Raw genomic sequence first — 144,179 nt, 5'->3', positions numbered from 1 at the left:
CAAAAAGTGTCCAAGTAGTCGGACAAGGAGGTCGGACTGGTAAGAACTAGGAAGTGTTTTCCATCTCCCCATTTAAACTTCTTGGAAACAGAAAGCAACAAGGCACCTCTTCTTCTCAGAAAATCTCTTTTCAGGTGGAACAAAATCTCACAGCCCTTTCCTGGAGGACTGTCCCCTTGCATTTGCCAGCTCTGGCCTTCTGCTTGTGCTAAGTCACAAGCTGAAGTCTGTGATTGCATAAAACTTACTTTAAGATGCACTAATACTTGCTTTGCATAACAGGCAGGGACCAGCAACCTTGGTTTGTGCTAGCTACAAGCACTGCGGAAGGACAAAATGAAAGTAAACTTACCTCTAACCCCTGTAGGCCTTTACATCACACATAAAGTCTTCCCTCCACCTATGAGCACGAAAAGCACATCTGCAAGGAGGGAGCAGGGAATGAAGTTGGCTTTGTGATTTCTTTGAGCTCCAAGACTTGCCCTCAAAGGGCAATGGCCACAGAGTGACCTTCTGTGAAAACAGCCTGTGTTCTTATAATCCAGTACATTGCAAATAATCATTATGAACGAAACAAACTTCAGACTCGCTGCATTGCTTTTACTTCCACTTTTCTCTTCTTAGTCACCTGACAGCTTAGGTTTATACAACTGCACCAGTATTGACTGGCGGGAGAATTTCTTTACGAATCAGGAAGGCCAAAAAGGAAAAGAGGAAAAAGTCTGTTTTACACGTCCCATTGTTGTTTGCTTGCTTTGCTATTTGAGCTCCAAAGTTCTTTCATCAAATAGCGGGCTGCAGATCTGTGTTTTCTGAGGATGAAGTGCACATAGGCACAGACACACACACAAAAAGTTTCACTCCACTGCACTTGTCAACTGCAGCAGGCTCTTTTGTTATGCATTTTTTGAAGAAAGCTGGGGACTATGTTCCTCCAACCCACACAGTAGTAAACACAGCAGTGTAGCTGAGATACAGAGATTCCGAATAAGGGTGACTCACAACCTTTTTGTGAATATATCACAATAGAAAGCTACATTAAAAAAAAAGAGAGAGAGAGAGAGAGATTACAAAGCCAAATGAAGCGTTAAGACTTTTTTTGAAAACAAATCCTAGTTTGCCTTCACATTGGGAATAAGGACACACATTCTAATTCCAGGATCAAATAAAGGTCTTTTCCCCATGGGACCCCAGTCTCATTCAGTACCTAAAATGGACAGCACTCGTGGAGCACTCAGCAGGAGTGCACATGTATGTAACATCTGTTCATGTATGTATGCATATGAATGTCTTCCTTCAAAGTCCTACCACCAAAGGCTCTCACCTTACCTGCTCTCTGAAAGCCAATGTTTGCTGCTTCATAACTGCATGGGAAGTTTTCAAGGAGAAACTTGACTTGCTGCAGGAAAATGGCATTTATGATTCACAGCAGTGGCAACATTACTTCAGCCTGGGGACAGGGGAGGGAGGGTGGAGAGGCCATTTCCTCAGATGAGATATTAAAAAGCAAGATCATTTGGCCATTTGTGGTAATGCCAGTTTGCTAAGGACTTCACGCAGTCAGGGCCTGAGGGTCGGCGTTCCTCTGACCAGCTCTCAGCCTAGCTGGTTATATTGTTCCCTGCCTGTAGCTGCAACTGGAGCAAGTTTTTCTCTTCATTTTTTATCCTCAGATGCTGACTTTTCAATCTTACCACGTGTAGGCAACAGATGCTTCACTTCAGGGGGGAAGAATATGCTTGGCCGGGTAGAGAGGGCAGCCGGGGGAAAAGCAGCAGCTCCTTTCCAACCAGAGCTCGATGGGAGCGTTTGGGACAGGCTGGAGCCACAGGTAGCCACCTTATTGGAAAGCCCGGAGAGACCCACGTGGCACAGCTGAATCCAGGTGCAACACACAAGTGAATGGCACTGGGCTGCAGTACAGACTCTCAGCACAGTAGTAATTTCAAGACGTTCCCAGGAGCCAGGGCTGCATGCACATGCCTCACTGGAAGTAGTCACATACTGCAGCGCTCTCCCAGCACATCCCAATATACCCTGAGTATCCTGTGACGTGGCTGCACAATTGCTTTGGTTGTCCTTTATAGATCAAGATAGAGCCCCCTTTCTCTGCCTCTTTCTTCTGTTTATTTACATCAAACTTCATAAACCATCTTTTGGTAATTCATTCCCATCGAAATCAAAGGATTTAAGTCTCTCTTCTGCCTTCACCTCCTCATCTGTAACCCTGTAGTGGCACTGTGGTAATGAATGCATTAGAGACTGGGAGATGTTCACACACTATCAGGATGCAGAAGGCTGTCCCAGGGTTATTTTGGCAAGTTGGAAAAGAAATGAAGCCTGAAGAAAGAAAATGTGGGACACTATTTGCCCATCTTTGATATTCCACTTCCATCATCATCTCAGATAAGTAACTGATTAAAAATTAATACCCCAGCTCTGAGGTACAAGTATTATTTCCTAATAAGTTTCTCACCAGCCACTACAAGGCAGTAAATCTGACATGACACATTCATAAAAGGAAAAATATTAAACTTCACTCTTTTGTAATGTCTGTTCAAAATTCACCCTAAAGCTTGCAGAAATTTCCAGGTGTAGGGAACCTTGTCCTTCCTTTTTAAGCAATATAAAGAGCACTGCTGAACAGCAGTTTAATTAATATTCAGCCTGATGAAGCATTTGCAGTGTTTCGCAACACCCCCACTATTACAGACAGGTCTTTCCACTATGGTGCTTAAACCTGTTCATCTCATCACCATCTACCTATTTGCTATTACCTTTGTGTTAAGCCCTGGCACAGGTAGGAGGCTAAATCTGAACTGGAGAAAGGTCCCATGCCTTTGGCTACAAGTTGGCCCCCAAATCAACCACTCTCCTTTAAAATTTTCTTGCTCAGAACATTCATAAACCATAGTACAAAATTTCATCCCTGCTATTTCTCCTCCCTAAGATCTCACCCTTTCCACAGCAAAATGATGCCTGGAGCTGATACATTCCTGCCCTGAAAGCCTGGTGTAAGTAGCTAAGCAGAGGACTTTTCTCCTACTAATCCTGCACCTCTCCAAATCTAGCCTCCACAGTGCTTAGAGTTACTTACGTGCTGCAGACTGAGTGTCTCAGTCTTCAGCATCTTCAGGCCATTTGCTAAATACGAGCAGACTCTGTCCAAAGTAAGGCATTTCTATCCAGAGAGGGGTTTTAACAATCGAAGAAGAAAACAGCAGCAGCCAAAAGAAAAATATATTAACATGTCTGTTGTGAGCAGAAAAGTCTAATAATAACCAATAAAGTCCCTCTACTCCTCATCCTAAAAAATCTCTGCTTTTAGGATTAACTCATGGCTAGTCAGCCTTCTCGCCTTCATCTGTTTAAAGTTTAACATAAAATATTAAAGAAGAAAACAATGCCCTTGGCTCTTTTTCAGGAAATGTTACAAAGTAAAGTGTGTCATAATCTGCCTCTTTATCCTTTCTCCAAGGGAATCTTTCCTTTCCTTCCTTCATAAAACTTCCTGGTATAGTGGTACTGTTGAAGGTCTCCATTGGAGTGTTTCTATCATTTGCTTCCCTGTCATTCTTTTTTTGCTATGGCCATTTTGCTCTGAGATTCAGTCCCAGCACTCCCAGCAACCAACAAATAACTGTGCAGTACTTTGTTTTTTAAGTGGGCACACTGTGTGCAATGTCTTTCTGAAAAGGAGTCCTGCAGTTCTTCATTCAGCTCCAACTTCCAGACAGTAATACAGGAGGGGAGAAGCCACAATATGGGCATCTGGGGAGAGATCAGACTCTGCACACGCACACGGTGGACTTTTACACCCGATAACAGCGTGGGCTCATCCTGACTTCGCTGGCCTCTGCCTGCATCTGACAGCCCCAGAAGAAAAAGGTTTCCGTTTTACACTGGAAGGTGGCAAAGCTAAAATCAAAGACATTCAAGGGTATAGCAAGCATCTCAAGCGACAGCCTGTCTGCGGCAGAGCAGCATGTGGAGCCCAGACCCCCTGTCTCTTAGCCCTCTGCCTAAACCACAGGGCTATTAAGCTAATAGGCATTAGTGTATGATTTTTCCCACAGGAGCATTTATTTCCTTGTGTGGTTAACAGCTCTGTCTTGTATTTCTTGCTGCCATTGCTGTGTTGGCATTCTGCAAACCTCTTTATTTGCTGTTCTTTGCCCTTCCCTCTTGGGTTTCTGTCTTCCCTGGGACTGAGGCGTATTTCATTTTGCCTGCTGTAGTAATGATGTTTGCCATGAGAGAAAGAGTTTGATCTGGGAAAAGGAGGGGAGGATTTAGAAGGAGAAAAGCAGAAAAAGAAACATGAAGGAAAAGCAACGCAGGCAGATAGAAAAGATTGAAACTGTTGATTTGAAATCTGATGCTTTGGAGACATTCTTGGCCGTGCCAAATAAACAGGAGCCTTCGCACCTCCTTTCTCTCGGCAGCAGAAACAGCACAGCAGTGGAGACTCGTGCTGCAGAAAGTCGGTGGAATCCCTCATCCTCCAAAAAAGCAAGTGCTTTCTCTGCTCCAAGGAATAAAACACCCTGCCTGGATTTTGCAAGGTTTGCAAATCCCAGAAAACTGCATTTGGCTCCATTTTACACATTGTTACTTTTCCTTATTCCTTACGCTTTGCCCTTTTTCTTTTCAATCCAAAGAGTCTCTAAAGCATTGGCAAAATAACCCTGTTGGCTTATGGCTGGGAAAGGGAGCACAGGAATAGAAAGTGAATGCCCTTTCACTGATGGAGCCATTTCCCCTTTGGCAACATTCAGTTTGACTCCACATAGTAGCAGGGTTGTAGAAAACAGATTTGGAAAAGAGTGCAAATGGTCACCCGCCACCACAATCAGCTCTACCTAAAGCACTGCTGACACTGTGCTTTATAAGCATGATAATTAATCCCCCTTATGGCTCAGGGATATTACCCTGCTGTACAAACAGAAGATCCAAAGCACAGCAAGGAGAAAGGAGCTGGCAAGGGAAGCCTCTGGATGGGCCAGGAACAGAAGTCAGCATACAAAAGCCAACTGTCTTGGGCTTTGCCAAAGCTCAGGGGAAGCCCTGATTCGACCAAGAACAAATGGAGATGCTTTTCTTCCCAAATCAACATAGCTTCAAGGATATTTCAGGCCTTAAATCTGTCACTATTCCAGGATAGACTATCTACAATTCTACTTGTAGGGCTGGAATTACCCTGAGTGACATATTACAGAGAGGAAACACACAGCTTTATATACATACTTGCTTATACGCCACGTTACACAACATATAAGGGTCACATTCCTACCAGGACTCCTGAAATTCCCCACTGTAACACCAACAGCTCTGTTTCAGCCACTGTGTATGGGTGTGTGTTTTCATAGATAGATACACAGATATATTTCTATATCTATTTACACGTCTTGACGGCTGCCTTATTTCCGTCTGGGAGTCCCTGGACAAACATACGTGCTTGTAAGCACACAGGCCACAGGTTCCACATAAACTGCACACAGCATCCACACAACGGATCTGCTGCTCAGGGAAACAGTAACTATACAGCATAGGTAGCTTAGGCCAGACTATAAGAAGAAACATGGGAAATCCTTAAGATCAATGTGGACAATGTTTTGGAGTGGTTAAAGAGGACATGCCTAGAAAAAAACATGAGGCGTCATTGCCTTAATCTCTATTTATACAGATGTATCTAATTAGGTGGGTAGATTAGATTATGTAGAAAAATAGATTTCATAGATTACAAATTACACAGGAAAATAAATGAAACGTAGGCAGATTTTGCTTCTGTGTATCAGTTGCTTGAAGCTTCTCAGATGTGTGAAGCACTGGCAGTCATCTCCAGGAGACGGGTCAGTGCCAAGAACACAAGTGAAACAGCAATCAGTGCACCACAGGACTGTGTCCGTATCAAACAAATGTGCCACCGCCATCTCCCAGCCACAGCAAAGGTCCACTGACAGTCTTGATGGGGAGACAAATTGCTGTCATTCTCAAGCTATAGTTTCCTTTGGATTGTGCAGTGCTAACAGTTAATGGCCTTTTAGATTTTAGCCTTTTAGACTGCTCCTTTCCAATGTTTCCTACAACAGCTGCACGTTTTTACTATCAGTTGTAGCAGAAACTGTGTTTGACACATGTAGCCACACCAAATGCAGAAAATGGAAACAACCATCTCTTCCTACAGGGCAGTGATTTAATACTGCCAGATGTGAGCCCGAACACAGCCTTGCTGTAAAACCAATTGAATTCCAACACAGTTTGTCTGCAAAGAGGTGTAACCAAACAGGAACTCTTTCAGCACACCCTTAATTAAGCCCAGCATGGCAAGGCACTGCTTTCTGCAGTTTTAGCCTGTGTCTTTTTCATGTGAAACCCCTGATGCTCCCTGTGGGGATACAACTCCCTGCGCATCAGCAAGAAAAAGAAATCGACCCAGGGAATGGTTCAAACCACATAGCAGCACTGCCACCCTGAGCTCTTCTGCAGAGTAGCAAGGCAGAGCTGCCATGCTGAGAGCAAGAGATTTAGCAGCATAAGGCAACAGGATCTTTGGTGTTTCCTGGTTTAGGCAGCAGCTCCATAGCAATGAAGAAAGCTCTCAAAGTTCTCCTGGCTTCAGGAAGACACTTTTGTCCCTGAATCACATTTGGGATTACACCAGAGAAGCCACAGATGGTGGGTGACCCCAGGAACGATACTCCATTCACCATGAGCTTACAGCAGTGTGAATGTATTCGCTACTCCCAGGCCAGCCACTCATAATTTGCAGACTCACAGAGCGCTGCATCTGCAGATTGGCTTGTTTTGGAGGCCTGACCGGGGAGCACATCCCTCTGCATATATCCCATCATTCAAAGTCATCCTAGCCCCACACATTCAGCCCTCACAGGGGTGATCTTCTGCCCTCTGAGAGTACATGCATATGACTGGTGAGCCATGCACAGGGACTTACTTGAGATTTGGGCTGAATATTCTCAGTCTGGGTCTTACATCAGGTGGTTGAACTGGAATGTAATCTGGACTATTAAAAGTCACCTTTCTCCAATGATATCCACAGGGCTAGAGAGGAACAGGGCTAAAATTGGCTTAGAAAACAGGACAGACCTGGCAAGCCTAATTCCCACTTTAAGTCATGTGTCCAACAAGGTAGCATGACTGCTTTTCTGCTCTATGTGAATGCATGTACTTGTTGGGGGTGGGGTACAAACATGGGAAACTCCAATCCTCCTTTAGGCTCATGGGCCAGCTCAAGCTGCTTCTGTCGAGGCATGGTGAAATTTAGCTAACACACCTACTCCAGCCCACCTTTCTAGCTCTATCCGTATCTGAGCTAACAGACTCAATTTCCTCTACAGCCAATGGAGACAACTTCATCTGGCCTATGTCCGGCATCTACCGCCAGATAAAATGTATTAAAACCAGTAAGTGCCTTTTGTCCCCCTCCTGAGCCCTGAACTGCTAGCTTAGCTGTAGACATCTTCTACTGTAAGTATTTATGGTGGCTTAGATGTATCCCAGTCCTAAAGTCCAGGTAATACATCAACTGGACATCGCACCAATATCTGCACTGTCTAGATAAAAACCTGGCAGGTGGCAGCTCTAACACCAATCTGTCAATCCAGATTCCCTGGTTGTTCTGCATAGGCAGAAGGTGAAGAAGAATTGGAAAATTGACTAACTTAATTTGAAATTTGCCTTAACTCTAGCTGTGATGAAGGAAACCTGCCCCATTGGCAGAGGGAATGTTGCTGTCTCACGGTTGAATGAGGTATGGACAGGCAATCCGTCTACTCAAACAATATTCATGCTTACTTCTATGTGGTAGCCCCTAGAAACCAATCACCATCAGGAGCCAATTTTAGAAGTTTTTATGGAGGCAGTGGTAGATCTGGACTCTGGACTCTGCTAGGAAGAGGTTCTCATCCACAACAAGACAGCAGCAGAAAAAAAGAGTCATTTTTCAAGGGCAGTGGATGGATTCATTCTCCAGCCATCTTCACAAATGTAGTCCTTCAGTCAGTGGCCATTCAGTCAGGAGAAGCACCAGTTTTGCAGACTTCCCAGTAGTTCTTTAAACACAAAATGGCTGCGCACATGGATCAGCTGCATCCTGTGTCTGCTGCCCAGCAGTGACCATAGATTTAGTCTTGCCCTGATATTTGAAGCTGTCATGCAGCGATGGACACAACACTGTGAGGTGATCTGATGTGGTATTTGCTATGGCTGAACTTCCCAACCTTCCTCAAGGAATGAAAATCTGTGCTTTCAAAACAGACGCGATGTGAAATGTTGAAGGGAAAGAATCTTTGCTTGATATCGTGATATAAATGTCCTCTGGATTTTTAACCACAAGCTGCAGTTCTGTCTCAGCCTTGACTATAAGACCCCTTCTCCCTCCCTGCAACATGCTGCTCCCTTTCCTCCAGGGCCACCCTTCAGGCATCCTTCCCTGCTCACAGCTTCCTCCTGCAACCTCCACATGCCTGGCAGACCCTGACATGGAGAGGGGTTTCCATACCACACTACTCCCGAGGCAGCTGGCCACCTCCCCAGGTCCATTTTGCATGCTGACCCACATGGGCTGACCTTTCTTTGGAAAGAAGAAATATGCCCTTGCGCAAGCGTGTCAGTAACACATACAGGTTCCCCCAAAGGTGGTCCAGGGAGCCACCAAGAATATCTTGTCTGCAAAGCCCATGAAGTGTTCAGCACACTGGCTCTTTAACATTGGGCTGAGTTCAAGAGCAAAAAGAATCGTGCTCCTTGTAATTCATGGGTCATTGCCATAAATCTGTCCCTTTATAAGCACCTGGCTTGATCCTATTTCTTTTGCTATCTTTTACAGTGTGGGTATAACCAATTCTGTGGCTTTCACTCACCACGGGATGTTGCAAATGGACTATTTTGGACCTGCAGCCTGGGCACTTTTACACCACTGAAATTTGTTTTGTCACAGAATCCATTACAGGGAAATGGTGCTGTGCAACAAAGCAACTCTTTCATACCCCTGTAAAATCATATAAATCTACTAGTCTAACAGCCAGGAGGGATTGCAAACAGGCTAAGGGAATTCTGTGGGAAGCCAAGGCTATTAAGTGCTACTGACGGGACTTTAAAATACAGGCCACTGCTGGTTCTTTTAAACTCTGTGCTAATGACTGTAACACGCTCTCTCCCCAGCTCCTCGTCTCCCTCCTTTTCATTGGAGAGGGTAGCCTCATCTTCTTTTTTTTTGGCTGAAAAGCCAGCGCAGCAGTCATTATCCTCTGCCTTTTTCCATTTGATGGCTGGACCACACACCTGGGCCTGACCCAGCCTCAGATAGCACAGCTTTTATCCTCTGAGGAACAGGCAATACAACTTGCTTCCACATACTAAGTAAAGCAGAAAAGAAGTTGTTACAAAACTGGCAGCTCCATGGCTTTAGCCTAATTACAGAGCCTGTTTCCCCAGCTGAGATAAGACCCATTAGCTTTCCTCCATCCCATCACACTGACCAATGTCACCTGCAGGCCAATTTCAAGCCCCAGTAGGAGGCTGAATGTGGGGAGCATGCCCCACATTTTTTCCCCAAACCCAAAGCTGGGCTGAGACACATTGAAGAGATGAGAGCTGCACAGGACATCTGTGCTGAAGGATAGCAACCATGACATGGCAGCAGCAGAAGGACCATAGCAAAAGCCCTGTATGCAATAGTGGTAAGTCCTATGTGATCTGTAAAGGAACTGCTTGTAAGCAAGGGCTTACCTTTGTCCAAGCCCAGCTCCAAAACCAGCTGCATCCCAGGTTGTACCAAGTAGCGAGCAAGATCTGAATGTTGTAAGAAAGCATCAAGTTTGACAGCACCCAAAGAGGAGGATGCCCTTGGTTCTGTGTGTCTGACAGCTGAAGATGGCCTGCTGTCCTATCCTTCCTGGTATCTGAAGGTGTAAAGTCTTATAATGCTGCCTCTCGTATTGGTGAAAGACACTTTATCCCTTCTGGAATGACACTTATAAGAGAGATATGTTTTTTTCCAGCCTGTCCTGAGAGGAAGACGAACCAGTAGGAGATATACATCAGCCTAGCATGATACTGAGCCTTCTGTGACAGATTTCCTGCTGTGACAATGTGGACAGCATCACTTAAGGAGATGAGAAGGAGCCCAGCTAATCTCACAGGAAGCCCCTGGTTACCACCCAATGCCAGCCAGCAAGGAGAAAATAACCGTGACCCCAGCCTGCGACAGGCACTCATGGCAGAAGGGTGCCAGAACAGATAACATTCCCATCCACTTTGATGCAGACCTGTGCACGTAAGAAATGCCACAAGTGATGACTTCCCATAAGGGTCCATTATGCAGGTACGAGGCCTTGGAGGACAAGTTTTGCATGTACAAAATGCCTCCAAAGAATACTGCCTGCCCATTCAAGCTAAGCCCAGGCATGGGGCTGGGCTTCTCCCTGCAGACTAGGGGAGCAGGAGGAATATAAAATCTTCTGCACGTAGAAAACCATGTTTTATCCAAATATCTGAAGAGGAGCAATGTGTTAGTAGCTCTTGATGGAAATTGCACATAGTGGCAATCAAAACCTATTTAGGGATTAAATAGGACTTGGGGTAAGAGACCTCTAAACCAGCTGTAACTTTTACTTTCTCAAGGGCCTGGGCTTTCATGACCTCCTGAGATCCCACAGTAAGTCTGGGTGAGGGTAAAGACTGAAGTCAGCTCTCCTGAAGCCCCATCTAGCTGAACTGTCTCCTGATCCAGTCCTTCCTCATAGATGATCTCTAAGATTTCAAAGGCCTCTGATCCAAATCATTTTTCAATAGCAGCAGACCCATCAGATTGTAGATTTATTGTGTTTGCTGTACCTTGGCATCAGGAATTTTTGTAGTTGCCAGCTCTCCGTGATACAAGGCGAATTACCAACATCTTGCAAACAGGAGTTCCAAAAGCATCAAGGCAGCTCAGGCACCAAAACACCCATTGACTGCAGTAAGCATTAGATGCTGTCAATCCCCCCAGGCACTTATCTGAATCTTCCAGCACCTAAACACCTTTGAAAATCCAGCCCAAACATTACGCTGTAGCCTCCCACAAGGATGTCTGAATCGTTTCTTAATCGGCACAAAAACCTAGCAGCCTCTGTGCAATTATCCAGCTGACAGCTGCTTCCTAAATAGCAGTACTAACATTTGTATGAATAAGTATCAAAGTGGGACAGCTTTTGTACATCAGCACAGGAATATTTGGCCAGAAGACAACTAAGCAACCTATCAAAGCTGATGCATGTAACAACACAGGTAGCAAAAGATGGTTTCCAGGTATGACACAGCATATCTGTTCACCCTTTTTTTCATTCCTCCCCCTCCCCTCCCCCTCCAAACAACTGATTAGAGCTTATCTTACACCTGAAGGCTGGCAAAGCAGAAGCACTCTAGAATTGTCATTGCTATGAAACACAGCATGGCCCCAAGCAGCAGTGTCACATTGCAAAGGCTTCCCCTGGCTGGCTGTCCTGCAGACCAGGGTAGCATCTAGGGCTGGTGAAAAGCTGGTGTCTTTGCTACTACCCCTGTGCCAATGTAATCGTTCACCTTTAGCCACAGAGAGAGTAATTCTGTCTTGTTCAGCTCAAGATCTTTTTGTTGAGCAAGTGTGATGGTGGGCAGCAGCTCTAGCCATAAAACAACGCCTCAGCTTTAAAAACTAGGCTAAGTCCACATCCTTCCTCTAAGGCCACAGGCTAGCAAGGCTCCTCTGGCTTGTTTAAATGTCTATGTCCCTGGTCATAGGGACCAAGACATCAAAGTTGCTTAGATATAAAATTAACAGTTCTATGCACAGGACTAGGAAAGACACAGGCAGGAATAACTTTAGTGTCAGATGTGCATGGTGTATTGAAAACACACACGTGCAGGATGCGTTTCAATTGCTACAGCCTCCATAGAGAATGATGCTGCTATGACAGCTGATATCTTAGAGGACTATGTCCTCCTCAAGCTATAATCAATCTCTTTACTGACAGTGTCATTTATACATGCATTAGTAGATGGGGTAAGGGGAAGAATTATTCCTCTCTTCTTGTTCAAGTGCTTTGATGGAGCCTAAATTAGACCTCGCAGGAGCTGAAGAGTGCCAAAACAGTAGAAAGTTCAAGCAGGAAAGAGAAAAGGCATTACAGATTTAACCAACTGTAAACCTCCCAAAGCTTAGAATTAAAAGCTTTTAAAAAGCCTTAGCTAGACACATTGAGTCATCAAAATTTAAAGGCAGAATTATTTCAAAGGAGATGTTAACCAGACCTTTAACTCAATAATGGAGGAAGAAGTGGGGCAGAAGATTAAAAAAAAATAAATAAATCCCTTGGAAGCTACTGATAGACTTGGGCTGGTTGAGTTATTGATAACAGCACTTCTGAGTCAATGTAAATCCTGCACTTAATCTGCAGTGTGGATTACTAGGAAAATGTGCAACTGGAAATTGCGTGGGACATTTTTCCCAAAACCTTGAATGAGCTGGGTCACTCACACAGACTGTCCCCTTCTGAGCAGCTTGTATCTCTAGGGTTTGCAGCCACAGTGCCAGAGGCTGTGGTCCTGCAAGGTCTGTCAAGGCTTGGATATGCATTTGGGTGGGAAAGGATATTACGCACTTTCCTGAGACTGTATGTGCTCTGTTAAAGGTTTATGAGGAGCTGAGTGAATGAAGTTTCACCAGTCCTCTATGGATGAAGGCTGAGACATCTACAAAAAGTAACTAGTAAAACCAAGCATATTGCTAGCAGGCTGCAGTTTGACCTGCAGGGCTCTATCCTGGCACTGGAACATCTCGAGGGTCCCATAAATTGAAGCTAGAAAAGATTAAAAGCCACTGAGCAACCCCATAAAGGAGGGAGCTGGCTGCCAAGGATCTCTCCTTGTAGGAGGCAGGTCCCAATGATCTAGCCTCCTTCCACTCCAGTCACTGTCTGCCTACCCACATTCCTTCTCCACTTCTGGGAAAATGCAGTTTTCCACAATTTTTCTGTGTTTCCCACATTAAATTGCTTTGCAGCATTGCACAACAGCTGGTGTGCCCCATCTCAGAGGGGGTAAGAGCAATGCATGATATGGGGCCCTGATTCCCAAACGGTGATGGCCTACCTAGGGATGGTGCCTTGGCAGGGGTGTGCACAGAAGCCACGGGAGCATCTCCAGCTACATTTTGATAGGTGAGATTGTCACATCTGCAAAGGCCTGTTAATTAAGATGAACATATGTTTTCTTCCCACCAAACATCCCTTTCTTTCTTCTCCAACATCTCTTACACAGTTCTTTCAACACTTGCCTACTCAGTCCCTGTGTGTCTTGTTAGTGTTTGTCTGTAAATTCACCCTTGGTTCTAGCCCTATCTTTCATAAAAAAATGGGCTTTTTTCAGAGGAAAAGCATGTCTCTGACCAAACCCCTGCTAACCAGAAGTTTCCATGTTCCCACTATGTATCTGCAGATCAGGATAACGGAGTGTTAAAAATAATACACTATCTTTTTGTGTTTGGCTCTTAACAAGAAAATCATGTTCAAATTACTCCAGCATTTAAAACCACAAACAGGCTTAACCCAAAACCAGCTAGAATCAAATTAATCTTATTTGATTTGGATCTCTTCTTTAATCCAGGGACGAAAGGCAGCAGTGAACATTCAAGGATGAGGAGGCCTAACTGGGATTCATGCTTCCTATGCTGTATCCATCACTGGATCCAAGATGCCAGGGATCAACAGGACTGGTGCTAGTTGTGACTCCGAATGTTGGCTTTCATCAGTTTTTCACTGCCCTTTCATCTATTTAGCCTAGTAAATATAGCCTAGTAAATATAAAGACTATTGTCTTGGAGGCCTGGGTACATCCTGCTTGAGATTCAAGCCCCAATTTTAACACCTGGAAATTTTCTGTAGGAAACTTAATCTTTGTCTTTCAGGCATCCTGACTGATATTAAAGAATTCTGCGTTTGGTTCTTTTTTTCCTGGCTATTTTAATATGACCACATCTAATTGAGCAGACAATTGCACTTTCTCTCCCCTTTGGTTTCTTAACTCTCACTAAGTCCTACTGGATTCCCTCCTGCTGATGGAAGTAAAAATAGTGTAAGCCTGGGGCCCTTCTCCTAGGGAGTGCTTCATTTATAAGCCAAGCAAAGCTGGTCAGCACTTCTCCAGCTGGGTAACCTTATGTCAAAAAATGTTGATTTAACAGAATCATAAAGTTCTGTGGAACTTCACTAACTTCACTCAGAATTTTTATAGTAAAAATGTTATGGCTAGTTTTGGAGGTTTTGCCAATACACAGTTTTTACTTGCACAATAACATCATGTAGTTAATTTCAGAAAACAGGTGTTTATAATAAAATGGAAATGTTGAAACAGGAAAATAAAGAAAACAGGAGTTTGGCAGAATGATATTCTGAATCAGTTCATTGAAACTGAACTTTGATTTTTTCGTCCCAATTTGCTTTTAAGCCAAATTTGGAAGTCTCAAACTAGCCCACAAGTAGAAAATGGAGCTTTTCTGTCAGCTCCAGTCCACATTCATCCCTGCATCTGCTTCTTCATTCAGAAGGCATTTTTGGTCAGAACAATAATGGCAGTGGAAGACCCCCCATTTCAGCTTTTGTCCAGACTTGCAGCCTTAACAGATAATTCCTATGAATTGAGAAAGGTGCAGTTATTGCAAAGGGACTTGGAAAACACACACAAAGTTCTGAGTCTGCTCCTACGGCTTCTTCATGTAGCTCAGACTCTTTCACTTGCAGCTGACCCTCCTTGCAGATCCTACAAAATGCCCATGTAAAATAACACTTACAAAGATCTTGAGCATCAACATGAATCACGATCAAGTGATCAGACCATTTTTGTAATTGTATGTGTTGGGAGGAATCCAACAGCTCAGTCTAGTTGCAGGCGAAGAAGACCTTCCCAGCTGTCCCACATGCACATTGGGAAGCTATTTGTTTATACATTATTATTATTTATGATAAATGAAGTGTGTTGTAAACCCAAGGCTGGAAGAGGCTGTGCAGATGGAATAAGATGCTCCTCAGATGGCTGCTCTAGGGAGAATGAAATGTTTTCACAGAGCTAATTGCCTCATAAATTGGTTTTATTCTCCTGGCTGAGGCTAATGTCTTCTTTTAAAGTTAATAAAAAGAACTCAATTTCCTGATTGTTCTGGACTCTGTACTAGCTAAAAGAGCTGCTCAGGGTCTCTGAAGGGGCCCACACAATCCCTCAAAGCCATTGCAGCTTGGATGCTAAGTGGTGACAACCAAGGTGTTCCCTGCCTGCTATTTAATCTGCTTACCAAGGATGCTATTGTGTTGGGTATCTTAGGTATCCCCAGTAAATGTTTGAGGAGAAGAGAGAAAAATTGGCAGCCTCCCACAGCAAACTCCATGGTTTGGGGTTTAAGAGAACAGGGCATTTATGCCAAAAGAGTGCACTATTTGCAGGCTTGATCCAAGCTTCAGTGTCACAGCAGCACTCAAAACACGGGCTAACCTCATTCAGTTTTGTATATAGCATCATGGACATTAAGAGCCAAAGAATCTTTCGCATGGTCTCTTCTGTACCCATCCATTTCACAGGTCAGCCTCATCAGCTAACTAGCCAACAACCTAAGTTAAAAGTATGTCCATCAGAAGATCTAAGCCTGGGCAAATCTACAAACTTTTGTCAAATTGAGCCTGCAGAGTTGCACACAAAACCCAGCTAGCAGGCTGGTGTTACAATCTTCCCAGTTAGCTCAAGGTCTCAGCCATAGCTAGAGGCCAGAAGCAAGCAAAAGATCACCTGCATCCACTCTTTCGCCATGGTTAGGTAAGAAACAACCAGCTGTTCCCAGCTTCTTGTCCATATCCCAAGATCCAGAGCGAAGAGTGAGCCCCTCACAACCCAAACTCCTTGCCTTTCTAGCCAGGAGGAAGATAAACACCTTATGTCAGATGTACCTGAATGAAATTCCTGGAGAGATGAGATGATCTGTATTTAAAAATCTGTGTACCTCCTTTTGACTTATTTTGAGTATTTCTTCTTTTTTGGCAAATAAACTTTTCTTCTTGAGGGAAAAAAAAAATGGCACAGTGTTGCCCTAAGTGATAACGTGAGCCTGTTCAGGGTGGGGTCTTCTTCCAAGGCAATGTTGGGTCAATTACCTGTGTTGTCTTGGCTTTCTCTCTTGCTTTGGATACAAAGATTTCATCCAAATGCCAACATGAATAGTAGGAAATGGCAAGAAGCAGGTTCAACTAGTTCAGTGTCAGGACAGGAAAGCTCTCAGTGGGCATTTGTGAGATTCCCAGCACTGCTAACTCTAGGTGTCTCTCCCAGGGATCCCATGCAGAGGCATGTGCATGACACCAGGTTTGCTGGTGACATTTGCTGGTGACCCCAGCATGTCCCTGGGGTCAGAAGGGCTTTGGGGGCAAGGGTTAGAACAGCAATCCCAACTCCCCTTGACAATAATCATGGTCCCACTGCCCTGTGGAGACCCCACAGCAACCCAGCCCCCTCCCTCATTGCACATAACAGCTGATTTGGACAACTGAGATCAGGGCAGTGCTGGATCCAGATTTAATGTGCACTCAAATTAGATTTTTACTTTTCTTGGGACATGAGGATATGTTGCTAAATAAGAATATATATGTATGCATATGCACGTATATATATACACACACACAGACGGAGACACACACGTTATTTATATATATGGGCTGTCCCAAGTGCTCTGGGCCCCACCGTGGCCTCGCACTGCTGGAGCTGTGGTTAGATGCTCTACACAGCCACATCAGTGTCATTACACCAGCTGTAGCCATCACATGTAGAGGAGCCCTTTGATAATCTGAAATAATCAGGAGGGTGTCAAAGCTACAGATTCTTACCCAGACACAGATTTCTCCGGAGTTAAACAATGACTCAGGGGAGGAAATCTTAGCAGATGTCCAAGACAATTGCTTGGAGCTTGAGCCCCTCAGCCCTCCTGTGTATAGAAACAGTCAAGTCCTCTCCTAGTGCTGAATACGGGGAATTCTGCTCTGATGCGGAGATTAATTAAATAGGAATATGAAGTAAAAAAGAAAGGCTAATTAGATAGAAATGCAGAGTTATAGGATATGAATGCTGGTTATCCTAATAATAGACAGTAATGCTGTTATAGGGAGTTAAATTGTTTGTTTAATGGATGGAATGATCTATAGTATATAATATATAAAGTACTTAATGGTAAACATTTAATTAGCAACTTTAGTTGCATTCTTCTTCCCTGTGTGGAGGAAAGTGTTTCATAAAAGAGTCACTAGATGGGAGTAATTTACACCCTTGCAAAGAAACAGTGTCTGTATCATACGTGAAAGAGCAAGTGTTGGGTCTCGCCTGAACGCAGCAGGAAGACAGCTACTCGTTGCAGAGGGGCAAACCAATCTCCAGTGTGGGTTATGGGGAAAAGTTGTCAGGGGCTGAAGGCATACCTGGAGAATGTGATTCTTCATGTGATCAGCAAGAGCTAAGCCACTGCCTGGCCCCTAAAACACCCTGGCTGCTCCCCTCACAGACACTGTACTTGGGCTTTCCTCAGATTTCTCAAGAGGAGCCTGAAATCTTGCAGTTCATATGATGGGAATTATATGTCCATGAAGAAAAAGATCTCTTTCTTCTAGCATTTGTTTGGTGCTCTGCTATACCTGTTCTCCCAAGAAGAGATGTTAGTTGGTGAGATTTATGTAAGGTGTTCATCAAACATTTGGGATGTTTTGCACTGAGGTAAGGCACTCGCAGCTTTCAGGAGAGCCTCCATGAGGCTGGATTGATGCATACCTAACCACATCATTGCCCTCAACAGCAAGTACAATGTCTTCTGCAAAATCAATAGTCAGGTCTTTCCTAACAGCCTCCAATAAAAACGTACAGTGGTAATCCTGGATATGAGAGGGCAGGTCACTCCAGGAAGCCTGCAGGTAAACAGATCTCAGAGGCGCACACAGCGCTGGTTGAAGACAGCAGGAACAAAGTCTCAGGCACAGGGATTTCTGAACATTGTGTAGTTACCACACATATGCAGGCTCCATCGTAATAGCTGGCATCGTGGCAGTCACAGAAGGTGCCCTAAAGGGGAACACGATTTGCCAGCACAGGACACAGGATCAAAGCCTTCTGAGGCCAACAGGGTTGCACTGTTCCTTTTACTGGAGCAGAAGTAGCACTGCTCATGTCACAGTCATTTCACACCTTGGACTGTGTCATGCTGATCAAAGGACATGAGTGGGGGCAGTTTAATTTTAATACCTTGCATTCCTGCTGGAGCTCTTCTCCTGTCTTACTGCAAAGCAGCTGGGACCAAGGCGATAACCTGCACTTGGTCCCATCAATGCCAAATGGCCTGAACAGGCCAAGGATAAAAACGGCAACAGCCAAATTCTGCTGGCAGGACATAGGCAAGAAATGACTTCCCTTCTGATCCGAGCAGCTCTGCGAGACAGCCCAGATCCCCTGCCTGGCAGGGTCACCTGTAGAGCGGATTGATTTATCCTGCTTAGATTTCAAAAACTAGCTTCACTTGAATGTCCTTGTTAATGCACGGCTCTGCCACTCCCATGTGCCTGATGTAGCCGGCACCTGAATTTCTGTAAATTAATTCATGAGAAAGTGCCCAGGCAAGCAGAGTACATACGAATAAGTTGCTCAATCTCAGTAACAGGCTGTGTTTCCAAATGCAGGCAGACATGGGATAAAGCCACTTCCAGGAAAAGAAAACCGCAGAGAGCCAAAGACAGTTAGGTCCGATAGCTAGTAAGCCCCCTTACAGATCTAGCCCCTTGGCATCTGAGAAAAATCTCACCAAGTACCTATCATCAGCGTATCAAAATATCTTGCAAATTCTGTCCGCTGCTTCTGGCGGACAGCTGTGCCTTGCACACAGCTCGTTGCCTCCCAACCCAGTGATAAGTGATGCCTACTCCATTACTTGCACTGCCAGGCCAAGGAGAGCAGGCTGGCCATTAACTGCCAGTGATGAGCTAATTAATCATGGGCACTTGCTGAATTCCTGCTCCTGCACCATTATTAATGGCTCTGTGGATTGGGCCGTGCAGCAGGAGGGAGGCAGCGGCTGCCCCACCTGTGGAAGCAGCAGTGCTGCTCTGCAAAAGGTGCCTGCGTCACCCAGGCAGAAAAGAGGTAACAGGAGAGGAGAAACAGCATTACTCCCGCAACAAGGGCCTCCCTAGAGAGTCCAGCACCTCACTGCCTGGATCCCAGTGGCTTTTGGTGCTGAGCTGCATGGCCTTGTCTGCACTGGGGTGGCCTAGGCATGGGCAAAGGCACTGGAGGGAAACTCCAAGTCAAAGAGCAGATATTAGGGATCTGGCTGTAGTGCCTAAATCCTGCTTCAGATGACCAAGTCTTTTCCGGTGCCTATGTGACCCCATCCCCAAGGACTAGCACAGCCTCATCTCACAGTGGGGTGACAAGGCTAAAGGCACCCATTACCTGCCTGCAAGTCTGCGCTCATCCAGAAACACATGACCAGACAGGGAAAGCAAGGTAATACAGTCCCCTCCATCCTGAGCAAAACCCTAGCTTGGCGCATATCTCCGACGCATTCAACCAGCCTGGGCCAGGATTTGTTGCTTATTAACAAGACAGTTAAGGGACAGCTCTCTCCCAGCTCCGGCAGGCCATGTATTTATCACTCCGGTTGACCTTGCCTCCACTATTTCACTCCTGAGGAGATGCTATTAAAATTCCAGCAGGGTGAAATCGCATCTGCAGCTTTGCATGTGTACCGCTGGGTCACTAACCCCCAGGCTTCAAAACTCAAGAGGCAGCAGCCAAAACAAACAAACAAATTTTAACAAAAATAAGTTAGCCATTTTAGATCTTAGATTCTTTTTCTGTTTCAACTTTTAGGGTTGATATTGCAGACCACTGCAACCATTTGGGCAACAACCCCTTTAAAACCTCAAATTCCATTCAGAAGTTTAGATTCTCATTGTACCAGTGGTATCAAACTTGAAGCGTAACATTTTGACTGCATCCTGTGGTATATTCTCTCTCCAGAGCTGGGTAGATTGTCCGGGTAAATTAACATCCCATGAAAAGGGGAAAGTCCCCTTTTGAAGGCCACTACTTTGGGCCCTGACAAATAGAGCTAGGCACACTGTAGGAGACTCAGCGTCTCCCACCAGGCATTCTATCTCTGTATGCATCTCTTACACACACACACACACACACACACACACACACACACACACACCCCCAATAACTGCACGAGGCAGCAAAAATTGCCCTGGCTGCTTTGATATTAAAGCGCAGCCTCCAGGTGCTTCTGTAACTCAGCAGGGACCTTTGCAGGGGGCTGATTTCCTCACTTCAGATAAATCCTCCAAGCACTCACAGGCAGTAATGCTGGGCCCAGAAAAACAGCGCCGAGGCTCGTATTTGCATGCTGCTGCATGCGCCCGCTAGGCCCCCAGCTGTGGTGGCATGGCCAGCCCATGGGCTATGCCTGCCTAGGACACTGCACCCCCCAACATCCAAGTTTTCCCTGGGCAGCTGGGCTTCCGGAGCCCAGGGATGCCAGATCAGTTGCTGGGTACAACAAGTTTGGAAGAGCACCGTGGCAGGATGAGACGCAATCATTTCAGCCATGCCAATGCACAGATATTTGCCCACTTGTGCTCAGGCACAGGTTATTCTGAGGTGGTCCCTGGTGCACAGGCACTGGCCATGACCAAGCAACTAGCAATGCCAGTCCACGTGGGCATTTAATGTTCTAGGCGTACAACACCATGGCCTCAGCCTTGCCAGCCTCCAGGCACCACGGCCTAGCCCTGTGCCTCCTCCATCTGTAGAGGCTTCCTTCTCCAGTGTGTTCCCAGGGTGAGGCCCAGCTCTCCCATCAGCGTGATCAGAGCTCCTCAAAGCTGGCCCTGGGGGCCTGCGAGCCTGTTCCTGCTCCAAGCATGCGCTGTCAGGCCTCACCTTGCCACAGCCTGCACATTGCCAGCGAGCTCAAGCGCCACTCATTTGGAGTGAGCAGGCATCACTGGGAATGAATTATACAGCTGAGCAGAGGTGGCTGACAACGAATTATGTGCAGTGCTCCCCCTCAGCCACCTTCTCCCCGCCCCTGTTTTCTTTACATTTGTGGGTGATGGGAGCAAATCCTTATGAGGTAGGGCAAACTCAAGGCATGTGCAGAGCCCTCCTGCCCCAGGGTTTCTCTCCTGCCCTACAAGCTAAGCTCCCAGCCCCTGCAGAGCAGGCCTGGCTCAGCCTGGTATGAGCCATTAGGCCAAGATAAGGCAGAGCCCAAGTCACCAACTGCAGCAATTGTTTTGGGGCACAGCCTGACTCTTCCACTCCAACCGCTGCAGGATTTGATTCAGGTCCATCCAAGTGCCACAGAGGTGAAAGGCTAAAAGGCACTAAATCCTCCACACCGTCTGGAAATGAAGGAACCATGCAAACATGGTCTGGCCAGCTCCCCGCTCCGGCACTGAGGCTTGCACACACGCATGTTAAAGCAGAGTCTGGCAGTCCATTCATCAAAGTGCTAATTGGCACTGATTTGCATCAGATCATATTCCAACCTTTGGCTGGCATTTTCTATTTACACATTGTGTCCTGCATGCTCCTGCACGAGCGTGTTTGGAATCAGGCTTCTGAGGGAATGCCCCAAGGATGGTCTGCCATGAATTGTGAATCCCTCTAATCCCTTCCATCTCAGGATCCTGAACACTCTGGTTGAAGGGCAGAAACACCCTTTCTACAAGTGAAGAAACTGCCTCATTAAAAGGCAGACCCCAAAGCCAACCCAGAAACTAGAGCCATCACCTACAAAGACAGCATGGCAGCAAAACCTGGAGCTTTCCACCTAAGACTTCCAGGCAAGAGCTCACTTCAGTATGGCAAGGCAGAAGGGAGCTAGGAGATGTCCTGGCAGATGGGGTAAGGCAACCAATTTGGTTGCATACTCCCATCTACAAACTTACCTTAAATAATGAAAATCACATCACCCTAGGGTCAGTAGCTATTAAAAGCAAAGGTCTCAATTCCATCAATACATTGCACTCATTTGTTGCCAGGTCCTTACAACAGGCAGGCCCAGAGATAGCTGTAAAAAAAAAGTTTATTTTGCCATTGTACTCATTAAGGGAAAGACCAAGAGATCCAGCATTGCCCTTTCCATCCCATCTGTTGTATTAACCCCCAGCTTTAATGGCACCTGGACAAACCAAGCCTCTCTACTCAACTCTTTGAGGAGAGAGAAGTCCTGAATTGTTTCAGCTTCCTAAAATAAAGGAAGGAAAGGCGGGGGAAAAAAAGGGAGGGAGAGAGAAAGAGAAAAACTGACACAGGACTTAGGATGACACAAATTATATTTCTGAACATTGCCAAGAAACAAAATGGGACAAATCCATCTAGTACTTGTCACTGGAACTGGGCGTCACAGCTCTGAATACAGTGGGAATTGTTCAGCTTTGTTTAAACAAAACAAAAATTAAAATATTTAAAAAACACCCAAAAAGCAAACATTTCTCAGGTCATTGTCATTAAACTCAGAGACTGAACTAACAGAAGGAAAAGAGATTGCCAATACATTGCCAAAATCATCTCGATTTGATTCAGTTAAAGAGAAGCAATAAGCCCAGGACTGCATCTGGCAAGTTTCACGTAGTGACCGTCCACGTGCAATGCAAACTAGGGAACAAGGTTAGCAGAATACACTGTAAAAACAGGTGAAGGAATTATAGCCATAAAATGCATCAAAATATAAGCTCATACAGACCAGTATTAACAGATGTAGTTTCTCCATTTAGTTTCATAAATAAAGTTTCTGAAATGACCTTTGAATAAGGAGAAAACCTCCAATTTTCAGCCTCCATGTGCCAACCCCTGTGCCAGCTACAGACCCCAACCTTCACAAGGGCTGATGGGCACAATCCACCCCTGGGCACCATGGGAGGACACCCCTCCTTGGCAGGAGTTTGCTGCTCAGAAATGCCTAAACCAAACGATGCAAGCAGTGAGGTGTCTTTGCACCAGCCCCAGGTGTGAACGCACTGAGGTATCTGCGTGGCAAGAAACAGCCTCCCTTTGGCAGCCCAAAGAGGGGAAGCTTTTGCTTATTTTCCTGACATCAGCATTATCAAGCTGCAATGCACATTATTCAGTGTTCAACACAGGTTTGTGCATCTTCTAGTTTCACATTTTAGGCTGGTGGGAAGTGCGCTATGTCACCATCATCCTCAGAGAGCATGGAGCAGCTGGGAAGCAGGAGGAGCTGGAGAGCAGGGCCAGATTCAGAAAGACATGGAGGCTACTGAAGTCAAGAGGACTTTAGGCACCCTAATATCTATAGGGATTTTGCTCTCATCTATTTTATGGCATCAGATTTAGGGCATCCTCTGCCAACTGCACCTCAAGGTCAGACTCTGAGTGGGGTCAACAGCCACATAAAGGGAGTAGAAGATGCTCCTGTGAGCTTAACTAGAAGATCTTAGCTCCCCTCAGCTCAGGCTAGAGAACATGGGGCAAGAGATATAGGAGCCTGCTCCTGCATCCCCAAAGCAGGCCACAAATGCCACAGGAGCCAAAAAGTGGAGCAACAAAGGAAGTTAAGGGAATGCAGCACTGGGCCCACTACTGACCCAGACCATCCAGGGAATGGATGAAAATTTAAGTGCTACACTGAAACACAATCTCTAGCCCCTTGTGGGCGCAAGGCCTCAGTGTCATACTGTTCTTTCTTGCCTCAACTAAGCAATATTGTATTTACTTCCCTGCACAGACAGGGCTTAAGGGACGTAACAGCCTGACCATTCGCGCTTCTACACTAGCAGGGATCCTCCCAGCTTTGGAGCTTTTGACTCAGCTCAGTTTCTACCCTATGATCTAGAAGCCTTGAAGCAACTTCCCATCTTTTATCCACTCCCATTTTCCAATGTCTGGTCACTTCTGAAGATGGGTCATTTGTAGCACACAAAAGGAGTGACCTTCCTTTTGCGTGCTACAAGAGCAGGTAAAATTCTTCCAGATTCAACAAAAGTAGTGATAAAGGAGGGGCCAATGCTTGTTATGGCCAGCAGGCACCATTCAAGAAAGTACATGTGCAAAAGCCTCACTGACTTATACGGCACTTAGAGCACCTGCTTCTTTATATTGTACAACTGCAGTTAAAATGACAGGAACCAAAGTGATGCTGAAGACCTGCCCTTGCTCTGAGGACAGCTGTGGACACACACACTGGATCCAGTCCTCACCACACTGTACAGGATAGTGCAGAATGGCCCAACGATCTGCTCAGAGGAGATCAGGGAAGCTGCACTCTGACAGGAGAGGGCGGTGACAAACTAGGTCCTAGAGAAAGGGCACTGTGATAGAAGTACACAGGCCCTGCCTCTGGGGGATGGTTAGCTTTTCCTAGAAAGGGCTGAGATGCCTCTGCTTCCTCTAGCATCAGAGGACATTCATCATTTGGGGGAATGGACTGCACAGTGCCCAAAACATCCATGATAGAGGCCAAGAGCACTCAATCCCTCTGGCACAGAGCAGGAAAGATGCTCTGCACAGAACAGGGATGCCTACATTACTGGCCATGTACATCTTGATCGCTCATATTTTATTGTCAGTCCTAAATAAAGAGGTTCCGGATCTCCCTTGAACCAAGAGATGGGGCGATCAAGGTATCATCCTAAAATGAAAAAAGTAATTTACCATCCTTCCATCCTCCCACAGCATCTACTTAAACTTGGGCCTTTCCCTTCAAGAGGCTGCTGCGAAGCTAAACAAAGCAGATACCCCGATTTTGGGTGAAGTACGGAGCCCTTACAACCTGCTCCAGGTCATAAAAGAGAGACCCCCCCCCCCCGACTTGGGGGTCTTTGCCTTGGCTACACTCTTTAGGGAGAAGGATAGGAAAGGGTACTGCATTTGTGAACTGGAAAACTGGAGCCAGTGGCTTCAAGGAGCTAGTCCAACTTTGCGAGCTGTTTGCCACAGTCTGAACACCTGCAATGAAGCGTGCACAATCCTTTTTGCTACATGACCTTCACAGCCAAGAGCAAAGGTCGTAAAAGCAGATGGTTGAGGAATGCCCGTACAAAGCAACACAGAGCAGGCAGGAGTCCCACCTGGAACAATGCCCTCATCTTTAAGCTGGGACCTCTTCCCCTAATTCTATGTAATAAAGATGTATTACTGACATTGTTAAGATAGAGAGAAAAAGGGAGAAAGAACAACGCCTTATTTCCTTCTTATCAATAGGGCAAATGATAATTCCCACTGAACAACAGGATTAGGCTCAAACTGGAGAATTGTCATAAATTCATGGTCATAAATCTATGACCAAACTGAGACTGATAGAGCAAGAATGTCTTTCTAAGCCAGGCTACAAAACCAGTCAAGGGCAAGGGCTGACAAATGCTTTTACGGTTCACCCAGTAAAACAATCAAACAGGAGATTATTAGATGGACAAATGCCAGCTTTGCTGGGCCAGATACCCTGCAATCCTTGAGATGTGCAGTGTAACACTCAGTGGAGCACAACTGGGCAACAGGCTTCTTTGGGTTCTCTTAAATATAAAATGTATTCACCAAAAAATGCAGTTTTGGGTTAACTGAAACTATCTGTCACATTAAAGAAGAAAAAAAAAAAAAAAGGCAAAACCACTATTAAAATTAAAACATTTTCTTTCAGCATTTTCAAAACAAAAGGTTTCACATTTTTGCTTCAAAACAACTTTTTATAGCCCAAGTATTCTTAAAGTCATAATGTTTTTAAAAAAGTGAAAAAGCAACTGTAAAAATGAAATGTTTCATTTTTGATTGAACCTATTTTTTTATGTTTTGATTTTTCCCTTTTTCATTTCCCCTAAAAAAAATGAGAAAAAAATTGTTTCGGGTCACCCTTACAATTTCAGGTCACCCTTACAACTTTTTTTCCTCCAGATTTTTCAGTTTAGCCCGCAAACTGAAAAAACACTGTGGGCACAGCCTACTTGAAAGTTTACTGTCCCTCTGTCTATATGAATCAATCCTAAGCCAAAGTAAATGGGAAGTTTGTTTCACCAGGTAATATCAACCAGAGTCAAGATATTTAGCTGATGTAAAAATACTGAAAATCAGAGGAGTTGTGCCTGTTTACAACGGGCTGACCATGGCCCAGGAGACGACAGATCTCCTGGCTCCAAATAAACATCATCACCTACAAGTTTCCAGCTGAGCCATCTTACTCTCATATAAGGCAATTTATAAACTCTGAGGCCAGTCCTGCACTTTCAGAATCTGAGATACACTTGCAACCACTTATTTGCAAGCAATGCGAGATCTAGGTAACCCATCCTACCTGCTCCAAGCAAGCGTTTTTGTGGGATGGGCATGAGCAAATGAGGAGAGGTGCAATATCCCTCACACTAGTAATATTTGAGCATCATTCATGTGACCTGAAAACAACATCCCTTTTGTGCAGAATGTTACCACACCTGCAGGGACAATACAGTACTGGATAGCTGTTTTGCAAGCTCAATAAAATGAAAAGGCCTTATAAGGATTTCTTTTGGGATAGTCATCTGGTTCAAACACAGCAGAAGACAACAACAACAACAGCAAAAAACCCACAATAAATTAGAAATCAGCACAGCTTTCTAAATGCTCTAGAACAATTACTTGCAAGACAAAAATCACAGCTCTGGTACTTAGAATCTTGTCTTTTTTTAAAAAAACAATAATCCACAGATTTTGCATAAAAATAAACATTTTAAGCTGAGAGCATTATGTTAATTAGATCAACCCGCTTTTTAATATATATATATTTCTATGTATATTTAAATGTATATTTTTTCTAAGATTATTCTTTAAAGGAGTAATGGGGGTCACAAATGCATAAAAATAGATATTTTGGAAAGAAAGAGCAATAATAAAGACAACCTTGTCAAAAAAAAAAAAAATTAAACAAGGCAGTATTTGAAAGCAATGGCTCACCATACTATAAACTTTGGAGTCCAGTCCTTCTGTATTGTGAGCAATTACTCCTAAATACTATCTGGCTTTGTAACAGTGGTGTAAACTATAAATTCCTGCAAGTCTATTTAAAAAAATAAGGGGGGTGGGTGGAATTTGGGCATACTGGACAGATTTTGATACCTGTTATATTGCTGTAAATACCTACTACAGATCATTTCCCAAGTTGAAAGCAAGAGGAACTCCAGCAATCCTTGCATTTACAAGAATATAGCTTTGGATCAAAATCTGACACTTCCCTTTGAACGAAAATTAAAAAAAAAAAGTCTACTATTGCCCTACAATGTTTTTTTTTCTGTTGTCCTACAAGTAATGAAAACAGATCAGAAAAGGTGGGATTTTCAGTAGTGTGTGTCAGCATTCTCTGCATCTTTGACAAAAGCCAGCTCCTAACAGTTAGGAAGAGTATTTCATAGAGTGATCCTGTCCCTCTGCAGCAGGAGGTAACCTCATTGTTAAAAATCCCTTCAAGGCAAAAAGATCATTGGGATAAAAAAGCCATAAAAAATGATAATAGCCTGACCTGCTTGCCAGCTGCATCAGTATTCAAGTAAAGTTTAAAGTACCTTTGTGGGACGTCAGAGTCTTGGAGGGTCAGAACCAGCTTATTTTAACAAGTGTAATATGCACTTTGAAATATCTGCTTGTTTAAACTAAAAAAAACCAAAACTCAAAAACAAACAGGAGCAAAGGAAAGGTCTAGGAAAATTCTCAGCATCAGTATTAGACTGTGGAGTGTCTTCCTGACTTTGATATTCTTGCCTTCCACTTCTAATGCATTAAAAAATACCATGAAGTCATGCAGTCATTTCAAATGAGTATTTTAAGAGTCCAGTTTTCTTGGAGGTTAACTTGATCACCAGCACAACACTGGAGAAATCTCATCTAATGATAACTTCACTTAAAGAATTCTTCAAAGGAAAATAAGAAATACAATTGCACAAATAACAATTCCAATTAAAAACACAGAAAGCAGATTGTTTTTTCTCAGTGTTTTTTCTAACACAGCCTTTTGGAAAAAAAAATTTCTTCCATTATCTCTTTCCTTAAAAGCACACTGTCTAACAGCCAGATTTGATCGCTATCCTCCGTCTACATGAATCTAAGCTTTTCTGAATCTGTTTATAGGGTTTGGGGGCAGGGGATTCCCTCTCCTAAATTTCAGAACCATCTGAAGCTTCAGCATCTACTTGTTTTGTCTTGTTTCTCCTCTTCAATTTGTCAGTTCCTCTTAGCATTTCACAGGCCAACACTAGTTTGAAATTTTCAGTTTCTGCATTTGGAAAAACTCTGGACTTAGCATAGCTTCAGGTATTTCATCTCCTCCATGCCCTTCCCACATAGCTTCTTTTATCTTTAAATGTATAAAATCACAGTTTGTGTAACATTGTTTTAAAGAAAGAAAATAAAACACACACACACGCACCCACACACACATACATTGTATTGGTGAACACTATACACTAAATATTTCTTTTCAACAGCATAACAGATATTTTGGCCTACTGTAAATTGAACACATGGGGAAGGCTGAATTTTTATGGTTGCCATGCAAGCCACCTTCAAGACAAAACAGATGAACCCACCCAAGAGCAAATAGAGCTTCTACTTTCAAGTCATTAGACAAATATTGCCTTTCCAGGGATCAGACTGACTTCTCACCAATTTAGGCAATGCAGTATTTACAGAACCACACTGAGTTGCTTCTGTATCAGTCCTCTGAATTCAAATGCTGTTAAATCAAAGGTGGAAGAGGGTATTTGACTTGCCTTATTCTTATTATTAATATGTATATATTTTAATAACGCTTTGAATTTCAATTTACTTCTAAAACCTTGCCCTTTGAGAAGAACACACCCTTTGACACTTTTTTAGGCTTCTGTTCCTTTAAAATTCTCTTCTTTTCATTTTGCTGTTCTTTTTCAAACATCTACCATAAAACTTGCTCTTTTCCAGCAGAAAACGCGGCTGGTGGGCTCAGGCTTTCACTGCACCCGCTCTGTGAAATTCTCTGGGAAAACCCCTCGGCATTGGTCAAGTTCCTTATGCTGGATCCAGTCAGACTCCTTCACGCCCATCAGCCATCCTTCATCCTGGGAAGAGAAGAAAGAGATCAGATACTGAGGGACAGATGAGAGCAGGGATTTTTCTTAGGGAGTGCAGGCCAAGGAGATGTCAAGGCATATCAAAGCCATGCTTATAGTTGGCTTGGAGATGATCCAGGAAGGATGGGGTGGGGGAGCCTCTAGAGATTTCATTTCACTTTTAAACAGGGAGAAGGCCAAATCCCATAGGAGTCAGTACTGAAACTTCTATCTGATGCAGAGTGTCTGGAGACAGTAAAATATTGCAAATAATTAGCAAGACACATGTCATAATTTATACCCGCTGAAGCAGGAGAAATTCTGCTAAAGAAAGTCCCTGGAGCTATGGCATGGGAATCGCCTACCCTACCTATCACTAACTAAACTGTGAGAGTCTAACATTCTCCATAGTCAGAAAACAGATGGGCAACTCCACAGTGCAATTCATCCCTTTCATCTTGGGCATGGTTCTTTGAAATGGGTGAATCATTTCCTGGAAGTGCTCATTCCCTGCTCCAGTCAGGGCATCTGGATGACTAGATTTTAGACAGCTGAAAGAGGCAAAATGAGTCTTGCTTGCAATGCTAAAAACCTGTCTATGAGAAAGGTTGGGCTCCTCAGCTCCCCAATCTCCCCAAAACCCTGTACGCTGTTTGGCTTGACGCAGGATGTAGTAGGCAAACTACAGTCTGCCGGTCTGTGTTACGCACAATGTCAGACTCAAGGTCTCTCACAAGGTCCTCCCTAGCCACCAAACCTATGGATCTATAAATCACAATGAATTTTCACTGAGGCGAACAGAGTCCTGCCTGGTAGAACCTGCCTCAGAGGAGAGTCAGACTTCCCACCCTCTCCCTATTCTCTGCAGTTTGTTCAGCACTGGCATTTCTGCTCCATCTGAAGCACATGAGGGACAAAAGATACTCAAGGTGGGAAGGCTGCACTGTTTCTAGCTCAGGTGTGCATCTTCTCTATTCTCTGTGTACCTTGGAGCTGCCACCAAGGAAGCATCCCATTAGCATGCAAAAGTGCCCACTCATGTGAGTCATTTGCAGTGGGGCAACCTATGGGTTAACATTGCAGCACAAGGTACCTTGCAACACAGAGCTACATGGAGGATCACTGCCTCCAAACATTGCAGCTTGCTCTGCATCCACCCCTCTGGGCAAAGCATGCATTAGGCTCATTTAGAGATATGTCATCACATTCAGCTACATAACTTGCCAGGACAGAAATGCTCAGACAACCAGATGCTCTAAGCTGTGGGAAATGGGACATGCATGTGTGCAATTCACACAATTGCTCTGACACTTCTCCTTTCCTGGAGCTGGCAGGAGTTATCTGTGAATTTACCCAAGGCCAAGAAATGCCTCACTTCAAACATGTTCTTGAAAAACATGCCTGCAGAGCATTCGGAGCAATGCAGCCCTCGTTAGGGGATAATCCATGAGGCATGTATGGCTTCTCATTGCCATTTTACAGCTTCTGTCCTCTTGTCCTGTTTTCTGCGCATTTGATGGGGCAGCAGCTCAGATCAGCCACTGCAGTCTGAGTTCCCTGCTCATGCAGGCAGTGCTGGGTGCCTGCAGGCTGAGTTAGCCCTTGCTGCTGCCTGAGATTTGAGCATTCAGGGGACATCATGGGAATGGTGTGAAACGGGAGCCCATCTGCAGCAGACAACTGCAGGGGCTGTGGTAGGACTGACACACCATCAATCAGGAAGACAAACAACTGGGTGGAGGACATGGGGCCCAAGTGTCTGAAAGGGAGCTTCCAGCTCACAGCACAGCAAGTGCAGGAGATCATCTATCTACATGTAGAATCTGTGCGATAGAGCATGCATCCCTCCTGCAACATCCAGCTACAAAGGTCCTCCTCAGCTCTAGGAATTAGAGACCAGGACCCAGATTCACCCTTGCCAATCTTGAACGGCCTCACTTGAAGCATCAAGTTAGAAGCATTGCTGCCCTCAACTCCTCCCAACAAGAGAGATGAATCTAGGCCTCGCTGATGCACCCACAAACCGGCACCTAAGCTGCAAGACGGAGACATGGTCACAGTCTATTACCCTAAGCTTCCTCCACTCACGTGCACAGTTCATGCACCTGTTAACAGCCAACATTTTCCGGCTGAATATGGTCAGGGTTAGGGAAATGAGCTGGAGCACAGGATACACTGTAGGAGGGTTAGAGGGCTTCTGTACAGCTACAGCATCGTGTTAGCAACACTCAGAGCTCACCCTCTGCAGCTTGGAGAGTCTCGAGTTCATGGCTGTTGCACCCACATCCAGCTAGAGTGCAAACATAGGGCATTGAAAAAATTCTGCTCAATAAATGCTATCTCCTACCACTGGAACTAGGGGAGCTCCCACTCATTTCCCATCCAGGAAGATTTCTGTGAAGGAAGCGCTCACAAATTCTTGGCCAGGGCAGTCCCACTCAGTGAAGAGTCCTGCATCTAGAAGGAATCACTGCTTCTACCCCATACAACCCTTCCCCCTAGAACATCTAGCTCCATGGGAGTAGTCAGCACATTACAGCTCCCATTTCACAAGCAGCAGCAACATAATTCACAAAGTCAACAGTTAAGCCACAAAGAAGATCCACATCTTCTGTGGTCAGTGAACTACATCACCTTCCCTTTACCCCTTTCAGAAACCAGATCTCGTCTGGGCTCAGCCAAGCCCACAGATCTAGTGTCTTCTGAATCAATTTGGAGAATTTCTTTCCTTTTCCAAACAAAAGCCTGGGGACTTGAGCCTGAATTTTTACAAAACTACCACCTCCCTCAGCTAAAACAATGAAATTGCTGCAGCATCTATCAGCTGGAAGCCCTCAAACACAGCAAGTAGGGAGGATTTACTCAAGGCTTTTACAAAGAGCTCAGATTAAAGAAAATCATTGCCAGATAAATTCAGGTTAGAGCTGGAAAGGGAGATGGTTCTTTGGAGCTGAGCATCCTCCTCCAGCCTTTGGTTCTGCTGCCATCTCCTGGCCCAACACTCTCTTTTGGAAATAGACACTGCTACACCAAGTGTAAGACAACGCCCACGGCAAGCTGCTTTCTTAGAGCTCCAGCATTTCTCAAAGGGGGAGAAAACATCACATCAAAGGGGGGTCACTCCTACCAATGCCACAGTCCACACTGCAGTGGTCACAGAGGATGTTCATCAAGTTTAGGAGTGCCAAGGAGGCTGAGTAGGGACTCTGCTGGGCTCCCTGATCAGTGAAACCATTAACTTGGCTCAAATGCCGTGATAAGGACAGGAAGCCCTGGCTAATTCAATGCTTACACAAGATAATGTCTCCATTTTCCAGTCACAAGCAGAGTGCTCCGTTGTTGCAGGAAGCCAACCCCAAGCTCAAGGACAACCCGCCTCTCCAGCCAGCTCCCAGCCACAAACTGATGGCTCTGCACCCAGCCAGCAGACTGTTAGTGGAGGAAGAAGCAGCTCTGGAAATCCCCCTCCCCCAGCTCACCTCGGCCCAGGTGTCTCCCACTCACCTGGTCCTCCGGGTTCTCAAATGGAATCACAAGCACAACATCCCCAGCCTTCAGCTGCAGCTCATCACTGTCGGTGGCTGTGTAATCATGCATGGCCTGGACCTAGGAGAAAAGGAGAGGAGCGCTCCAGTAAGGCCAGCCCTCTCCCCCCCAGGTCTATAATGTGCAACACAGCTCTGCACTTACTTGATTCACAGGATAATTCAGGTTGGAAGGCACCTTGGAGGTCCTCTGATCCAACCTGCTGCTCAAGGCAGGGCAAGCTTAGATCACAAATGCCATTTTAGAGGGGAATAATCACTTCCCTCGAATTAATGGCTACACGCTTGTTAATACAGCCCAGTATGCAGTTAGCCTTTGCCACAAGGGCATCCTGGTGACTCTCTCATTCAACTTCTTATCTACCCTCCAAGGTCCTTCCTCCGATGGGTTGAGTTCCCATGCTATGGGCCTAAAACCTCATGGGGTGGAAAGCCTGTATTTACCCAAAAGCTGCCCTGTATTGTTTTTGCAGCTGGACTGCAAGAGTATTAGGGATTATAGCCTCCCAGCCCAGTCACAGCAAGCAGGGAGAGGAAACATTAAGTAAGAGTATCAGTTTGGAAAGGACTGTTCTCTGCAGTCTTGTTTCAAAGGTCTCACATCAAAGGAATCTCCTGGGGGAAGATTCCTCAAGTGATCATATCCTGCCATGTTTTCTTTTTGGTATTCAGCCTAATTTGTATCAACATCTATGTTACAGCTTTTCTACTTCAAACCACAGCTCTCCACTTTAAGATCTACAGTCTATAATGCTGCCTGTAACCAAACTGAGTGTGCTCAGCCTCCTATTGTTCCCCATAGTTTTGCCCACTCTTTTACTTTTGGTAGCATCTCCCTGAAAAAGCGATGCGTGGACATAACTGAAACAGAATAAAAGCATTCCTACAGCAGTTTAAACAAACTGAAAATAAGACTGTCATCTCCCATTTCCAGGACACAATGACTCTTTATTGTCTTGCTGTCATATTTCATAACTCATGTTAAATTTGTGGCTTACCCTCACTCAGAATCACTTCTTCCTCCACATCTTCAAAACAAGTTGCAAGTGGTCTACTGCATATTCAGAATCACCACCACGCTTCCCTGTTTAATCTTATATTTTTCCCTTTTCATCCTGACTTTCTAATCCCCCCCAACATGAAATCCTGTCCTTACTGGTGTTTCCAGCTACTCATGTATTCCTGCTGGCAAAGTTTCATTTGCTACTTGCGTCAAAGAGCTTAACCTTTCCAGTTCGAAGCCCAACTTCCCATCTACCACCCAGAGTCTGTGACTGATACCACCACTCTGGAGATCAGAAATAGCTGCAGAAGAGAGGAAGGGCTGTGTTTTACATCACAGCTAGACATTTATATTACGATGCTTTTACACTGTCCTTTGAAACATCCGGAACTGAATAAAGCTAGGGGCATGTTGCTGAGGATGGTACACCTCTCCTTCAACTTCCTTTCGCCCCTTCAATGTGGCCCCCATGACTGTGCTGAGCAAAAACGGTTAATTCGTTACAGGGAAGGATCACTGGCCCCACCAGCACACACTCACCTTGAAAAGAAACCCTGGGGGCATGTCAGCTCTTTCAGAGGAAGCACCTCCTTCCACGGTGCCATTGACAGTAGCAGGGAAAGTTTCCACAACAACAGCAGGCAGAGAGCTCTGGTATTGGGCAGCAGCCAGGGAAGGAAAAAAGCATAGCTGAGAAAGGAAACTCCAAAATGGCAGCTCCTACTCCCACCCTGAAGGATCCACACTAAAGACTATTCTGGACCCCAAGCTCATTAAAGGTGTCAGTGGGTTTTCCCAGCACACTAGTCAGTGACAAAACACCCCAAATGACAGCAGAGGTGGCAGTGAGAAAAGGCTAGATTGGTGACTGGTGTCTTTCTTTGCTTTAGGCTGCAGTAGAGCAGAGAAGATTTTAAGGGTTTTCCTGGGACCATACTGCCCAGCATTTCCCATTCACAGCTGTCACCACGCAGTTCTCATAGGGCTTCTGTAGAACAGACAAGTCACCTGTGACAGCCTGGAGAAACCAAGCAGCAACAAGATGGAACTTATTCCAGCCCTTCTAAAAGGGTGGCAGTTTTCTCTCAAAAAAAGAGAAGAAACCTGGAGATTCAGAGGGTGCCAGCAGAGCCCAGAGGACAGGGTAGATAAAGTAAACGGCAGGCAAAGAGGAACCCAGCAGACAGCATAAGCCTAACACAGCACCTATGGGCTGGCTTTGGGATATGGGTGAAGGGACAGTTTCTTTATTAGATCTTCCTGCAGAGCTTCTCCCTAAGCATCAAACAGATCCTGGCTTCAACGTGCACAATAAAACACAAGGGCCGAGTCCGGCCTCTGAATAAAAGGACTGAAACTGCTGCAGTGGCAAGGATGTGTTTTTCCAAGAACTCGCACGTCTCTCTTTCCAGCCCAGTCTCCCACATGTCTGATGTACCACAAAGGGATGTGACAGAGAGAAGGAACCGCACTCCTTCATGGTGCCTTACTGAGGCAGATCCTGAATCAGCTTCAGTTTTAGATGCTTCGGCTCCAGCTGCTGCTTCTGATCCAGCTGCTTCGGCACCTGCATGAGCTGCTTCTGCAGGCTGCAATACAAAAGCCAACCAGGTAGAGTTATACTCATTACAGCTGTGTGTGCAGAAACTGCAGCTTATTCTGCCCAACAGTTGTATGCTGTTGACTGCTGCCATCTGCTGACAAATAGGCGAGGAACTTCAGGTTCTTTCTAGGCCCCCTCCACCCTGTTTCCCTGTAACCTAGTGAAACAGTAAAGCCTGCATTCCCTCACTCCAGCCACACAGCAGACAATACTCCAGAGAAAAATCACTGCTACCTCGAAAATTATGCATGACTCTTTCTTTGTAGAAACTAACTTACAGGCCTACTTTATAGATGCACAGTATCTATTACCACATCTAGATTTCCCACTTATAAAATATGTGAATACACAAGCCTACTTACATGCCAAGGAACAAATGTCTATAATAGGCTAGTTTCAAGGATCAGTAATCAAGGAATATTTAAGCCTTTGCATAATTTTGGAAACAGAAGAGCCTAGTAATAACATGTCCAGGTATGGAACATTCTCTGGACCCAGTGTCCTCATGACCTCATCACTGAATCAGACTAAATTGAAAAGTATGTTAATTTTCCCCCAACTTGATTTGGGATGGGCCCACACAGTCATGAATTTGGATTTTGCTCTTAATATTCTGTTCAAAAGAATTTGCTAGGAATATTCTGCACAGTGTGCACACACACACATGCATTTGTGTAGGTGAGGAGATTCTGACATGCAAAAGCTACCATGACCATGGAGAAATATTCAGTATCACCTAAAAAGCACTGCCTGGCAGAAGTTGTTCTAGGAACCCTGAGGATTATGGTTTCTATATACAACAAAGGACAAACCAGATAAACACCTATGATATACTTCTGGCTGTTCAAGCTTTTATTCTCTCTCAACTGAGGTTGTGTTAACTCTGTTCCAACACAAAATTAAACAGGTTCACTTGCCCCTCCCTTAGCCTCCCAGAAGACACTAACTAAACCTATTCAAGATGTTGCATTCAACTGGACTCAGCTGAGGAGCAGTAAGTTCTCAAATGGTGATAAACCAACTCATGTTGAATCATATGATGGAATCACCTCCCACCACATCTCCACTTCTACACTATTTCTAGACACTTTCTCTTCGGTGAATAGCTGAAATAAGGATCCTATCAGCTGTCCCCTACAACAGTAAGGAAGGCAGTCGCTTAGTAAGAGATGATTCAATAGGCATAGCTAACAGTTTTAATCTCTTCAGTTTCTTTAATCTCTTCCCATCTACTAACAGAAATTGCAGATGCAGGAACTTAGTTATATCTGGTAGCACTAATGCTGCTGATTGGCCTCTTCGGAGATTCACCAGGCAGCATCTGGGAAGACTCCCAACAAGAACCTCGGGGGTCTGGTTCACAGAATCACAGAATGGTTGAGGTTGGAAGGGACCTCTGGAGATCATCTAGTCAACCTCCCTGCTCAAGCAGTGTCACCTAGAACACGTTGCCCAGGACCCTATCCAGACAGCTTCTGAATATCTCCAAGGATGGAGACTCCATCACCTCTCTTGGCAACCTGTCCCAGTACTCTGTCACCCTCACAGTTAAAAAGTTTTTCCTTGCGTTCAGACAGAACTTCTTGTGTTTCAGTTTGTGCTTATTGCCTCTTGTCCTATCACTGGAATACCACTGAAAAGTCCAACCCAATCCTCTTTACACCCTCTTTTCAGATATTTTAATGCATTGTTAAGATTCCCCCCTCAGTCTTCTTTTCTCCAGGCTTAACAGTCTCTCAGTCTTTCTTCATACGAGAGATGCTCTAGCCCCTTAATCATCTTAGTAGTCCTTTGCTGGACTCGCTCCAGTAGCTTCATCTCTCTCTTGTACTGGGAACCATCTTCTAATTTGTGACCTGAGTGTCTTCATGGCCAGTCCATAGCCATTTGTTCTCTACACTGTATAGTGTGTGAGCTTCTTTGTAGAATCTAGTCAGAGATCTACTTTATACCTGCAAAATATCTGCTGCTATATCCAGATTTCCCATTTTTAATACACGTGAATACACAAGTCTTGGCATGCCTACCCACCTTATACATTTGGTGCACACACATGCCCCTGAATACAGACATGTTCAAAATAAGGCACTGTCCAAATTTCTTAATAACGTAATTTCCACAGTCCCAATCCTATGAAGCACTTTCGCCCAGGTTCAACTGACCAGTGAAACCCTTGCCTTCCACCAATTTTACTATAAACCTAGATGCTTTTTTGAACCTGAGTTCTGCAGGTGCTCCTGCCCAGCCCCATGGGGTGACTGGAGCCCAGGCACACAGTCTCTGGACTGATCCCAAACCTCTCCCCCAGCCACTTACCCTCGCTCCCATGAGAACACTCTCTGGCAAGATGACACATGGATTGACCATGTTGCAAATCAGATTCTGCATTAGCATTTCCTTCCTTCACAACTTCTTTCTTTCCATCTTACTTCTTTCAACATGTCTGGGTTGACCCCAAGCCAAGATATGAGTTTGCACCTGTGCTTGAGCAGACTCAAAGCACCAGTCAGGCCAGCAAACTTCAACACAACATTAATCGTGAGCCTGGCCAGAGGAGGCCCAGCACTGTGTAAGGCAACAACCATGGTATCCCATAAATCAATACCCATCTGGCTGCTAGCAACATATTGGCACAATGTTCTAAGTAGGTTTCTAATAACAGCAGCAATAAGCAAGAAATAAATACCTTGGTTTAACAAAAACCCTTTATTTAACCTTCAGTTGACCCAGTGGTGCCATTTAACACGGTTTTTCTCTCTTCTCACCTCCTTCCTCATGTCTCCCCATCACCATGTCCACAGGCCTATACTGCTGGGGGATATTATAAATAGTAGAGCTGTGGCTGCCCATCCTGCAGATGATATCCATGGAAGCCTTAGTAGTGGTAACATAAATGCATGCACGTGAAATGCTACAAAGGCTTCTCCTGTTTAATTAGATTCACTCCCAGGTTGCTTTGTATTTAGATTCAGTGAGACTGGAATTGGGAGAGGTGCCAGCCCAAGTCTATCTGGCCCAGCATGGTTTTTTATTTGGACGAGTGAAAAGAAGCTCATGTTGAGCTACAGATTTTTAAAGGCAGCTAATTTGCAAAAACAGTATTTAATAACCAGAGGAATGGAATCCAAATTAATTTGCTGGATTTCAATAAAGGCATTTTCATGTCAACTACTTATTATTCTATTTTAGGTACCTGCGGGCATCTCAAGGCCTATACAAGCATTTATAGTCATGAGGAGATAATAGAGGGAGAACTGCTCACTGCTGTTCCTAGCTTTGAAAGCTTTATTTACTCCAAGAGCATCATCATACACACCAGATGCAAGTTTACTAGTCTGCAGAACTAAGTAAGTTCTCCTGCATCCAAGATTCTATGCAGTTGGTTAACCTCATGGCACATGGGACTACGTAACCACGCAACACTTCTGCTCTTATCAACGGCTAGAGCAAACACTTCAGAGAGCTTTTCTGGAGAGCAAGAGAAGGATTCCCCAGGCATTGGGAGCTCTGTTTTTCAAACAATATATGGTATCGTCAAGATGAAAATTGGCATAGTGAGGGCATCTTGTCTAGTAGCTCTCCTCTGTTGATAAAATTGTCCTTTGGGTCAAATCAGTTTCCTGCATGAGAGGAAGGGTAAAAATGGCTCAAAATATCTTTTACTCCCTAGATTGTAGATTAAGCATAGCTCAGTCAGATCCAAGGATCTGTTTCCCACCATTCGGTTTCCAATGACATAATTCCAAAACTCTAGAATCTGCAAAACTGTTCAGAAAACTTCATGGATATAGGGTCTCATCCAAGATCTGCCACATAACCAAGGCTTCGAGCTCTCTAGGACAAGTGACTGTCAGGTATCTAAATCCTGTTAACACCTAGAGGAGTTAGGGGTCTCTGAATACATCTGCTAGGTGTACTTATATTTACCCATGCATACCACCTAGGACCATCACACCCAAACCTCCACTTGAGGTTCCCTGGTGGTTTCATGCATACAACTCATCATCAGAAACTCCTGCTCAGAGTCTAGCCAGAAACACCAATGCTCTTAGGTATTTCAAGCTTCCTTGCTTCCAATATTAAGCAGGAAAGCAAAGGTAGCAATTAATAAAAAATATCTGGTTTTATTTAATGACTAAAACTCCCTCTGCTTCCCACAAATGACAGACAGAAGGCAGCAGGTTTGTGTAGATCCTTATTTTGTTCAAACAGCTTCTCTCCATTCACATTCTGTCTAATAGCCAGAACTGAGTTGGACTATTTGATTTTCTCCTAATCTTTACTTGCCTTTGAGGAGAGAAAGAGATAAGCTGTCATTTTGTGATCCTTAAGGACACATTGGTGCTTCCTCCTGCCACCACAGGGATACTTAGAGCTAGTAAAGACAGCAAGACCAGAGCTTGCTTTCTAGCTTGTGATTTGAGTGCTCAACTAATGCAGGAGAAACCTTCTAAAGGTCCATAATATCCAACGCTTCTCAGGGGCCCAACTCTGTTGCACTGCCCTGCTAGCAGGTTATAGCCATACCTCAGCCCTGCCCATCCACTTGTAAGGCATGAGATATTTCTTGCGAAAACAGACTTTTTCCTTTCTTTTTAAGACAGACTGACAGTAGACATAAATGGAAATGACAGACGTTAAACACTGATGACTGATAAAATGCACATGAGAAACATCTTTCTCAGCAACCCCCAGGCCCATGTGAAGGAGCACTGGCCACAGTGAGTCTTTGGGCCAGACTCTCAGCAAGGGTAAAGTTGTGGCCTGCCTAGTATTGACTCTAGGTGATGATCTGGTCCTTGAGAATGAAAACATTGGTGGGGATTCAATTCCCCAGCACAAGCCAAGGTCATGTGCTTACATCTACACCATGGGATACAGGCAGCACAAAATCAGGCTGGAGATCCAGACCAAGCACTTTCTGTCCAGGCTGCTGGCTGCTTGTCCAGATGGGCTCAAAGTAGCTGTGCTTGAAATATCTCCCAATGGGGTAGTCTGCAGCACTGTAAGACCCTACCAGGCCTGATCCATTTAGAGCATGTAAATGAGTGTCTGGCTTGGGCGCACACACATGCAGAGCATGTGCAGGCTCGCTCTTCTCAGCAAGCTCCAAAGCTGGGGTTGAGGCAGATGCCAGGTAAGTCTTGGGCCTGCACTTAGCTTACAATGGAGACACAGGCTGAGCTATTTCACTCAGCCTTTCTGGCAATGATGATCAATAAGCAGCAAGCACTGCAGATAACCCCAGATGTGTATGTGCAATGGTACGGGCAGTAAGGACCAGAGGCAGATGAATATAAGGGCAGTTGACAGGTATATGCATTACATGCAATCGAGGCCAACAGGATGTACAGCGTTTACGAGCCAGTGGGGTAGGGGCAAAAGAACACGATGCCACAGTGGGATTAGGTTTGAGGAGAAGCTCACAGCATCATGCCAAGGGAAAGACAAGCAAGCCAGTAGGGAAAGGCAATGCGGTTATTTGTTGGTGGAGGGAGAGTGCCAGACCTGACTTGCAAACAAGTCAGTCCTGGGGCTTTATGGAAGATGCAAAAGTGGGTTCAGCAGCACATGGAGCAATTCTGGGTTGGGTTGCAGAGAGGAAGAGCAGAGAGGGAAAGGAAAACAGATGATGCACACAGAGATGGTGCTGGCACATTCACAGTATATGGTGAGAGAAGAAAGCCATATGAAGTTCTTACCTCCCATAAATCCCAAGGTAAAGACTAAGCATGTCAAAGAGCAACAAAAATAAAAACATATTTATACGTGATTATTTCAGTGAGTACAAACGTTATACATGCTGATCAGACTGAGGCAGATGTACACATTCAACAGCACTTACTTCTGTAGTATTTTTTAATTTTTTTTAGTACTTGAATTTATACACCCCTTCCCATGGCACAGTCAAATTTAAGCACCCAGGCATTTGAGTAAGGATAACTCCTACCTCTGATATGGAAGGGAAACAGCCAGGCCACATTCAGTTATCAGTGGTAGACCACACAGACAGAAAAAAAAAAATCACAAGTTTGTGGTCTATCAAGGTTAAATATGCTCCTATGCCTTCATAGCCCACAGATTTGGCATGATTTCAGAACAAGACTTCCACTTGTAACTTTGGCTCAGTAGTGAGATGTCTTAACCTCTCTGCTATAGTGCTCCATACAAAGCAAATTTGACTCCTTTGAAAACTGTGTGGTTTGTGATAGGTGTGTAGCTGTGCTTGTTATTAGAAAGCATTGATTTCACACTCTTTTTAGTGATTTCTTAACTTAATAGTGAATACATTAGTACCAAAAATCAGCTACTGCTGAGCAGTTTTGAAAACCCCACTCAATGTAATATTTGTTGCTTGCTGGAAGGGTAACAAATTGTTTCATTTTAAGGAAAATTTATACTCATCCAATAGCAATATACCCATTATCCAAGTTATAACTGGTGATTCAGATGAAAGAAGATCCCAGTACAGAAAAAAAACCAAAAACATCTTCTGGCATGTAGCTCATTCTATCATGCAAACAGACAAAAAGTGCCAATCTGCTCATTTAAAGTTCCAAAAAGCAGTACTTTGGCAAATTGATTTGTATTGACCTGTACTGAGAACTAGCATCTTGAAAATATAGTACTTCTATTTAGAATAATCGCACACCTAATAGACAGCTTTCTACTGCTACAAAATTCTGTCTACTACTGAAGTCTGCAGGCCTACTTGACATTATGATACTGAAGAAATACTGTTAATACCCCAATTATGTTTATTACAAATTATTATTACAAATATATGGCAACCACAGGTTCAAATTAGCAAAAAATACTCCTTTCTTTGAGTATGAAATGGAAAGTCTGGGTGAATAACAATAGCCAAATTCAGGATGCATTTCAAAGCCTCCATCCATTTAGACAGGAAAATGAAGCAGAGTCTTTGTAGGTCCATCTGCCTCTGATAGTGGGCAAGACTAGGCACAGGCTGGATGTGATACTGAACCATGCAGCAACATGCTCAGGGAAGAAGCCACTTCTTAACTACAAACTGAGGCTATGCTATACCCAGAAAAAGAAGGGCTTCATATCACTTGAATATCTCTCTACAGATTTATCCAACTTAAGTAACTGCAGATTATCCAAGACTTCGTTTCTTAAAAATCCCTTTGAGAGTAATTTGTGGCAGGAGCATGGAGCAGAGGCTGAATCCCCATCCACAGAGGAAGGGTTTAAATCCATATAGCATACAGAGGATGCTAATCTAGGGATGGACATACATTAAAAGTTAAATTATCAATCGACAGACTATCAGTTGAAAGCACAAGCATCCTACACATACCCACTGCTAGGCTGTGACCTGGCTTATAGTCAATTGATCCTCATTGGACTTACACATCCAGCAGAGATGGCCAAAAGGTGCCAATCTGCAGAGCACAGGCCTGGGCATCCAGCCCAGTCACCCAGAAGCTCAGGTCCACATTAACACTCACATGGGTGCAGGTCCTGCCACACTTGGCAACAAGTCAGTTATGAAGTGAGAAGGAACAGTGATATGAACCAACCTGGGAGGTGGACGTGGGGGTCTTCCCCACAGTGGCATCTGGTTTAATGGGATCAAAATCCAGATCCAACAGGCTGGCTCCCTCCTGGATGGGCCCAGGGGCATCAAACTTGGCAGCAGTGAGGAAGAAAAGCAGTACGAGCATTAGACACACACACACACACACACACGCAGGAGAGAGAGGGTATGTGACATCCAGAAGCTAAGGCTGCGAGCGCAGAAGACATGGTGAGAACGCAAAAACCTGATGTGACTCCTGACTGTTTAGTACCTGTAGTCACAGGCAGTACAGAATGGGAACCACTGCAAATCAAACTTGTCTCTTCCTCGGGACTCAACCCTTGTTCAATTTCTCACCTGCCCAAATGAGCTCACACAGTGTAAGCACCTGACCTGCTATGGTCAAAAGAATCACTGCCACTGCCAGATCAGAAAGGTCTCTCTTCTATTTACAGCTATGCTCCATAGCTCATGCAGCTACTTAAGTGTTTATGGCTCAGGACGGACTCCCCCAGTCACTTACTGAAGAACCACCACCCACACCACTTATCTCAGGAACACAGATCCAGGCAAAAAAACATTCAGGTTTCTGGAATAAAGTCTGAGGGACCTCAGAGATAACCCCCAAAGCTCCTACCTCCCTCTAACACCCAGAGACACAGAATATGACAACTCACTGCTACTCTAGCTAAGGAATTCAAATCACTCCCCAATTCAAAAATGCTTTTTCCAAAGCTTTTCCATTTCAGGACATTCAAGAATCACTCACACACTAGTCTAACACAGCATAAATTTGAGAGGCTTTGCTACTCTCTTCAAAGTCAGCAGAATAAGTTCCTTTGAATAACACACTAGACAGACACTGATGGCACATTTGCTAACTACCATTAATAGAACAGTCACAACAAGTGAGTGAATCATCAGTATTCAAAACTGAACTATCATTTCTCATTTTTAGATTTAACCTAATCACTGTGAGACATTCCTTTCTACTTAGCTTCAGAGGAAGTTGTTCAGTCCAAAAGCAGATTTGCCCCCTTTCCACTAACCTTCCAAGCTTGCTGGCCCTACTGCTTCAACCATCTTTCCAACAACACACCAAGTTTGTCGGGTCGTTTCCTGCAGTTATTTCACAGTCTCACCATGGAAAAATTCCTGGAAGGTACCAAGAGATTCAATTTAAGAGAAAGTCTTCTGCATACAACCCACACCGCTATCATCTTCACTTCCTCTAACTTCCTCTTATCCTGATCTCTTGATAGATTTTCCTTCCCTTATGAATATCTTCTGCTCTTTTTGATATCCACAGGCACGAAGACAAGGAACCAAGCTCTTCCATCTCAGAATAATAAACACTGACCAGTAATCTAAAACCCACTGGTATTCCAGTACACTCCTCCATCCAGGCCTCCAGAGAGGTTCAATCCCAATCCTTACCTTTCTTGGTGGTAGGACACCAAAGCTTCTAGTCATGGAAGACTCTTACCTGCCATTTAAGACTTATATGCAAGGGCTAGCACCCCTTACTTTTACCCAGCTCTCCCACAAGACAGCTCATTGGAGCAAAGACATCTGACAGGAACGGCCCTGACCAATGCACTGAATGCTAATGGCTGTTGGGTGCTCCAGTGAAGGTTGTTTTGGCAAGCGTGGTTCTCCCTCAGAAATCTCATCTGTTTGAATGTCATAGCAGATCCCATTCGGGGTCATGGCACTGATCAGATGCAGAAGAGGACATCTGGCTAAGGGCAGGCAGTCACATGGAAACACATGATACAAACCATGGGGCAGACAGAGCTATCCATTATGATACAGGAGAAAGAAGTATAGGAGAGAACGGTAGAGTTGCTCCACTGCCTGTGGTTTTCCCCTCTTCCAACACTGCTGTCAAATTATCTGTCTGCTCTGCCAGCTTTGTTTATTGCCATGCAAACTTTGACACAGATTTCCTTCCCTCCCTACTCTGTCTCTGCTCCTCGGCAGCTGGGTGGAAGGTGGCAAACCAGAGGCAATGGAACAGCATGACACATGGAAAAGTTCTGGAATGAATCACAGATGAGCATTGCTAGAGGCATTACTTGTGCTTTAAGCATTTCAGAAATATATATATATATATGTATGTATGTATGTATTAAAAAAATAAAAAAGATGCAGGTATCTCATGATGCAGCCAGAAAACTGGTCAGGCTCCTATATATATAAGGACTGTCATTCTCATGGATCCAACACAGAATTCCCCACCTGGATACCCTCTCCTACAGTGATATAAATCAAAAGGAAAGAGAAGAGGAAAACCTATTACCTGAAATTGTTATTCCATTTTCAGGGCTTCAAAATGTGCCACATCACTGGAAAGAAACATTCTGATGGGAACTGTTGGTTGACGAAGAGCAACAGACTGAGATGTCAGGAGTCCTGAATTTACAACAGGTGCAGCCCTGCCTACCTAAACTGGGGCCACTTATTCTCTGCAAAGGGAAATTCATGCAATTCCTGTTGGCCTTTCCTGCACAGGTTTGGGCTTTATAAGTTGCCACAAAGCTCATGTATAAATGCATTGAGAGTGCAGAGCTGCCTTCTCCTGAAACTGGGAGAGATGCCATATCAGCATTTGTGGATGTACAAAAGCAGAAAACATATCCTTCATCCGCACCCAGGATCAGAAAGGCTGGAGATAAGGGATACAAGGGGAGCCATAAACTTTGTACTCTTTAAACCTGCTTGCTGAACAAATGCAGTGATAATTTGGTGGCTTCTTCACCAGTTGCATTCCTCCTGTTTCTTCTACACATGAAAGCTCTCAAGGGGCAGCATACTGGTTAAAGCTGCTTTCTAGCCACCCTCCCCTCTAAGATGACTTCCTATCCCTCTGTCATCTGATGTCCAATATTGACCTTCCCTTCCCTTCCCCCTTTGCCTGACCAGGTTTCATGGCATGACACCTCCAAAGACAAGAAAGGTCAAAGGAAGAAGTTCAGAGGCAGACAAATATAAGGCAGGGCATAGCAGCTAACCTGCGAGGGGGTTGTCACACTTATCTCGGGGACAAAATTGTCATCAAACAGACTGATGATGTTCTCCTGCTTGATCTCCTTGGAGGGGGTGACTTTTGGAGGCGGAGGCACCGGAGGCCCTTTCCTCAGCTGCATGCAAGTGAGCACACGGCCACAGCACAGATGGTGACACCCAAAAAAACCAAAGACAGGAACCAGGTTAGCCACCAAAACTGAAGGTGGGGGAAATCACAAACACAGACATAGAGAAGGGTCCACTCAACTCCATCTGGAGAAAGGAGGGAAGGTGAAGGTCAGAACAAAACAAAACAAAAACAACCACACGCCTCCAGAGAAGGTTTGGCATCATTAGTTACACTTCAGCTGTGGGCCAGTCTCTCTCTGCAGAGGAGAAGCGTAACAAAATTAATATGCATTGACAGGACATGCATACATAATTAGAGCATGTGCAACCTTCCAAAGAAACACTGGGAAGGGAGCACATCAGTTACTGGGAATGCAATTCAATAGACCAGACCAGCACTGCCTTCCTTTGCCATACTTACCAGATCCAAGGGAATGAGAGACAAGACTTAATTTGTCCTATTATGGATAGATGCCCATGTGGCCAGATTCTGATCTGCCCAGCACTGGTTGTCAGGTATCAATGTACTGTAAGAAAGGTCAGAAGGAGCTCCTAATGGAGCTTTATCCCATCTTAGTTTTGGGTAAGAACAATCCAAACTCCTGAGAAGCCATGGCTGCTGTGGGCCCAACTCTGCTCTCAGTTTCACCAACAAGGGACAGCACTGACACTAATGAAGTCACAAGTGTTTCCCAAATGGAGAGCCCAGAGAAGGAATAGCAAAGTCTGACCCTATGACTCTAATCCATCCTAATACCTCCTATAACGCTGAAAGGACTCAGCCTGACAGTGTGTTCACCCACCGTGGGAAGCTGTGGTAGATCCCCCCTGAAGGTCAGGCCAACCCATCCACACCCTCTTCACACTTTGCTATGTGCAAGGCTCATCACTCATTTCTAGATCAAACCAACCTTCAAGAAGCTGCTACTGTGTTGGAACAAACAGCCATACAAGTTCCAGCACCATAGCAGCACTCAGGAATGATAAAGCTTGCAGCCTGCAATGTTTTTTACAATTACTTGATCTTCTCATTGTACCTGGGATCCCAAATCAGAAAGACATAGTGACCTGACAATGGACACCCAGTACATCAGCATCAGGCCGAATTCCAACACAGCAGTCCCCAACTCCTAGTCCTGTGTTTACATTCCTCCAGCATGTAACTGACCTCCACAAGGCATTTATTTTAGATTGCTACAAATATACCCAGTTTTCTCATGTGTTAACCTCCTTCAGAGAGTGCCAATGGGATTGAAAACACACATTTTCTACTGAATAACTGGCTAGGGGAAATAATGACAGCAGTGTTTTCACTTCCAGCTTTTTACTGTTTCCAGGAAGTAGTGTGTCCATATTCCCTAAGAACAATCCCTTCCCAAAATATCCCCTGCCTGTCAGTTGCAGGAGGGACCAGAAATTTCAAGGAAAAGCTGTTCTCAGAACAGTGCCACCATCTGCAGAAAAGGGAAGCTCCAATTACAAACTCTAAGCCAAAAAGATTCTGATTCTTCCGCTATTTACTTCACTAAAATACTCAGTCCTCTGTGCTCTCATATGCACTAGTGTCTTGGAGGCCACCACTTCCATAGTGTCCAGCACATTTCCAACAGCAGTCTAATACCACCTCTCAAAGATAACAGGACTGCATATTGGCCATTAAGTTACATCCAGAAACAGACTAAGCATCAAGAACAACTTTGTTGCCTAGAATAAAATGAATCCCCTAAATTCTTTCTGCTGTTCTTGGACCCCACAGAGCTTTATCAGTCTAAACTCAACACAGTTAAATTGATTTCAGAAGTGTCATCACAGTGTTTCAGTGGTGTAATTGAGAGCAAAAGTCTGACCTTTGAAATTTCATAGACCCAGGAAGTCCTGTACCATCATCAGATTACTCAGTGCAAAGAGCTGCTAGCAGTTGCTTCTTCCAAAAGACAGAAATAAGCTGTTTTCGAGAATTAAAGGACAGCAGGAGTGTAAGAGATACAGTTGGCACAGGGAACAGTTAAAAATCTAGTTAACACTTATTTGGTCTCTCTTGTTTTGCTGCCTTTCTCTCCACAGCCTCTGCTTAGTGTTTGCATTGGTATATGAGACAGAAAGGAAATAGCCAGAGAACTGCACTTGCTCTTTGGTTTTTGCTCCATCCTCACCACCCTAGAACAAGTCACTTACAGTTCAAAAGTAATGCTATCCATTAAGCTTTCCGTCTTCAAGTTGAGCACTGTTGACAGAGTAGACCCTTGGGCTTTCCAGCTGGCTGGCAAGCTGACACGCACTGAGTTTCAAGTCTTGGTCCATATAGGCTCCAGGCTTAGCTTTGAGTATAAAACCCCTTTCTTACCAACCCTCCCTCTGGAGCCAGCTTCATCTCTCAGCACCTAGTGAGATATGGAGTGGATCTCTTGTTCTTCACTGTAGCAAGGCCTAGGAAAGTTAATTAATATAGATAGGGAAAGAGCTGCCAGACGGTGGCAGCATAAGCTACAAATACCATTTAAATCTTGCCTTTGGCCCATCTAATGTTACAGATAGGGCTTTGAGTATTCTGCTTGCTTAACAAGGGGGTGCCTCCAGCCTCCATTCCTGTGGCCAGCAAGTCAGTAAGCAAGCACTTGCAGCCTGGCAAAAAACAAGGCTAATGTGTGCTATTTAAAGGAAAGAGAAGAAGCCAAACTCAGCAAGACAAGTCCACAGACAGGGTGAGTGAAGTCTTCAGTGAAAGGTTCAATAAATCCGTACAACTTCTTGCTCCAAATTTCTATCAAGATGTGGAGATGTCTGAAAAAACAGGAAGGCAGTCCCGGGAAGATATGAGTGTGCATACTATCCTCTCCCATACCCTATTCCAAAGGTCCTAGCCAGAGCTATGGGGAAGCTACTCCACACCGTGCAATGCTGAGCAGTGCAGAGACCCTAGAAAAGTCCTGGAAAGACACTGCCAGGCATCCACACATCTCACAAGGCTGTGAAAGACATTTTTGCCAATGTACAAGCATCCTTTTTTTTCCCCCCAGATCCTGGTAAAAATCAAAAATACAGCTGAGAGAAAATATCATGAGAGACTACCCAGAAAAAGGAAAGTGCCTACACCACAGGCCTGGATTTGGAATCACACTGCTATCTGCGACAACAAGAAGGAAGTTCTGGGTTGCATCCATGACTTTTTGGGAGTGCTAGGCCTTTTCTTACCAGTTTGGCCAGAACCCCTCACAGCTTTAATTCTTCCTGGAGACTCCTTCCTGGCGTCCCACTTACTGAAATGCAAGGATTGGCACCAGACATGAATTTGGCCTAGTTACTATTGTGCCCCTGCTTGTGTTTTCCCCTACTTGGGGAAATAGGGGAATGGGAAAAGGAAGCAAAAGTTTTATTTTCCTTAAATCCCAAAGTAAAACATGTAATGTGATGTGCTGAGTAGCAACAGCTACATTTTCTATATTAAACATGCCACTGGGTGTCTCCAGTGTAAGAAAAGGATTAACAAAGGTCACATAGAAGGTATGAGAACCCAGTAACGGACAATCTGCTTCCAGGTATTCACTTGATTTCTTCATAGCATAAGAACTGAATGACTTTATCTTTTACATGATATTTTATCTTGGGATTAAAGTATGATACTATATAAAACACAGTTGTTCTCCTTATCCATATCAATATTAAACTTTTTTTTTCATACCCTCCTGAATCAGGGAAGTTTTCAGGAAGAACCTGGACCACTGAATTACACAAGTTAATTCGAATGTAAAGAACAAATTTCCTAGCCTAGTATAACTTCATCCTCCCTAACTCCTCCTAGCCATCCTACTAGACGGCAAAATATATTATTACTGGGTCTCCCATGTCATATTCCAACCCCTACAGAGGAATTCAGAGACAGCTTAGTTCTTTCCTATATGATATAGAGAAGACCTAGGAGCAACTTGTATTCTCAGAAACATCATGCTTGCCCCCACTGATGGGGAACAACTGTCATCTCATATTCTCTGTGCTCAGTAGCAAGAGACGTCAAAACAAGCAAGGGATGGAGGTCTTTGACTCATGGAGCCTGTGCCATCAGTGGTCAAACTGCAGAGGTGTGGTCAATGTCAAGGGGACACTACCTGAGATGGTGACTTTGGGATGCTTGCCCCAGGTGCTTCCAAAGAGGACGGCTCCAGCTCATGGTTGACAGTCTTGGTCTCAGGGCTGGTGATGGGGGATCCATCTGGCGGAGGTGAGGGGCTTTTATTTGCTTTCCCTGGGGTGCTATCACTGAAGGGAAGAGAGAGAAAAAAAGTTTGAGACAGGCCTCAACTGAGGAGTTGTGCTAACCAGCACAGATCAGTAGCCTCTGTTATCTCTTTGCTTCACTGCCCAGATGCGTGATCAAGAAAACTGACGCCTCTATAAGCTTCTGAGAAGCGTCTTTGCTGAGTCACTTGCAGCCCAACACCCTGCAGCAGGATTACTGCGCAGCAGGCTAAGCCACTAAATTCCAACTGCATGGATACACCTTGCCTCAGATACAGAAAATAACCCAGGCCATCCTTAATTCTGGTAGATCCTAACTTAAGTGCCTGATGTTACATGATGGACTTTTAATACTGGGAAAGCAGAGGGGGAAAGGAATTTTGCACAGCTCATTTATTTTTAAAAAATGTACAGCCAAAGATGTCTTCGTGAGGTGCTGCACTGCCACCCACATGGGTTGTGATCAATAGATAAACCATGCAGAGCTAACACATTAATAGTAGAACATCATATTCCTCTAGACAGTAGAAACTAAAAGAGAGTTCTCTAGTATGGAAAAGCTCCTCAGCCTGTTTTTCCCAGTGATGAACCCCTTCTGCTCCTGCCTTCCCAATTGGTCATTCTCCCAGGACTGTTTCTGACACATAGTCAGAAGGTTTTTTCAGGGAATTAAGATGTAAGGAGCACGTGCCAATGGCATTTGTTGGTTCATAACTTGGCCAGATTTGGACAGATTTTTCACAGGAACGGCAAGAGGCATACGCCTTGCCGTAAGGGCATGCTCCAGCCAAATGTCGAGCCTGTTTCAAAGTACAGCAACATTAGAGATTTAATAAAAAGCTGGTTACCAGAGAATTTCAAAAGGGATAAAAGTAAAGCCATTTTCTGGCCTTATTCTCAGGAATAGCTGATTCATTTTGGGTGAAATTCAGCTCCCCAAAAAGCAACTAATGAACTTATCTCAAGTCATGCAGTGCACAGACACTGGCAGGGGATACTTTAGCACAAGTGGTTACAGTTTGGCAAAACTATACACAGCTGAAAATGGAATATTACAGAATATTGCAAAAGGACTGGGCAACCTCAACTACCGGGAGTGATGTTTGCCTCCACTCATAAAGATGAAGCTGCAGCTCTTGCAAGGTTAAAGGCCTTGGGATCAGGCTGAAAGAAACAGAACCTTTCTACAACTTGAGACAATAAATCCTGGCATGGAGCCAGACTGGAGCACTGTAGACCTGACTGTGAGGAGACACCACAAAGATTACCTCTTCACCGTGTCCCAAGAGAGCTCAGAGCTCCCAAGATGTACATCCATTCACACTAGGATGCCTGAAGTCTGGCAGTCATTGGCTAACATGCATGAAGGCCTCATTCCTAAACACTCATGAGTAGGGGGCAGCAAGAGGAGAAAGGGACAGCAAGAAAATTCAACAAACCTCCCCTTCCAAGCAAGCGTCTTCCCCTGCTTGGCACTGCAGTCTTCAAGCTTCCCTGTGCCCTCTTCATTCACTTCTTCCTTACCCATTTCCCCCCCATATACACACACCACACACATTCCCCCACAAAGCACTTGCTCTCATGTCCACATGCAGGTCAGATGTTCCTGATGATGCTGATGCCAGCAGCACACCAACACGATGCAGCAAACCCAAAGACATTCTATGCCAGCAGCTCTCATCCAGGGGACATACGGGCTGAGGAGAGAAGGGGCAATGAAGGGGGAAAAGGGAAGAGGAGTGACGAACTTGAATGCCAACCCCCATAGCTCTTCAGTGTGACTGGATATGCCTGCGGTGTCCTTCCTCACAGATCCCAGAAATCACTTCAACACGATGGGTTGTGTGAAGGGTACTGGGACAATGCCAGGGTTGTGCTACAGATTAAAAGAAGTAATGGTCAGAGGGTGAAGGTAGGGAAATCCTGCTCTAAATGAGAGTCACCATGAAACAGCAGGCTCCATACAACTCATTTGCAGCACACAAGCCCAGAAATGATTTCAGGAGAAGCATGTCTTGCTACCATTCCCACGGCAACATCATTATAGCATTGTCTGAGGCTGAAGCAATGAACTTGCCGAGCCCAGGCTCATAGAAGACGCAGGTCTGAATCCCACTGCACCACCTTTTGGATTCTCAGAGTGAGACCCACAACAGCACCCTGCCCTGATAAGGGTTGCTGCAAAAGGATCCAAAGGATGGAGATGGATCATCTGGGACTGCCTATGACAGAAAAACAATCAGGGCAGGGAGATGCCTCAAGGTAGGAGGTAAGTGCATGTGCAAGGATTCAAATGTGGGAAAAGCCAATGCATTAACCTAGGAAAAACCCAGGATGGGATGAGGAAGATTTTCATCAAGCTAACTATTTTGTTTGGACAGATGGGAAAAAAATGTCCCTTGGTGCTGGAACCAGGAAAAAAAAAATACATATCACTCTCCCTAGAATAGAAAGCACTTTGGGGGAGATGGGGAACACAGTGACCTACAGCTGGCTTGCCAGGACTTCTCAAATGCTCAAACAACACTGGGAGGATTAGCTATCAACTGGTCAGGCTGGCCAAACAACACAAAGGTAGACTTCTCCACCTACCATTTCTTCAGGTGAGGGAGGAGTTCACACTCATTTCCATAAAAACAGCTTTTAGGTGACTGTTATTTCTGGTGCTTGGCAGTGACGTTACTTGGAGGTATAACGGTGAAAGGCTCCCACATGAGAGGCAGCCCAGTTTCTTTCACTCATCCTACAAGGGCTGAGAGGGCCCCACGCTAAAGCCCTCATTAAGTCACTGCTATTTACAGCTTGTTTGATGTGTTGGCTGATCCCCCTAGGAAAATGCCAGTGCTAATTTTGACTGAGCCTTTTGCAGCCCCCCGAGTGGCACCTTCATTCCTGCACTTGCTGCTTTGCACACACTTAGCTAGTCAGACCAGCACCAACTGAGCCTGTCACTAGGATCCTGTGGGCTTCACAGTTCCCAGGGGAACACACACTGCCCCACGCAGTGCAAAACTCTGTCTCCAAACTGATTACCTCCTCCGGGACACACAGGGAAAGCAGGAATGTGGGACTGTCCCCTCACAGACTGAACACGAGTAAAAGGAAAGCCAAAACAAGATGACTGCTCTATTTTTTCCCTTCCCATGACTGACTGGCAAGCATTGCCAAATCCAGGAATATCAGGCAGGGAAGGGAGAGAGGTGTCACCTTTCATCTACAAATCAAGAGCTAGGAATAGAGTCTAATGCAGTTAGTTACTACAGTTGAAGGAAAAGCCAAAATCCCACAGTCTCTTTTAGTGTTGAGTTTCCAGACCCCTCCTTGGCCTGCTTCATCTGTTCTGGAAGATCAGACTAACATCTGCAGAAGGGGTTCCCCTGTGCTTGTAACAATCCTGCTTTAGAGGATGGAACCTACTTTCCAACATGGTAAAAACAGACTAGTCACCTCCTGCCAAGTTAAAAAGGAGAAGGGGGGGAGGGCGGAGGGAAAGGTTGGCATCTCAGCTAGAGGCTCAGACAGGACCTTTTAGCCAGAAGTAATTTATTTTTTAGCACCAAAGTGGACTGAGCACTGAATAATTATAAATAAATAAATAAAATAGCACCTACACATCCAGATGTACAGTGGCACAAACATACATTCATGCTGCAGATCAAACAGTGACCAAGACCCAGAGCACCTTCCTTCCCTGTGCCAGGAGCTGCACATTTCCCTGTCACCCTAGCAGCTGCTCTGCCAGCAGGGATCCCAGCACAGCCCAGGTCAGATATCTTTACTCCTGGGCCAGTCAGACTTTCTCTGGGCAAAGCGAGAGCAAGTTGTGGTTAGAGCTTATCCAGATGGGATTTACTAGCTCTCCCTCTGCTGTAGCCTCTGCCTGGGCTAGCAACAATGACTGGAAATGCTGCACCTCCGTGCCTGGTCTCATCTGACCAAATTGAGAGACAGACATCCAGAGAGGTATTTGTGTGAACAGTCATTTTCCTATAGTAGAAGACTTCAGAGTGTTAACAACACATGACATTCATTCACTGCTTTCTATTTTAGGATATAATCAAGTTTTGCCTACCAGCTTCCCTGTAAAATTATCATTCTCTTCCATCCAATCCCCCATTTTACAAAGGATGCACAGTAGAGACAAAAAGAAGGGTTGTGTGACTTGCACCAGTGAATGGGAAGCTGGGACAAGAAAGCAAGGATTCCAGTTCACCAGCGCTTGTTTTCATCACTAGGCAGGACATCACCTTGAGAATTATAATGATTTTTTTCTTCCTGTGAGGACCTCATGGAAGGAATATCAACACCAAGATGAAGGAAACCAAGAAACAGGGGAAGCTGCTATACAATTATGCAGCAATTCCCACTTTGCTCCAGAGCATGTACTTGTCAGAGTCCTTGGCCTTGACTATTGTAACTCTAGGCATTGGAGCTATCCAGTAAATCAATGCCATCACTGTCTTGAAAGGCAAGATGCTGATACTTCACTTTACACAAGACAAAAGGTTTTCCCTTTCCTTTGGCTCTACATAATTTTTAAATGGATGGAGGAAGACTGTGGGGATCCCCAAGAATGGAGCAAGTAAGGAGCAAAGCTGCAAGTGTCTTTCTCCCAGCTCATAATCCCCCCAGCACAACAGGCAGCTAGGACAGGACCTTTTCAGTAAGAAAGGCCTGCCCACTGGTCCTCGCTGGCCAGGCAGGGAATGAGAACAGAGCATTTCAGACTGTTCAGACAAACGGGCAGACCCCACTAGGTAAAATAAGATCTTGTTAATACCAAAGCTGCCCCCAATCCCCATGGAAAAAACACTACCACACTTTTAGTCACACAGAAACAGCTGAACAGACACAATGTCCGTGCTTTCAGACTGCCTTCTTGGATAGGAAAGGGAGCAAGGATTTGAACCAGGCACACAAGCAGTTAATGGGATTATCCAGATACAGAGAGATCTCAGCAGGACCCAACAGGCCATGAACACATTGTATCATGCAACAGACCCCTCTCCCATCACAGAGTTAACACGTGCCAGGCTGTTAGAATCCAGCAACAGCCCCTCCAGTTTTAGAAACTAAATCAAACACATATCGAAATGCTGCTCTTCGTACCGGTACCTGCTCATCTTTTTCCTCAGCCTGGCGAACAGTTTAGTTTTCTTTCTGTTGAAGATGGCACGCAAATCATTTCCGTTACAGGATGGCACAGTCAAACCAGGGAGGAAAAGTTAAGCTTCCAAGCACCCATTCACTTGGTGCCACAAAACTCCCTGTTATTGAGATGACAAGCTCTCCTCTCTCACATACATGTGTGCACACGTGCACGCACACACACACACAAACACACATTTCCTTGTGGTTTGTAGACACTTTTGTCCTGGTTTGGAGAGGGTGGGAAAAAGTTCTTTGTGCCTGTCAAAGATTTGCATATATATGAGCAAATTAAAGAGCTTTCCCTGCTCTTTGGAACATGGGGCCAGGATGCATATGGACAAACAGCAAAAGGTAGCTGTGTAGACCATCAGGGAACTGTAAATGTCCTTTTTCACAGATAATCAGTTCCCCACTCTCCCCTGTATATAACTAGTATATAGGGAACAAGCCCCCTTCATTTATGCTCTCTGTGTACACAGTCCTAAACATGGAACCAAACCAAGAGTTTTTCTAGTATGTCTTTCCAATTTTGTCTGATCATATTATAATGTTACAGATCTCCTAGGTCTTCCAGACATCTGACAGCCCTGAATGTTCAAAGACTTTCAAAAACATATCTCAGATACATGTCTGAGGTCCCTAGAAACACAGCAGCTAGTTTGTGCTACTGTACTATGTAGCCAGGCTGATTTCGTCAGCCACAGTAAGGTTTCTGTAGTAAGGATGCTGTGGTCATGTAAAAGGATAAATGCCTCTCTTCTCACACTTCCTAATTCATTTCCTGTTATTGTATCCATCCCCAAACCCCTTCCCAGTAGAGAAGAGTTAGGGAAGCATCTGCTCTTAATGCATGCCACAATGGGCCATCAGAACAGTAATGGGTATTTCCTCCTGCATGGTGCTGCTCCAGCCCTACAAACAGCCTTAAAACATCACCACAATGGGGGGCCAGATGTGGTGGATGACAGAAGTGCCTCACTACATTTCCTGGTCTGCCTAAAACATCTACTGTCCTAGCAAATGTTTGATACATACTCCTAAAACCCTCTGCTCCACTGTGCTCAGGGGAACAGAGCTGCTTTAGGGCGAGTCTGACATCTCAGCTGAGGCCTGAGCAGGGGACGAAGTGATGAAGCAGCAGCAGCTGAATTGCTACTTGCCCAGGCTCCTCTCTGTGTGCTCATTTTTGTTTTTATGGCCATGTGGCCTCCCAGGCAGCCAAAGAGAGCAGAGCTGCAGCTGAGACACCCATTATATCCCCAGGTGAAGCTAGCAGTTTGTGTGGGCAGGAATTGTGACAACAGGTAATTTATTTTCTTGGAAGCTCTTTCAGGCCAGAAACTTCATGCCACAACAATAATAAACATGTCTTGGCCAAGCTGTCACTACAGCCTGCAATCACTTCCTTGAGGAAGGAAGGAGGAGGAAGCAGCTGGACAAAGCAATGGCTACAACCTTCACCCTTCCCGTTACCTCATCCTTTTCTGGTGGATGCTGCTATCGGAGACAAGGTGGCACACGGCAGTAAAAGGCTGTGCACTATGGCCCCCTCGCAAGTCTTCAAGTCTTTGGGCTGTGATGACTAACAGGCACCTTGTGCTAATTTTGGAAAAGGGTATTATTTTCACAAGAAGCATTTCTACTAACATCTTGGAAATCTGATGTTAGCAATCCAAAATTCAGGGGCCAAATTTCACTTGAGCGTCCTCTTTTAAAGTCAGCCAACACCACACTGGAACAAGACACGCAAGTCATCTATGCACGACTGTAACAGGGTTAAACAGGGAGGTGAGACAAGGGAGCACAGAGGTCTCAACAGCTGATCTAGCCTTTCCAAATCAATGCGCTGAAACTGTAGCTTGCCCTTACTTCATGCTGACTTCACCTCCCCCCTCCATCAATATATCAATTGAGGACGTGGGCTGCGTTCCTGCTCACCCGGCATGTGGGATTAGCGGCAGCTGGAAGCCAGAGCACCGCATTGTTTCATCACTCACGCATTTGGACGGAAGCCAGACGCTGCCTCATCCAGTGCCTGACCTCTCCCTCCCTTCTCAGTGTGAGAGAATGTGCAGATCTGCAGTTAACCAAAAAGGATGTGACCTAACCAAGGAAAGGAAACTAAAGGCCTGGAGGACACTCATTCCTTGCACTCAGGCAGATCAGAGGTGTTCTGAGATTAGAAAGCCTCGTATTAGTGAGGCTGCACAACACACATGGAGGCAACACATCCCATTTCAATACACAGGGGAGCATAAGACTTTGGCAAACAGGAGGCTCCAAGTTTGGAGGGCCAAAGAGGAGGCTGGGGAAACAAATAGGATCTTGACTCTTTAGAGATCACAAGTTGCAGGTGTGTGGAGGAAGCTCTGAAGGAAAGAATGGGGTGAGTGCAGGGCAACTGGACCAAGAAAGGGCTGCACAGAATTACAGTGTTGGTGCACGGAATTCAACTTTAAAAACAGCAGTGGCAAGAGTTAGTTGCCTAAACATTGGTATGTAGTGAAAGTTTAGGCCTCCGGCTGCTATTACAGAAAGGGAAGTAGTCTTGTGCTGTCTCTGCCAGCCCCAGGTGCAACCTTGGACATGCCTTAGGGAGTCTCAGAATGGCACCGGCTGACTATATGCAGGCAATCAAATAGCTTCCCAAATGACAACATGGTGGTTTCAATGCACCTAGAAGAGACCTCCCTGTACCACAGCCTCAGCCTGTCCCTCCTCCCCTGTCAAGGAAAGATACTGCTCCCACAGTTACTGACCTGGGCTGTGCTTTAATAGGGAAGGCATTGCTTGAGTACTGCTTGTCTAGGCCCAGCAGGACATCATGGAGGTTTTGGTTCAACTGCAAAATGCAAAAACAAGAGAGAAAAAGATTGAGAAAAGAGCTCCAAGTGCCAAAAGAAACCCTGAGCTGGCCTGCACAGGCTGGCCAAACACAGACTTGTGCCCAAACACGTGCACACACTCAGCTATCCCAAGAGAGGACAGCCCCCATCCATTTCCACTCTTCCTTTGGGGGGGGAAAAAAAAATGCTACTGCACTCAAATAGTTAAGAGTTGCTGGCATTTCTTGGGAATGCTCTCATTTATGAGCCATCCTCTTTGACTTTCTATCACCTGCCCCCCACCAGATACCATTGCAAAGCAGGCAGAGCATTTTCCTGATGGTCTACATGCTGGAATTGAAGCTTGACTCTGGATTTGTAGCCAAAGCTGCTCCTCAGACCTGCTCATAAAGCTGGGATATGGCCATTTGGACTGTGGAACTAAAGGCAGCTGCAGTTTCAGTCATCAGCAAGCCTTGACTCCATGGGCTGCCTGGGCTATCTAGGTATGGGCAGAATCTGGATCTCTTTGCAGAAATGCAAGATTAGGGATTAAACTCTCGCTGGCACCAAAGGTTGGAACATTCACTCCAGATACTCCTATTCTGAAACAGCCGCGTCACCAACAAGATGAGATGCCAGATTTATCACTGGTAGGAGGAGGGATCCAATGTAGTCACTGTCAGAGGCATCCTGCTGGCAACACCAGAAGTTAACTGGATGCTGCAGCAGTAATAAGAAACAGATGGTTCTTATGGAACAAAGCAAAAGCCCTGCTCTTATACAAAAACCCTAGAGAAATAAAAATCCAAGACACACACAAGCAGAGAATTCCTGTCTAACAGACACCTTTCCTAATTTTTGGTAAATATAAGTTAACAGCAAAAAAATGATAATTATAATAATCCTCCCCGCCCTTAACAATCAGTTTGTCCCTCAGCGGAGAAGAGCAGGCTATTAATTGGAAAGGTCCCCATGAAATGTCAGCAAGGCTCAAAATTGATGCATTACACCAAGGCAGCAGACCCCTGACTGTTGGGAATTAAATGACTATAATGTTGCTCTTTGCTTAACAGCTGTCTTGTTGCCAGGGGGCGGAGAATGAAGGAGTTTTCCAGCTTGGTTCCCAGCTGCCCATCAAGACTGGTGCACCATATACAGAGGACACGTAATTCTTAGGGGCAGTGTACAGACCTAAGGGACTCACACTTCTCTGACTTTTAAGCAAAATGACGACAAGAAAACACTTGTAAATTAAAGCTATAATGAGGGGTTTTCCCACAGACTAGTGCTGAGATCTCTGTTGGGTGCTGGCATCCAGCACCAGAATCCAGCCTACTACCAGATAAAAACACTGCTTATTGCTGTGATTCCCAACCCATGGCCAACTGGTAGCCCATGTAAAGGCCATATTAAGCACTTAAAACTTTCTTTTGGGTCACAGGGTAGGAAAGAAGCCAAAGCAGTAAGTTACTACTGGCAAGTGCCTTCATGGGGGTCAAAGCAAGGCCCATCTCAATCTGTCAGTTGTAGACTGGCATATTTGTTCCCCGCTGTTCTTGTCCCCCAGAGCTAGATAAGGGCTCATAGCAACCTACTGACAGGCAAAGCTAGCAAACAGATGTCAGGCATCTCTGATGATGGCCTGAACTGACATCTCCCCCTGTGGATCTAACAAGGTCCTGTACCCAAATGAGCCCTGCCAGGTGACACAAACTCCCCACTGCAGCATGACCTTCTGGTCTGTTCCCTGTGCTCCATTCCTTTACACTACCATCTTAGACCACTTTGCTCCCACATGGTTCAGAAAGAATGAAGGTTAACATTTTGCTCTGATGTGGGGAAAATGTTCTGTTTTCTCTAGCCGTATTGGTTAGTTTGGTGATCAGTTTTTATTAACAGTGAGGGCTAGCAGGATGGGCAGTTGCTGTACCTTGCTCATTTCTTTATGGAAGTTCTCTTCTAGGCCCGCTATACTCTGGAATGTGTTGACGTAGAAACCAACACGACTGCCAAATGAAAAACAAGAAAAAAGAATGCAATGAACACAGTGCTCTCCCAAGAGCTTTCAATTCTGCCTCTTCTGTTACCTCCCACCCACCATTCCCATTTGAACTCAACTCTGTCAGGTCTGATGCATGCTGGAATGGAAGGGTGGCAGAGAAGGGTGGAGGGAGTGATGCAGCAAAGGCCAGGTATGGGGCAAACATTTCCTAGCTGAGGGCAGGTATGGCAGAATCTGACTTTCTGCTGGCAAAAGGAAAAGGGAGGTGCAAAGAAAAAGACAGAAAAAAAAAAAGATACAGAGAGTGTGTGGGGGGGGGGAGGGTGATGGAAAGGAAAAGGATGGAGGCTGTGATGCAGATGGGGTGTGGGGAGAGCCAGGGGAAATTTGGGTGGCGGGGAGGGACAGGAGGGCAGAAATTAATTCACTCCTCAGCACCAGGGAAAAGCACATAAGTGTGAACTGTTTGCTTCAAGGGCAGAAGAGTGAGAGAGCATAGGATAGGCACAGAGACTAAGAGGAAAGCAAAATGGTTGGCTGGATAATCATAACTTATGAACCACCTGCAGCATCCTTAAAAACCCAGCAGCCGCCTGCCTGCCTGCCTCCCTCCTTCCTCTAGCCAGTCTGCCAGCTGCCAACAGAGAGAGCACAGTACTCAGCCAGAGGAGCCATGGCAGGAGGGAGGCTCTCTCCAAGGCCAGCAGCATCACCATTCTGCACATGTAACCACCCAGATGCCCACATCCCTCCCAACTCCTGCAGCAGCATCCTCAGCCAGGCCTACACACTGGTCTTTTGTGTGCAGAGGCATAACCCAGGTTGAGAAAAAAAGGAGCAAGGGCAGAAATCAGCACTTGGCTTTCAAGCCCTCCTGCCTGTCTGCTCTCTGATCTGCTGTCTACAGTAGAAGCTGGGTCAATGCCTAGCAGAGCTGGCAGAGTTTCTGGGAAGAGTGGGGTACAAAGGGAGTAATCAGACCAAGCATAGAAACACAGCTTCTGCTTGTAGTAAAACTATGAATTACAAAATTAGAAAGCCCAGGGTCAACCTGAGTCAGGGGACAGGCTCTGAGATGATCCAGAAAACAAGAGCAGAAACCCAACCCAGGGAAATGGGTACAGTGATACAAGAACTTAGGTCTTCACCTCATCAAATCAGCCTTTGGGCAAACCTCCAGCACTTACCTATTCCACAGAGAAGGCAGCTCCTCCTGCAGATCAACGTTCATCTCTTCGAACACCTTCTGAGCCTTTACTAACTCTTCTTCAGCCTTAACAGACATGGGAGTGTGTCAGTTCCAGCACAGACAAGTACTCTGCATGGCTGAGGCAACTGTGACTCGTTTCACTTCCTTGAGAGACCAGGCAAAATTCTAGCATGGGATAATCCCAATCCCAAATAAGTCTCCTAAGAACCTAAGAGGGCTACACCACAAGTGACCTGATACCCCTCCAGCTTGCATGTGTTACCCTCAAGGTTCCTCTAAATGGATTTCCCTGTTTGGCTACTCAGAAGGGAATTCAGACATCCATTCTCCAGTGCACTGTAAGTTCCCCTGGCTCCAAAGACTGAATAGGGCTAGTTACCTACCTCAGCCTTCAGCTTGAGTACAGATGAAGATATAGTGGCCCCTGCCCCTTGCTAAGGTCTCGAAAGAGGTGAAACCCATCCCAAATGGCACTGAAGAAGAGTTCCTTGTGGGGACCTGCTCTGCTCAGGCAAGGTCATGCCAAAGCACTCTCTTCTCTGAGGAAGGGAGCAGGTCTGTACCCTTGGCTCATACAGCTCTCCTGCAAAGCAGTGCAGAAGCAAGGAAGGATGTGGAAAGCATGAAATGTCCCAACAGGAGGCCAGGCTGAAGTGCTTGAGCAGCAAGATTAGGTTTTAGCAGCCTCACACACTCTCCAGAGACACTGGTAAGGACCTAATATAAGGGCAATCCCTGGCTGGCCGTAGGCTACCAATACAGAGAGGAAATATGCCTCATACAGGACCACTTTTTCCCCAAACAAGAGTTTAAATTTGATTCACTGACTCCCACACTGACGCATGAATTCTGACACACTTCAGAAGCAAAGGATGATCCTGGTTTCTACTGCTGACAGCAAGCACCAGCAACAAGCACGTTCCCCTTCCCACATTTGTCCTGGATGGTCTCTTCCTCTTTTGAATGCCCTGGCTTAAAATCCAGAGCTTCCTAAATAAAATGTCTCCATTTACTAATTAGCAACAGCACAGCATTCTTCCACAGCCCAGCACAGTGGGATGCAGGACAGTGAATCCCCATGTGAGCAACTCAGCAACACATCTGAACAGGAAGGTCAGCACGAGCGCCTACTTGTATGTGCGACAACAGCAGGAATGTGACAATGTCACAGGACTCTTCGAAGAGCCAGCAAGCCACTGCGTTCTCAGGGGAAACCTGATCTCTCTGCATGCCTGCACTCACAGGAAACTTAGCTTCTTGCCCCTTCTACAAAATGAGATTTTGTCTTCTTTATGCCAGCCTCATTAAAGAAATGCAGCTTAGCACTGTTTAATGAAAGGCATATACAAAGACAGGATTGATGGGAGAAAGGACTTAAAATATATTGTGCAATTTAGAGTCCTGTTCCTCACAGTGTTGTGTAGGATCCTTACACTCTCCATCTCTCCTGACTTTTACAAACAAGGAACAGAAGCTCCTACTTTCTAACTAGCTCCACCTTTCAGAGGGTCACCCATCACTGCCAAAAGCAGAACTAAGACTCTTTGAGCTCAAGATTGGAGGAGATTGTGATGATCCCAGAAGAAGATACCACAACTTGCAGGTATCCAAAAATTAAGCTGACCCAGTGAGAAACAGGCAGGGGAAGAACAGATCAGGATGTTTCCACCCCAAACCTCCTGTATTTGGCTGCTATATTCACTGAAAAACCCAACATTTATAGGTTTGCACAAAACAAACAAAAATCCCATTTAGCAGAATAAATAGTTTATGCTGAATCAGAGAGAATGATCACAAAGACTCATTCTGCCTTAAACTGTCTCCAAGAATGTTTCTAATGCAACCATTTTAAAGGGAGAAAAAAAATCCCAGTCCAACCTTCGCTTTATCTTATTCTAATTTCCACACTAGGCTGGGAATCAGCCCAGGAGATAGGATAACTGGGAGATAAGACACCATTAAATGCTGTTAGTTTTTCAGACACGGTGTATATTAAAAACAGTCCTTCCCTCTCTTGTTTACCTGTTCAGAAGGTCAAGAACCTAGAAAGCAACATGTGAATATCGTGACATCCCCAGGCAAAAGCAAAACCAGCCACAGGCAACGTTCACTCTAGAAAAGCAGTAGGAATCAGCAATCTAGCAAGTGCCCGTGGCTCAGCTAGTGCTGTTGTTCTCAGTTGCAGCACTGAATTAATTCTTTACTTCTTTGCCAGCCCATGAATCTTATGATTGAAATTATTTTGCTTAGATGCAGTGGTCCTGACACATGGGCTAGCAGACTGCTTCCAGCCAGAGCTGGAGACCGACATCAACTTAGTCATGAGCCCTGCTAGAGGAAAAGCCAGCTTATTCGGCAACAACGCTGACTTGTGGGGAAAGGAGGAAAGGTACAAATTTTAGGGACAGTGCCCATTGCTATAGTATCTGAACACCTTCACGCTTTTATCTTTGTTATCCTGACGGAGAAGGCAGAAGAGGTAAGGCCCAGGTCCATGAAACATAACCTCAGAAAACTTTCACTCTTCTCTCTCTGCCTGAAAGGGGGAAGGTCTGAGCAAGAGCTGAACAACACAAACATTCTCCTAACCGGCACCCTAGCCAAGGCACTGAGCATCAAGCAGAGCTTGTTCAGCTTGGATGGTGAGATTGTTTTCTACCACAGCACATCTCAGTATTCATGAATGTCCTGCAATGCCAAGCCTGGTGCTTTCAGGTAAATTGGTGACCATGCTGTAAGCTGTGCATCACTCAGTAAATAGTTTAAGACATCCATGAAGCAGGTGTAAGGAGGACAGCTGGGCAGCAACCCCATCCTAGGCCCAGGCCCCCCATCAGTCCCAGCCTGAACTGCCTCTCCCTGGGAGGGCAGCAGGGCCCAGGGTTCTGCTTGCAGGCTTTCCACTACAGATAGACAGAGACATTCTTCTGCTTTTGCTACAGCACCAAGGATATTGCTTTTAAATCCAAAGTCAGCATTTCAGTGGAGATTAGGAAAAAGGCAAGAATTTGCTGGTCTAGGCCCTTTCCTTCTTTGTTCCAAAAAGCAGAGTCACCAGAATTCATAAATGGGAGCCTATGAGAGCAAACCTCCCAGGAGACTTCAAATAAAACACCTAATTTGTTTTTCTTGTTGTTAGTATCTACTAAAGGCCTAAAAAGCTAGTGGTTTGAATCCTGGAGGGAGGAACTTGGCTTTACAGTAGAAATAATAGATCTTGCTGATCCCATTTTTGCTCGAAGGTTGTAAAGTAAAGGGATTTATCAGACAACAAGAGACAGCAACATGGCTGCTGGCAAGGAGAAGGAATTTTTTTGTTAGCCTTAACATTCTGAGGCTCTTAGATAAATGCAGTGTCATCAATTTTCCCACTTCTATCTTGAGTTTAATGAGATTTAGGGTTGTCATTAGCACCTCCAGTCTTGGAATCATGCGAATACAAAAACCTCTGCCTGCTTGTGCTGCGGAGAAAAGCTGGAAAACTTGCAGGTTCAGAATACAAACTATTCTTTTTTCTTCTTGAGATTTTTAGGTTAGTCCCAATTAAAGCAACAACAAAAAAAAAGGAGTCAAAAGCCCACACAATTAGAAACACAAAGTGGAGATGGGCAATACCGTTATTTAATTCCAGAATTAAAGAGGAAAAACTTAAAAGAGGACTTAAATTGATTTCAAAAAATCTGAGGCGACTGAAAACATTGACATCACTTAGCAGAGGTTGATACCCCCGCAACACGGCAGTGGAAGGATTACATAAATCCTTGTCACCCACTTGAGGGCAAAGTCACCCAGTACAGTCAAGTTACTAACTCACAGTAGTCCATCTAAGATGGCAGTGTGAAGGAGGATACGTACCGTTTCTCTGGGTAATCTGTGGGAGGCGGCATTGCTCCCAATCACTCCAGCCAGCTTGAGAAGAGGAAGGATACCCACGAACTGATTTATTTAGCTGTGGCTTGAGAAACTTCCCAAACCTGCTCTCTCTAAAGATACCACCAGCCAAACAGATTATTCCCAGTATTTCTGAGGTACAGAAAACACCTCCAGAAGCCTGCCAAATTTCCTTCTCCCTTCAGTCAAGGATGAATGCATATTTCCTCACTTTGCAATGTATCTTAAGCAGGACTGCTAACAGTTGTTCTGCTCCCAGACTTTATTTATGTGGCAATCTAGTATTTTCCCTGTCTGTCATAAACTGGCCATGAAAAAATCAGGTGCTTCATAAGGTGAGAGCAATTATGTGTTTCTAAAATGCAATTCATTCACTGATGAGGAATCTGAAAAAGTACGAGCATTTGAATGAGAACAGATGAGCTCACCAGGAACTTGTGAGTAGGTAACTGGTTCTCTCCCAGTCTGGGTAATGGATTTACTATCCCTCATCCATTAAAAGTGTTTTCTTCCCCTCACTGACTAAACCATCCTCTTTTTTTTTTTTTTTGGTCAGTTCTCTGTTATCCCTTAAGGGGCTCCAATGTAAATACCAAGGAAGATTTCATTAGGAAGCCAGGCTCCTCCTGTGCAAGTAGGATTGAAAGCCTTAGTCAATGTAGTTTCTCTGAGCTCTTATTTCCTTCAGGATGCTATAACCTAAATATTTAGCCAAGTTCTGCCACATTAAGCAATCATAACTCCAACTTGGAAGTGCTCAAATCTCTTATGTGAGGTGTAAATTCTCTGGTCTGGGCCCATCTCTTCTCCTCTGCAGACTGAACCTCTGTATCTCTGGAAATGGCTCTTTTAGGCACAAGAGCCAGACAATGTCTATTTTGGAAACCTAGATCTTACCCTGGGTGAGTTTTGCAAACAAACTCAGCAGCCACAGAAATTGCTTTTGAAGCAATGTTTTGCTTCCAGCTTTACTGAACAGCAGAAACACAGAAATCAATTTTTCAATGTTTCCATCTTTTCTTTTTAAACAGCAACAATAAAAACTGAATGCTTCTCACTTAGAAGAAAAGAAAGAAAAAGGAACAACTGGAGGAACTACAGTCCACTCCCCTCTCCCTTAGTGTTCTAGTCTATATAACAATAGTCTAGTATGAACACACCTGGTTAGAAATCAATAGCATCGGCTATTCATTTCAGAACAGATTCATTCACTGGTCAACAACTTCCACGTGTCCACTATGGCTCAGGAGTATCAAGGACAAACTTAACAGAGGGGACTAGAGTGAACGTTGCCTAGAGATTAGTTGCACAGTACAATCCAGAACCCAAAATAGCGCATGCAGGGTTAGAGCCAGGTAGATCAGCAGTCACCTGATTTCGGAGCAGATTAGTTTGCGCAACGAGGTGAGCTTGTAGCTTCCCTTGACACCACTGAGGCGCAGCTTTCTCAAGCAGTGAAACAGGCTGGGAGGGGAGGGAGCATGTTTGAGTGAAAAGAGAAAAAAGTAAACAGAGAACAAGAAAGACACAAACATATTTTTTAGGATTAAAAAAAAAATTAAAATCACAGAGAGAGTATTTACAGGCTGGGCCAAACCAATATCACCAAGGCGAGAGAAAACACAAACATCCTGGTGCCGATCAGTTAAGAATCCTTTGAAGCATGCCAAGTTTAGCGGTAATTAATGCTCCAGTGTGGGCTGGGATACTGTTGACCAGCCGGCCAGCTGCAAAGAGCAACAGATGAGTTGTTAGTGTCCTAGCACACAGACAACCCCACTCCGAGTCACGACTGTGAAGGGGGAGCTCCTTAAAGAGAGGTCAGGATTAAACACTCATTATCTGCATGCAACAGCTGAAAGTTCACAGTATTTTATTTTAATGGCAGGTTGCGAGTTTAGTGATATGTGGCAGGAGTCCTGGGTGGGAGAAGAATGTCCATGTATTAGAGGAGGGGAGAAAAAGAGATCACATAGCTCCCAAAAGTATTCACATTGCTGTTCGTGTTACCATAATGTCATGAGACATCATTCAAGTTGGTTCCCATTTGTATGCTGTGTTATAAACAAGATTTCTCTTTCCTAGGGGGCTGTCATCACATTTCAAAATACCTTACACTGAAACATCCCTACTTCACAGATCAGATCAGCAAAACAACAGTCACAGGAATGGAGAGGTGAACTTCCTACATTTGCCTAGTGCACTCTGAGCCCTGGCCCCTGCCCACAACCCTACAGGGCTGTGTGACTGCAAGTGTGAGATTGAGATGCTGGGCCACGAAACCTGCCTGTTTGAGATGAGCATACATCGCTTTGAGGGACTCTCACTGTTCACAATTTTACGGGATCAGGATAGCGCGACTTGTCATAGATTATCCTGTGCATGAGCTTATGGCCTAAAGCACAGAGAGGGGAAACATCTGATTCACTGCCCATTTTGGCTAATAAGAAGAGTCCCATCAAGTACTAAAAGGCATTTGCACAGGCTCAGTCAGTAACAGAGCACTGTCTCTTAAATCACAACACTTCAATCTTCAAATTGTACTGTTCTTCATACTTTAACAGGAGAAAAATAGACCACCCGTCATTAAAAAAAAATTTATCATGCAAGCATTTTGGTTAACACCAGCAAGTGCAGCAAGGACAAGGGAGGTGCAGATCACCAGGTATCAACTGGAGTAGTTGAATTCCTACAAAGAGTGCTGCCACCATGGCAAAGATCTCACAGACACACACCAAGAATAATACCATGCCTCAGGGAAATTCTACTCCTATTCCTGAACAAGCTGAAGTATCGCTTTCAACAGAAGACACAACTGGCTGGTCCTCATGCCTTGAATACAGAACGAGCAATTTCTTTGCTCCGCAAATGATGCAGCGACACCTGAGCCATCAATCTTTCTTCCCTTTGTTTGTCAGAGTTAATCATAGTGCATGCACTGACGAGCAGATGACTGATGACCAGCAGCTTAAAGTACTGTCAATTGAGCATTAAATGTAGTCCGTTTGCCTGCAGGAGAGAATTGGCTTTATGTCTTCCATACAGGAGAAACACCATTATCGTTCATATCTCCGTACACCAGAAATAACTGTAAAGGAAAGAATGAGAACCCCTCTCTCAGCTTGGTTACAAGATACAGACTCAAAGCTCTTATTTTCCTGCTCTCCTCTGGCCTGAAGAATCCTGATGTGCCATGGTCCACACTCAAGAGAAATGAAAGGTGTCTCCCCACCTCCAGACTGTTGTGTCAAGACCTGTCCTGCAGAGCAGGGCATGTGGGTTTGAATCCCCTCAGGCTGAGAGAGTACACCACAGCCCATTTTCTGGGCAAGTATTCTAGCCATGAGACTCCTGTAGAACAAGATTGGCACCCTCACCTTTCTTTAGCTATATTTAAAATAGAAAATACAAATTTTATTAAAATTTATTTTTATTAAAAATAAAATCCTGCACTTGTACACCAGGCATGCTTTGGGGCTAAATCTGAATCAAGCTGTTCATAGGACATTGGTGGTGTTTTGCTATCTTCCAGAAAGGACTGAGAGACAGGGGGTACCTGGCTCAGACAGGGTTGTCCTGGCAGGTATACAAGAAAGAACTAAATATTCAAGGGAATTTCCAGATTAAACAGCGCTACTGCCTGTGAGGTCAGATAATCTGGACCCAGACAGTCACTGAGGTGAGTTTTAGGACCATTGATTTGGACTTAAGGCATCTAAATGTCCCTAAATTAAGGTTTAGACATCTATAACCTTTTAAAGCTCATCAGTCACCTTCTTGACAAGCTTCATCATATGTAAGAGGCAACACCAACCTGAACATGTAGGCCTTTAGGCACATCAAACGTGTTAGACTAAGACTTTAGGCATAAAGGTTAACAAAGACTAAGTCATTGCAGGATGCCCTGATGAGAGAAAACTCTTATCTTCCTGCTTTCAGGTATATTCAGTTTCCAGTAATTCTGGTCAACAGAAGACAGAACACAGGCTTCATGTGTGCACAGGGTGCATTTGTACTGATGAACTGGCAACTCACACACTAAGAGTCTCTATCCTAGGACATCATGTCTGACTTTGCAAACACCACTAACCTCACGCTTGCAATGCTCAAACACTTACTCTCACCACTGCTCTAACATAGGGAAACAGAGAGCCCAGAGCAGCAGACAAAGCAGCAAATTTTGCTGTGGCACTGCAAGGCTTTGCTTCCCACAGAGGCACATGTGCTTTTCCAACAGAGCTTACTGGTCCTGCAGCCACTAAGGAAACGCACGCCTAGGCCTTGGACAGCAAGCAACGCTCACTGATGATGGTGGGTCTGAACTAAGACACCAGAGTACATCCTGCTTTTAGGAGGACTAAAAAGATGAGAAGGAAATACCTAGCCAAACCTCAACAGCGCGCAACACCTCTCTGAACAAAACACACCCAGTGAAGAGGTACAGGTGCACTTTAAACCTGTTCAGTAGGCAAAACCAGACCTCCCCGAAATGAAAGGATGGCTGCACACCCTTCTGCTTGCTTTACCTTTGCAATTTTGGTTTCATCCTTCTTCTTTGCGGTTTGCAGGGCTTCAAAATGGTGTCTGGCGCTGTCATAATCCACAAGCTTCCTTCCTCGCTTCGCTATACGAGACTAAGAGAGATGGAGAAAAGAGTCGTGACAATCTTTCCCACCAGCCAGGACCACAAAGCCTCTCACGAAAACCCTTCTCCGCTTAACCCAGCTAGCTTCTAAAGTACCCCATGCACTGTCCACACCAGAAAACACTAGGTAGCACTGCCAGATACTCCACACAGGCTGCCCAGAGAGGTGGGCCTGGGAATTGCCTGTGGCCAGCAACTACTCTGGAGTCAGCTCTTTAGAAGAACAGACTCAGCCGGGGAGACCAAAGGCATATAGCTTACTAAGTCTCCCCAGGTGCCCAGGTTCTATGGGCACTTGCTTCTTCATTTTCAGAGCCTCCTGAGGGCTGCAGCCAGCCTCTAGCTAACCAGCTCTCAGCCCAAGTTCATCTGGTAGCTCAAAAATCTTTTGAAGGTCAACATAAGAAGGCATTTCTCATGTTGCCAGCACAGCCCAAGCCCCTTCCCCATGCTCAGGATATGCCTAGGAGCCAGCATTTCAGACTCTGCCACAGGAGGTTTAGGCACAAGTGCATACCAGACGTTGTGACCACAGCCACAACCAGTGGTCCGTTATAACTAGCTATTACTCAAGAGAAGTGTGAGGGAGAAGCTGTAGCACTGTACCACAAATATACAAGATACAGCAAAGCTGTGACATGCACAAGGAGGGAGTCAATTGTGTACCAGACTCGCATGCAGGGCAAGAGCCCTGACAAGTCCATGACTGAGAATCCAGAGTAGAGGAAGAGTCAGGTCTGTGGCCTGTTATTCCGAGATACCTCTGTTAATCAGAGGTGCCTCAGGCTTTCTCTCCCCTTCGAGTTTCACCTCTGCGAGGCTCAGGACCATTTGGCTGCCTTGTTTTAAGAACCAAACACCTCGCACCTCTTGCCTCTACACTCACCACAAACACCCCAGGCTTTCTAGGTTAGAGCTCAGGTCTTCCCAGCCTAACCCTCGCATCACTGCAGCTCGGAGAGAGCCAGGTCCAGTGACAGTGATCAGCAGGCTAGAGACAGACTGGAGAAGCTGTGTGGGAAGCCACAGCAAAAAGCCAGGAGGGTTTTTATTTAGTCACACCACCCAGAGAAATCAAAAGTGCAGGAGGAAGAATCAGCACTGAGATCTACTTGCAAAACCAAAATCCCCCCACTGCACTCAGCAGGAAGTTGTGGTCTCATCTCTAGACTGCTGCAGATAAATTACAAACCACATTCAAGGCTGATCTTTCTGCCAGACCAGCTGGGACCAGTTCACACGTCCACCACACACATTTGTCTGTTCTTTCAGCAAACGTCGGTGCAGCTCTGTGCGAGTCACAGCAGATCTGCAGAAGCTCAGCCACATGCACACCCAAACTGATTTCAAAGCCCTCTGCTCCAAGAGAGGAATCACAAAGAAGTTGAGCCATTCCTCAGTTGAGGTTACTAGAAAACACCTCCCCGACATCAGATTCTCCTCCAGGCTCCTGACAGTAGGGGGGACCATTGTGGCAGTTTGCCATCTCGGGAAACACTGCCAGTTGGACACAGCGACAGGATGAAGGAGGGGGCTTCCAGCAGCATTAAAATCTCTGAGGTGCCAGTTAATGCATCTTCCACACACTCCACATGAAATGCATAGCCAGGTTTGGGATCTAATGGAAGGAATTTTTCCCTCAGGTCAGACTGGAAGAGAGAGCTTGGGTTTAGAGGGGTTTTGCCCAGCTCTGTGATGTGGCAAACAGTCACTTCCAGGCTCCCCTGCCACCCCACAAAAAGTTTGATATCATGTCACCAGCCTCTCAACAATATCTTCAGTCACTGCTGCCCCATTCTTGGGGTCTTTGATCTTCTAACTACAGGCCTCACATTTGTTCTAGAGTACACAGAAGTGTTGCATGGCATGGATATACTGTGAGTCCTTCTGGAGTAAACACTGATCACACAGTTGCCTGTGATGGCAAAAACAGGATTTAGCCTAGCCCTGGAAGCCTGCAAGGTAGCTTATTTGTCCTACTCTAGGATAGCTGTGGCGACCCCATCACCATCTGATGGTAAAACATGAATTCCAACAGATGTGTTTACTCCTTTGTAATAAGGAGTAAACACCTTTCCCATCTTAATTTGAGTCTGCATTTAATTTTTTTTCCCCCCTTATTGATGTTTGGTTTTAAACCTAGCAGAAACAGACCACCAGTGTCAGTGCAAGACAGATATTCCCCAAATTCCACACCTATTCAGAGCCGGGGTTATGGTTCATCTTTCCGGGCTCACTGCAGCCTTTGGACAACTGTGCTCCTTGCATACTCTGCAATCCCAATCAAAAACTCACTCAGAAATATTAGAGTATGCAAGAGTGTTACTCCCGGAAGCTATAAATAATGACCTGTAAAGAAGGCATAAAGTGTTATTTGTTTTCCTTTTCTTTCCTTCTGAGTTGGAGAAGAAGAGAGATTTTTGTTCGCTTTTTTCTCCTCCAAACTTTAAAAATGATTCCTTTTAACTTATAAAAATTCCTTGCTAAAGGAATACCATGTCTTCATAACCCTGCTGTAAGTCCTGTTGGGAGTCCAGAAAATTCAAGGGAATTTTTCCAGCTCAAGCGAAGAAAGATTTGGAATACTTTTACTTTAGTATTTAACAAATAAGCAATGCATGCATGATCTAACTGATCACACATTTGAATTACTGGGCTGTTAACAAAAGCTAGGCCTTTACGTAACTAAATTAAAATTATCTTCTCTCCATAAATCAGCTTTCATTATCATAGTAATGCCAGAATTCCAGGAAGAGCAGAAAATTTGCTCTTGTGGAAAACACAAACCAGAAAACTATTACCACGACAACAACAGAAAACAAACCAAAATATTCTGTAAATTATATGCAACTTGTTTTTTGCATGGCACCCTCAAGAACTCTACTTCCTTACATGAAATCAGGCTATACTTTTGTAAAATTGCAGAAACTTGCAATAACAGTTCTTATAATAGTTTTTAACAGTCCAAGACACCAAACTTATCTGAGCCACTTCTCGGTGCTCTGGGGTAACAGTAATGATGCATACAGTTGAACAGGACTTTTCCAGAAAAAAACATATTGACCTTTTTAAATTCATACCACTGAAAGTCCATTTTAAAGAAATGGCCAAACCAGTGAAATGTATCCATGTCTTATTGTAGGTACCAAAAGAAAGGTAACATCTCGCTCGTCTGAAGAAGGGAGCCAAATGTGACTAGCATTCTTTTTAAAGAAAAGCTTAAATTCTGCACAAAGCTGCTTTAACTTCCATTTTCTAGAGCAAAATCTGAAGACTAGGAAAAAGTGACATTAGTAATAAACACTTTAGCGTCCCATCTGGAAGTCAGGAAAGATCTTTGTTAGTTTGGTGCCTGACCCCTTGAGTTTTTTGGTGGAATTTGGGTGGTCCCACTCTCATCATCCTTTGAAAAACCCAGTCTAAAATCCCAGCAGAATTAAGAAATCCCAAAGATGCTAAACACTGAAGAAATGTGGCATGCTGAGGTGACCTAGGGCACAGCCAAGAAGGCTGGTAAAATGCAATTTGGACAGAAGCAGTGCAGAAGTCAGTCTGCAGGAAGCCTGAAACAAAACCTTCTGCTATGGAAGCAGTGCAAGAGTCACCACACTGCTGACTGAGGCACATTGAATCACACTACAGGGACTGACCAGCATTAAAGCCTCATGTAGGTGGAAAGTGGCAGCAAATCTCTTCCTTCTTCCCCATTTCATATTTCCAGGGACAGAAGAGGCTGGAAATTGAGGCAAAAACAAGGATCCCCAGGAGGCAAGGACACTGCCCTTCTGCAGCGGTTTTACACGCCTGTGACCTGCCCCACATTGGTACAGCATGCTCCTCCTGAAGCAACAAATGTTGACAAATGTTTTAAGAGACATGTGGTAGGGAAAGGGTTGTTTTCACTGGGAGGAAGCCAAGCTGATACTTCCCATATGGTGATATCATTACTAGTGCTTCCATATGGTGAAGACATTTCCTGCATAACCTTCTCAAAATGAATGGAGAGGACAGTAGGGGAAGGGAAGTTCACAGGACATTCTAGCCCAGGTTGGTGAACATAGGGCTTCCCCCAAAGATCCTATCCAGCATTGTCCCCCTCCCCCACAAAGAACTGGCAATATGCAGCCTCTTGTTTTGTAGTAATGTTTTCTCTTTAGCATCCTTCCCCTGGCTTCTTCGCTCTGTGTCATTTTTAAGCCCAAAGGAGAACACAGAGTTTTCATAGGACCCAGAGCTACAAAGATCTTGGCTGTTGGAAAAGTAGAGTTTGCAGCAGCACAGCCACCATTTGTAAAGGAGATATCCAGGGCTAAGTACAATCACAAGAATCAGTGCAAGTGATATATGACAGGCAGTCACTGCAGGTTCTTGTACAACATGCATACATGCTGCCTCCACAATGCTTGTGGTCCTGCTCATGGTGACTCTCCAGAACGTGGGCATGACAAGTTCGTCAGCTTTGGCCTGGAAAACCTCCTACTCTGCTGTTGCTGTGTCTTAATCAGCCCACACATTCAGGCTCTGCATCTCAGCTAGGAGGTCCCATGCAAGAGTCCATAGGAAACATCCTACCACCTCTCAGCTATCTATTACCAGCAGAGACACTGCGTGGGCACTCCTCCTCTGCTTCAGGGCAGAGTCAAACAGGTTGCTTATGGTAACCTCTTTGGCTTTGGAAAGGCATAGACAAAGATTGCTCACACACTTCAGTGCATCTCAGAAGCTCTGCTCCTTTTCATTTGCTCCTTTTGTGACGTCAAAGTTTCTGCGTATGCCACTGCCATTCCAAACACACTGCATCCGTGAGGACTATGGAGGGAGCTCCAACTAGCAGAAGAGGGCTGACTCCCCAGGGACCCCCCCCCCCCAGCAAGAAAAGGCAACCCTGAGCTGCAGTCATCTGTGATGGCAGGGCAGTTCCAGACAATCAATTCTCAAGAGCACAAGATGAGGTTCCCACTCTACCACACTTCACAGCTCCTTACCTTCTGACTGCTAAAGAGGAAAGGAGTCCACAGCACCACCTCTATAACTTCCCCAACCCAGACCAGTGTTAATCCACAGGCACATCTCTTACATTACAGTGTATTTTCCCCCACACACATCCTGCTAAAGAAGATGAAGATGCCAGAAATGGATTCTTATAAAGTCTCATCTGCTATAACACCCTAGATCAAAAGGTATAAAGAGAATCTTACTTTAATGTCTGGGAATTGGCCAAGGTATGTATCCATGGTCAGAAGGGCCTGATCCACCAGCTTCTGATGGAAATCTGTCCAGAGGAGGTCATTGTTCTGAAAAACAAAAGCAGTGAGCTAACTAATGGTGAGAAGAGCACAGAGCTTTGCATTTCTGTTTGTGTCAATGAATGCTACAATCAACAGTTTCCATTCCCCAGTGCTCTTGAAAAATAGTTATTTGTTTAAAAAAACTAAGGAACAGAGAAGTGACTTGAAAACATAGCTCACACCAGAAATGTAGAAACAGATAGGGCTTGATGCAGCTAATTCAGGCAACCTCTACAAGGACACAGCACCCTTCATGAACCTTTGAGAACCTTTCTTTTCCCCTACAGTGCTAGCCCAAATCCATGCAACAGAAGGGAAGATGAAGGTTAGGTGCACTTTACCTCCTCCTCTCAGTCCCCTCCCTCCAGCAGCCACAAGAACAGGACACTTGACACCACTAAGCACTATTTTCTGCTTTTCACTACAACATACCTTTCTGAAGGACAATGAACAATGAGAGAAAGCTATGTTAGCAGTCTTTAGCCCTCACACAACCTGCCTCAAGAGCCCCGTGGAGGTCACATTCAAAGCTTGCACCCCAACCTGAGCACAATTTACTCTTGATCTCATCTTAACCATGCTAAGTTTCCATCAACAGCTTGTGTTAGGTGGAAATTGTCCCTCTCTTCTGTTTTTTCTGCTTGAAAAAATGGTTTTGGTTAAAATATTAAAGAAAAATGCCCACTTTACATGGAAAAAAATTTTTCGGCAGGAATAGCACTTTTCTCCTGCCTGCCTTTCACCAAAAGAGAGAAACATGAATAAACAAAGGCATTAAAAGATGAAGGGGGGCTGGAAAAACTCCTGCAGACCCTCAGAGCAGCTTCAGTTAGTTCTCAGGCCTCATACTCCCTTTGACCTCTCTGACTCAAATTATCTGAAGGGACAGTCTCCCAGGAGGCATCTCAGTGGCTTAAGAAGAAACAAGGCCAAAAGAAAATGTGAAGCCAAACCAGCTGAATTACAACTCCATTATTCACTGCAACAACACTTCCTAATGGAAAGTTTCCATGTTAATGCAAGAATTGACCTGGAAATGTTCAGGTTTTGTTTGCTTTATCTGCTTTGAAGTCAGTATTTCCTAGGAAAAAATGCAGACATTACTTCAGGTAAGGTTTTCTGCAGGGGAAACTGCGGGAAGCAAACAATCTTTCTTCTGCTTCCCTCCCTAATTCTTCCCCACTGCTCCAACACTACAACTGCTGTGGCCCCATCCTGCAGTCTCAAGGCAGATGGAGCCATGGAGCTGAACTACCACAGCTGCTGCTCAGCAGACCAGCTCAGCCAGGGACCTGAGGGTGTCTGCCTCCAGCTGGACATACCACACACATGCCAAGGAGGAACCAAGCTGCCAAACGACAGGCTGTGCCCCAAGCTCCACAGAAAGCAACTGGGCAATTTGGACAGGCATCACCTCACCAAGGGATGAGGAGAACAGCAGGTTGGGGTGACGTATGGCTCAGCCAAACAAGATGGCAACAAATATATAGCAGCTGCTGGTGCTACTGTGAGAGGGAGGTTTTTGCAGCTACACAATAGCTGCTCTGGTGATGCTTTGGGTACAGATTTAGGTTCCCTGCCTCATTTCCCTCCATTTCCCTCATGTGGACAGAGAGGCTGATGGGCTCAGTGAAGGTCTACACAGCACAGGTTATTTCCTCTCACTTACAGCAAGGAGGCCTGAAGATCTGCCTTGCTGCTGGCATAGCTTGCACCAACACAGACACAGCACAAAGTAGTGGTACAAGACATGCAATTCTGGATTTATACCATGATGTAAATAATTGCATTTGAAATGCTTTCTGCATTTATCAATGGCAATGCACAGCTCACAGCCAGCCTTGGACTTTGCAGGCTGCCAGAACCAGGCTTGAGTTCTTCCCTGCTCCATATGTAAAAAATCTCCAAGTTCTCATTTATAATCTGCCCACAGATCTCTAGCAGCATTGCGTGCCAGCTCCTTGGGCTAGTATCTCTCCTACAGAACAATCTCCAGAGAGAGTAGCATTGAAGAGCTAAAGGGATCTAGGAAAACATCTCCAGCATTGCATATTGTCAAGGGATTGCTTTAAGACGAAACGAAGAGCACAGCTAGCAGTGACAACACACATGAACAATACTGGGAGGCTGGCAGCATTAATGTTAACAGCTCTGTAATGGCACAAGCTGGCTATCAAAAAGAGCAACACAGTTTTCTTCTGGAGAGTGAAGGCACATAGTGTTGATGTACTGATGGAAGAGCAAGAAAAGCACATAAAAGAGCAGCTTGACACGTTATACAAGAGGGAATCTGAGGCTTGCAATACTGTAGGAATACCATGGCAATTAGGAAGCGACAGACATAGGAGAAGGGAAAACAGAGACCTAGAGAGGTCAAAGACAGACCAAGGCTTAAAGCAGCGGAGGATGGTTTGATGAGACAGATCTTCTCTCAAGGCCTGGGAAAAGCCCATGGAACAAGGTCTACAAAATCCATTTTAGAAGCTAATCAGGAAAGATTAGTGGGTACTGCCTATAACTATAACAGAGCCCAAGGCCAGAACGATCTCTTCCTTCAAGGACCATGGCCCCCACAGACAGAGCACTTTCTTTTGCACAGAGTGTAAGCAATACATTCAGTTGAGCCTCTTAACCCTCTTTTGGCATCTACCGTCTCTGTTCAGCCACTGTTGGGGCAACAAAACTGCTTCTGCACATAAGCGCAGGGCTCTCTGTAGCATTCAAGCATCTGGGGACAGTATGTCCCATTTTTGCCTTCACAAATATGGATGAAAACACAGGCCACCCTCCCTTCAGCTTTCCCCTCCTCCCAATACTAAGCTTGGGAGGAGTCTCACTGCAAAGCTACATGTCTGAAGGAATACAGCTCACAGAGCTTCCAAAGCTCATTTCCTCTGACAGGCCAAGCCTAGGGACCCCAAATCCTGTACAGTCTTACCTCTGCTATTTTATTTGTGTCATCTCTCCCAGGCCAATCTGGCTCATAAACTTCCTGCAAACACTCCGTCAGCTTCTTGGAGGCCTCGTGCATGGCTAGGAAAGAACAGGGAACCGCCTTAGAAACTGAGAATTAGTGTGTTCCCCCCATTTTATCCCTTCTCCTGAAGGATGGGGACTCAGAGGTGTTGAATGGGTTACGACAAACGCTAAGCTGTTCCCTACTGAATGCCTAATGAAGACACAGAGATGGATGGTAACCAGAAGGAGAAAGGAACTCAAGAATGTAGTCACATCAAACTGTCCACGTTCATCCTTCACTAGCAGAGGAAATGAGTTTTTCTGCTAAGATGGCACCACCACTTTTGGCATGAAAGCACAACCCCATCCCACCTGGTCCCAAAGAATTCTGAGATCCCCTGCCAAAATGAGGTTTTTCGTTCCCAAAACTCATCCCTGAGATAGGGAACACCAGGAAGTGCATGGGTTACAGAAAACCTCACTGCATATGTAAGCACTAAAGGGGAAAATGCTCTGTTTACGCAGACCTTACCTTTCACGGAAGCCAAGTAAGTTCGCAGGTCCTTCTGCAGCCTTGTGCCTTCTGACTGTGAAGATAAGGAGAAAACTAACAGTTATTCTCTCATACAAAAAAGGCATAAGAGGGAGGAGTCAAGCATTTCTAAATAAAGGAAAACTACTTCAGCCCTCGTCCAAACTACCCAAAACAACGCAGTGACCAAGTAGTCATTACAGGGACACAAGAACAGTTTGTTCTGATTAAAACAAACTGGAACAAGCTGAACAGAAATTATGCTTGAGAAAGGTGTATAGTTCGATGGGCTTTGCTTCCAATAGAGGAGCATATTATCTACAGCATACAAGCTAGAAGCGCACAACCCTGCCCCCCCCCCCAACCACCCTCATACACTGGTTACCTCGTACAGGGTTACCTGAGCCTTTTAAAGGTACCTAGCCTACCTAGGAGACTGAATAGACTTTGCAGCCTGTGAGGTCTGCAGGCAGATAAATTTCCAGAGAGGCCCACTTTTCAGTTTGGCCATAAACCCTCTTCCCCCAGCTCTCCTAGTCACCTAGATGGTTTGTATCTGGGGTCCCCATCCAGCCCCCTCTTTGGCATTTCCTTTGTTTTATTCCTTGCCTACCAGTGGAGCAACTCTCTCACTTGCTGCAAGGGTTTCTTTTTATTATTATTATTATTTTGAGCATTAATGCTTTCCCCAAAACTTTGGCAACTGCTTTCTCTCTGTGCGTGTACCACTTACTCTTTACAGTCTATAGGGAGCTGTCAGGCATACCCTTGATTTTGCACAAACACCTCTCAAGAAGCAGACAGACATTGTCAAGTACTATACAGAACAGAAACTCTCAACAACTCGAGTGCACATTTAGAAGATGCTTCCTAAACCCAGAGGTAAAAAGAAAGGGAAGACAGTGAAACTGGAATCTGGGAAATGAATCCTCTTCCCAGTTATCAGAGAGCAGGAGGTTTGAGGGAGTGCAGAGAGGAATCAAAGAGGTATGGTTGAACCTAAATATCTTCAGAAAGAAAATCTCGTAGCTCAGTAAATTAAATTAAATTGCAAGCATATAAACAAAGAGGAAAGAAATAACGAGCGTGTGTACCAGAATAACATAACTCCACAAAAGGAAAGTAAAACTAGTATAGAAATAGAAGACCCAGGGCTAATTCTGAATCCCTTCTTCATTTCTCACCCCTGCACCATCTAAGGAACTAACTTAAAACCTCGGCACAGGAACAATGACATTGTCTCTTGATGTAGGAGCGGACCACAATAAGTTGTTCTACTCAAAGCACATTGTCTCTTGATGTAGGAGCAACCCTCCGCAGGAAGTTGTTCTACTCGGAGAGGAATCGTCACAAAAGTTTACATTGCAGCAAGACAAGTGCAACATGCTTCAACACACAAGCGTCATCTTGTTTAAGCAGATATTGCCCTGTCTGCAGTCACAGTGTAATCTGACTCTGTGAACCTATAACACAGAATCACAGAATCGCTGAGGTTGGAAGGGACCTCTGGAGACCATCTAGTCCAACCCCCCTGCTCAAGATGGGTCACCTAGAGCACATTGCACAGGATTGCATCCAGGCGCGTTTTGAATATCTCCAGAGAAGGAGACTCCACCACCTCTCGGGGCAACTTGTGCCAGTGCTCTGTCACCCTCACAGTGAAAAAGTTTTTCCTCATGTTCAGATGGAAGTGTCTGTGTTTCAGTTTGTGCCCATTGCCTCGCGTCCTGTCACTCGGCACCACTGAAAAGAGTCTGGTCCCATCCTCTCGACACCCTCCCTTCAGATACTTGTACACGTTGATAAGATCTCCTCTCAGCCTTCTCTTCTCCAAGCTAAACAGGCCAAGCTCTCTCAGTCTTTCCTCATAAGAGAGATGCTCCAGTCCCCTAATCATCTTTGTGGCCCTTCGCTGGACTTGCTCCAGTAGTGCCACATCCCTCTTGTACTGGGGAGCCCAGAACTGGACGCAGTACTCCAGATGGGGCCTCAGCAGGGCTGAGTAGAGGGGGAGGATCACCTCCCTCGACCTGCTGGCAACACTCTTCCTGATGCACCCCAGGATACCATTGGCCTTCTTGGCCACAAGGGCACATTGGTGGCTGATGCTTAACTTGGTGTCCACCAGCGCTCCCAGGTCCTTCTCGGCAGAGCTGCTTTCCAGCAGGTCAGCCCCCACCCTGTACTGGTGCATGGGGTTATTCCTCCCCAGGTGCAGGACCCTGCACTTGCCTTTGTTGAACTTCAGGAGGTTCCTCTCCGCCCACCTCTCCAGCCTGTCCAGGTCTCTCTGAATGGCAGCACAGCCCTCTGGCGTATCAGCCACTCCTCCCAGTTTTGTATCGTCAGCAAACTTGCTGAGGGTGCACTCTGTCCCTTCATCCAGGTCATTGATGAAGAAGCTGAACAAGACTGGACCCAGTACTGACCCCTGGGGGACACCGCTAGCTACAGGCCTCCAACTAGACTCTGTGCCACTGATCACAACTCTCTGAGCTCTGCCATTCAGCCAGTTCTCAATCCACCTCACTGTCCACTCATCTAACCCACACAACCAGGTATAATGTGAAGGACAGTACATGCAGGAAGATGCATATTTAAAAACAGAAGTGCTACGCTTAGGAGGCTGGAAGAGTTCTTTCTCCAAAGTCCTAATGAATCACCTACTATTTACAGTGCTGGGAAAGAAAGATGTGAGGTTTGTCTGTTTGCTTTCTTGTTTTGATTTGTTTTTTATTATCATTTACAATACCTTATTGTAAATGCACTGAACACTAGCTAAACATGTGCTTTCCAGTAAAGAGTGGTTTCTTGATAGCCAACAGGCTTCCTATAACCTTCCCCTGCTCCTCTTTAAAAGAAAAGCTTTCACCTGCTTTCACCCTAACATTAGATTGTAACCCCTTCCTTACACGTCCTCACTGGTTTTGTAGTTAGGATGGGAGGTATTTTTAATCAGTAGGGATGTTTCACACCTGAGAGGTACAGGGAACATCTTGTTCCGGATTAGATGAATGTTGGGATAGAAGAACAAGGTGTGGGATTATAAAGGAAAAAAGAAAAAAAAAGAAAAACAACAGCTCCAAGTTAGCCCCCACCCAGCAAACAATTAAGAGCTGTTAAGACACAAAGCCTGAACTACTCATGAGAAGCACCCATCTCATGGTACTAGGCAAGCTGTTAAATTTGTTTTGCTATCCAGGGCTGAACTGGAAACTGCTGGGTTAGCAGGGGTCTTGCCTGCATAGACATTCTCCCTCTGCTAAGGGGCTGCTTCTGAGGACTCTTAAAAAAAACTGCTCTGGGTATAGGTAAACTCCCAAAATCCAGGCCTTCCTCGTCCTAGTCCCTTAAGTGAGAGGTAGAACAGCAACGTGTAGGTCAGATCCACAGATTTAGAGCCAAGTATTTTTAGAACAGCAGATAACACTTTTCACCACTCTCTTGCACTAGGAGATGAGCTGAGAGGGCCCCACAGACTGACAAGGCCTGTTATCACAGGGCAAAATGGGCAAGTGTCACAGCTTTCCATACTCGAAAGAAGCTGATCTTGACCCCTCTTTTTACATAATTAGCAGTTTCAGGCATTTGCACAGGAGATTCTGTAACCACGTTGGTCCTCTATCCCTGTCATACACTATTGCTGTTCTCAGTAACGCACAATAAACTTCGTACTGAATTTGCAAGGCCTTAGGACTGAGACATATCAGGCTTGCTCTGCCCAAACTTTTCTTGAGCTATAGCTTTGTTTTACTTGCCCCAGCTGTGATAACAATTTCTCTAATTGACTAGGCATCTAAGGCTAATTTGTTTTACTTTTGTTCAGCTTTGTGTGGTACAACCAGAGCTTTATACAGATAGCAGTAACAAACAGTTATTCTATGTGGAATGAGATATTTATGACTAACATAATGACATAGTGTAGAAAAATACAGGCCTGGTATGATAGAAGAGGCCTTGAAAAGTGGAGACACAGGATGCAGCATACAGAGGGGATGATTAAGAGATGGGGCACAGACTTGGTGCTGGAAACCCCATGGCTACAAATGCTGGTGGTCAGTTAAAAAAGGCAGACCTGGAGCCAGACAAAACTGTTGCTTTTAGGGGTAGCAAAGAGTACAAAGAAATAGTATCTAACATATGTAAAGGGCACCATATATAGCAAATCCGGATGTTTTGTGGAGCTGTAGACCAATGAAGAAAGGCGTAAAAAGTGTGTTAGCAAGCATGTAAAAATGACCCCCAGTGGATCCAAGAGGGAGGAAGAAGAAACCATCAACACAAACATCACATTCCTCCCAGCAGAGGACTCCAGATGCTGACAACTCACTTCAACACTCCCACCAGTCACAATGAAACCCCCAAAGTTAGGACTCAGAGGAGCAGTGGAAGGGTGAGTGTAATAGCAGAAAAAGAGGTAGAAACTAAAAAATGTGGTATGAAAGAATTTCAACTGCATTTTTATTCCTTCTTTTTCAGTAACAATGAGATCTGGATGAACAGAGGTTTGACTCTTACGATTTTTATTACACTAACAATAATTACATATAACCCGTATACATATAACCCCAGCTTTAATTACATATAACCCGTTTCCTCTTTGCTCATAAACAGGATTGAGTTTAATTGTCCAAATCTACACTCCAAGAGCAAAGATTAAACCCACAACCCAGGAGGGGCATGCAGAGCTACGCTGCCTACCCTGCAGGCCAAGGCTGTGCCAAACACTGGTAGACGGGCAGAGGATGCAGCCTGCGCCAGTAGCAGCTTGTCTCTCACATGCTTGGTGTGAAACAGTGTAAACCAACCCAGTACTTCCATGTGAGCGACAGCTCCTGAGCATATCAAAACTCAGCAGTTCTGCCAGGCAGAAACATGAAGCGGTGCCAGGTGTAAGGGCTGCCACCAGCCTCCTACTCTCTCCCCAGTGAAGTATATTTCAAACGCTGGGGAAGAGAAGCTGAAGCCTGGTGCAACTTGGGCAGGGGCTGCCCTGCACCTTTGCAGCAGGCCTCTTGCCCCCAGTTCTGTGAGGACAGTTTCTAGGACAGACCTTCACACTGGTGCCTGACAGCAAGTGACACAGAGGGTGGGGAAGGAGAGGGGGAACCTTCCAAAGAGCTTGTTTGGTGGTTAACAGCCAAAGATAGCTTGTCATGAGGGAGGGGCACATGAACCAGTTGTGCTGCTTGTCAAGCCTTCGAGAGATGTGGGGGAGCCCTGTAACCCTGCAGAAGCATGGCTACATCAAGCTCATGTGTCATGTAGTAAATCCATCTGTCTGAGCTAAAATGTTTCTACCATTCAGAAACCTCAGATTGGTGCTCTCATACCCACCTGAACAAATGAAGATCTGGAAAGTGCAATGCCTTCCCTTGTGTCCACTCAACCACCATTTGGGAGAACCACAAGATGCCTTGGTTGAAGATGAATGAACCATTTTTAGGCCTGCCCTCCGTTCGCCAACAGCCCACACATGAACATTTGTCAAAGCAGCCCAACACAGTCATCAGAGTCAGAGGAGACCCTAATCAACTGAACAAACAAGGCCAATGCCCCTGGGATACTTTTCAAAGCTTTCCTCCTGTTGTAATAACCCTCCAGTCACATCCCAGCCAATACCAGAGAACAACTACTCTGTAAGAAGTCTACAGCAAAAGATCAGCTTTCCTCCAGACTTATGTTTCCAACTACAGTACACTTCATATAGCTGTGTGAGAGATTTCTGTGGCCTTTCCTTACCATACACACATTTTATTTATATATATATATATATAAAAAATAAAAAAGAGCATGTATGTGCATATACACACACACACAGCTCAAGTTCCTTTCCAAGCCTGTTTAGCATCATAACAACTCCTCAGCCCTGGACATTTTAACAATCCAACCAACTCGCACTTATGACCTTCCCTGTGTAATAGACATTGTTAAATTTTTGTTAGCAATAAGAGAACTGAGGGCCAAAGCAAAACCAACAGACCACATGCAGCAATTGCACAGTAGCTTCTGGTTCCTTTGATAAGTCATTTGCAGATTTTATTTCATGGACTACCCCGCAAGATAAGAACAGAAATTCAGCTGTAGGGGGGTACAGAGACAGTGCTTCTTTACTAGGCTTCTCAATGCACCATGGAACTCCCGGCTTTTGAAATTGGGGGGGGGGGGGGAGGGGGAAATCATTGCTGACAGCCAGATCAAGAGGTTTGGATTTGATTTTTTTCAGTTTTTGTTCTTAAAATGGCTGCCCATTTCCTGATTGCTGATGCTTAGCCTGCATAATGATATGGAAAAGACACACCTGGTAACGTCATGTCTCCAGAAAGAAGCCAAACTGCACTCCTCCATGTGCAAGGGGACATCATTGGTAGACATGCTATAGAGACATTGCACGCACTTCTGAAACAACAGCTACTACTACTGCCAAGAGAATGAGCATTAGTCTCCAGGAACCTATAGTCAGCTCCAGTTAGTCATATCTCAAAGTTAGACTGAAAGGTTTTCATTGCATTCAGCTGTGGTAAATCCCTTCTCAGCTGGTTTTGGGACACAGCAGAATCACATCTGCTGAGTCTTAACAGATGAGAAGCAGCTGCCATTAACAGCTCCAGAAAAAGGCCCAAAATATGTCAGGGTACAAAGGGTCTGAAGGATTTCTTTTCCCTGCCTTTCCCACTCCTAGCACCACCTGAGTTTTGGTGTGCACTCCCTGCCAGGAAACAGACAAGCAACACTTCCCCTAACATCAAACACCACCTTAGCCACAGCCAGCTCTGAAAATCCCCTACAGTAAGTAACCTTTTCCCCTCATTTCAGTGGCTGAAAGTTCCAGGTACAGAACACACTCAGTTCAAGATATAATCCTACCCCTGTCTAAGCAAAAGAAAAAAAATACAGGCTACACTGTAAAAATACTTGTGTGCCAAAATATAGGGATGAAGCACACATGCAAAAGAATAATGGCTCAGGCTTGACACTGTGGTCGTGCAAGGATGGAAGAGTAAGTTAGTTTTAGAGCTTGATCAGCCCTGAAAGTACGTTCCCTTTTCATCATTTGCTTTGTTTGTTTCTCTTTTGCCTTTCATTATGTTTAGGAAAGTGAATCTGTCCTGCTCCATTTTATTTTCCATTTCTAATCAGTTTCTCCTCCTATCCATCTTTCAGAGACACAATGTTGCTCTTGTGTCTCCACTTCCAGCCCAGCAGGAAGAATTCACATTACAAAGCATTTGTTAACTGAAGAAAGTGTTCTGGTTGAAATATTTCTTTTTGCTAACCTTGGGTCTAGAACAAGTATTATTTTCTAACATACACTCTCACTCACTCTGTGATAGGCACATTGAAAGAGACATCAGTGTGATCTCTCATAAGTGAACATAAGTGAGTTAAGAGTAGTAGGTCACTTCTATATGACTATGGCCTCATTTAACTTAATGGGTTTTAATTGCATACTACAGCAGACAACTGGGAACTAATATTGAAACAGTGTGTAATTACATATCTCCAATTATCTTACCAGCTGTTTGTTGAAGTTCTGCACACACTGTTCAAACTGTTCATCTTTTGTTTCATCTGCTTTCCCAAGCTTCTGAAGGACCTGCAGAAAGAGAGGAAAAAGACAGGAGATTTCAAAAAACAGATATTACAAAGCAGAAATGAAGTTGTGAAAAGTTGCAGCTTTTTGCTCATGAGGCAGAAAGAAGAAAGGTTAAAAAGTTTCCCTTATTCCTGCACTCAGAATTTCTGGAATATTTCTCCACCGAGTCACAGTTTGAAAAAAGGGCTCAGAGATGAGTCAGGATGAACTCAGACCTGTTGTATTTCGCGGTACAGAAGAGCATGACCCATATTTGCCCTTCACTGGTCTAACACTAACACTAACACAGCCTGCAAGCAAGGCAATACTGACACAGTTGTTCATCTCCTGGACTAACAAGAAACAAACCACATTCCTAATGCCTTTTGTTGTGTGGTTACACTCATCCTGGTTTAATGCTAGACTCTGGTCCAGACAGTATTTATTTATTTTTATTTTTTGGTCTTGGAACAGCTCGACTGTTTAGCCTCAAACATGGAAAGCCATTCAGCGATTTCTTAAGAAAGAGAAGGTGGCTGAAGCAGGGAAAGTCCCACCTTCTTTCTTCCTTTTCCTACTATGCACAGGCTTGGCACAAGCTGGCTGTTGAAAGCAATTTGGGATCTTACGCCATGAGTCTATCCCACTCCGAGTGTCACATTCGAGAGTGTCAGGGCAGCCAGCCCTGTCCCTCTCACAGCCTCTCTGCACAGCACAGCTCCCCACAGCCCGCATAAAATCCTTATCAGGCTACTTTCCTAATCACAGCTCTCTTTTAATGATCTCTCTGTACAGCTAAGTGGGCAGCTCAAGGGCTTTGAACAAAGCCCTTCATTTTCTGGACAGGAAGGCAGGTCCATCATAAGAGAGTGAGGCAAAGTACAGCTGCAGAGGAGGGCAGCAGTTATTTGCTGTGCCCCAAGCAACTCTAGCAGCAGGGACACAAGGATGCAAACTGTAGCTGGTTATGCTTGATGAACAACATCTTTGTTAAGCAAAAATAAAAGCTGACCGTGCTCAAAATAAAGCCTCGTCTCCCAAGGCCAGTAAAAATATAGAAAAATCCACTCAGTCCTCACTTGCAAGAGGTTCTGGAGAGCTAGAGGGAGCTAAAAAGGGTGCTGAGGGAAAACCTTGAAAAGGAAGCACATGGCTGCCAGAGGGGCAGATAGCACTGCAAAAACAGAAGTCATTTTCAGCAGCAGGCCTTCATCCACAGATGTCTCAAGCATCACGCTCAGTCCCTCTTAATGAGAGGACTACCAAGGTGGAGAAGCTGGCGTAGGTTATCACCATCAGATCTACAAGAAGGCCACTAGTAACTGTCCCCAGACCAGCCACTCCAAGGGACTACCAGGCAGCCACAACAGTCACCCAAAGCAACTTCTGCCAACTCCCATTGCCACAAGTGGATCTCTTCAGAAGATGTAAGGAGGATTTTCTCTCTGCAGGGTGAGAATCAGTTTGGGTTTGTTTTTTGTTTTTTTTGTTCCCAAAAGGGCATTGAGAAGGTCCAGTCAACAGGATGTCATTCATCTATTGCCACACTCTCATTTTATCACATGGCCAGGGCTAAGGATATTTGTGCTATCTCTCTGTAGCCAATCTGAACTCTCCTCTCCCCCATATAAGCAAACACATTTCCTGGCTCATTCCTGGCTGCAGTAACTCACCCTAGAGCTAGGCATGATAAATCAGTGCAGACATTTAGCACCTGGCTCATGAGTCTATTTATTTAGGATTTAGGCTGGGATTGGGCACTGAGGACGGAGCCACTCATTTTCATTCTCCCTCTGTTCAACATCCTCCCTTCACTTCCAGGAATCTTTGAGGTTTTCAAGATCAGCAAAATGGGGAGGAAAAAACTGACACATACAGATGAACGCTGCCCTGCTCGTAATCAAGGACTGATCCAAAAACCTCCAAAGTTAGAGGCACAACTCTCTGCAGTTCAAATGATAGCAATAAACACTGTAGCTACAAGTCCCTCACGTGCTTGGTTGGCAGGCGGTAGCTGGATGCATACAGCATGAACATTCACTTCTTTCTCTTCAACTCCTGGCACACAGGAGCTTGTTGGAGAGCAGAGGAAAAGCAACGTTGGTTGGACAGGCAAAGCCCTGTACAACAGCCAGTGGTGCCTCTGCTCCAGTGAAGGAAAGTGCCTGCCACAGGTCCACTGCTGTTGATGGGGCTACACGTTTCTCTACCATTCCAAGAGGTGAAAAGGATTCAGCCCAACTTCATCTTTCTCAGGTGGTATGGTGAATCACTGCCAGAAAAGATGTTGCTCAAAGGTCAGATGTTCAACTGTACTCCCTGAGACTACCAGACCTATGGAGCAAGGATTTGCCGTCTAAAGGATGGTTTTTCTACATGTTGGGCACAAGACGACAACCAACACAACAGAAGCACGCATCAGCGATACTCAGCAAGAATGGAAGTTGCAAATTCCAAGGAGGAATGAAGTTCCCAATACGAAGATCAATGGAATTGTTGCAGATAAAAAGGAGCTTTTTATGGGGTGATACATCTGTCTGGCTAATCAGGAGACAACATGATGCTTTGAGGCCTGGAGGGAAGGAAAGGAGACCATTTAACTCAAAAGGAATCTGGAGTATGTTGCTAGAGGTCAAAGGTTTAGAACAGACTCTGGGTATAAAACACTGATCAGTACCCACAGACTGTTCATTGGGATGGCCCGCACGCCTGCTTCCCATGTGGCCAGGAAGCCGATTTGCAGTTCCACAGCTTCTAATGGGGACAAACAGACAGAGTTTGGGATCATCCAGCCAGCTGGAAAAATCTTGTTCCCCTATGCTGAGGGGCTCTGCACAAGTCCTGCAAAACACCTGGCATTCCCAAGAGCTCTGGGAATTCACTGCCCAGCTCTAGGAAAAAAAACTTCTGCGGGAACAGCTACACTCAGCTGAGGAGCTCAATGAGGTGGGAAGGAATTGATAAAGAAACCTTGCACATTTCCCACAGTGGGGAGATGGGGCAGGTAAAACAGAGGAGTAGGGGGACGCTAGCAGAGAAACAAGGCAAGGAAAACAAAACACGTAACAAGAGAAAGAGAGAGAGACTATGAGAAATGCTCTGACTTCCCTCTATTTTCTTCATCTCCTATGTGAGAGCTTGTGCCCCCTCCGCCACACACACACAGGCCCTATTATATGCAAGTCCCAGCCACACAGCCCATCATCCCCCTCATTCCTTCCCATGACACAGTGGAGAGACCGCAGCTCCGCGCTGCAGCTTGGCAGCGGGTTATCTTTGCATACAGCTCTCCCCAAAACACAACTCTGCCCCATGGAACCAGCCCATAGGTCTAATCCAAAAGTCATTTGAGCAGTTTAAAGTCATAGCTCCACAAGGCTGGCCCTCAAACCTGCTCCCTGCTCCCACACAGGCAAGTTGTACTAATGGGTCCCTCCAGACCCCAAAAACCATATGGGGATGGAGCAGATGGCCCTGGGTGTGCTGTTGACTGCAGGCATGTCCATTCACTCTGCTAATAACCCATGAGCTCACAGGACAACTCCTCTCCCCAGGCTGGGCAAGTGCCGTCATAGGTCAGGCTATTCCGGGTGAGCCACGGCTGCTCCCCTCCCTTCCCCCTGTGACAGTCTTTAATCCCCCAGCTCATTGCAAAGCCAGATAAAGTTCGGATGGAAACTTCAGGCTCTTTGATAGCTATTAATGGAGCAGATTTATCCGGGTAGGAGTCAGGACCCCACCACAGCTCCCAGATCTCAGGGCAGATTGGAAAGGGTGTGATCTGTCAGCTGCTGTCTGGAGGCAAACCACACCAGGCAGTGGGTATGGATCTGGCATTTAAAGGATTAAGAAGCAGCCATGGCTAGGCTCTTTGGTTTGCCCTTGACCTGAGAAGTCCTAGCCCTGCACAAGGAAAGTGACCATTTCAAGAAAGCAGAAGGTGCAAGCTAGGATGAAGGAAGGAATACTTTGTACCAATGAGGCAGTTTAACAAAACACATTATGGGATGGATTTCAGCTTAAGACTCCAGCATTGCTGTGGGTTCTAATCTTGGCTCACCCAAAGATTCACTATGACATGATGGGGATGTCACCCCAGCCAACATTTTTTGCTTCAGGGACCTAACATGTATTTAAGCACTTAAACACTGGTTTGCAGTGTTGCTCAGAACCCAGATCTGTCCTGACTATCAACTAGACCTACAGGTGCTCCGTGTTTCTGGCAAACTAGGACCACAGGCACCTGACTAAGCACTCCAGTGTCTCCAAACACAGCCAAAACTCCGTTCAGTTTTCCCTTTGTTTAAATAAAAGCAACAATGAACAAGGAGATTCAGAGTTTGACAGAAATGTTAAAAGCATTAATGTTAACTGTTATTAAAACAAAACAAACAAAACCAAAAGAGAACCCACACTCTTTTCACATCAGGAATGTATTTGTAATCCTGTTGTTGCAGGTAGGACTATTTGCAATAAGATTTGAATTGATATGTTTAGGGAAGTGAGATACCACAGATAAAATGACAGAGGAATCTGGAAATTCTTCTTTAACAGAAATCTGGCATTCTGCTAGACGTAAAGGCATGCAATAGCCTTTGAAAACTATAAGTTCTCTCAGCAACACAGAAAATTTGTCTAAGGAAATCTGAGCTACAGGTAATCCCCAGAATCAAGAGGGTACAATTCACAAGATGACTGGGTGTTATTTGAAAAACATTATTTTGTAGGAGGATTCAAAAGGAGTGATCTCATCTGTCTGCAGTTTAACCTCTTTTATCCTGGTAGCAGGAAGCATTCCCAAGAGGCAAACCCCTGCACTGCTTAGCACAGCGCAGTTTCCTGTGCTCTGTTTTGCGCACCTGACACACAGACAGGATATTAGTTCTGTGACCAACAACCTCTCTGACGCACAACAGCCATCACCATTAAGAGCAAAAACTTTGACAACATAGTAACAGCTAGTGCCAAGCAGCAGCATCAGACAAACTAAAATTCAGCCCTGCTCTGTTCTAAAAAGCAGCTTTAAGGGATTCATATTTATTGCTTTCTAATAGGAAAATATACTCCAACTGTATAATGCAGCCCACAGTAAGAGCCCTGAAAACCTGAATATTCTCAGCGTGCCCCACACAGGCACGCTACATGAACCAGTAACCTAATAAAACTCCAGTTTTCATGGCATAAGGGTCATCCAGGCCATAGGTCAGTTTAGAAAATGCTGGTGATGAGCAAGAAGTCAATCTGACTTTCAGATCCCAAATGGAGCTAAATTTGGATCCAAAACACCTGAATTTAGGGTGGTTCAGTCCTGAGGAAGTGGGAGTTAAGCCCACAACCAGAAAGAATGAGTCCTGAAGGTCCACAGCTTACTCTCCACTGTATCAGAGGAGCTGCGGTCACACCCTATGGATATGGGCCTTATGCTCCTAAACCCCTCCATCCCCTCATCTCTGCTCCCTTCACAAATGCCTCTGACTCCTACTGTATCTGCTAATCCCAGGGCAGTATCTCCAGCTCTCTCCGGAGCCTCCAACTACCAACTGGGCAAAGAGGCAGTAAATACTGTGACTAATTTTGAATTGCCAGAGTGGCATATGTCAATGGGTCAATTAGCAAGCTGAACAGAACAAACAAATCTTTGATCTCATACTGCAACTCATTCTTCCATGGAGAACATTACACTGGGAAGAGAGGGAGAAGAGAACAGTACCTAAATCAGATGGAAAGCACAAAGCAACACAGCTTAAAAAAATAAAAACAAAGAAAATTTCATAAGCTGTTTAAGCCTGGTTTCTTCTCTGCCCAAATGAAATGTGACTTACTCAATGAAGTAGATTTGTGCTCATGGAACAATTTGTTTTTTCCACTCGGACTCAGGGAGAGAAACAAGAATGGAAGTGGCAGGCTTACTTCCCCTTTGACTCTCCCCAGGAATAGGGCATGTTCTGCTGCCCTTTTTCCTGCCTCTAGGTCCATTTGGAAGACAGCCTGGTTCTCCTCATCTAAGCGTAGCACAATTAAGTCTTTCTTTGAAACAAGCGGACAAAGGCAGATGGGGGTTGAGAGGAAGAAACTCCAAATGTCTTAACACTGCATTTTAAATTGAGAAAATTATTCCTGGGGCTGAGCAATCAGCAAGACCCTTGGATCACAGAGATGGGGAAAGGGCAGCTCCTCACTTAGTGCAGACAGAGCACTACTTGTTCTCTTATCTGTTGAACAAGATTCAATAAAGCCTGCAAAGACAGGACATTGCCTCAGTCATAGGACCATGAGTTGGGAAATCAGGGTTTTGTTAGAGACTTCCTGTGTGACCTGGAGAATCTGTGTCCAAGTGTCATATCAATCCAGCTATGAAGAGGAGTGTTTCTTCAGCATGTCACAGAGTGAACAGATTTATCCCTGGCATCTCCAGCTGGCAAATGGGAAACAGAGGTACTAAGAAATGAGATGACCACATTGTTCTCTTTTCCGTGCTCAGCTCAAGGTACCTTGTTTCTGATTTTCAAAGGTGTTTCTCCAAGAAAAGTCTGTGAGAGTGTGCCTGCTTGGCCATACTCTAAAACCAAATTTAAGAAAAGAAACCCAACACCTAAAAAAAAATTTCTGTGGCCATATTGGATGTTCTGAGATTTCAACACCACAAAAATACAGACATGGTAACAGTGAAGAATTTAAAGCATTAAAAGAGATGGAGATCCTTCACTACTGAATGACTTCGGACAGAATTTATACAAGCACCTCAGGAGTGATTTAAGCGGGACTGATTCCACTCTTCCAGGGGATGGATCTTGTAAGGTCCTTCCAAAGCTGGTATTCCCAAATCCTGAAGGTGACAGCAACAGAAGCTCAATCTCCTGGCCCCTGAACAAATAACCTCCCCCAAAAGACCTCATTCCTTCCTCCACATCACTGTCAAAGTGCAACATATATCCAAGCATGACTAAGTCATAATAGCAAGTACAGCTTATCAAAGAAACACATGTCACTGCTACCTTTCCTGAGTGGCACTATTCTGCAAAATATCTTTAGGAGCAAGAGTCCCACTGCATTGCCTTGAAAGCTCATCCCAAATGACTGTCTCTGATAGCTACAAAAGAGCAGTCTCACCATGAACTGCACCTTTAGGACACGCTTCTTGAGTTTAATATGACTAAGGATGGTCATATCGGGTGACTTCATAAGGTTCATCCTCCTCACTCACTTTATAGTCAGTAGGAAAAAGCAGGAGCCCATTTTGCTGTTCTGAATCATTCTCTGGAGAAACCTTCTCTGTAACAGCCTCAGAAGGACTTCAAGGCAACAAGCTTCACCAGGCTAAAGCTAATCTCTTATGAATATACCTGTTTCTGATCTCTGCAAGGCAAGTGAAAAACAAGAAAGATGTAGAAATAAGCACAGCAGGTACAGGACTTTTTCCAAGTCTGGTAACTTGGAATGATGGTCAGCCAGTCCTCAAGGCTAAGTCAAAAGTGAGCTAGCTGCTACACTAAAACATCTCCAAATGCTCAAAACCAAGGTCAGAAACATGTAAATCAGTAATATTACAGGGAGGATATCATTCTGCTTTCTTACAATAGCAGCATCACAAAAAATATTTCATACTTTCATTCTGTACTCTGTGAAGGTACTTAAAATTACTTCATGATCTTCATTATGAAGACAACTAATTCAAGCAAATTCTTTAAATCCCTCACTCTTAAGGTGCTTCCTCCAGTGCTTGGATCACTCTGGGGGCTCTTCTCAAGCTACAGGCTGTTGACCAAGGGATTCTCATTACTTATAGCACAGCTATTCACATCATTATTCAGCATTCTAAGACCATAGAATCAGGCCTACTCTCAGACATGTTCAGCCCACATACGGGACAGCAAATAAGGGGAGGGAGAAAGATCTGGGTACTTTAGCTCCCCACATTGGTTGGTCTCCCATGCCCACCCCACAGCCTAACGATAAGGAATGGTGCTGGGGCACAACATAGGGTAGCGAAATTACCAAGTGTGCACAGCATCCAGAGACTCTCCTTCCCCCCAACAGTCACTCTGTGAGTCTAGCAGATCTCAGACTATACCTGCACCTGGAGCCCAAGAGGTTAGCTTACATGCTATGCCAGGAGAACTGCTGTCCTGCTTTGTGAGCTGAAATTTCCATGACAGCAGGCAGCTCTATGTCCAACCTGAAGAGCCCTCTTGGAACTGGGTACACAGGATCAGAATCCCTAGTCAATCTCCTGCACTAGGGCAAGGGCCAGAATGATTTTCATCACCGAAATTACCTCTTCCTCCATCTCTACTACTCCCTCAGCAACTGCAATAATATCTGCTGAGTCCATTCCTCATCTCAGCAAGACATCTCCAAGGATCAGTACAAACAGGACCCCTTTGTTTCTGGTTTTCCTGCTGTAGGTTCCCCCCATCCCATTCCTGTCTTACCTACAGTACTCAACTGTTTGAGGGAAGTGCTCAGTGCTTTGCTTTCAATTTCCATTCTGTGATCAAATCTCTTTTCTAAATTGGGCTTTGACATTTCCCTGCCTTAACACCACTCTCTCTGGGAAGCCTGGGTTACCAGGATCTGCTAACACTGTCTAACTATAGCGTATTGTCAACAAATAACCTAAAGAAAGAGTAGGAAGGAAGGAAAAGGGGCAGCACAACAGGATAGACTAAGGGCTTCATACCTGGCTGGCACAAGTTTCTGTCTGTTTAGGACCAAGCATGAAGGTGAATATGTTCCGTTTAACTCATTCCTGCTCCACCATCTCCTGAGCAAAACGTTTTCCTCCAAAAGGTGAAATTTTCATATTCAAAGAGATTAAGTATACAATCATATCTTGAAAACAGTAAGTTAAAAACCCACTGAGAAGACTGAAATCTCCAGTCTCTAAGGAACTAATAAATTGCTTTCCTCTCTTTGCATCTAACTATGGGCATATTTTTTATGGGAAACCTGGAAGCACACTTGCATAGAGGTCTAAGCACTGGGATTCCACTGTCAGTTGGCACATCTAATAAATACAAAACAAGATATGGTTGCAGCTTGCATTTTAGCTAGTACCCACTAGGGAACTGGGGTTTTGGTCAAGAAGCAGGGTGGCTCCAAAGTGGCTGTCTGCTCACTGATTTCCATGGTCCATCCTCTTCTCTCCTAGGCATGGAGCACTCCTTTGTTTCCTTAATCTACCACACCGTATGGAGCACTCCGAGAATAACAAGCCAACATTTGCCATCTCTTCGTTCTCTGAACTTTATGCTTACAGTTACAGGAGCAATATCTCTCAAGCTACTATGAGAGAGTCCTTTTATCCTCCCATCTTTGACCATATAAGTACCTCACACATTCAACACTGTTTGGCAAACACCACTTGAATAGGGAGGAAGCCAAGGTTAAACCCACACCACTTGAATAGGGAGGAAGCCAAGGTTAAACCTATCAGCTGCCCGTCCTGCCTCCACCAAACACTCCCTGTAACACTTCTGCAGTTTCCTACAGCTACTTTGCAAACAGTTTTGCATTCCACATGAGAAGCATCTGATCAGTGAAAACGTGAATGAATGCACAGAGGTTTCCGAAATTTGCCTTTACTACAGGGAATACGAGCCAAAAGGACTGTAGAGAGTTTGGTATTTTTTGCTTTGAGAAGGAAAGATCATCTACTGATTTAAACCTCTTCTTTTTGGTACTTTCTCCAAGCTCCCAGAGGATATCATCAGGAACCAGAATTAACAGATGATTTATTCCACCTCTTACATAGGACTCACAGCATATTGACATCCAGACAGTTTCATGAGCATTGTACAGATACCCAGCCAGTACAGAGATGCTTTAAAAACAGTTCATAGTCATTCACTTCATTCCTAAGGCTCAGCACTCTAATTCTCATGAAACTAGGCCACAACATCTACATCTCAGCAAGGCTGATGGATTCACATTGCCGTTTTGTGGAAAGCTGAGAACCATCCTTTCTCTGAGGCATGGAATCTGAGTTCTGAAACCAAAAGGCACAGGAAGTACAGTGCAGCTAATGTGCACTAATTCCAGCCTCATACAGTCTCACTAAAGAAGGAGATAAAGATGACATTCAAGTGGAAGTAAAACCCAGAGGCTCAGCCAATTCTGCATGGCATCTGCTTTGGCAAAAAGCCCATAAATAACAAACTCTTTGGGGAAACAGGCAAGTTCTATATGTGCTCCCTCACTTTTATGCCTGATAGTGCTTTAAGGAAAAAACTTGCTCATAGTGCTTTTAAATGGATCCATTTAAGTTTTAAAGGAAAAAACTCAGACCTTCCAAATATCCCTGGGATATATTTAAGAACTACACCACAAACACACTACTATTTTTTTTTTTAATTATTTTATGTAACATTTTAAGTGGAACAAAATCACAGATAGAATTGCTCCCCCAAACAGTAGGATGGCCAGTATTTTTTATTAGCTGTCCTGGGAAAAGAAAAAACTAAACTACCTTGCAAGGAGTGTTAAACTTGGAAGGCTTATTTTATGAAAGACCCTACAATAACGCTCTCTAGGTGGCCAACCATTGAAAGACATTTGAAAAAGTCAACAGATACTTTAAGTCATAGGGCCAGCCCCCAGATTTTCTTCAGAGTTTAAGAAAAGGTTGCTAAGCACAAGTCCTCTCTTCCCTACAACATCTACTGTGAGTACATCCACATCAGATATGTTTGCTCTGCTCTCACTAGCTATCAGCAAGATGGATGCTAAGCTTTGAAATCTTCAGTGGAAAGGCACCATGGAAAGACTAAGTCAGGACTGCTTGGCTGCAAACAATTCCTTTGCTCCAAAGGTCAGATCCAGAACTCTTCAGACTCTCCTCCCCAAAGCACAATCTAAAGGCAAGGGACACAAGGATGCCTAACATAATTATCAGGTACATACAAATTACATAGTGCCTGATGCCACACTTGTGGAGAACAGGGCTTTCACACTTCACTGTCCTCCCTACATCAGGCACGGATTTACTGACAGCGTGAAAGGCGATGCTATTGCCATGTCACCAGTCACGCATGTGCTCCTGTAGCAGGTGACGGCATGACAAGTTCAGCTGCCCCCCTCTTCCCATCTGATGGTACTGCGCAGACTTCTCATCATTTTCTTATGTGGCAGAAGATACATCTGATACTCTGGGTCATGATGGGAAAGGCCAGCCTAAAGAGCCTACCTCATCTACCACAGCTCTGATCTTGGGGAGTCCCTCAGCTGACATCATCACTACAGGGCAGAAAGAGTGCTGTGCCAAAGAGCTCTCACACTTGCACCAGACAGAAGAGTTTGCTGAGCATTTGTAGCTGCAAATCCAGCACACAAACCCAGAGAATGAAAGAGGAGCTTCAAATTAAAGAAGTCTCTCTCTTTTCCCCCCCCCCCTCCTTTTTCAGAACAGGGTGCAGGAGAGAGGGTTCTTCATATGCTAGAGCAGCAGCATTAAGTTTGCTGTATCCTCAAACCTGGAACACCCTTCCAAAACACTTCTCATTAATGATAGAATCTCTCAGCACCCCCAGGGAAGCAAGGTACAAGCCACAGCAATTCAAGGACAGTAGTTTTTCATGTTCACCCTTCCCTCCCAAACCTTCACATCAAGATCTTCCAACCAAGGCAAAACATTAAGTGCTCCTACTTATCAACTCAGTCACTTCTGCCCTTCACACAGTTCCCAGTTCTCAGATAACCAGATCTGATTTGAGCTCAGCAGCTTTTATTTTTGACAGCAGTCTCAGAGTTCAGTTACCAGTCTTGGACAGGAAGGCTCTCCGCTCAGCTCCTGGCTGGAAGGGTGGCGACAGATGCTGAATATATTACAGACAAGTGGACATGAGCTGTCATTCCCAAAGGAGAGGCACACTGAGGAAACACTGTCACTGTAACTCAATAGGGGGTCTGTTAAAAGACCTTCAGTCCTGCTTCTACTCCTGCTATGCACCATACATCAGCATTAAAAACAGGGCTAGGAAACAATGCAAAGGTAATCATTTAAAACAGTGCCGTAGAATATTGCACAGAGAGCAACAGGAAGGCACGTTATGACGTGGCTCAGAAAAATCTCTTTAATCAGATGGGACACCAGTATACCACATCCCAGAAAATCCCAAATCCAGGCAGCCAGGAGTCATGATTACCGCATCAATGAGGCTGCACGCCCAGTCTGCTTGCATCACAGCTCACTGCATGCAACCTCAAGGCAAGAGGTCTTTCTTGTTCCAGAGTCACTTGATTACAGTGGGATCTTCACTCTGGGGTTTTGCCTTGAGGAACTGCTGCAGTACATAATCATACTAACAAGAATGAGTCTGGACCATGTGTCTGGCATAGCAAAGGGCAAAAGGATTGCAAAGCACACAGAATTGAAAATCCCCAGGTCTCCTGGAGACAAAAGATGCAGCTCACTTGACAGATATCAAGTGATAGTTTAAAACATTCCTAGCACTGCTTATATAAGCGTAGCTTTGCAAGCTTGAAAGGAAGGAGGGAAGTAGAAACAGAGGAAAAAGAATGGAAAAAGAAAACCCTTTCCAGCCAATCTTTTCCCACCTATCGCAAGTATTCAATTGTTCCTGACAAGGAACTTGAAAGCGAGCTAAGGTAAATACGCCGACGTGTGGACTGCTGACACAGAGGGTCCTGAAGAAGCTGATGCAATCAAGCCCCTCTGCCCTGGCAATACTTTTGCCCTTCATTCAGAAGGGAAAGGGGCCAAAACCAGAAGCTTCCCTCCCTACAATGGATGGCCGAAATCACTTTTCTAAATATGCTAGAGTTATTCTGAAATAGGTTTATCTGGCTTGTGCGGATGGCCTCTCCAGACAGTATTTGCCATCAAATCTCTCTGCCTAAGTAACTCTGTGAGTGCTGTCTGAAGTCACAGGTGGGCTCTCCTGAAACATGTGGCCAATATGCTCATGATTTTCATGGAAGATTGAGCTCTGCCAGCTTTCAGAGTCCATTTTTCATCACGATGCCAGGAGAACACAGGTGCAAATCCCTCATGCATCTAGTGGAGGATATACAGTGTCTAACCCTGAGGGATACGGCTAAAAAGCAGTTATTTCTATCTGGGTTATACGACCGGTTGCCTGATCAGGTTTTGGCAAAGACAGCATCAGAAGAAAGTCATGCTTCTACAGACCCAACAACATAGCAGGAGACAAAACAAACCATTCCCTTTTAGGTTGTTCATCTGAAATAGGCTTCAAAGTGATAGTGACTGAAAGCCATTCCCACTCAACCACCATTCAAAAGCCTAAAGTTACGGAAAGGCTCAGGACACCCCTTGCTCAGCCACCACTGGACAAGGACCTGCTTTCTCACTCACGCAGTGCTTTGGCACTACATGCTCGGGACCAAATGGGACAGACTCGGCCGACAGTGCTGACTCTTTAAGGCAGGGCTGAGAATCGCACTGCCAGCTCTGTTCTGCTGGGCTTGGCTGCTGTGGGAGGGGAGGGAGGGAGGGAAGGGGTTCTCCCTCTGGGGGGTTTCACCAACAGGATAAGCCTTTTAAAGGGTAACATGTAACACGGATGCACGGAAACTGAAATCTCAGCAGTCAGCTAAGATCACATGCTATCTCCAGATGGCTTATGGACATACACCCACAAATGTGTCATCAGCTGTGCAAAGGTGGGGCTAAGGCTACCAGCCAGCTCCAAGTGCAGCTTGCCCCCCACACCCTTCCCCCTAAAAGACAACCCAAACAAATAGCCCCCAAGTTATGGATATTTACCGCGTATTTCCAGAGAGGAAAACAAAAGTGTCAAAGAGGGTAATAATTCTTCACCACCTGAATATCTTAAACAAGGATCCACAGCAAACAGACCATGTAAACACTTGCGTGCCTCCCTCTTCCAGATTCTGATCACGAATTGGAATTCCTGTTCCATTTTTACTTGCAGATGTCTTCTCCTGCTTTTTATCTTATTAGACAAACACAAAAATCATCATCTAAACTTAGACTGGAGAAGTTAGCTCTGCTGTAAATGTCAGTGGGTTTAAGCCATGGCTGGGAGGAGAGCGAGTTTGTGTCACTGTCAATCAAAAGACAGGCAGAGATATATTGCTATATCAAACACCATTGTCAGCTGTCTCCTTTAAAGCAAATGCAGAGTCTATTCTCAGAACCTGTGAGCCTCTGCTATGGCCATTAATAACCAGAGGAACTGTCAGCAACCTGCAGCTCCCCCAGGCCCTGTTCCACACACCACCACTTCATGTTACAGCCTCACTTGGTCTGCAGAATACTACACAAGAGCAGACTAAACTGAGCCTGAATTCAGCTCACTCGCATCACCCACTCAGATGTGTGCCACAAAGAACTAACATTTGTTTTTAAGCCCGCCACCCCAACTGTATCCTATTACAAAGTGGGAGAAAGGCAGCCTTGCACCTGCAGTCTTTAACCTTGCAAGATTCTCTCTCCCAGAGATTAAATGATTCTTTGGAAAACAGATGGATTTTCAGCGACTTGGAAATAAACTCCATTGCCTTTGGCTGAATGATTCCAGGTTTATGACAGTGCTTGGGGACAAACCGCGGCCTACTCGCTTTGTCTTCATTTCAGGGATAGAAGGGTACAGGGAAGGCGAGGTCTTGTTTTACATTGTGGACTTCAGATTTCCAGTACAAATCTTTTATGGTAAAGCAGAAATGGTTCCTAAGGAAAAAAAATAGGGTAACCAAGAACCAGACTTTCTGATTCTGGCTTTCTTCATGGACGAAAGTTGTAAAGCGGCTGAGGAGAAGAGGTATATCCCACACTCTGGCCTCCAAACGTGTGTATCACTGGAACTACAGCAGCTCATCAGTGCCTGAGCATTCCTTGCCCACCCTATTAATAATCATCTTGCTTTTTCCAGTACTTGAAGATCATCCACTAAAAAGCACCCTCATGTGTACCCACAGCACAGTCATTTCTCTAATCCTTTTCTGTCATCATGCAAGACAAATATCAGCCAGAATCACAAAGGTTAAGACAGCCACTTGCTCCAAGTGATGCCACTCAGCTGCAGCACCCCCTCTCAGCCTCTCTCTGCCTCTGCGATCTCTCTATTCAACATCCACATGTACACACACACACACACACACACACCCCGGTGCACGGGGGCAGGGAAAGAAAAGCCACAGTGCCATGCTGTAGGTGGTCCTAGCTCCTGCAAAAGGAGTCAAGCACACAGTTCTCGCTACATGGTTCTCCCACGCAGCTGACTGGTCCTAGCAGCTCTCAGTATGTTTTCAGAAGGTTTTCAAAGGGCCTTTTGGAAGTTCAAGGGATCAGAGTTTGGGCTTCTTTGTTCTCTCCTGCAGCAGTTAGCTGTCCAAGTCAAAGTCCTTTTTAAGCCTCTGGAGCTGTTATGAAGCAGAACCATAAATTTATTTTAGCCAGATAATAAACAGGGGAGAAATAAAAGTTACAAGGAAGCTGTTACCTTGCCAGGAATTATTAAATCCCACTCATTCTCATTAAAAAGCCAGAATCTTCACTTTTAAAATACAACCCCTTTTCCTATTTCATCACAATACTTGATAAGCCAGAGTGACTCGAGGTATTTACATAGATGATTGTTTCCCATTAAATTAAAATATGGGATTAGCTTCACATCAACATAGGGAAAACTCCAGAACATTTTCAAGCATTGATATTTGCAGGGTGGCTCTGATATTATTTCTTCGAATGTGCTGGTTGCATTATTTATAGGAAACTTGAAACAGAGACAAAATAAAGGTATTTAGTCTGAATCCTAGCCTACTCCTACAATGGGAACACACTCTGCTGTGTACTCCACACTTGGGGCATAAAGGCCAGCCCATCATCACAGGCAATTAAGGTAAGAGGGAATGTCTATGTTGCAACATATATTTTTTATCACAGACTTCATTTATTACAGGAATTCATCTATTTACTAACACTGTGAACATTAAGTCCTCATGCTGAAGCAAGCCTGAGCAACCTGCAACCTACAAGCACTCACAGGTGAAAGAAGCCAAGGAGCCAGAAAGAAACTAATTCCAGAAGAAAATGTGGTAGAACTTGGACCTTCAACCGTCATATCCACTGCCCTCTCGTATCTGAAGCTCAGGCCACAATGCTTCACCACCTCTGCATTCATTGCAGAGCTGAGTAGAAAGCCTCACTTTCTCTCCAACCAAAAACTTGAACAACAAAATCCTTTTCATGGGTTCTCTAAGGGAATTTTCATCTCTTAAAATAAAATAAAAAAAAAATTAAAGAGATTTTCAGTGTTCAGTTTTAATTAAAAATTGAGAGTTCCTACAGAAAACTTTTTTGTGCCACTGAAGACCTGATTTTGTCAAAGCTTTCAGCCACATTCTGTCATGATAATGAAAACGTTTTCATACAAACCCACTTAACACAAGATTAAAGAACACCACCTATCTTGTCCTGTGAGTCATTTGGTGCTAAGTTATACAGGCTAACAATAAAATCAAATGTCCATCCAGAGCCTAGAGGCCTTGCTGACCTTCTGTGATTAAAGCATGCTTGTTTCTATAGCCAGTAGCACTTAAGGGAAAGCAAAAGCTGGAACTGTATACGGGAAAGCAAAGGCTGGAACTGCATCTAGCTGCTTTTATTCCCCCTTGCTTAAAGGTTTGTTTGCAGGTTACCAGGAATCAGCCTCAAGAGCAAGTCCAGGTAAAACTCAAGCTCATCTCTCCAGACTACAGAAAGGCATTTTAACCACCCCACTAGCTCTTAATCGAAGTCACATCCCACTCAGTCATATCACCACCGTCTGTAGAGCTATGTGGAGGTCCTTGTAAGCACCGAGTCCAGACGTGGTCAGCGAGAGCACCATCAGAAGAATATCCGTATCTGCAGTGGCTAAATCTGTCTTCCATGCCAAGCTCTCAGTATTTCACAATCTTGTTTTTAGATTCCCTTGCAGTATTAAGAACCAGTGCCTCAAAATTCCACCTTACATAGCTTAATCCACGTTTCAATTGTACATGTGCATAGCAGACCAAAACAAGAGACCCAAGGCGGATTTAAGTGCCTCCGCCCAACTATCTCAGGCTACATAGGCTGTAAAACCCCTTTGCTCTTACCTAGGGGAGGACAGGACATTTTCCTGATTACAGACCTTTGGAATTTGCCATGACAAACAGGTCACTGTACAACTTCATCTGTCCCATTGACTGCTCCAAAGCTGACCCAGTGCAGATGAACCAACTTGTCAGTCTAGCCAAGAGCTATGGTTTGAGAAGGCATCCTGCCTAGAGCACAGATTCCAGGAGCTGACTCCATAAAATACCACCCAAAACTCTCGAGCACAAAAGTGGCACTCGAACCAGAGAAGCCCACTCCATAGCATTCACAGGCTCTTACATTTCCTTCAAATCAAACATGCTAAATGTGACACAAGACAGACTCCCTGCACTACACTGGATGACCAAGAAGGATTCGAATATGAAATCTACTTAAGAAGTGAGACCTAGGAACCTGCTAACGCATCCCTCTGGTCCCTGACTTACTCTGCAGCAATATGGACACTAATGTTTCAGCCACCCACAATGCCTTGCAGCAAGCTAGCCCTCCTAGGAAGTTAGCCAGACTCCTTTTTTGTTCAGCATAGGGAGAACACAGACATGACTATGCACACTGGAACAAGAGCATATTGAGAGCAGTATGCTTTTTATCTTGTATTTGATATGATATTACAACAGTATCGGCTAACCAGCCAGGCTGTGCCCTCAGACTAGCTCATCTTCTGCACTGCAAAAGAAAAGCCACTTCACCACCGCAGTGACAAAAGCACCAGAAAAAGAGTTGTGGCCTTGAGGTAGACTCAGTGGTGGAGCGTTTAAAATGCCAGTACCCCATTCAAACAGCTCTATTGTACCTTTGGGAGGCATGCACCATGATCAGCACAAAGCTTTATGTGAAATCCAAAGAGCAAGAAAAGAAGAGACAAGCTTTTGTGCTATCCAACAGGATGCATTTAAACACTTTGTTAAAATTAACTGGGCAAGTTATCTATTTTAAAAACCAACCTCATTTAAACATGAAACGTCTCCAGACAGTCATGGTCAACTTTGGGTAATCATCAGTCTCCTATACAGCTTTTTGAAAAGCTTCTGCCTTCACAAGGGGGAGAATCATATTTGAATCTTTACAACAGAATGTCAACATTTTAAGCATTTATTATTCCACATTATTACATGCAAGTCTGAATTTAATTTGTGGGACAAAACAGGACAAACAACTGGGGCCTTTTCCTCTTGCCAAGTTCCTTCCAGTGAATTTCCTCCATTGTTAATTTGAGGCCTTTTCATTTCATTTTGACAGTCAACCTTATCCTGGTGGTTCCCAATGCAGTTCCTATTCTTGCTGCTGCTGAAGTCAGGAAAGAGGCAGAACCAGCAAAAGAAGGGAACTAAGCTTTCAATGACTGGAGTGACTTAAGGTTTTGTTCAGCTTCTCTGGTAATTTAGTTTTCTAAGAAGGAATCACACAGAACAGAGCCCAAACCTATACTAAATGGGCAACAGGGAGTGCAGTGATGAACAGATCAAATAAGGCATAAACAGTAACATGATCTGGCATTGGAGGAAGCAGAAAGTTGTCACAGTTGACACATGGGAGTTGCTGCAAAAATTAGTTACTGCTTCTCTGATTATCCCCGAAATTAGTTATCAATCAGGAGGTGAGATGGGCTAAGACAGCCAGGAAAACACAGGCATCAGCTAAGCAACCTCCAATTCACAACACTGGCACCCAGATCTGAGCAGGCAGTTCAGCTTCACCCAGGTTTCAACGTGCATAATGACAAACCCTCACCAACATACTGTGCTTCTAGTGGTTCAACACTGCCTGGGTGGGGCGAGGGGGTCGCCAGATTTGAAAGGGTGGGATGGGGGTAATAAACAGATTACCTTTGAACATACAGAGGACGTGAAAGGCACACTGTTAGTGCTCATCTAACACCTTTGGAGTGGAGCAAAAACCTCACTAAAGTTTTAAAACATCAGCCCAAACAAATCTGCTACATCAGGTGCTGAGCACAACAGCACTGGGACAAGAGGGTAACAGATGGAGGAGATGGAGGGTGTTAGAGAGGAACCAAATAAGGGTCCGAGCTCACTCTGCAACAGTCATGCTAAGTTTGGGGTGGAGGTTCAGCTGTTTTTCAGTCTGCAACCCCCTAAAAACATTTTCCCATGGAAACACAGACTCTCCAGAAGTTTCCAATAAATAGATATGTTTGACAAAGAAAAACAAGTTCTCTTGAGTGACATTTCATAAACCCCTTTAAAAAAATAAAAATAATCTATTATACACCAAGGACCTCTGCAAACTGCAGTCCTTCCATTCATTGGTGTCTCTGCTATGATGCCAGTAAGTTAGCAGGTAAGGGCTGCACTAAGTTGATGGATAGGGATAATCCCCTCAGACACAAGTGCCTTAGTTTGCATTCTTCACATGCCTGGGAAAACTGGATTCCCTTTTCATATGGCTTTATGTGGGGGTAAGAGGAAGGAGGGAGGAAAACACACGGACAATGAATTAGCATTAAGGTACAAAGACATGATAGAAGAAATAGAGGAATCTAGGAGAACACACCTCCAGCCTCTCCAGCACAACAGGGAGAGACTTTCAAAACACGAGGACTTCTTTAGCATTCACCCCGACATCAACGCTGGTCAAAAAATTACAGAACTGCCTGGGAAATAACAGGCCATCCTTTCCCCTCAGAAGCCAGTGAAGAGCAAAGCAGGGAGTAGGGAACAGAAAACAGACAGATTCTCCTGAAATCACACTTTTGTTTTGGTTTTTTTTGAACAGGAATCTCCCAAGAACCTCCAGAGAGAGATTCTGTCATCGCTTCACAAGCGACCCAGCCTCACTCCACACACAGGACTGCTTCTCACCCTGCACATCTCATGGCACAAAGTTCAAGCTACAGATAACATTAATCAAATCCTATACTTCAGAGAAGGTGGGTTCTGGGGGCAAACTCTGGAGCTACCTTCAACAGCATCCCTTCTGGACCACAGCATTACAGCAAAAACAAAGACAAATAGTAAAGATAGGAAAATACCTTATCCCTCCATCCTAACTGCTCTTTACACAACTCCACATGGCATTTTGAGTCCTGGTCTCAGTATGGCACACATAGCACCAACAAGCTTTATTCCCTGGACCGAGCAGACCATCGCAAATGGCAGTTTGAGAAGGAGGCCAAAAGCAGAGCCCCATGTACCATCCTCAGGACAGGCACATGCTGTCTTCGCATCCTGCTCCATGCCTGCCTTCACCCTGATCCCTGGCCAGCTCAGCACCTGCAGCTCCATTAGGACAACATAAGACTATAAGCCAAAGAAGCCCTGTCAGCTTCTTTCTCCAATCCAGAGAAGGCTTTGTGCAGAGAGCAGGCTATTCCGCAGAGCTCTTTTTGTTGACAGTCCAATCCATGCCCAGCTCTACATCCCAAAACTTCCTGCCAATGAGGGAACGGTGGAGCTGACACTTTCATTGCTCTCTTCTTCCTTTTAGATTCCTTTCTTTTAGTTCAGCTAAGGGGAGGGAGTGGAGAAGCACATCATGGGGGGGGGGGGGAGTGAAAGCAGCAGTTGAAGGAAAGGATACCTGTCCTTCAGATTCCTTTGCATAATATAGAGTAACCAATACTATATGTGCTACAGAAGCCACCAAGAGCCACAACTCCCAGTCTGGTAATGTTCAAAGAATCATCCCTAACAGCAACCAAAGGGAGGTAGGTTACTGCCCCTAATCATAAGGTAACAAGAGCTATCTCGAACAGAGGTAGGAGTGGCAGCAGGGTGAAGGGAAGGAAAAGCTTGTATTTACCAGCCAACCTGTGCTTATCTGAAGAGCAGTCTTGGGCACTAAGGGCTGATCATGAATTCCAGGATCGGAGTAGGGGAAAGGGAACTTAAATGAAGATGCACAGAATCAGAGCCCAATGCACAGACATGGACTTTTAAATTAAATTCCCTTTTAGAAAAGGAAAGTTGAAAACTTGCCCCTCACAGAAACAGATTGAGGACAATTCAAGCACATGTGGAAGGTCTATAGGTGCCTGCCCACATGTAATTATTTGCTCAAAATCACAAAGTGTAAAAAACATAGGCAGTTACTCAGAAACCAAGGCCAAAAAGAAGATAGTGGAGTTGAAATTACAGATCTGGCAATAAACATGAGAACATTGCCTGATTTTCAGCATGTGGTCTGCAGACTTCAAGGTCCATGAAAAAGAACTATAGAAAGCAATCTGTATGACTAGCATTTACAGAGAGGCCAAACGTCTGTGGGGAAAAGAAAAATTAAGGCCCATGAATCAAGAAGAAGTTTGAAACCCTACTCTAGTCTCTCAAGAGCAGGGATGAGACTTTTTCATGAGACATATTCCTCATCAGGGTTTTAAGGGAGCCGCCTACAATCCCACCGACACGTTCACAGAACACCTAGTTAAGGGGATGGGAAAACAAACTTCACCCTAGATCCAACTCAGTCCCTCAGGTCTAACCCCTTCAACAGCAGCCAGCAGCTGATGCTTCTGACAAAAGAACAAGCACTGCATTAGTCTAACAGAAGACAACCTATTTGAATTATTAATAAAGATTGTGACTTAAACCTGGAGAAAGTGGGAAGGAGAAAGCAAAAGAACCAAAAGTGGTAAGAAGTTTTCTTTCCAAAGCCCTGTAAAGTTCTATTTTCTTACAGTTCCTGAGCAGAAGGGCAGGGAGGAAATTGAGCAACATCCCCTTCTTGATCCCCAAACAGAGCCATTCTAGGGCTGCCAGTAAGGCTGTCCAGACATGGCACATCCCAGGTTACACATCCAGTAATGCTCTTAACCCAGTCAGTAACCTTCACATTCAGCAACACACACGTGGCTGCAGTAAACCACTGTGAGCAGGCAAAGACATAGCTCCCTCCTCGGTACAGAGGGCGTCAGCATGATGCGTGCTAACCCACGCAGCTGTCTTTTCCAATATCATCACATCAGCCTCCTGGGCAGCTTCCACATACTAATTTTGGCTTGGCGTGATTTTAATAAAAATGAATCATGAGAGTAACCGGCAAGTGTTCCATGGCTGCCGCTATCCACACTAACGGCTCAGGAAAACGAACAAGGCATCTGCACGCTGCTCCATGCCTTCTCCTCTCCATGAGGTAAACACCATCAGCTAAATACTTCTATCACCTGTGAGAAAAAGTTGTAGGCACTGAGGCTATTGTCAATAGCTGACACAGCAGCTGCCTCGTTCCCCAGCCACACTGAATGATGCTGCAGAGATTGCTTGGCATTAGTTGTTTGCGGACTAAACATAAGCTTTTGATATCTCATTAGCAAAAGGCACGCTCTGCCACCTCTCCTTCTCCACCAGTCATGGTCACATAAGACAACCTTCCTCCTGGACCCTACCCTACCACAGGTTTCACTTCTCCCTCCTTAAACAGCCATACAAGGACAGGAACTAGAGTGCTCCCACTGAGGAGAACAGAAAACTGAGAAGGGAGGAGAACTTCCATCAGGTGGGTGTTCCCCAGCTTGTGCCTCTGCTCCCAGCTCCCTCCTCAAACTCTCCACTCCAGCAACAGCTGCACTTCAGTATTAGTGTTGTGCAGCCTGCAGAGCTTGAAAAGTTTTAAAAGCTGTATTAAATGTTAGTACTGCTTGAATAAAGACAGGTTTAAACAAAAATATTGAGATTTAGCTGTATGAATACAAAGTATTTTTAACAGTGAAGAAAGAAGAGAATGAGGGACAAGATCTGTTAGTCTCTGTTGATTCACTGTGTGACGTTTGTTATTGGCATCTGGCTACAGAGGGGCATGTTCACCCAACACTTAGCTTCCTCTCTTGCAACCATCCAGTGTCACTTTATTCAAGTCTTTCCTCTCCTCCCTCTTCCAGAATATGACAATCAAATGCTCCCTGACTAGTGCAGCAATGTTAAGCTGAGGGACGCACATCCCAAGAAGCAGTACCATCACGGCACGATACCCTGGGAAGAGGCAAGTGCCAAGAAGCATGTCCATGTGCCTGACTGCAGCTCTCAACAAAAGGAGCCTTTGTCTTTGGGTGGCTTTCAGCACAGCCACGCCAGAATCAACAGGGATTGATTCCAGCAGTTCTAGGAAACAGGATGGCGAAGGGGGAGGAAAGAATATGCTGTGCTGCTTCTAACTTCTGTGCACCTCTGGCTTGCACTGACAGTGGCTGCATGTCAAAGGGACTCAGGCTCTTAAGAAGGGTAGCATCCTAAAAATCTTCAGACACTAGGAAGGAGATATGGAAACCATTCTCTGTAGACCATTCATTTATATAAAGCATTCAAAGCTGCTGCCATCTAATCACTCTTAGGGGAAAGATCTGATTGGCCTCAGTTTCCAAGTTGAAAGCTCTGCTCTAAATTCACCTCCTGTAAGAGACAACAGGACCTTCCCTTGAAGTACATTCTCCAGCATAGATGGATACAGCTTTTTCTTCACACCCATTTCCAGAATAGGACTATTCTGTTGAGGGGACCAAAGGAAATTTTGCCCTGGATTGGAGAAGCGTCCAAAGTACAAGCGAGCTTCTGCAGAGGCCACAGTTTCATGAGTACTTAAAGCTTCCACATCCCACAAGGCAACTGAAAGTCTTCTTGTTCCCACTCTCCTTCCTGCCTCTACATCACCACCTCCCCCTTGTGCTAAACCAAGCATTTGAGCAGCCATGTGGTGAACAGGATTGAAAAACCAACCTCAGTTAAAGTAGCAATGTAGATCTGGGTTAAGAGTAACCAATGGTTTCCGATTTCCCAACCTGGCTCAGAAGGGGTGGGACAGATTTTCTCAGCAGCAGCATCTACTTACACCTTCTAACAAAGTGTTGGATCATTGTTTTCACTAAGCAACACTGCCTACAAGGGTGGATCTTTGGCTAAAAGACTAGATTCAGTGGCTGGACAGTTTGAACAGAACATGTCCTGTCTCTGTTCATGAAGTCCCTGGAAAACATCAAGATTTAGAGTTGCCAAATGTGTATTTCATCAGAACTAAAAATTCACTCCCATTTCTAAAGAAGGAGAATCACAGCCAAATCTTTTTCTATTCAAAGATGAGCTGGTGAATTCTAGTCCTGGTCTTTCAATTTTTTTTTTTTTAATTCTTAGTTATTCAAGTGAGACACAGAAATCAGTCAGCAACAGTTTCAGCTAAACTCACCCAAATTCAAAGCTTAATTACACAAAACTTTGGCTTCACTCACCAAGAACCTTTTCCAAACCTCAGTTTCTTCACCCTTTCTATAATGCTTCAAGGCTTCAGTAAGATTTAAGCAGAAAAAGAGGTGGAAATCTCCTGTGCTAAGCCACATACAGTAAACCCAAAATTATGGAGATAAACCCATAATGGCAAACCTCCAGAGCACTTCTTTCTTGGACCTGTATGCCTAGCTTCCATCTATCCATTCTGCAGCAACACTATGCAACTCAGGGGCAAACAAAACTGAGCGAGTTGTCTACCAAAAGGCATCAAATGCTGCCAGGGAAAAGATATTTGTGGGTAGCCAAAACTCAGAAACTCAGGCTTTACAGGCATTATGAATTCAGTGCCACAACGAGTGTATGCCTTTCATTTAGGCAAAGTACCAGCAACAACAAATACTACTGGAAAGGAAGTGCACTCCTTAACCAAGTTTGGCAGCCAGAGAAGACAGCATGGGACAAGACTACCCATCCTCAGTTCACCTCAGGGACTAGACCCCATGTAACTTATAAGAGGACAACATTTACTGTTGGAGATGAGGATCCTTCACTTTTAAGCAAACAGACAACAGAGGTAACATGACAAATACTATAAGCCATAACAGATACTGAATAGTTTACATGCAAAGTTGAAGTCCTTCTTGTCAGGGTGACCAGTCAAAGACTAACATGAAGAACAGGTAAATGGGCCCTAGGAAGGACGTACACGGATTACCATCCTCCACTTCAGCTGACTTTACAAAATGATGTACCTATACCTTACTACAATGGAAAGATTCAGTGTATTCTTACTAAGCCTTGACTTCTGGATCATTGTCATTATAAGATAAATCAGTATTTTCTAATGCTATAAATGCAGGAAAAATACTTCCAACAAGTCAGTCACCAAATCAGTATATGTGCCCATGCATATACGGACAGCAACACAAGTCCAGACTTGAACTCAGCATATTTTATTCCTCAAAATGAAAACCCTCTGCTGACCCTGCCCTAACAAGAACAGACCTTGTCTAAAGACTGACAACCAGGGCAACATGATGACTGGACCTTGCCCAGGGAAGATTGTTGCAGGTTCCTGCACAGAGTCAGTGGCTCATGGACAGACCAAGAGGGGCAGAGGATCCATCCCATTACATGGGATTGCACCACCTGTCTTAAACATGCACAACACTTATTCATGCTGCCACTACTGCATTTTCTTCCTAGGTTTTATTTAGGTCACTGAAGTCCTGATATTCACTGAGGTGTTATAAAGAAACCAACCCCTTCTGTATAGACACTGAACCGAGGAACATTTTGACATTTGCTTTCCATTGGCTTTACCAGTGAATAGCCACATGGAAGCAGGCCAGTGAGTAGGAACAGGGCAAGGGGGAACAATCCAAATCAATTCCCAGGACAGTCTGGTCCCATCACATTAAGGATCATAACAGCTGCGACATCTGAGGATTCAAGATCCCTAACGCCATACAACCACTCCAGTGCACAGAGATTATTGTATATTGCCCAGATCTTCGATTAAACTTTTAGATGAGAGATGAGCCAGTGCACCTTGATGTGTTATTTCCTCAGTAATAACCAGAGCCCTATTATTAAATGTAGACTAGGATCAAAGAGGCAGCTTCTTTTGGATTCTGGTCTGGTTGCACAGCTGCCATAGGCAAAGATTAAAGACGATGGGAGGAGAAAGAAAAATTACTGCAAGAAGGATCAAGAACAAGGACTACATAAACATTACTGTGGAACAACAGGGATGCTGAGAAACAAGTATTAACTTAGAAGAGGAAGGGTTGTCTTTGTTTTGTCAGGACCAGAATCAGAGGAAAAAAACTAGAGTGAGATGTTGGATGTGACAGCTGAAGTCTTTTTCTAAAAGCAGGAGAAAATGGCCAAAGCAAGGGCACTTTCTCCTACAGTAAAAAGGAGTTAGATGCTCAGCAACAGTAACAGGCTCCTAGGGCTTCCCCTGGATATCTCAGGGGGGAAGCCCTCCTTTGTAGCTGCCTGATGAGGGCATCCAGGCCTTTAAGCACTTGGCTTCCTACCAAGTGCTGTGATGACTGGAGATTGCAGTGTGGGGATGGAAGGGAAGAGGAGATTGAAAGGAGGAACTTTAACGTCAGCTGCTTTTAGGCAGTGCATCATTATCAAGAAAAGCTTCAGCGTTAGCTAAGCAGATGAAGGGAGAGCAACGTAAGCAGAATCAGAGTTGATCATCAAGATCTTGTGGAGTGCAAGCATCCAGCTGCACAAACATGAACCCACCAGTGTGCATGAAGTACAGGGACACCTTTCTCTGAAAAAGGACACAGAACTTCCTTCCATACATCACGAGAAACAAACGCATCACAGAACAGCACTGGTATTACTTACACACACACACACACACACCACCCCCCCGTGCGCTGTCAGAACAAGATACCTTCTTTCTCATCCCCTACTCCAGAGATAGGACACAAATAAACCAGAGATGCTAGGTGAGGGCAGGCAGTCTTTCTGCCAATCTTCAACATCACAACACAGGCCTAATAAATTTCTACTATAGAGCAGGGCCGTCCTATCTGCATTAAAACAGCGATGTCAGGAGTAGAGCAACGCACAATGGCCTGTTGCACTAGACAGCATTCATATATTCAGAGATTCTTCCACCTCAACACAGAATTACTTCCTTTGTCTTTTGCAGGTGTCAGAATGAGACATCTTGAGAACAGGTAACTTGCCCATGGTGATACAGGGAGTCTGCAACAGTGGCAAGAAGCAACTCCAAATTATATGTGGGTCAATATTAAACATTAACCATAACCCTTTCCTCCTTACAGAAGGAATGGAGAAACTGTCACAGTTCCCTTCAGAACTGGGAAAGCTGCACTAGAGAACTGTCTTTGTCATATATGCGGTTTGGGCTTGAACAAATCACGATGCCTCTCCATAGCATTCATTTTCCTTCCTATCACAGTGGGGCTATTATTTTCACATCGCCCCTGAAGAGGTGTGATAAAAGTCAGGTGCATGATCTCACAGCTCCTGAACAATGTTCCATACCTTTCAAAGACCATCATGTTATCAGTACACACTTGCAAGATAAGGCTTCTGACACAGAGGCAAGCCCAACTACTGCTGGAGAAAATTAAGATGTTGATTGTGTTCCTGGCTCTTTCAGGCTTTCAGTTTCCAAGAGTTGGGTGATGGGAAAGGCAGGATGAAAAACAGTTTACTTTTCCAACCTTGAGTCACTCTTGTACAGGCTGAATCCCATCTGCACAGGGTCTTTTCCTTCCAAAAAGCCAGAACACTAACTGCATGCACAGTGAAAGCCAGTGCAAGGAGTTCAAAAGAACATCCCCACACGGTAACTCAGTTAAGACACGCAGGATTGAAGCATGCAGGATGCGTAAGTTTTAGTCCCAAAATATAGTAGCCCAGGTAAATAGACAATAGTTCGTCCAAGCTTCTCATTTTTTGAATTTTTGCTTCACCACAGAAAATATCTTGAGGGAGGTGTGTGGGGGGTGGAACAGATGTACAGGAAGGGCTCAGAGAAGTACTCAGAGCCCAGCTCTGATAAGCAACCCTACAATACTACAATAACAAACCACGGCAATTAAACAATACACTCTTCTTGAACAGGGTTCCCCCACCCCAACATTTTTTTGTTTGTTTTTTAAAGGGCAAGATGCATTTGGAGTTAAGCCTTTGATTTTTAGTGTGCCAAGGAGCTGTCTGAGGTTTAGGTTAAAAAGACCTTCTCAATGCCACAGATCCAGAGCCAGCTCATGGGGGAACAGAGAAGGAAGTTGTGATGGCAGCAGATAATGAGGATGACAGATTTATCTCCAAAAAATACTTGTTTCAACTGATGAGGAGGAAAAAACATTTTATTTTCTGCTTTTCACTCCATGAAACAAGGAATTAATCATTCCTTGAAGACCACCTCTCATTCACCCGAATCATGAGACCGAAAAATGCAAGAAGCCCTAGGTTTTTTTTCCAGGCCTCTTTATCCCTTGTCCCTATTGACTCTGTCTAAAAATATCTGTCAAGGCTTTTGATACCCTTCCATGCATGCAGTATGGTTGGCCCTGGACCTGTGCCACCCCCCAGGCTTGAAGAATGTGCTGCAAGGTGTCTCTCCCAACATAGCCATCAGCTGTCCCTTTGCCTTGTGCTGTCCATCAGCAAAGGCTGGCAGGCAGGTACTGAAGGCTCTAAAGAAACACTTTACTTCCAGGGCCTGCCACTGTCCAGCCCCCCTCCACAGCCCCATCCTGGTTTTCATTCACAGCCCATTCACGATGATGAACTTTAATTCACCCAGGAAATAAACTTGTGTTACTGTTACTTTGCTGGGCCAGGAAGCACATGTATTTGTGTTTACAGAGGGCTTTGAGGACATATGCAGTTAGCATTGCATTTACAGCTCCTGCCAATGTCAGCAGTGGTGTAAGAGCCTGTTCAAGGGCAGGACTCAGTCCCCACAAATTCGTGCTACAGAAAGACAAGAGAGACCATCACTTTGGCAATGCCTTTCTTTCCTGTCCTTCTAAAGTAGCTCTTTCAGGTAAGCACTAGTACTAGCGTCATTTCCACTGCAGACAGTGGAACTTCTTCCCCACTGGATGCCCCATTCTCTCTCTCTCTCCCCCTCTCCCTTTCTTCATTACCTTTAATATAGTTGGATTCCACTCAGCTCTGTAAAACACCATGTCTGTTCCTTTAATACAATCAGATATTCTCCTGTGACTGGGAGAACATTTCTATTTTGTTCCTCAGCAATTAGTTTGCACAATTCCCAGCACATTGCTATTCTCTCCCACTGGGATATCAAAATGTTTCTTACAGCTAGGTCATTCCCTCATTCCCCTTCACCCACACAATCTCGTCTGTTCATGATGGAGACTGGCAATTCCCTCATCAATCCTACCCACACGCAGTTTGTATAGAGATCAGGCTTCTGTACAATTTCTTAGCCTCCTATTTGTGATTCCAGTGTCCCATTTTGCAGGACTCCTCTAATCATAAAAGATAGGAGAGGGCTGGAGCTAGAAAACATAGGTCTTTTCGAGCAGCTCATATTTAGCTGCCAAGATCTAGAGGGATAGAAGGATCTTATATTTTATCCACATTTTATTACAAAAAGAGTTTCCCATCATACTTCAAACAGCACCATCGCTCACTCATGACAGTTTTAATGACCCAACTTGCCATGCACCTTGCCATCTGCCTCCTCAAGTTCTTCAAGGCAGGATATATCTACTTGTCCCATCTCTTTGGTTTACTCTTCAACAAGGAGACTGCACTGTTCTGCATAACAAGTCTGCCAACTCAAATTCACCTCACGAGCACCTCTCCCTTCCTCCAACTATCCATCAGCTGCCATTAATCCACCCTTCTGGATAATCAGAGTAATGCTCTTTAAGTATATAGCTATGACAGGGCAAAGCCACTTTCTGGCTGCAAGCTGTGTTAGAGGGCATGGTGACCCTGCAGGTAATGTAATTGGGAAAAACTATGCTCCAGAACCTCCAAACAGTCCATTTATGGAATCAGCCTCCCACAACAGGACCGGAGCACAGCGGAAAGAACACTTTTGCTTTAAGAAAGGTTCCTGGCACACTCAGTGATACCTGGCTGGATAACAACTTATTGCAGTCCTGCACTGTGCTCCCTCCCCTACCCCATCCTCTCTGTACGTTTTCTCACCTAATTGGAGAGTTACTTTGGATGGATCATCTCTCCCTGGGTGGAAAAATCTTGAGAAGTGCTAGTAGCATCATTCCTCCTCCCCCGCACCCACTGGTAAGCTGTTTATATTATCAGCATCCAAACTGTACTGTAGTTGTCAAAAATCAATACTTCTGGAGAGTGAAGCAGAAGCCATTCAGAGGATGTTAAGACCCTTTACCATCACTACATTAATATTAATGTACAACAGCTGCATTTCCAAACATTAACCACTCCCTGATAACACTCACATTTTAACAAGAACTGAAAAAGAGGCCTTGGAGACACAGTCTTTGGCACCCATTGCAGGAGAAAATGCATTGGTGCAACACAAACCAGCAGAAAAGGAAACATGCTGTTAGCACACATCAAATATCATGAAATTAAGGTGGCAAGGAATTACAACACAATTTTTCTTTCCCTCATCCCAGAACAAGAATCAGTTAGATTTCATTAACCTATGCAGACATAGGTTGCAGACAAATTCAGCCAGGAATATGGCAGTCAAGGATAAAAACAAAATTTTGTCATCTGACAGTAACAACTGATTTTTGCTGACACTTGCTTTAAAAATTGGGGTGTTGGGAGAGCCTTACCTACAAAGACATGGTACTAACATTAAGGATGTGTTTAACTGTAGATGATAAAATCCCACAAGGGACTTTCAAAAATGACCAAGATGTGGCAAGAACTTCTTTGAAACTGCTCTCACAAAAATATACAAGTGCAAGTGGGAGACCCTGCCAGAAAGCAGAACAACAAAAACCCAGCTACGGATATGAGAGTATTAGTCGTCCAAACCCTGCAGTATGAGTAGAACCAAAGACTAACTTAAAAATCTGTATCTGCTGTTGCAAGAAAAAACAATGCACCTTCTATCTTTTAATATCAGCCTTTAGAGGGACTCTGTTTTCCAGAAAGAAACAGTCATGCTGGCAGTTCAGAACAATACACAGCACATCCCCAGGATGCAAGAGCTATTTTCCTCAAGGCAGTTTTACACCAAGCATGTTTACAAAAAAACACACACATAAATCATCAGTTCTCAGGATGTTTTACTGGCATTAGTTCTCACCACCTTTGCACAAGACCAACTGGTTAAGCAGAGATGCTCTTACAAGCGTAACCACAGGTTCACATCAACTATCTCCTCCTCTCAGACAGAATTTAGAAGAGGGACAAGTCTTGAACTGATGGACTGACTGGGGTCCCTGGTGCACATATGGCACTGTTCCATGTACCTGCTTCTGGAGCACATTGTGCTGCAGATCCAAATCCTGCAGTTCCAATAGATGTTTACATGATGCTTTTAGCCCCTTAACTTTTTTCCAGCATTCTGTTTCTCCACCCTACCACATGTAGTTCTGCAGATTTGCTTCTAGCATCATCCAAGTCTAAATTAAGTCACAATACAGCAGGAGCAGTGCTGTGACAGATAGTATGGAAAAGCTATTTCTCTTCTACCTGGCATTACATCTTAGCTCGGTCCTTGCAGTCATGTTGTGCTGCACTCCCACACCTGCCTGCAATTCAGTGTCTGTCTATTTCCAGGCCATTCAACCACCTTTGACTCCAGGTTCCTGTAAGGGCTCTTGTTGCATTAACCCAGCTTTGGTCTCGTTACGTTACCTCTGTGCATCTCTCTCTAATCTCCTTAGGGCCTTTTACATTATGCCTACCCTGAACAATAGCTACGACACTTATCCTAAGCTTGTACTTTAGCATAAATTCAAGAATGAAGAATGAAGGACTGTCCTTGGCTAGGACCAACAGTACAAAAACCTGAAACAAGAATTATTTCTTGCCTCTTTCTCCCTCAGCTATACCTATAGCTCCACCCACTCACGTACACACACACCCTCCCAAACAGATGACTGATAAATCATCTTGCCTTAAGTTTTCACTCTCTGTTATTAGCAGATTTTTCCCCTCTATAAATGCACAAGCTTGCCTTGTTTTATGAAAGTTACTAGGAAAACATATTGCTTTATTTTTATTTGTATTTATTTATCTTTTCTTTTGCTTTACAGATTTCAACAGTTAGAAAGAAAAGCAAAGATATTTCTCTCTCTCCTACCTTTCATCATCCTGTGCATCCAGTGCTCTGTGGTCCTGCTTCCACAACTCTGCTCATTCAGCCATACTTGTTTCAGGCTAAGCTAGGGCTTACTTCCACTTTACCCTTACCTCAGCAGCAGATTTCTTCTTCAGCACCCTAGACTGCTAGTCTTTGTGCTTGTTGCTGCCTCTCTAGATCCCCCACCCACAACTTACTATCCAATGCACCTATTTGTGAGACCAGCTTGAAAGAAAAACAGGTGAAGCAGCACAACTGAAGGGACAATATTTGGGCAGCAGCACAGAGAAAGGAGGAGAAAAGCAGCAGCTGGGGATGACTTATCTTAGTGGTGGATGTGGTTTAAGAGTACTGAGGAACTGCAGCCCCAGCTAGATTAGCTGGGTCGGTTCAAATTGTTGGTCAGAGGAAGAGCTGATGAAGGCTTGCACAATATGCTCCAGAAGCAGATGCATGGAGCAGCAAATGTACACAGTGATAACCATTCGAGGTGGTGACTTCTCCCACCAGAACAAATCTGCACATAGAAAAGGGCACCTGATTCAAGGACTGCGGGAGATAAAGAATTTAAAGAGCTTTGAGCGTTTTCAAACTCTGCATCAACCTTGATGCCTAAGCAGGCAATCGATTCCGGAAGTGCAAAAAACCTAAAACTTCACCAGAAGACACATAAACTCTATTACATCCCCTTAAGCATTCAGCTTTGGGTTATCGAACGCGGGATGCACAAGTTGCACGTGGGACGTGCCAGAAAACCGAACAAGAAACTGCCCACTGAACACACAGCTGTTAGATGTGCTTGCACAACAAAGCCACCTTGGCCATATCCAATTGCATGCCTAACTCATAACTCTAGGCAATTTCTTTTCTTCTTGTTTGGCTTGTTCTTACTCAAACCAGGCAGGTAAAACACTCAATTCCCCAGAATCCCAGCTTTTCAGCAAACCACAGATTGGAGAGAATATTTATCTATCATTACTCTAAATATAAAAAAAGCAGGCAAGTCTCCAGGAAAGCAGGTAAGTTTCCACCCTGCCTTCTGTCTGCCTCAGCTTTAAGTAGACATCAAATCAGAGACCAATAAAAATTGGGCACTCAGCTATGGAGCTGGGTATTAGCTACACAGTAACTGTAGTAAGGCCAAATGGCATCTCTTAATTCAGCTGGCATCAATGTGACATTCCAGGCAACAGGACTTCACAACATCAATGTCTGTTATTTGGGTAGGCATTTAACATAGCTTAATTAAACCCTATCTATAGCTAATGGTAACACTAGTAAGAGGAACAGATAGCATAAATAGTGCTGTTTGCATAAATCCCCCTTCTCATCTCCTCCTCCTCCTCCCCTGCAACACTCATTTTAAATGCTGATACATTTGCAAGAAGTATTTTTATTTCTATGCAGACACTAATGCAAAATGAAACTACCAAATCAGGACAAAATGTAAAAGGCATTTGGGGCCATGCCTGAGCTGGAGAAAGAGATGAAGGAGCAGGTGTGTTTTGGGAAGGAGGGGACAGAGGAGCTCTTGTGAAGCAGAACCATGAGAGAGAGGGATTCCAGAAGTGACAGACTGGATGCAGAGCCCTTAAGAGGCTTGAAGAGCTCCTGTAAGGGTTCACGATTGCCTTGCTGAACAAGGATGGGAGTTTCTCAAATACAGGACAGATCTGGAACATGTAACGCGCAGGACAGGGTGAAGGGAAAAGACACATTGGACTTTGGATAAGCTGCTGAGACTCCTGGAGCCAGAGGCAGACAGAAGCAAGGGACCAGACATGGGAGAAGATTTAGGAATGCTGCCTTCCATGGCCAAGTTGGGTTACGGAGTGTGGCTTGTCCCAGTGAAGTGGGAACATACAGAGCAACACAGGTGATCAGCTCTTGTTGGGTCTTCCCAAACAAGTCAAAGATTCTCCCCTACTGTGTTTTTCCAGGGAAAATTTTAAATCAGTTGATCTGACTTTAAAAAAATTAACAAAGTCAGAAGGAAGCAGCTTTTGAACAGCCCTTCTTTCTTTCCACCTGAGAAGACCACCTCTGACTCCGGAGGAGTTAACAGATGAGTAACAGCAAATTTGAGAACTGTTTGATGAGCCAAGTTCTCCTGCTACGAATGGGGGTAAGCGTACCGGCCTCTTTGCCAATTTACTTGCTGAGAATCTGGGCCATATTGTCTTTGGATAGGGAAAGCACCACTATGCTCTCCCCAAACAGCCTCCTCAAAAATTCAGATCCGAGCTGCAGATTTGGAACTGACAGCCAAGAAGACACCCCGTTAAATACACCCCAGACCTAACAAGATCACCAGCACAGCAATGTAGCTCTTATCACCCACTATATCCACAGCCAATCATAGTGACATCCAGCCTTGATACGCACACTTCTCTTTCCTCCCTAAACTATTTACGTTCACCAAGGGTCACAGAAAAAAAGAGCACAGGTCTCCAGCTTGGCAAAAGGTTCTAGCCTAGCAACTGACTCTGATCACCCATTTACAGACAAGTACTAGATTATGAGCAATCCGGATGTAGCATACCAGTACTGGACTCTCTGACCAACAGATCATGTCACCCCTTTGACTCTCCCTGACCTCCCCCCTCCTACCACATCATGGCCAGTCTTCTAATTCTCACCCCCCAGACCCTGCACATAGAGCAGCACTTTGTCTCCAAAGAAAGCCAGTCTCTTTTCCAATTTCTTAAACTTACGTATTCCCATGAAATTTTTCTCTATTCAAAAATAGCCTTGCGCCCTTGTCTATAAAACCATCCTTCCTCAGCCTCTGTAAAACCATTCAAAAAACTCTTTACAGTGTACTGGAACATGGAACTTTACATAAAACAGTAGTATCTTAATTGAGACTGTCCAATATTTACATTGGAATTGCTTCAGGATAGGAAGTGGCCTTTTTCAGTAGTATATAATATGAACACACTGTTGTCACTAACAAATAATCATACTCACCATGTATCATGATGAAGGAAGTATTATCAGAGTCAATCCATTATTTGAAAGGCTCAAGTTTATTTATGTACAGCTTGGCTTGGCCTTTTCCATTCAAGTTACAGGAAAGGAATTCCATATATTTTTTAAATATACTAGTTTTTTTTTTTTATTTCTTTTCCGAGTTTTTGCCCCACTTTTTTCCATAAGGGCCAAGGGAGGAGGATGGGAGATAAGGTTGGTCCTTCTACTCACAGACTCCTGGAGCTGGTACTATCACAAGGCTTACTGTAACTTATAGGAATGCACAACATTACCTGGAAGGATACTAGAGAGCTTCAGGACCAGCTTTTTTGATACGGAAAAAGATGCAGAGATCTGCATTTCTTCAAATCTCAGTCTTTACACCTAATTCTGTATATAATCACAACTGTCACTGGCACCTTTCCAGATAAGTCCAATGGGATATAATCACTTATCCATTTTGCAAATACTTTCAGATTCATCTCTGGATTGGTTAAATCACACATCATTGTCTTTGGCCTGATAAAACATGCAGTCGAGTCAAGCAGCATGAAGTAAAAAACAAAACAAAAAAGACACACAACTTTCAGCTGTTTTCAAACACTGTAGTCTCTGTAACACTGAGGTTCCCTTTCCATCCCTACTAGCAAGCAAGCATTGCAGTTCTGTTTTATTCAGTTTCAAACGGGAGTGTTAGCAAGTACCCAGTGAAAAACATTTGTAATTTAGCTAGTCGAATCTGTAATCACCCTACTAGAAAGATAACTTTCAAGTAAACAGAGAAACTAGCATGGTTCTTAGGCAATTTTAACAAGAAGTCATAAGCCTACTTAAAATACAGAAAACAAACATTATGATCAATGAAGAATTACCAAGAAATAAATAATTTCAAAACAGGCTACCAGCTTTCTGAACTTTAATGCCAAATCTTTGCAAAAGGCAGTATTTCAGACTTTGATACCTGTATTAAGAGATTAACAATGGCCAATGGTTTTCACAGAGGGATTAATTGCTCTTAAGTACTGCTTTCGTCCAAAACAGATGAAGTCTGCACTCTCCATCCTGCCTGGCAGCCTATATTAAGAACAAGCTGCCACCCAGACTTCTCCTTTCTTAGAAGAAAGGAGACAAAAAGAAAGTCAGCACTGTCTGGCTTTTATGCCCAGTCTCTCCTAACTGTTTCTCAATTCCTGGGCCTCTCTGGAAATGCTTACTGAGCTTAATTACTCAAAGACTTTAACCTGCCAGTCACAGGTCTAAACAAAGTTTACCCCAGCACAGTTTAAGTAGTGGAAATATCTATGTTACACCTGTGTATTTGCAGAGGTGTGTGCAAACACACCATCTTCTCCTCAGTTCAAGATTTTCCACAGCTGCTTCACACTGATTCTCCAAGACCTCTCTGTCCGGGTCTGTGTAACACACTGAACTCTGGCTTCCAAGGCTTTCCTCAAACACGCACGTAGCAACCGGACCTTTCCTGAATGCAAGCTCCCAACACAATAAATTTAGCAGAAACTTTAGAAAAAAGAAAAAGAGTTAAACACTATATAAGAAAATTTATTTTCTAAACTGACTGTAGGTGATAACATCCATGCTTATACCAATCAACATGTCAGCAACTAGATCTTCACAGAGTTTATCCATATAACCTGTACATACACCTATCAGGGTGGGCTACTTCGAGTCCCATTTCCCAGGGCTGTTCCTTCAGATCACAGAAGGACCAATCAAGAGAGATGTGCTTTCAGAGTACTAGCTAAGAATCAAAACTAAGCAAGCCAGTCAGCAAAATAAAACTGTAACCTAAATGAAAAAAATCCTAAATCCTATTTTCTGCTAATAATGATACTTCCAGTTTTTCCTCTAGGAATGAGGGGCTGGACCTATCCTGCAATACTTACCAGTAAAGATCGAGCAATTTCAGAGGACAGCAAGGTTAGGAGATATTCCAAGGGATACCTGAACCTTTTGAGATCCAGTCACTCACATACACTTACTGAAAAAACACCTGCCAAGATTTATTCATCCCTTGTCCTGATGCCAGAAGTTCATGTGTTTCCAAAGAGGTCCCCACTCATGTCCTGGCAATATTAAATAGTGAATTAATATCATAGGGAAAATAGATTTAAACTTGCAGGTCAAAGTAGATGACTTCCTTCTCCCTCCAATCCCTTCCCCTGAGAGAGGCTCCCTTTTGGCTTAGCAGTACAAATGCCAAAACAATACAGGTTTGCCAGCACTCACGCATTCAATATTACGGGTGTTAGAGAAAAGTAAATATCTAGTCCCTCAAGCAAAAGCTAAAATAGAGGCTGACAATGTCAAAATGGACCTCATTGCTATTCAACAGATAGCAGCAGCTCTCCTAGGAAGCCTTATTCTTATTTTACTATTTGATCGCATCCCATTGCTCTGGAGTGGAGAGTGCACAGTTGTTCTTGTCAAAACCAGCACACAATAATCCAGTCTTATCCCAAAGCAGAAGCAGCTGGTCTGCACATCCTGGTTTTGCCAGTCCACTTAGGGAGCCCTGCACACTGAGCCCTCAGCTCTGGCCACCAGAAGACAGGGCTGCAAGTCTGTTCTACCAGGGAAAATCAGGTGCATCTTCATGATAATGTCAGGTTGCCAGTACAGCACTTTGGGGGAAGAAGGTTTGATCTCTCCATCTGTAGGTAGACAGTCAAGACTGTCAGACAGAAAGTCTCACCATTTGCAGCTTGCACATCCTGTCACAATGACAGTGAAAATAGGTACCTTAACACCTGCCAATCTAGGCTATCCTCTCATCACTCAGAAAGTTTCTAGAACCAGAGCTTTAAGACATTTAAAACAAGCTTCTTGCTTCTCTGTCCAAAGAGTCAGGAAGGAGAGAAAACTTGCATTATTTGTTGTTACTATCTTCTTCCCAAAGAGCCCAATCCTGTAAGATGCTGAACACCTCAGGCTTTCCTGAACAGTTTGGCTAGTCATATGCCAGGAGTGTTTGTGATGCTGAAATAAGTAACATTTGTGGCAGGAAAAACAAAACCTTGCTTAACAATCAGCATGCACAATGGGGGGGACAGGACTGACTGTTTTGATGTCACCTCCTGACTGATGAGTTTTGTAACACTAATCCCATCCTGCCTAGAGTCTCACCAAAACTCTTCATTCAATACAGTTCTTACAGCTGCTTTAATGAACAGCTGCAAGTCCATGATCTCACATGAACAGCACTGAAGAGAGTTTGCTGTAGGACTAGAACTCGCAGGTAAGAGACAGTGACCAGGAATAGCTCTGGACCTTTTCCACTGAGATTCTGCTTCTCAGAGGTCCATTGCCAACCCACAGGTACAGAGGTGCCTTCACCAGGATACCATAAATGCCCTGCAAACCAAAGTGTTCCATGGGCAGGGGAACACGTAAAGCCTGGTTTCCTATTTCATTCCCCCACCCCACCTGCCTCCCCTTCCCGTGCAGATTATCTGATACCCAGTAATATAGTCTGAGCTCATACTGAAATCATCTGTACATTAGGAGCATTAATTCAGATCACTCTCCTCTACCCAGCACCTGCTTTCAAGCACTCTTTAGACCAATAGCATCTTTGAGATTCTACCCCTCTCACCTAAACCTTGCCTTCTTGAGAAGCCAAGCTAATAGAAATAAAGTAAGAAGCCCTTTCCTTATCTTCTGGGAAGTTTTCCAGGAAAAAAAGAATCCATTTCTTGCTGGATTGGCAAGAGAACAACTTTTCTGGCTCTTCAGGCTCTATCAGTTTTTTCTACCTCCCTGACAGAACAAGGCATACTACTCCACACCATCCAACCCTATGCAAAGCCAAGCAGAAACCATATAGGCTTCGAAGAGACAGAAGGATCCTGAAGCAAAAATCAATAATGGAATTTCCCCCCTCTCACACAGATACACGTGATGCTTCCTTCTCAATAAAAGAGCTTTTTGGATCTATTATGTTTCATTTAAAGCCTCCTTCCCTATCTGCTGAAGTTCTACATATCAGGCAGCTTCTGCCAACTGAATCCTGAAGATTGCTGCATTTAAATTTGGTTTAAGGTTTTTGGGTGCTGTTCCTTGGTATAGACTCCCACCTGCTTCAACAGGGCTGAGATTGCATTCCAGGTTTCTCAGCTGCCATGTTCCACCTACAGGTTGTTTAAAAGACACAGAAAAAAAAAAATATATCAGGGCAAGCTCAAAATGCAGGCCGTGCCTTCTGCAAACCCTGTTCCACCCAAACCACAACCTTCTCATGTACAGCAAAGGATAAGGAAGGGAAAGAAAGAAAGCCTAAGATTCTGGGAAAAAGATCCTTTCTTGACAGAGTTTGCACTACTACAATTGTTATATGAGATAAGTTAATCGGAGAAAGAATTGGGACATCAGGCCATAGTGGCCTGCCAAGAGCAGTCCTCTGCCCTCCTTCTCAAGGCCAATGTCCTCGGTTATTTTGCATGGCTGGGGTGCAAATTCTTCAGAGAAGCCTTTGGTTTACTGGCATACAAATCCTTCTGCACTGTAGTGGATTGGGAATAAGCATCAGCAAGCCTGGCTACAAGCAGCTATGGTCATACTAGCCCTGTGAGATGAGGAATACAGCCCAACCTCCTTGGAGCGCATAGCCAGAGGTGACCAGGACTTTTCTCTGACAGACAGTTTAATCAGGGAAACTTTGCAAAGAGGGAGATAGGTAAATATTGGTGGGATAAATGAAGTAAGTCAAGCACAGAAAGCAGAAGTGACATCTCATGGAAACACAACAAGTCAGTAGCAGAGTATACAACCTAAGTCACACTCCCTCTCTAACACAAGGGTTGTCCACCAAACTGAACTTCACTGGGTCCTAGAATGAATCCTTCCCCTGTGGCTAGGCATGGAGAAAGAGAAATGGGCATGATTTGTTGGTAAAGGTTTGTTGGTATGTCAGATTTAAAGAATGAAAGAGAATGATAGTCTATTAATGTCACAGAAGAACATGCCCCACAGAGACCAGGTTTCAGACTTCTAATTTGACCCAGCTTTGTAATGATGAAAACAGAGCAAGAGACCTCTTGCTCCTATCAGCATAGAAACTTCCCATGCTCAGACTATATCTAGTAAAAGAAGTTCATCCATTTCTACTCCTCTCAACATAAAAAAAAGCTCCTGAGGAAAAATCTCTCCTTCCTACATCAACCTCACTATTTGTCTCCTCAGCAATATCTATTAATCTCTAGAAAATGTATATCCTCAATCAGTGTGCTCACACCCAACTCCTTCTCTCCATTCTGAATCTCTTCCTAACCATAAGGAGATGCTGGAGGAAAGCAAACAGGTTGATCCTGTGACACGGCCTCTCACTGCCATCTGAGCAACAAAAAAACCCTCACACTTTATGTGCTCCATGAATTCAGCCCCTCCTGGAACCTCGCAGAGTAGTTACTGTGACACCAGGCTTATGTCATGTCACTGAGCCTCTCTTTTAATTTGTACAAAATAGGAAGGTTTGTAGAAACAGGAACAGGACACTCTTCAAACAGAATGAGGACCACATAAGTTTGGGATATTTTTAAAATTTTCCAAAATTTAAGATAAAAACAGACCACATAGTTGCATATTTTTGTTCAGAGGCTGGATTATTAGATGTAAAGAAAAAGCCTCCCAACCCTGTCAAGTGTTTATTGAGGAAGTTTTAAGAGCATGCAAACTCTAGGTTCTCTCCAAGATACATTTGAGGCATCAAACCTTCCCTCCCTTTGAAGTAATTTAGAACCTATGAAAGATTCAGAGCTTAAAGTCTCAGTCTGAAAATCCTGCAGCCCTCTACAGGATGAACAACCACAGTGAACAACTCTCTTGCTGGTATAGCTCAGCACGGAGGAGAAAGAACCAATACACATGACTTCCAGCCTGAATCTCCTAATCACTAGCTGCAAAGGATGATGAGTTAGCACTGGTTGCATGGGTCCTTTTTGCTAGGTACGTTCCTCTTGACAGAGGCAACAACTTACATAATACAGATCTCTGGACAATGATCAAATTATTGCAAAGTATCGTACTTGAGGCCACATTTCAATTGAGAGAGAGGTTAAAAGGGAGCACAGCCCATTTGCACACAGCATAGTCAACTATTCTGCCCTATATTTCCTGTTGAATTGAGAAAGTATCTTCCAAAAACAGCCAACAGTTTTGCTGAAAGGCTCAAAACAAACAGTACTTCTGAAGGAATATCTTTTACATACTTTACATAATAGCCATCTCAGAAGGGAGAAAAGGATGTGTACAGTGTTTCAGTGCAAATTCTGCACTGAACAACAAGACATCATTCTTTGCTTAACACAAGGCTTAAATTCACCATGAGGGAAGTTGCTGAAGTCAAAGTCTCAGGGCTCAAGCTAGGTGGGGGTGGGGGGGAGAGACTCACACTGAAGGGAAGAATTTTTATCCTAAATCCAAATTGAAAGAGGATACGTAAAAGGAACAGTCAGCTTGTTTAAGCCTCAAAATACATTTGCCTCAAAAAGGAAAGTTAAACCTCATTCACTATCCCTTCAGATTATTCTTCTAATACATTTAAGTGCTTGGTCTGTTGTGCACCCAGATTCACCTCTGCACACTTTTGCTTCACTTCCTCTCAAAAAAAAAAAAAAAAAACCCACCACCACCACCAAACAAAATAAAACAACCCACCTGGTTCTCACCTCCAAGCATACAGCCTGGTAACTTATCCTTCCTGCTAAACACACATTAACACATATCTACAGTTTGAAAGAATATACAGTATGATTAACACCAGCACAGTACCATAATCACCAATGCCGTCTCTTCACACCATATTCAGCTGTATTATTCCTCGCTCGGAAGTTCACATACACAAGTCTGCCTCAGTGAATAGTCCATCCTTTAGAGACAAGGGCTAAGTCCCTAACACCCCACAACAGAGGTACCAGTACAGAGAAAGTTAAAATAGCATTTAAAAGCCAGTCAGATGATAAAGCACGCAAAGCCTTTTTCCCCACCCCCCCTTTTTTAAAGCCCAGAAAACAAAGTTGTTTTGTCTATATCAGGATTATAACAGCCAAAGCGCCTAGGATTTGTGTTAACTTATAAGCAAGTGCTTTGGGCTTTGTTTTCTTTTTTTCCTTATAGGGAAACTAGCTGTGCTTTGTCTATGTAAAGACACAAACAAGTGATCTCAGATCACATAAATGCCTTGAAATACACAGCTAAGCACTCCATCATTATTATTATTATTATTGTTCCTCCTATATCCCCTGTCCCCAGACACCACTATATCATCAGTCACCATAGGGGAATAAGCAAGTAAGTGAAGAGGATATCAAGTTGTGATGACTTTACGGGAAAATCTCTCCCTAGGAAAAGACCGTGCAGGTGTTCAAATAAGAAGCAGGGGAAGGGCCTGGCAGGCTACATTTGGCTCCAAGCTGCACCAGTAAATGTAGTAATTTCATCAGCAGGCCAGTAACTCAGCCCTTATCATCTACCTTAATATTAGCTAAAAATATGGTTGCCATCTGGTGGCTAATGAAGAATGAATTTAGCATCTATGACGACTTCAGGGTGCATCAGATATCAGGAGACAGATTTCCTGTCCTGTCACCTCCTGGGATTCCAATAAGGGAAAAAGCCACAGATTTAGCCATGTTCAACCACAGAAAAAGGTCCTCTAAAAAAAAAGGCCAAGTATTAGTGTGCAGTGTAAGGAGGGAAGCCAGGAATTTGTTGCTGCAGCCAGTTCTACGCTGGATCTGCTATTCACTTATTTTCTTCCAGACCAGTAAAGCAAGTTCAAAGCCTGCTTCTGGTTTCAGTAATTGAACTTAAGCTGGTGGAAGCAGTACGGACAGAATTAGGCCCAATAGGTTTGCATTACCATTCTGACCCAGCAGCGTTTTGAAACAGTGCCAGTGACTGGTACAAGGCTCAGGCCAGTACTGCATCCAATCCCAAACCTTGCAGATTAAATCTGCTAAAGATAACTCCCAGGGAACAGCAGCAGCAGCAGCAGCAATGGGGCCGATCTGTTCCACCCTCCCTCCCTCCAAGCTACACCAGTCCTTATTGAGTCAATGTCATCTCGCAGCAAATCACTGAAAACCGAGATGAGCGTGCTTGAGATAAAAGCAGCTGATCAATGTCCCCGCGTAAAATGTCTAATAATCCCTACGCAGAGAGGGGATCTGGCGTCAGAAGCAGCATGCCAGAGAGAGGAACGTGAAAACTATCCACTGCCTATTCCTGGCACCCTCCTCCGGCACAGGGTGCAGCGCAGGGAGAGGGGCCCCGGGATTCAGAGCCCATCCCTCCCCCTGCCAGGCAACAGCGCAACGGGCGAAGAGGCCACGGCTCTGCTTTGCAGCCAGCGCGAAACCTGGAGCTCAAGGGCAGCAACGCAAGCAGTAAATACCATCCTGCGTTTTGAGGAGAAGATAAGCACGGGAAGAGGGTGCCCACCTCTTTTTCCTCACTGTCCTTAAGGTTAGCTACGTAGCACAGCTACCTATGCAGTGCAGCTCCTGAAATCGCTGCGTGAAACGCAACACAGGCATTACAAAAAGGTCCTTTCTGCTGAAACAATCCATATTTGCAAATTTAAAACCAATAGGCAGTCCTCGGGCCCCCTCCCCTCTCCGAGCTGGCTGCGATGCCGCTTCTGCTCATCCTCCTCCCCCAGAGCGCGCAGACGGACGGAAAATCCTTGGCGCTCGCAGCATCTCGCGTTCTCGGGATCCCCCCGGCAAACGCCCCTGAGCGCCGCAGCGATCCCCGATTCACGCGCTCAGGAGGCGGCGAGAGGAGGCTGAACAAACACAGCACGAGCCCCCCTCTCCCGCTCCGCTCCCGCAGCGCCGCGCCGGCAGGAGGCGGCTCCCCCCGCGGGGCAGCGCTGCGCGGCGGGGGCCGCCGTGCCCGGCCGGGGCCGCCGGGAGCAGCCGCCCCGCAGCGGCCGGGAGCGCGCAGGGGCCGCCCCGCACGCGGGGGCTGCGCGCCCCCGCCGCCCGCAGCCCGCCGGGCGGCCCCCGCCTCTACCTTCTCCTGCGCGCGGGTGAGCTTCTTCTGCACGTTGCTGGCGATCTTGCCCGCCGTGACGCCCTTGCCGCCCAGCTCAGCCATCTTGCCTGCTCTTTTAACGGCGCGGCTGCGAGCGCCGGGCCGGCGGGAAGGGGGGCAAAACCCGGCGCACAATGGCCGCGGCCGCCCGCGGCGAGCCGCCCCGGCGCCGCCTTTTAAAGGGACAGCGCGCCGCGCCGCCTTAAAGGGGCCGCGCGCCGCCCCGGGAGGGGGCAGCAGCCGCCGCAGAGGCGCGTGTTGCGCCGGGCAGCGCTACCGCGGAGAGCTCCCACCCGCGGCAAGCTCCGTCCCTTGCGCAGCTGCACCCCGACAGGCAAGGGGAGAGTCGGGGGGCTGGCGAGGGGGAAACAGAAGGGTTTGGCCCGCAGGCGTTATTCGAGGATGAACTGCAGCCTTCTCTCCTCCTCGCAGATCGCGCCTGGCAGTCGCGGTGCTCCGAAGTCCGCCGGGGGAAGGCGGTGCGGCTGCTGCCGCCCACGGAAAGGGAGACGCGCTTCCCCCACCGACCAGTGGGCCACCAATATGTAAAAATAGCTAAATGAGGAATTTTACTTAAAGATGCTGACTGATGGCCATATTAGTCTTCACTGCAATGAGGATGCTAAATGGTAACAAATGATTAATCTTAGGTGGCTGATATGATTTTGCTGGTGTAACAAAATGCCATTCTTGCTTGTCTGAAAAGATTTGCACCACCAATTGCTATCACTGATTGTCAATACTCATAAAAAATACCGCAAAAATACTTTTCAAATTATTTCCGGTCCTTTAACAAACTGAGTTTATAAAAACAAAAGAATCCCACAAGAATATAAGTGAATCAACAGCCTGTTTTTAAAAAGTGAGCTAGAAGTTCAGAAGATTTCATCCTTTAATTCTGGCTCACGTAACAACTTACTATGGGACCCCGGATAAGTACCTTCACCTCAGTCTTGTCTCTGAAAACTGGCAATAATCAAATGAGTAGCTTGTCTCACAGGAGCATTAGCATGGCTAATTAGTTACTGTTTGTACAGAACCTGGAATGTGTTAAGCTAGTAGCTTTTTACCCAGTTTTGGATTTGCCTACAGATTCAGCATGGCTGCACCTGAAGGTTGTTCCAGTTGGATGGTGCTGCTGATGGTGCAGTGCGGTGCTTGGTGTGTCTCCACTGCAGAAGACAGTGTAGCAAAGGGGCACTGAGTGATGTTTAAATGTCACGAAAATTGCATCAAGTACCAGAAGAAAACCAGCCATGACAGCACAGAATCCTGGATAGGCCTAACTTACCCTGCTTCCTCAGTACCTTAGCCTGTATGGAATTACTCTTCAGCGGCGACTAAACTTTTTCAGTATGGTTGCCCCCAGCCCAAGTAGAAGCAATGCAGCAGGTTGCATCCTGCCAGTTGCCTGTACTTGTCCCTCTTCAGTGAGCCTGTGGACCTCTGACTGCATAAACTACAACTGTGCCACAACGTTCATCCCCACAGGGTTTCATCTCACTCTGCTACACCCACAGAGCAAACACACCTTTCATGAAATCCTGTTCCTTTACAAGAAGGGACAAAGCTCTTCTTCCTGGAATGTAGGAAGCCCCTTCAGCACCGACATTCAAACCCAGTGCTCAGCCCCAAAACTTCGTTCAGTTCCACAAACCAGGGCTTAGTCAGGCGGTGGGGAGCTTCCTTTCTTCTCTGCTTCTGCACATTTATCTTACTACTTCTTCGTCTGAGTTTGCATCTGCTCTGTGCACACACAGTACCCAGGAAAGTATCAACCTAAGCCGTGTTGCACAGAGAATTTACATACTTAAGGAACTTGCATTTGCCTTTGTTTAGGATGGAGACTTGCATCTCTTAAACCTACTTTAATTGAAAGGTGGTAGCAAAACCTACCTGTGTCCCAGGAGCCTTTATTTTGCCAGATGAACACCATTACCTCTGGAGTTTCGTACACATAGGGAACAGTGTAGCATTCACTATCGCGATCTAAAGCAACAGAAAAATGTTAAAGGAGATTACTTGGGAGAGCTAGTCCAGGTTTTTCCTCTTATATTTCATATATTGTTTCCTTTTTCTGCTTCAGTACTATTTCTTTCATTCAGAACTTGAAATAAAAAAAGTTCTCTTGACAGAGCCCTTAGAAACTGGGAGCAGAGAACCTGTCAACGCCTCCTTGTGAGGCTTCATGACAGAGTGCCTCTGCATTTGTTTCCTATAATGACAATGACTTTTTTTAGATGACAAAAGCCCTGATTCAGAAACATGCTTAAAGCCATGCTACACTTGCATTATGTTAGTAGACATATCATTCATATTTGATAAAATACTTAGGTATGTTCTTCCATTGTATATAACAATGATGCGGTGATAAAAGACAAATTCAGACTCAAGCTTATGTGCATACCTGTGATGCCACAGTGCATTGCAAACTGAGCTGCAGTTTTACTCAATTCCTTTTTGGCTTTGCATTTAGCATCCATATTTCAGTGTATTTTTCTGTAGCTATGCAACTGTGTATTTGTCCCAAATGCATCTTATTTTGCCCACGATTTGAACCGTACTAGGTATTTCCATTACTTCTCTTTGTCCTGTATCATCTATAATTTTGCAGCATCTCACTGTTTCGTATCATCTGTGAACATAATTATCATGCCTTTTTTTTTTTTTTTTTTGTCTCTTACTCCCCATCTCCTCCTTCTTAGCTGAGCTTTTAAGAGTGAAAAATGCACATGTGGTTAAACATTTGCAATGTCAAGTATAAAACAGCAGACATTTCAGGAGCTGAACACATTCCTCTGCATCCTACCTCACATATTTGTTTCTCCTGCCTAGGTCCTTCTTCAGTAAACTGGTTTTGAAAAGATTTTTGTCTGATTACATCCTTTCAAGAGACTGCAGCACATGAGCTGAAAAGAGAGTCCATGGCAAACATCAGACAACTGTGAAACAAAGATGGCCAGACACCCACATTCACCACAATGAAAAATGATGACAAACTGTGTACATATGAAAAGCTGGGATTAACAAAAAGCATCCACATCTCAGCATGAGTCATTTCCCAGTTACTTCTGTGCTTGATTGGATCAGCATCAAAACTACAAAGCACTTGCAGACTTCCAGGTGTAGCAGCAAAAGGTTTTCTTTCCTTAGATGAGACCCAGTGAACATCACATACAATGACATGCTACTTTTTTGAATTAACTTCACATAAGCTGTTTTAGCCAGCCGACGAGTGCTGAAGACTCCTGCTATATGAACAGAAGAGGCTTCAGTCTCAGGCCTATCCACCATCATTCTAACCTTAATCTTACTTACTTTTGCTTTTACAATTTTACAGGTGTAAATCATTTCACATGTCAGCAGGACTGCACATAGTAAAAGAGATAAACATACAGGCTAGCAAGCGAAGGATGCCATATATCCATATATGCCTTGTATAAGGCTGGGCTATTTAACCTTTTAGAAACCCTTAGTGACAGATTCTGCACAAATGGAATTAAAAGAAAGAGAATTTGATACTTACATCCAGCTCCTGGAATAAGATTCATTAAGTTTAATATGTGAATATTTGTCAAATTTATTGTAACGGTGGATCCTAGGACACTCTTTATTTCGCCTAACTGTACCCAGCTAAATGTGTCTAGTCTAATCTAAATTGAGGTCACCTAGGCTCCTTCTATGGTCAAGAGAGAAATCAGTCCCTCCAAAGGATCATTAAACAGACAGAACAGCTTCTGGAAACATCTCCCCTCCTCCTTAACTACAAAAGGAGGTTAGATGAATAGCTTAGATAGCTAAAGTTAAGAAACCCACCTGTAGTCAATCTCGCTGGTGACTGTATGACTCATTTACAAAATTCATAGGGAAGAAACAAATCTGACAAATAGGATAGATAGCACAAATGCACTTATTTGCAGGGCATACCTAACATTGCTTTTTTATTGTTTTCTTAATTGATTAATATTCTAGTCAATGATGCTTCCTTTAGGTCTCAGCCCCATAAAAGCATTTTACTTCTCAGTCATCTCATTAAAGAGAGATGAACTGCTCACATGTTTACAGTGAAGCATATGCTTAAGTGCTTTGCTGTGTTGGAGTCTATTATTTTGCAGTTTAGATACAATTTATTCCCTTCATTGCACAAATTGTTGTTACATCTTTTTTTCCCCCCTCCTGTTTTTGCCAAGTTTGTCCATCTGTGAGCAGGATGTTGTTTTCATGATTCCCAATTTAAATTGGTACAAAACTATTTTTGAAAGAGTGATTTCAGCAATGTGCCCATTAATACATCTTTATCTTTTCTGACTTGAACCTTTTGATTATAGCTTGTGCATTTAGAACTACATGCTGTGATAATCAAAATATAACTGTTTCCCTGCTGCTGGTGGCAAAAGCTTTAATGTATAAAACATTTCATTTAAATAGAAGAATTTTAAAACGACAATGGCTGTGGTTTTTAATGTTCACGCAACTGGAAGTATATATTCTCTGTTCCAGTTACAGGGAAGATTAAAACCTAGTAGCACCAATTTTTGTTTCCTTTCATTTAAAAATTCTGGTTTTAAGTTTATAATTATTGTGTTTTTAAAATAGTTAGCAGAGCTGGGTTAAATAAAAGAGATATTTATGGTAAATATATCATTATTGAATTTTGAAATATTCATAATGGATAATATTATTTGCAATGAATTATTCAGACAGCACTAAAGCCCCCCTGCCCGACTACTAATATAACAGAAGATGAATCTGATGAATCACGGTTTCTTGTTTGTATTCAAAGCTGAGGCTCAGATTTTAAACAATCCCAAAGCCTTTGGTTGTTTGGACCATAGTCTTGCTTCTGCTCTAACTTTAGCCATAACACTAAAAGTCAGTGGGCCTAACTCATTGCCAGCATCACTCCCTTCAGTGGTCTCACCTGAGAAACACCAATTTAAGACAGCAAGTCTAACACCTTGAAAACAACAAATTACACAAAATGTATTATGTACCAAAATCTAATGAAGCTCTGACTTCAACCTTGCTTGCTTTAAACAGACCGTTTGCTTTTTTCTTTCCATTTCAGATCATGCATTCTTCTGGGACAACATTTGGGAAGAGCCTAAGGTGACTTCTATCTTTCCATTTAACTTGATAAGATTATTTATTAAGAGTAAGTAAGTCAGACATCTATTTCACCGTTATCTAGTTTGTTTTAGCATTCCTTTCTGACTGACTATATTCTCCCTTTGTTCTCTCATAGAAAGGTGTTGGGAAGGACTGGGAAGTTTCTGCCATAATAATAATAGATAAGAGCTCACTGATTGTGTGTTCTGTCCTTTAAAACAATAAGGAGATGAAACAAATTTAATTTAAAAACAGCATCCAGAAGCTGTTCTCTCTCACATCTCTCCAAGTTACAACTTCTGTTGAATCTCTTCACTCTTTTGTTATGAGAAACAGAAGATATGTAAGAGTAACTCTTCTTGCCTCCCAGACACAAACAAGCATCTACTAAGTATCTACTACTACAGCACCAGCATCGGGAGGGCTCCAGTTCTACTCAACTTTGCCAGTTTAGCTCAGAAAGGCTTCTCCCCTCAGAAAGGGGGAGAACTAGGAAGTAAAGTAACAGTAAAGCTTTGTTTCTTATCTCAATGAAGACAGTCCCTTCGTTGCAAGCTTGCTTGAATTCCTGGGAATTATGTGGTGCTCGTGATATATCTTGCTGAGACCTCAAACGTTTGAAAGATTTTTCACTGAATTTCAAAATTCAGATCAAATGTCTCTTCCATCCATTTGTCATTTTGGATACTTCATTCAGCTGCACGTAGTTATTTTCTAATTTCTGTCCGTGAGGACTTGCCACCACAAAGTCAGCTTAGACCCTGAATCTGTGACAGATTAGTATGCTTCACTAATGAATAAAGTGGTGAATCTTTGGAAGAGTAGGAATGATTCATAAGCTTTGCACAAATATACTTCCAAAAAGCTTAGCAAAAAATCTCTGTGCTCTATCTTGCAGGAAAAGAATGGTTTGGGACAGATGAAATAAATTTTGTTAGTTTTTCATTATGATCAATCAACAAGGGGGCAAGTAAGCAAATCCTATGCTTGCTTTGGAAATTATTGTGAGAATTCTGGAAGCCTTCTACTATTTATTAAAATATTTTCTAAATGGAAATTAATTATATACTCTGATGAGTGGGGCAGTGTATCCCAATCTTTAGCTATGGGAGAATACATAGCCATCTGGAAGCCAGACTGGAATCACACAAAGGAGATCAAGAGCCAGATCAATATCCAAAGCTGACAGACTTGACATTAGGACTCAAATAACCTTTTGTTTTTTTTCAAACATAACACCAGCACAATATGTCAGTGAAATCCAGAAAATATTTTATATAAAACATACCTCTGCAAGGTTTCACACTGGTGATGACCATGCCAGGTAAAGAGTTATGTAATGATAACAGTTAGCCCAGTTGTAATTTCTTCCTCTTTGCTTGCCTCTACTGATAGCCTCATTTCTTTTCCTTGGTAACAAAACCAAGTGACTCATTCGCTACGAATTATTTATGAGAGCTATCTCACCTTCATTTACTATACTCACTATCACTTCAGATTTGTTCCTTTTTCAAAATTACCCAACCCTTTACTTCTAGTGTTTGTGATTTGATTTTTTCAGAAAGTGAGTACGATAACTTTCTGGTTTGGGCTTGTGCAGTTTTCTGCACATATTCACGATGCCTCATTACTATCCACACTATTCTAATTAATAATTACTGAAACTTACCATAGTGTTTCCATAGTCCTGGACCAGGACCAAACTGCAGAAAATACAGGACAGATAGATGCAAGAAATGATTCTTACCTGTAACCACTCAGCCATTTCCACCAGATGGCTTTTACCAACTCTGTCAAAAACTTTCATAAAGATTCAGGGAAATACACTGAAGACCTCAAAAGAATCAAAGATCCACAGTAAGTAATTTCAAAGTTTACTGTCCAGTTTTACAACAAGCACTGTTCAGAGTCATTATTTTTTATTAAAGGCAAATCAATACAAGTCTTTATAATCAAAAATAATTTGGTAGAAAAAAACAATGCTGCTAGATAATATGGGGATTTCAAGTAATTTTTCAAACTGTGCATGTGCCTTCATTCTTTGTATTGTTACCAGTGCAAACCCAAAAGTTAACTGTAATGGAAAGAAAAGGACAAGCCCAGGAGAACTGAAATAGATGGATACTGTATGTAAGCCTATATGCATTGGAATCACTTACATTATCAGGACGCAAGCTGCATCACCTAAATATTCCGTCTTAAAAATAATGTGGGTCTTTCGGTGCATTGTGATTGATACTACATGCTTAGAAAAACAGAAGTGAAGTCTAGCCCATTCTGAAAGAAAAGAGCACATGATTCCATCAAGATGGTTTCTAATGTGAACTTCTCTTTGCTGTTCCAACATGGTTCTAACCTAAATTCTAAATACTGTTCTTGATTGCTGCACGTACTTAGCTGTTTCCAACTTTGGTAAATTACCTTTTTTTTTTTATTCATAGACATATATTTGATCCATGACTGACTATGGAGTATTACAGATATTTACCCAATTACAAAGCAAACTTAGAATTAAGATTCACCTAGTCAGCATTGACATATTTCTCTTCACAAACAGATAATCTGAAAATTTCGACATGTCATTAAATGCTCGGACATCTTGAAGTGTCCCTGCCAAATTTAACAGAAAATATTTACTGAGTCTTAAGTAAGCATCCTTGATGGTTTAATGAGTCATAGCCTTGTGTATACAGATATCAGGGTCATCAGCATGCTAGACGGAATAAACATAAATGTCAAGCTAAATTTCTGTCCCAAATTCTATTTAACTGAAGCAAAGCAACTCTATCAGATAAATCAATTAAATGTCTTAATTTTTTTAAAGCTTTTTTTAACAGGTCACTGCAAGTGACAGGAGCACATGCTATTTCTTCTTCTCTACTCTGAAAGCCAAAGGTTGAGTCTGGAAACGTTGCAGCACCTGAACAGCCTTAGTAGGAGTTTTGCAATACAGGATGTTCTCTCAAAACCCCACTTTTGGAATCACATGAATATGTTTCTGGCCCAGAAGAAAAACTTTGATGTCTGAATCCTAGAAATCAAGAAGAAAGGGGGAGAGGGGAGGGAAGGACAGAAAATCAAGCCATCACTTAAATGTTTCCATTTTTATTTTAAGGCACCCATGATTGTTCTCTCCTTGGTTACTTTGATGATACTGGCATTGAGTCATAAGCTAAGGGAAGACATGAGACTGTTTTTTTCTTGGATATGGAGAGAAAGAGAAATTTAGTTTCTACATTGCAAAAATGTACTACTGAGAAAACAACCAGAACCCCCCCCACACACACACACCCCTCACCACTCCCGCTATATTGAACAGGAGTAGTAACCTCCTCCCCTCGCTTGCGCATATCAAACACTGGTCCCTTCACCAAATGAAGTTCTGAAATGCTTTGTCCCCCCTTCCCTCACCCCATTTATATCCCTTCACAGAGGCTGCTTATAGCTCTAGCAGGTACAGCTCTGACAGCTTAGGGGGAGAGGGGATCACTATAACTTTCCTGCCTAGGAGTGACAGGGGGATGCGGCCACAATCAGCATCACCTTGCGTGATGTCTGGCAAAAACCAGCCACAGCACAGTGATGGGAAAGCTGAAAAGGAGCAGCACAAATCAAGAAGACAACCTGTGTCTAAGCAGATGTTCCACTGAACTGAAGTTGCCTGGTGCAAGACAGGTGCATGCTGCCAAACTAATGGTAAAATGATTTTTCTGGCTAATTCTGATAAAACAGATCAAACTGTCTTCTGCATAGCCATAGGCTGAATATATGTTCTGAACTGGAAGCACCTGGAATCATCTGTGCTAAAAGCTTGAGCCTGTAACACTTTAGCCAAAAGGAGAAAGTTTGACTAGTTGGAAGTTTGAAGAGCTTCTCAAAGACCATTCTGTATACAGGAAGAAAGTTTCATGGTTTACAATGCTCCAAAAATTTTATTCCAAAAAAATGGAACTAAAATCTCAGTTATCATGTTCTTTTCATACCCAAAGGATTTATTTCTTCTATATTCCAGCTCCAGGGATTTGGAAGAGAATGTTCCTCATCTGCTCCTGCTTCACTGAAGTCACTAGCAAACATGACATCTACTTTATTGAAAGCAGTAGATAGTTTCTTTCTACCTCCAATATCATTGCTCTATTGTTAGCAGCAGTAGACTTCATACCCACAAATAAATATGAGAAAAAAACCCACTGCATATTGTAGCTGCTCATATGCAACTTCCAGAGACTGGTAGCAAAACATAAACCCAAAAGGCAGCTAAAATAAAAGAATGGTATATTTGGCCTACATAAGCTCCATCACAGGAAGACAAAGCAAACTGTCTGGACAAGAATAATTTTCCATAGCATTATCCTCGGGACGCATATATGCTAACAGGTCTTTGGAGATCGTAGATACAAATAGGGCATCCCTTCCTGGCATGCCAATATGCTCCAGATTTATCAAGTCTTACATGGTAAACATTTAGCAAGGCAACCAATTCTACATTCCCTAGATAGAGCTACAAATAAGTAGGAGTCAGCTGCAAATCCTATCAATACTTCCTCTATTCATAGCCTCATAGGGATGTGATAATCCTAGAAGTCACACAATTCTTTCCTACTGAAATTATATATTCCTATCCTATATAGGAAGCTTTTTTTACAGGGGAAAACAGGAAGATTTGACCTTGCCATTAATGCAGCATTTTCTAGGAGATAATTAATTATCCTATCCACAAAACTCACAGCAAACAAGTCTTCATCTTCTTATATAAATATAAAAAAGATAAATAAACACACAAGATTTTTGTTTATATACCATATGGGATGGAACTCTACCCTAAACATGTTTTGATAAAGCTAAACCAGAACAGCTATGCTCATTTATTTAATGTTTTAAAGGCTCCTGTTCATTGATGTGGAAGGGTAGACAGAGTTCTTTGGACAAAACAAATACTAGTCCCCAGCTGTCCTGACTTTAGAGATTCCTACCCCTTCTGCGGGAATGGCCAGCTGATCATGAAGAATATGCAGAACCATTGCAATTTGCAGCCTGCTATGCTCAGGTAAATTGTAACCAATTTTGTTTTTCTTTAACGCACCAAACTTCCATTTGCAATAGTCAGCAGCTGCTGTACAAGGAGCTGTGTTGCATCTGCAGTAGACATGGCACTGGACAACTGGAGACAGGAAGTCATCTCTGATCAAGAATTAGAGCATGCCAAGTGGTTACAATCATGCTAAGCTCCCATCCAGGGAATAAAAGTCTGTTTTACTTTTCCAGCCTTTTTTCTCCTTCCAAACTCATGACCTTTTGAACCAGACCTCTGGTAGTGCAGGTAGATACTGCCTTTGGTAGCTGTTTCTCTCAGTCACTACTGAGTCCCCCCTTAAAAAAATACTACATAACAAAATTAATGCATGAGACAATAGGCTTCCTCGTCTTTGTCCTTCACAGACCACTTAGAAACAAATAATGGACTCTCTAATGTTCCCTGGTCCTTAGGCTGAAAACTGCTCTTCCAGTCAATTTGTCCAACGTTAGCCTTCCTAACTATAGATGCAAAGCATATGGTAATCATCTGTAGAGATCTGTGTGATGGCTCCACTTGTTGCATTATCTTAAAGACACCTAAAAATTAATTAACCCTTTTCTTCTAACTTTTTTCTAACACTATGCAGTTGCAAATACTAGTCATAAAAGTGAGATGAAGTGGCCTAGGAAAGGGTTTTTCCATTGAGATTGAGCCCATACAGTGGAAAAGCCTTAAGACCCTCACCTAACCCCTCACCTGGGAAACACTGTAAGATTGTTCCTACCATGTATTTTTCTGTACTTCAATTCAGTATTATTTTACCTGATTCTGGCAATATTTTATCACTTCTCTGGCAGAAACTTAGTAGTAGATGACTATTTTCTGTGCCAGTAGAATGAGCATAGTGTGTTATTTTTATTCTTTTCCTAGCCAAATAATTGCATAAATTTCATCTGCTCTCTCCCTTAGTATTGAGTGGTGACATGCCAACACCATGTGAGTTAACCATGTGTGAAAATGATTATAAATGTATGTAATACCAAATCAGACAACATCAAAAGATGCAGAAAGTGGAATTCAAAATACTGAAATTGTTCACCGTAGGCCTAAACCCCACAATCCTGCAAACATAATTAGAGACATTTGCTTTCTTGGAGTAGCATGGCTGAATTACATCTTTCCTGTTTCAAATCAACCTCACATAGCCAACGAATGGACAAACAGACATTCCATGCAGTCTTAGCTGATGAGAAGTTGATTAACTGACTGCATTATGACATGAATAAGAAAGCTGTGCCAGCTGAGATTAGTGTCTCAGCAATCTGCATCCTTTGTGATATTTGTAATCATATTTAAAATACAGGGTGGGGTAGAACTTAGACGAATGGCTGCCCACAGTTTCTAACTCTGATACCTATATATATATATCACAAAAGTAAGCTGACTAGCAACTAGTAAATGATTATTCTTCGGACAAATTTGGTGCTGATGTTCTGTGAGAAAAGGTGTTATTTCAAACCACTTCATCTGAAAATGACTGATGTTTTATAGTGTTACCATGATTACCATGCATTTTAGTGGCTAAGAATTTGTGACAATAACATAAAAGAACTATCTGTAAATGTGACAGTGAAATATTGATTGCCTTTTCAGTGATATCCAAGATGGATATTTTTAACCAAGCCCTTCCAGATGTGTGTAAATAATTCTCCACATACCTCTTTAATTCTCTAGCCATTGAGAATTACTGCTTCCTTTTTCAGTCCGGGACCAGACTATTTTGCAGTATTTGGGAATCTTCATGCAAATTCAAGTGGATACTCCTGTCTGCATAAAGGAGACAGGAAGACGGGTCACAAGTTGAGCTAAGGAGAGAAAGAGACTTGTTTAAATGATGGTTTTCAATCTTCTCTTTGTCTACACCTGCAGCTGTAAACCAAGGTAAGCACTAATTCAATTAGAAAAACAGCTGATAACCAATTGCGAAAAGGAACCTAGCTGCTGATGTAAACATGGCTGAAATCTTATGATGTTACTTAAGAACTTAGCTGAGGAAAGTACTTATGCCTCCCTTCTTACTGGCTCTCCTTAAACTTGGGCTAAAGATCTCTCTCCTTGCATAAATTAGCATCTTTAACATACATTATAGGTGTTATACTTAATTGCATCCTAGGTTTTCCATGTTACAAGTTCTTCATCCAAAGCAAACTGATTTTAAGACTAGATTGCCACAGTTGTGGATGTGCCAGTGTTGATGTATCATCATAAAGTTTCTGCAGTTCAGCTCACAAGTGGCAGCTTGAATGCAAACCCTTAGCTGCATTTTGCAGATGAAGGAATTTACCCTACATTAAATGTATCCCAAACAGCTACTATTGCTTACTGGTTCGTCAAGAGCATGGACTGAGCAACTTGCTTTTGGAAAAATAAGGATAAATTTGAGCAAAGCTGGGCAGTTTCATAGCTTATGTTCTGTACACAGGAAAGCACAAAGAATTTTTTTTGCCTTTAAGGAAAACATTTCATTTATATTTTCAATTTTTTACATCTTTTCCCTCAAAAGTATAGAAATAATACAACCTGAACAAGGTGTTCACCCGTTTCAGCTTCTGGTTTAAACCCCAATTCTGTAGTTCACTGATTTTAAACATTAAAATGGTAAAAGTAGATCTTATCCTGAAACTTAACAATGCCCAGTATTCTCGTGGAATTGCTTACACTTTAGATACTTTCTTCCAAAATCACTGACTGCAGCCTTCCTTTTATCTGAGGAGAGCAATCTGCTTCAGTGAGTTAACACTCCCATTTCGCTGTTTCCCAACTAGATAAACACTTGGCAGCAAGCAGCAAATTTCAGGCAAACATTGCCAAGACTAGTACAATACCCTTTCAATTGGTGTCAAAAGAGCCGCTGTTTACTGCAGTGCAGGATCGTAATTAACAATGGAGCCTGCAACAAACAAAATATCCCTCTAAACTATTTCCTGTCTTCTTTGCTCTTATCTCAACTAGACTGTAGTCTTTTCAGGTAGGAATTGTCTTTATTTTGAATTTTGCATGATAGTAGGTACATTGTTGAACCTTAATGATTAACAGATTCTGTTAAAGATATACCTCAGCAGAGGGCATACAGGACAGCAAAGGCTGAATTTTGTCTAACCAGGCGTACATGAAACTTTGGTCATATCATACTATTTGTTATATGCAAATTCCTATTTTAAGTAAACATATGCAAAAGACAGATACAAACTGAGCACACTGACACACACACACAAGAATATACAGGAGCTGAGAGTCTTTATCAACCAAATATAACAAAATTCCTATATCGTTAGGAAGTTTTAGTAAATACATTGCTTTTAGCTATTTGTATCTTTTTTTTTTCTTAGATACATAATCTGACTTGTACTAAGGTATACTACAAGGCAGCACCATCTAGTGGTACTAAAACCAGAGTAGTATTTTTCATTGATTCACCAAAAAAACCCCAAAACGTGGTTTTGGTTTCTGAGAGGAAAATTACACTTTGAAGACCATAAGAGAAATTCTCAGATGAAATTCTTTTTAAAATACCCACATGACATTTACATTTACTCATTTTTAAGTCAGAATGAAAATGCATAAACCATGGGAAACAATCACACACCTGCAATCTCTGGGTATACATATTACTTATTTTGTTTTTTTAGTGAATACCC

At 44.2% G+C, this 144,179-nt stretch overlaps 1 protein-coding gene across 14 annotated transcripts; it reads right to left on the bottom strand.

Annotated features, from left to right (window-relative positions):
* Positions 1–28,464: 28,464 nt before the first annotated feature.
* On the bottom strand, positions 28,465–130,475 carry BIN1 (bridging integrator 1). 14 transcript variants are annotated; one of them, XM_067299248.1, is made up of 19 exons: positions 130,335–130,475; positions 86,213–86,293; positions 78,697–78,751; positions 78,145–78,239; positions 75,117–75,212; positions 69,800–69,907; positions 66,645–66,737; positions 61,360–61,445; positions 60,101–60,176; positions 58,102–58,184; positions 55,307–55,351; positions 50,062–50,212; positions 45,835–45,963; positions 42,822–42,929; positions 40,977–41,000; positions 35,162–35,260; positions 34,212–34,322; positions 32,628–32,729; positions 28,465–29,132 (listed from the first exon to the last, which is right to left on the bottom strand). In XM_067299248.1, the coding sequence occupies exons 1-19, from the start codon at positions 130,416–130,418 to the stop codon at positions 29,025–29,027; spliced, it is 1,734 nt and encodes a 577-aa protein (XP_067155349.1). In that variant the 5' UTR covers positions 130,419–130,475; the 3' UTR covers positions 28,465–29,024. The 14 variants fall into 14 exon arrangements, with proteins under 14 accessions (XP_067155349.1, XP_067155351.1, XP_067155350.1 ...); XM_067299250.1 differs by having other exon boundaries at positions 42,822–42,905; XM_067299249.1 differs by lacking the exon at positions 40,977–41,000.
* Between the last annotated feature and the right edge of the window lie 13,704 nt (positions 130,476–144,179).

This window comes from Apteryx mantelli, chromosome 6 (assembly GCF_036417845.1).
Source record: "Apteryx mantelli isolate bAptMan1 chromosome 6, bAptMan1.hap1, whole genome shotgun sequence".
NCBI classification, from domain to species: Eukaryota; Metazoa; Chordata; class Aves; order Apterygiformes; family Apterygidae; genus Apteryx; species Apteryx mantelli.
The sequence above is the reverse complement of the archived record's forward strand: the minus strand, read 5'-3'. Positions and strand labels throughout refer to the sequence as shown.

Coding starts and splice junctions, on each gene's coding strand:
- BIN1 (XM_067299248.1), bottom strand. CDS start 130,418: ATGGCTGAGCTGGGCGGCAAGGGCGTCACGGCGGGCAAGATCGCCAGC. Junction 66,738..69,799: donor ATGAAACCAAAATTGCAAAG/GTAAAGCAAGCA, acceptor CTCCCCTCCCAG/CCTGTTTCACTGCTTGAGAA. Junction 42,930..45,834: donor GTGTGACAACCCCCTCGCAG/GTTAGCTGCTAT, acceptor ACTGCTGCCAAG/TTTGATGCCCCTGGGCCCAT.